The sequence below is a fragment of the Polypterus senegalus genome, chromosome 1, assembly GCF_016835505.1.
Source record: "Polypterus senegalus isolate Bchr_013 chromosome 1, ASM1683550v1, whole genome shotgun sequence".
NCBI classification, from domain to species: domain Eukaryota; kingdom Metazoa; phylum Chordata; class Cladistia; order Polypteriformes; family Polypteridae; genus Polypterus; species Polypterus senegalus.
The window spans coordinates 114621707-114765885 of NC_053154.1; the positions used below are offsets into that span (position 1 = coordinate 114621707).

The 144179-nt window shown below is 39.3% G+C and overlaps 2 protein-coding genes and 1 long non-coding RNA gene across 6 annotated transcripts in view; 1 reads left to right on the forward strand and 2 right to left on the reverse strand.

The window, feature by feature from the left end:
* Positions 1 to 3997: 3997 nt before the first annotated feature.
* Positions 3998 to 66588, reverse strand: LOC120531314. Of its 2 annotated transcripts, none has more exons than XR_005634095.1 (3): positions 66416 to 66588; positions 17802 to 17879; positions 3998 to 4035 (listed from the first exon to the last, which is right to left on the reverse strand). It is a non-coding gene; the product is annotated as an uncharacterized LOC120531314 (long non-coding RNA). The 2 variants fall into 2 exon arrangements; XR_005634094.1 differs by lacking the exon at positions 3998 to 4035 and adding an exon at positions 5160 to 5548.
* Positions 66589 to 135270: 68682 nt separating this feature from the next.
* LOC120531306 (uncharacterized membrane protein C3orf80 homolog) lies at positions 135271 to 136520 on the forward strand. The gene has a single exon (XM_039756592.1). The coding sequence runs from the start codon at positions 135726 to 135728 to the stop codon at positions 136314 to 136316; it is 591 nt and encodes a 196-aa protein (XP_039612526.1). The 5' UTR covers positions 135271 to 135725; the 3' UTR covers positions 136317 to 136520.
* Positions 136521 to 140353: 3833 nt separating this feature from the next.
* Positions 140354 to 144179, reverse strand: part of ift80 (intraflagellar transport 80 homolog (Chlamydomonas)) — a 261632-nt gene continuing 257806 nt past the window's right edge. For 2 of the 3 annotated variants that reach the window (XM_039756563.1, XM_039756573.1), the window contains exons 19-20: positions 141091 to 141214; positions 140354 to 140808 (exon numbers count right to left, since the gene is read on the reverse strand). In XM_039756563.1, coding sequence (XP_039612497.1) covers positions 140686 to 140808; positions 141091 to 141214 — 247 coding nt within the window. In that variant the 3' untranslated portion in view covers positions 140354 to 140685. Of the gene's footprint in view, positions 140809 to 141086; positions 141215 to 144179 lie in introns of all 3 variants that reach the window. The other variant, XM_039756581.1, reaches the window with a different exon arrangement.

Here is a 144179-nt window from a genome sequence, read left to right on the forward strand (position 1 = left end):
GTCAACAAAGGAAATTATATCCTGGTGACCCTAAAAACTAAAGTAGAGTGACACCGACCCAGAAAGTAATTTTGGCCAGTGGTTGATCCCGAGACTGGGCTTAAAGTTTCTTACAACAGAAGTACAGTCAGGAGGAAACTTGGGGCTGAAAGGTAAACTGACGGTAAGAAAAGTTCAAGGTTGAGAGAGTGGCAGAGATGGGGAATTAAGAAAAGAGTGCTTTATTTGGTGCTGTTAACTGGAGAAATGGTTCAACCAATCCATTAGTATCACGGGGATTACATCTTGGAAAAGTAGATGTTATGTTATTTTGCCTGTTTTATCAATATCTTATGATAATAAAGTCATCTTTGTGTTTTATAGCTAACAAAGAAGACTTCTTACAGTGAAAAGTAGTATCACTGGTTTAAAGAAAACCAACTTTCACTTTCTAAAAATTGTATGAGTGTCATTAAAAAGTTAATGTCTGGAGATGATAAATGAGGTAAAATAATATTGGAATTCTGCGTATGGGGGTGTACCGGAGAAACAAAGTGCCATTTTTTGACTGCTTAAGACATTCTCCTTAAAAAACTACAGTGAACTGCTATTTGCTGTGAGTTGCTCAGGCAAGCTGCAGGAACATGTATTGGACTGTGATTTTTTACTTTCTGGTAATACGAAGTACAGGGAAAGTATTGTAATCATCCAAACATCCGAAGTCAAGATTCTGATGAATCTCAACATTTTAGACCTCCCTGATTTTCTTGTATATGATGTTTAGGGGAAGTATTGGAATCCTCCAAAAATTCAATTTCGGGATTTTGATGAATCTTGACATTTTAGACCTCCCTGCATCCCAAAAATACCATTTTTGGAAAAATGTGTGTGTGTCCGCGTGTGTGTTTGTGTGTGTATGTAAACACGATAACCTTAGTGTGCTTTCTCTTAGGTCAACCAAATTTTGCATACAAGCATTAGGTACAAAGCTTAGATTTCTACCAACTTTTCAGCTGTTTCCATTAACTGGAAGTGGTTCTTTACCTTTTATTCATGCAGCTGCAGAATTCGATTTATTCAACTTTACTTTTATAATAATTGTTCAATATATTATTAATTTGATTTTATTTGCTGTTGACGGTTCTTTAATGTACACAATATAAAAATATAATCAGTCTTGTGGTTTACTCCTCAAATATCCATCCTCATATCTGAGGCACAAGAAAGTCTAGGGAAGACCACTCCCGATTTTTTTTACGAAGGTAAGGTTCCATTCACAGATGCTTCACATTTATAAAGCAGAGTCCCATAGCTCATTGCTCTGTTTTGCTTCAGAGGTATGGTGGGATGTATTCGGCCCTAGGAAACAGGATTCTTCACAGATAAACACTCTTGACACTCTTTTCATGCACATACTTTCATGGTTAAAGCTTTTAGGAGGACATACCCATCATCAGGGTGCTTAGCCAGCAATTTCTGCGCAACATCACAGGGTCCAGAACATGGTGGAAATGGAATAAAGAGAAGATAATCTGAAACTGAGATATAATTATAGAGGAAACTCATCTGTTTGGATGTCAGCATACTGCAGTCACATGAAGATGCTCGCTACCTTTCATTTGTACAGATGTCTCCTTTAACGCTGCTCTTCAGCCTTCATTAGTATCTTTTTTAACATTGGTGTAAGGATTTTTGACTTTGAAAAAAAGGTGTATTTTAATTAGGACTTTATACCCAGACTTTGCTAATGATTATTTTGCTGCTATTATTAATTTCTGTATGGTAATAAATATTGATTTGCTTTAAAGTTGTTTACAGGTGGGGAATTAGGAAGGAAGTGTTTTATTTAGTGATTTAAGTGAGGAAGTGACTAAGCGAACCCATTAGGGTCCTGTGACCTATGACTTGTGTAGTTAGGCTTAGAAAGGTAGACATGTGGTCGTTATGCCACTTTTATCAGTATTTTTCTGATTTCCCCATGGTTTTCCTTTCATTGCACTTGTTATGATAATGAAGTCGCCATTTTCACTTCTGTCTAACAAAGGAGGCTTCTTACTTCTAAAATAGTGTATGACTGTTAGGAAAGGGTTAATGGCTGGAGAAGTTAGATGAGGTAAAACAGTATTGGAATTCTGTGTATGGGGGTGTGCCGGTGAGACAAAGTGCCATTTTTTTTTTTTTTTTTTTTTTTATTTTATTAATTTTATTACAATCCATACATAGCAATCAAGTTTTTACAAAAAAAAGAATTATGTTAAGAACAGATCGATCCCCACCCCTGAGAGAAAGAGCAAGCCAAACGGTGTAAAATTTAAGGCTTGTAACAAAGTGCCATTTTGTGTAGACATTCTGCTTAAAAAACTACAGTGAACTGCTTTTTGATGCAACTTGGTCAGACAAGCTTCAGTGAACTTATATTGGACTGTGAACCTTTTTTCTGCTGTGGCAGACGGCTGGAGATCCTGCCCAGCCGGGACACCTGGAAGGACCGGGAGAGGGACAATAACTCCTCTGGACCACGAGAGGGCAGCCGCCCTGGTCTAAATGGGGGCCTGGATGATTATGGAGCCCTGGATAGCAGCACTTCCACCACATCAGGAAGTGCTGCCTTAAGAGATTCCAGGTATGCCCGGAATGCTTCCAGGTGCAAGGGCAGCACTTCCACCACACCAGGAAGTGCTGCCAGAAGATCATCAGGAAGTACCTGGAGCACATCCAGGCGAAGTATAAAAGAGACCGCCTCATTCCATTCAGAGAGCCGGAGTCGGGAGGCAGAGGATGGAACTTGTGATGGGAGGGATGGAGACGGCAGAAGATAAAGAGAAGGAAAGCCAAAGAAAGGATTGAAGAGAGAGTATTGGGGGTTGTGCACTATATTATGGGTGCAGAGGGAGAAGGAAATAATAAATGTGTGTTTCTGAGACATTGTGAGTCAGTGTCTGTGTCTAGATTCAAAGTCCACACTGCAAAGATAAAGTTTTACTCACAGAAGCTTCAAAAATAGAGCAACAGGTCATGGGACTCGACTTTATATTTTCATTTGTAATTCTATATATTGTATCAAAATGTCTACTTATATTTTTTTTTGCCTTAGTGTATAATACATTATAATCTTAGGTTAATTTGTAAATCAGTGATCATGTGGCTTGTTTCCAACCTTCAGAAACTGGATACTTTACAAAAAAATACTCGACAAAATAAGATGTTTTGCACATATTTTTTATGGTTAAATCTTTTAGGTAGACATGTCTATTATCATAATGATTAGCCAACTATTTGTAAGTAACATCACAAGTTCTTGAACCTGACTTGGGGAAAATGGCATAAAGAATAGAGAACTGTATACTGTAATTATAGAAAAACTCATATGTTTGGATGTCAGTACACCTTCCATATATCAGGCCGACTTCTGAATCAAGACAAGCCACTTTAAGGTGTTCAATCCTTCTCCCTTGCACAGATGTCTCTTTTGTTAACAGTACCCTTCAGCCTTCATAAGTATCTTTTTAAACCCTGGTGTGAGGGTTTCTGACTGCTGCTATTCATTTTTTGTCATAAATATTGCTTTGCTTTAAACTTGTTCACTTTGTCTACACATTTTGGATGATTAATACAGTAATTCTAGTGTGGTTAGATTACCATTTCTGTCCCACAGTCAGTGTTGTATAGAGTACCAAACAGCCATACTTGAGTCACTTTTCAGAAAGGTATCTCTACTTTTCTCAAGTAAAAATTGCTCATAAACGAAGGACTAAAGTAGACATTTTACAGATTCTGATATTAATTTTTACTTAAGTGTCAAAAGTCAAGAAAATGGAGGATCTAACTCTATTTTATATATCTCTCTGTTATAACAAAAAATCTTGGGACAAGATGAGACTTTTTTTCCTGCGACTAGACGTGATCTTTTGAAGAGAGACAGAGAGACACTTTCACGTTCCACAAGACGGTCAAGTCACGTCATACTTACAACCTTTGAAAACAAGTCCCGTCATCTAACCTCTCAGTTGTTGGAATGCTTTTGGCAGACACACTTCCTGTGCTCTCATGTCACACCTAGGGCCGGAAAAAGACAAAGCAGAACGTCGTAAAAAATTCAAAAACGACCTTATCACTTATGATTTCACATTTAAAGGTATGATCTTTCAGATATTCTTGGGCTTTTCCAACCAGTTCACAAACCTTTTTAGAGCCATGAGCTATTAAGAAAAGGTATTTAAGTGACTTTATTATCTAATATAGCAAAAAGAAAAAAAACCTTGTTATAAGAAAAATATCAGCTTTAAAGTGCAAATGCTTCTATTGTTATGTTCAGGCTTCCTGTTGACAGACTGTCTGGGCAAAAGAAGGAAACATATGGTCACGCAAATGACTCCTAAACACCTAAAAGTCATGTACTCCTAAGTTAACTTTAGACTGTCAATCAGCCTAGTGGACCAGATCAATTGTGACCATTTAAGGATATTAATGTCCAAATAAACATACATTAGTTAAAGATGAAGCGAAAATCACAAAATAATTGCAAAACAGAATATATTTTAATGAAAACTACTAAATATAAAAAGAAAGAAATAAGGAAAACCATATTTATTAATGATTATATCAAAATAATATATAAAAAACAGTCACAAGAACAAACAAAAATGAAAAAGACCGAGGCCAGAGATGAAACCTTGGCAAAACTACAACAGCATGTGTGTCATCTTCTTGAATTTTGAAGTGTTTAACAATATTGTTATACATAACAATGCAAATTAAAAATAAAACATCTTAAGTCTGAAATAATCAAACTAACAGAAAGGATTAACAAAGGGTAATAAAAGATCAGAAAAGCAAATCAACAAAATTCAAATTAAAAAACAAGCTGAACACAAACATCAGGTTTAAGTCCACACTACACCATTACAGATGCAATTTAATTCTTCTTGGGTTGGTGGGCTAGGCTTTTGACAGATTAGGCCAAGGACCACCTACAGATTGAAAACAACACAATATAGACTTTTTAACAGGACTCTGAAAAGATGAATTAATCTTTAATTAAGAAGATTATTGTCACAAAGAGATTTGTAAAATGAGAACATCTTTGTTTTTCAACATTTGAAATTTACTTTGATTTGACTTTTACAATAATTGCAACTTTTCACTCAAAGTAGATAGTTTACAGTGATTGGCTGATTAAATACTTAGATAAGCAGGTGTACCGTTGTCCCAAATAATTTGTTCTGTAAATGTTGTAAGACAAAAGTTAAAAGTGACCATTAAACTTTGGGGCACCAGCCAGTGATTATCATATAATCTGCTAAAAATAAGGCAAATTGAAAGAGAAGAAGTAACCTCTTTCAAACACAAGTCCAAAATGGTGACTAAGGCAAGATGTTGGTAGATCACTTGGCTTGTGTTTTGATGAAGGATGCAGCTAGCTATGAGAAATAATGGGAATTGCAGGACTTATTGGCCTGGGTCCTCTCTGGAGCCAGTTTAAAGGCAGGCAAGGTGGAAGAGACAAGTTTAGGGAGCCTGAACCCAAAAGTGATGTTACTTGTCTTCTTCCTATTGGTGGTTGACAGGTCTGCAGAAGAAAGGAGAGGAGAGGCATTAGGCCTTGCCAAATCTTGACTCAGGGCAGAACTACCATTAGATAAACCCTGAAGTTGTCTCCAAAGTGCACATGTGTATATATGACAGAGAAAGTCCCCCCACAAAATTCAGGTTCTAATATATACAGTATTTTTGACTTCTGCAGAATGCTATAAAAAGCAGACAGCATTGACTCTTTTGTGTCAGTCCTGTAAGAGAATAATTTAAAGGTAACGATAGTTACTTATTAGGCTTGCAGTGCATATTGAAATATATAAACATGTTTAAAGTAATGTCATGGAGAAGATCTACTGAAACAGTTAAGTTCACAAAAGACAAGTATGTACCAACGGAAGGTTGATATCATATACAAAATGTACTCAGATCAGCAGATGTCCAGTAAACAACAAGATTGGACAGTTCTCACATACACAGAAATTGCAAGAATAATGGCTAAACCTAAATATATAAGAACAAATCCTTCTATATAAGAGCAGTCGGGATTGTCCTTCCGTCCTGTGAGTGCTACGCAGGCGCGGAGTTTCACACACGCCCGTCCATTTTGCAATGCATGATGGGATTTGTAGTTTCGTTTTTCCAGGTAAAAGATGATTTTCTACTCCAGACTGTGCGATATCTTCTTCTTCTTTCTTCCTATATAAAAGCGGTTTGGGATTGTCCTTCCGTCCCATGAGTGGAAAGCGCAGCGGTATTCCACTTATCACAGACTTACTACTTGCAGCTTGTGGTACGAAGCAACATGATGTGAGCAGAGTTCTGGTGCTCCCATCATACCCTTGCTTTTGTGCGCGATGCGCTGGAAAAATAAACAAAATTATGTCTCTGGAAATAATTAATGTTGACGGAGAACAAATGCCACACCGCGTAGTAAATATCAGGGGGGTTCAAAAGGGCAACCTCAATATAGAAAAAAAGTTTAAATTTCATCACAAAAATAACAGAAACTACGAGTATTAAAGTAATACCGCTCAAATGCAATATAACCAAATTAATGAGTTTGTATAAAATACCAAATTGATCTACATATTGAATTGCCTTAAGAAGTGGTCAACTTAAAACTCAGTCGCCTTAAAACTTTTCATGCCTAAAAAATTCAACAGAGAAGTAACAATAAGCAGTTTTACATATCAATAATAATCTAGTATCATGAGGCTGCAAAGATTAGCACAGTTGTCTGTCTGAGGTAGTGACGCAATTTGTTTCTTGCTTGGTCTCATTTTCTGTAGAGTTCCTTTGTTCTTCTATCTGTGTGGATTTTTCAGATATTCTAGTTTCTTATCACTCCTGAGTCACAAGAACATAGAACAACAGAAGCAAAAAAATAACAGGCCACAAGGACCTGGCCGATAGCTTAAGAAATCATGGGTACTGTGAAGTAATGGGAAGTTAAAAGAGCTTTGTCCTCTAGTTGGTTGTCTTTCTTTTTGAGCCCATTTCAATAAGATTTAATTTATGGACCTTCCAGCCATAACTTTATTAAAATGTACCACAGTGTAAATAAATACATAGCTTTAGTTTCATTTTAGGGTTTGCCAGGGTGTGCAAAATTATTTTACAGAGAATGTTTTACATTATTGTATCTATGACACAAAATCAAGTTTTCTTAAAGTAAAAAGAATTGTCTGAATGCGTAAAACACAACTGTGACTCAAAGTAAAAGTCCATCCATTAATCCATGCCCTGACATACTGTCCCTGCTTATCTAGTTAATAGCTGCAGGCAGTCTGTGCCCATCATGGCAGCATTGGGCACAAGCCACAAAAAACCCTGGTCCTGTGGGAAAATTGCCAGTTAATCTAAAACAAGTGTTTTAGATGTTGGAGAAAAGCTAAAGTATGTAAAAACTCCAGGGAGGCAGAGTCCTGGACAGGATCTGAACCACAGACATTAGAGTTACTGTATTAGGCAGCAACAGTAACCACTTGACTATGACAGCACTCTTTCTACTTCATTATGATTTATCTGCTGTGATATTTGCCCGGACACCACCAGTCGGAAACCACATCTTTATAAATGTCACACATTTATTATTCATCAATAAATACATGAACACAGTCCCAACACCAACACACAATGCACAAAGCAATAATCACCCCAATAAAGTCCTTTCTCTCAGTCCTTGGCCGCCTGTCTCCTCCTGGGAGCTTTGGGAAGGCGGCGCCTTGTGTCCAAGTGTCAAATGACGTCCTTCCGGCAGCACTTCCTGGTGTGGCAGAAGTGCTGCCCTTGGCAGGTTCCTCCGCCATCTTGCCGAGTGTGGCGGAAGTAACTATTTCCGAGTCCTACGAGGCTTGAGGCGCCAATTTGTGGCCCGGAAGCTATTCTTGCGACCTTCCGGTCCTTTTAGGCATCCCTGCCAGGTCAGAACCCCAGTTGTCTGTGACAATGCATAGTAGAAATGTACTGTTCTGTCCAGAAAATGCATTTATAGCTTAATGGATTATACGTAACAGAAAAATCTCTCAAATATAAAAAGTTCAAAAATTCTATTCAAGGTCTTATGAACCCATAAAAGGTAACTATTGTGTATGTGCTTTGAACAGTTACTATATCTGAAATGGGACCTTTTCCTTTGTGTTTTGTCATTAGTAATATGATATCTGGGAAATAAGATGCCTTTTACACAACATCACATCATTGTCCTCTCAGATTTCTCATGAGAAACTGTACTTTCCCTGCTTTTTATTCTTAGAAGACCTGTTTGCAAGTTAAAAAGCACACTGTCTAACACCGGAAACAAGGATAACATTGCCAGGAGCAAAAATTAAATAAAAGAGCGAGGCCAAGCTAATGTTACCAAAAAGACTACTGCACCAGGTATGTTAGTTTCTGGGCCATTACTGGACTGACATTTTCATGAACCTTTGACAATTTGTCCCTAATATGTTTTAATAGCCAATAAAATGTTTCAGTCTGCTATTCCATGAAGTGATGCAAAGGCAACCGCTTTCATTTAATTACCTTCAAATGGTATTTACATATGATGATGTGTGTGCTTACGTCATGTTATAGTGCGAATTCTATGCACGGCGTTATGCATGAGGCCCCTGGAGCCCTACGTATAACACCGTGTGTAGCATTCATACTGAAACATGGCATATGGACAAAAACAGAAATGTGTGTACACACATAAAAATTCAGATTCATAAAACTGCGCGTAAGTAAAGTTCAAGCACTTCCCCTTTATAAATCCCAATCAACATGAATTTTAACGCACATGCATGCAACTACAGGATTTTACATATTTAAATATGCAAATCAATATAAATAGCCCCTTCCACTCAGTCTTTTGTTAAAAAAATAATGGCAAAAGCATGTATAAAAAAGAAGAATTTCAAAAAAGAAGTGGTCAGATGTCAAATTTGAAGTGAAAAGGCGAGTGTATGAGTGTCATACGGAAGTGTATTTGGGCCACAAGGGAAGAATTTAAAAAATAGAGTCACAGTGAAGAAAAAAGTTCTATGTCGAGATTAAAGTTCGACTTTAATTTTTAAATTTCCACTTTAATCTCGTAGTTTATTTTGTCAGTAAAGTAGAACGTTGTAACATCGTAAATGCACGCAAGCATTAACTTTATGGATGAAGACCATGCATCTTCTCCACTAAAAAAATAAAATAAATAATATGTTACTTGTAGGGCATAAAATGATGTCTTTAGAATTAAATAAAATATATCTAAAAATACAACATCAAAAACAACTTTCACAATACCCAAAGGCATAACTATGAGCCATACCTAAAATTAGTGTTTAAGATCTGATTACTGCTGAAAATATGGACAAGACAACTTATCTGCATGTCTGCTTATTAATTTGGCTTTTTCACATGCTGTACTCAAAGCAGCATTCCTACTGTAGAAATGAGCAACTAATATCATCTCTACTAACAGTAATATTATGTGAAAGACAGGAATTAATCTATTTGAGCTTCCAAAATAAAGACATCAACTGGCGTTCAGACAGTGGCAAGACAGTTGAGAGTATGATAGAGGATCAGTAACTCACAGAGGAGATCATAAATAAATCTCCCAAAAGAAAGGTTAAATATGAAAAAATGAGTGAGTTATATCCTGTGGTTAAAAAATGGCCTAAACGATAAAAGAGCGCACATATAAAGAAAGACAAAAATGTTATGTTAGACAAATTTACTGTTTAACTGTGTGTAAACACAGAAAATAAATATGAGCAGCTGAAGTTTTGTAAAGCCTTGTACTGTAAATAAGACAAGAAAATCGACACTCATAAAGTTGTTGATAAACTCTGGTACTTCAAAGTATTAAGAAAAATGACAGCATTTATCTATCTTATATGTGTCACTTTAGGTAATCACATTGTTCTAATTGCAATGCCAGGAAGACAGCCTTACCACAAGCATGGTGAAGTTCACCCTGGATACCTCAGATTCCTGCAGCCTTTCCTCTCCTCAGCTGGTTCACCACAAGTGCAATCTCAGTGAGACCAGGTGGTTCACAGCTAATTGGAGGATCAGCCTCAAGAACTGTGGACCCAGAGATATCCAACGCCCTAGCCAGAGGATCAGCATTGAACAACTGCTCAAAGTAGCCAGCCCAGTGGGTCACAACTGCAGTGTCATCTGTAAGGACCGTTCCATCAGCTGCCCTGACTGCGACTCTCCGAGGAACAGATTCAGACGTCCGTAATGCTTTGATTCCTCTGTAAGCAGGACATGGGATGCTAGACCACAGATGGTGTGTCACTTGCTCACAGATTCCTCTAACAAACGCCTCTTTATCTGCCCTCAGAGTCCTAGCAGCTGTCCTTCTCAGTTCCTGGTACAGACCAGAGTTGCCATTGTGCTGTGACTCCTCTCGATGATATTCAGGGTGCCCTGTGAGATGAAACACCAACACAACCCTCAGCAACCTTCAGGGCCTTGTCACGGAAGGTCTCCCACATCACATGAGGATTGGCAATCATACCCAAATCTGCAAGTTCCTCACACAAACTACATGCAAACTCATTAGAAACAGCCTGGTCTTGGAGTCTGGCCAAGTCCAGGATCATTTTCCTAGTAGGAGGAAACCTACTGGACTTAAGCTTGATCCTAAGAGTAGCAACAACAAGTCTGTGGTCAGAATTCACAAACTGAGCAACAGCCTCCAGCATCTGTCCATAAGGATGTGATCAATCTCCTTCACCGCACTACCAGTATTGGAGTACCAAGCCCAACGATGCGGTTCTGGATGCTGGAACCAGGATCCAACAATTCGCAGCCCCCGACCTTTCAAGAAACATGAAGCCACTTTCACCACGGTCATCAGACCCATGGGGTCCAAGACAATCCTCATAGCCAGCCCTGTCAGTGTCAGTGGCTGCATTGAAGTCACCCATGACCAGAGGAGTGTCACCCCATGGGCACCCATCAACCACAGAGCGAAGCTTCGAATAACATATTTCTTTCGCTGAGACATCACTCACTGTGGTCGGAGCATACACTGAGACCACAGACAAGGCACCCAGGGAATGCCATAATTTGAATCTCATAATACACTCGTTGAAAACAGTGACATCGGATACCATCAGAAGAAGCCAATCTACTACAGCAACAGCTACTCCTCGAGTATGATAGTCATCAGACCAACCAGACCAATAAAAGGTGTATCCACCTACAGAGATCTGGCCAGTCCCCGGTCTGCGCATCTCAGAGAGTGCCACAACTGAAATGCGGAGTTTATGCAGCTCCTCCAACAACACAGGAAGATAATCATCTTGCTGGAGAGTCAAGACGTTCCATGCGCCTACCCGTATGGGCTGCCTCAAATTGGGATCCGAGTGTGGCTGTGCAGCAGGCGATGCCTCAGCATTACACCAGTTCTGATCCCTAACAGACCTGACCCCATTGGCTCTCCAACAGTTTTGACTCTTCCAGGGATGGGGCTCCCGATGGCTTTCCCCCATACTCTTCATGATGCAAGCAGCCTTCCTATGAGCAAAAGGAAGTCCTTTCTGTCGTCTCGAAGCTTTGCAAAGATTTTTTTTTACGGTGGCTGGAGTGCCAGTCCTGCCACCAACCCCTATATTTTCCCTGCAAGTTGGAGGACTGCTTGCAGGGACAGATGCAGTTTCCATTTGGGAGACTGGAATCATCCCAACTGGCTGGAAAATGGGACTTGTCATCCCTATCTGGAAAGGGAAGGGTGTTCACCAGGATTGCAGCAACTACAGGGGGATAACACTGCTCTTGGCGCCAGGTAAGGTCCTTGCTAAGGTCGTCCACAATAGGATCTGTGATCACTTGCACACCTAACAGTGACCAGAACAGTCTGGTTTTACGCCTAAGAAGTCTACCATTGACCGCATCCTGGCACCGAGGGTTCTCATGGAGCACAAACACGAATATCGGCAGAGTTTCTTTGCAACCTTTGTCGATTTTCGTAAAGTGTTCGACTCAGTTGATCGAGCTGCTCTGTGGGACATCCCGAGGGTTTGCGGGATTCCCTCAAGGTTGCTGGATATCATGGCCGGCCTGAACACTGGTGCTGTGAGTGTTGTGCAGAGTGGAGGCAGAACCTCTGTGTTTTTCCCAGTTGATTCTGGGGTTCGTCAGGGGTGTGTTCTTGCTCCTACTCTGTTCAGTACTTGTATGGACTGAGTGTTGGGCAAGGTCGTGGGGTTCAGCGGCTGTGGGGCATCTGTTGGTGAAGAAAGATTCATGGATCTTGACTTTGCTGATGATGCTGTAAAGTCAGAGTGTCTGGGCTTGCAAGTGTCCTGGATAAAAACTAAGATCCAGGCCTTTAATGGCCTCTTGAGCACAGCCATCAGCATGTGTGTGTTTGTGGAGAGAGTATCAACCTTGTCGAGAGGTTTAACTTACCTTGGCAGTGACATTCATGTCTCTAGTGACTCTTCCTATGAAGTCAGTTGACGGACTGGGAGAGCATGGGGGGTCATGAGGTTGTTGGAAACGGGTGTGTGGTTCTTCTGATATCTATGCAAAAGAATGAAGGTCCAAGTCTTTAGAGTCCTGGTGGTTCCTGTCTTGCTATATGGTTGCAAGACATGGATGCTATCCAGTGACCTGGGACGAAGACTAGACTCCTTTGGCACTGTGTCTCTCCGGAAAATCCTTGGATACCGTTGCTTTGACTTTGTGTGGTTAGTCATGCAGTCCTGAATGAGGAACATTACATGCATTGTGAGGGAGCGTCAGTTACGGCACTAAGGCCATGTGGCGCATTTCCCCGAGAGTAGTCCGGCTCGTGAGATCCTCATTGTTGGGGACCCGAGTGGCTGGACCAGGCCAAGAGGTCACCCATGTAACACACGGCTGTGGCAGACAGAGGGTCATTTCCAGAGGGTGGGACTGGACCGCGTGTCTGCCTGGGGGGCTGCCAACTGGGATTCCGAGTTGTTTTGTCGTGTAGTGGGTGCGGCGACACACTGTACCAGTGTATGCTCCCCAACTTGACTTGACTTGATTTTTCTAATTACTTGGGACACACTATTTTGAAATTAGCATAGATATTTGTAATTTGTTGAAATTAGAAGCCAAACTTTGCCACGTGACTCTAAAAGTAACACACTTCAGCATCAACACATTAATGACAACCTAAGGAAAAACATTTAACATCAGCATGAAAAGGAAAGACAATTCAAAGAAAACTTATGAATTATGTATTTTAACTGTATTAAATATTAGGTTTAATGAAAACTAGTTTTATGTGTTAATATAGTCTCATAACAACTGAATACTTGAGATTGGTTATCAGAAAGGCGGTCAGGATGCCTTTACAGATTAAGAAAGTCCTTAGCTGCAAAATACATTTTACTTATGCATGTGTGAAATACTGGAACACACATGAACATAGAGTATATACTATGCAAAGGATCAAAGAAAACTTACAGTATTTAAGTAATATAAGATACCTTTTTTACCATAGCTCAGGAATCAGGTTAAAATAATAAATGAGTACAGTTACCTAAAAACACACATGTAGCATATAAAAATAGGCAGTTCTTGCCTTAAGTCAATGTTTAGCTATTCCATTTAACCACCACACCATTTTTAGGGTGTTGTAACAGTACACAAAAGCCATTAAAGGAAATAATCTGACGCATCTCTGACATTACTGTCAGTCACTATACTTCTAAAATTCTGAAAGTCCCATATCTGGAGATAAACATTACTCTGAACCTAAACAGTATATTCTGTATTGCTTCCCCTAACCCTGGTCGAAAAACCTCCTTATTGATTTGTTCTGCTGGTCAAAACTGTCCATGGTAAACTGAAATAAACAGTTTCAATTTTATCATCTAGCTGTGAAAGTAAAACCAGCTACATACAGAAAACTGTTATCTCACCTTTGTTTTGGCCACATAACCATTCTTTCTTTCACCGTGCTGTCACCCTTGACATTCCCTAACCTTGAGTAGCAGATGTAGGGATTCTCCACTTTCTGATAACCTTCCTAATAAACAAATGATTCATCATGTCACACATCTGTTGTCTCTATAACCTTCAAAATTCATAACTGGGTTACAGGTAGGGTCTGGATGAAATAAAAATTGAAAGATGTGAATGATGAAGTGGTTTGTACTTTTTTGTTTGCGGTTCTACTGACCAAATACAAGAATTGTATACAGATATCACGTTTTATAATGTGAAACTCATCAGATGAGCAACAGGGAAGAAATAAAAAAGTTGTGGTTGGTGTTTTGTTTCACTTCTTGCTTATTAAAATGTCTTCTACTTATTAAAAGCTTCCTCTGACATACACCTGATTTACAAGTAAATATTTGTATTTATAAAGTTTAGCCATCCAGCCATACACCATTCAGTCACAATATTAAAACTACCTGCTTAATATTGTATAGGCCACCGTTGTGCCACCAAAACAGCTCTGACTTGTCAAGACATGGGCTCCACAAATCTTCTGAAGGTATGCTGTGATATTTAGCACCAAGACTTTAGCAGAAAATTGTTTTAAGTCCTGTAAGTTGCCAGGTGATGCCTTCCTTGGATCTGACTTGTTTTTCCAGCACAAATAAAATATTGAGATCTAGGGAATTTGGAGATGATGTCATCTCCATGAATGTTTCTCAAACCATTCCTGAACAGCTTTTGCAGTGTGGCAGGGTGCATTATCCTGCTGAAATTGGCCACTGCCATTAGGGAATACCTTTGCCATGAAGTTGTGTATGTTACCTGCAACAGTCTATAGGTAGGTGGTACATATCAAAGTAACATCCACATGAATACCAGGGCCCAAGGTTTCCCAGCAGAACACTGCTCTATTGCATCACACAGCTTCTGTCAGCTTGCCTTTTTCCCCACAGTGCATCCTGCTGCAATATCTGTTCCAAGTAAATGATGCACACACACTCAGCTGTCCACATGATAAAAAAGAAAATATTATTCATCAAACAAGGCCACGTTCTTGCATTGTTCCACAGTTCAGTTCTGATGCTCACGTGTCCATTGTAGGTGATTACAGTGGTGAACAGTGGTCAATATGGGTAATGTGAACAGTCACTCTGCAGCCCCATACTTTATACACTTTACAGCTTTAACACTATCAGCATAATTTATCCAATTAATTTGATCCCAAGTTAGTTACCTAAACATGCTTCCTATGCATACTTTACACATGATTATAAGAACACAGACATTCCACAAACTGTAGCAGGACTTTTGTTTAGAGAATATTTATTTCCTGTGTACTTTATAGTTATCAAAATATCATTTTCTCACACGGCTTAGCCAGAGCTAAGAAAATGCCTTAAATTCATAAATATTTATTTTTAAAACAAAACATTACAGCAACATTTTCATTTCACCAAATAGTATGCATTTTCAAAACCAATTGTAACATTTGTTCTAAATTAAATCAGACCTCTGATAATTTGATTATAGATATTTTTCACTTTGTAAACACAATATACTCAGGTTTACAGCAAGTGCTTTAAGTGGTACCAGAAAATTCTTCAATAGACTAAACAACCCTATCTGTATCGCACAATATTTCATTCACATAACTAAAGACAGCCATAGGAGTAGCTGTGTATACACATACACAGTGAATAGACGGAATGAGTGGCTGAGAAAGCAATCAGATAGCAAGTGAAGAAAAGAACAAATAGGCAGTACAACCAACTATGCTTTTGTGTCTACTGGCTTTGCAAGTGCGGCTACAGTTAAACTTTCCCTTTCATATTTTCTCAATCTGCACTAATTCTTAGTTACTTTATACTGATTTCTTTTTACCCCATTTAACTTTATTCTTTCCCTACAGATATACAGAAAAGCCTAGCAAAATGACACATTTTATTGGCTAACTAAAAAGATTACAATATGCAAGCTTTTGAGGCAACTCAGGCCCCTTCTTCAGGCAAGATGTAAACATCTTGATTACATCTTGCCTGAAGAAGGGGCCTGAGTTGCCTCGAAAGCTTTTCTCTATATTCATAATGGCTAACACGGTATAACACCCTAGTCCTATATATATATTTTTTTAGAGAATTCACTATAATGATGATTAGACTACAGTAATAATAACTCAGAAGTCACAAATGTAGCCCCTGGATTTAATAATGGCAATTATTTCCAAAAAATACCCCTATCACTAGCATCCTCAGCAAATTCCCAAAAGCGTTGTCCTTGTGGAGCACTGGCACCTTGAAGGACTGTGGTGATGAACCTTAGGCATAGCAGCAGACAGGGAGGGATAATTCTTTGGACAGCAATCCAAAATCTAGTCAAACTCAAGGTCAATTGCATGACCCAGATGCTGCTTGTCGAGGAGCCACTTGGCACTATTCGTACTCACTACCCAGTAGCTATTACAACAGAGCACAGCAGTAAAATCCAAACACACAAAATATTTTTTTTTAAATAACTTAGTATTTAGTTTTATTAGTAAACACTTAGTAAATAAAAAAAAAAGTTTTGAGTCATCACTATAAATAAAATCTAATTACATCCTTTATTTTCAATAAGCTTAAATACTAAAGCAGACGAGCTCTTTTTCTTCACTTTATCCATTAAATTACATCTGACTTCATGGGATTTGTATCAACATGAGACAGTTTTCCTTGAATACTTTCCTTTTCTATCCAAGACAACACCTTCAACTTGTTTATGTTCCAGTCTGCAACATAATTTATGCATGCATTCTTTTTCTAACTTGCTCTTTACTCCACTTCTGACTTACTTTTTCCCTACATTGCTTTATCATTCTCATTTTCCTGATTTTATATTGCACTTCCAGGAATTCCAGATCAAAGGCTCTTGCATACATCCCAGTGGACAGTCTAACTTTATAGCTGACAGAGACAGCCACTTACTCATCCTGAAAGGGCTCATCAGATAGATAGTTCAGCATTCTGATCCCAGCCTCACCCTGTCACCACATAAAACTGACAGAAAATAATGTCTTACCTTTTCCAGTGCTGTAGGTGAATGGGATTGACATGATGTGCTTGCAGCGACAACTGTCAAAATCAGATCACAAAGCCACTCTAGCATGGGAAGAATATGTTTATTGACACCTAAGTGGAGTCACTCAGTACATAGAAAGAGATGACTGACTTACAGCGGTGGTAACACTTCGTAAATACAGTTGTCAGTTACTTCCCATGTCCTTGCTTGTTACTGATAAACAAGACCCTTGGAGTTAGGACACTAGATTGTAATGGTTTTCTTATCAATATTTGTCCTTGCAGAGAAACAGGGCTGGGTCATAGATCAACAGACTTTAATTAAAGTGCCTTCTATGAGTGCTAATGGCAAAACCTAACAAACACAAAAGTCATTCGATAAAATCAATATATAATTGAATTGTGAAAATTATTTGTCAGTAACAATTAACTCTTACAGCAGAAAACTCTGATGCACTGTGTGTTCTGTCACCTTTCTCTCTTGGTTAGCATTACATTTTTCAGCAATTTGTGCTAAAGTAGCTCTGCTGTGGGATCGAACTAGAAAGACTAGTCTTCGCATCCCACGCACATCACTGAGCCTTGGGCGTCCATGGTCCTGTTGCCAGATGCCCTTCCTTGGACCACTTTTGGTAAGAACTAACCACTGCATACCAGGAATACATCACAAGATCTGATGTTTTGGAGTTGCTCTGACCCAGTCATCCAGTCATCACAATTTAGCCCTTGTCAAAGTTGTTCAAATCCTTACGTTTGCCCGTTTTACCTTCTTCCAACACATCACCTTCAAGTACAGACTCCTCACTTTGGGCTTTCTTAGCTTACCTTGCATATTGTTTAAAATTTCTTCAACTCTTCTCCTTCTAAACAATTTTTCTTCTCAGTTATGTCTGAGGTACAATACTGAAAGACAAAATAGAAATTCAAATACTTTAATAAAGGTCAGTTATTAGGAAAAAAATGACCCTCTTCCTCTTGACATGCTTTATCATCATACAGTTTCATGTTTAAATGGTTTACATTATACTCTACAATAATTACAGTACTTTACATCACATTATACTTTCCAGATTAGAGTTGCCAATAGGTTGTACGAAAGGAGATAACTAAAACCAAACTGAGGGCCATATTGGACAATGCTGCTCATCATCTCTCTGTCACATTAATATTTATTACTTTCAGCCAACAAATTGTTCAGCAGATATGTCAAGAAATGCTACTGGGGATCCTTTATGCCAACAGCAATATGAGGTGTGATCAAAAAATATAGTGAATGTTTTAAAAAAGAAATATTTATTGCAGTAAAAGATTTACAACTACTTGTCACCCTCAAAATATTCTCCTCCACTTCGAATGCACCAACACTCCTGCCACTTTGCAAAGCATTTCTGGAAGTTTTCTTTTGAGAGTGTCTTTACTTAGGCTGTCATGGCTGCCTGGATGTCCTCAAGGGATTAAAATCGTTTGCCTTTCATAGTCATTTTCAATTTAGTGAACAGCCAGAAGTCGCATGGTGCCAGATCCGGCAAATAAGGTGAATGTGGACACGGCATAATGTTTTTATTCAACAGAAATTGTTGTACTAGAAGGGATGTGTGACAAGGAGCGTTCTCATGATGAAGAATGAAACCGTTTCAACATTTTCCACAGTTATTGATGTTGAAGGATGTCCTGAACTTTTATCATCTTCAACAGAGTCAGATCCATTACAAAATCGATCAAACCACTTGTAAACAGTCTTAACTGTCAGTGCAGTGTCCCATTAAACCGATTTTAACATCTGACAAGCAACTGCGAGCCTGATCGAATCAGGTTACAAATTCTACGTTTGTGAAATCCATACTTTCTCTGCAAAGAATTATTTGTTTTTTAAGTCCTTGATATGATTTTGTTATCATGGCACTGATTTGTGCTTAAAATAGACCTTTTCAGCCGATGTAATGAAGAGATTCCTGTTTAAATGGGGCTGTGAGATGTGAACTCTGCTCTTCGGCGCACCTCATTTGATTTTTTCCGGCAAACAAATTTTCAAATCAAACCATATTTTACGACTCTAGTCAGAGTCGGAGTAATAATTATGTTGGCGTTGTCATTTTAGATCTGAGATTGGCTAAAATTTAAACAATGACCGTTGTTAACACCCAGCCATCATTACTCAGTTTGCCAATAGATGTCAGAAGGACGAATGCCAAAACTGAACTGTCCAAAGATAGATTTCGACATACCAAGCAAATGGTGATACGTTCTAAATTACTTACAGTTCTGTAGCTGTCGAAGGGTTTAAGTCAGTCGACGATGTTAGTCCTGGGAAGTACGCCCCACCAAACCAACGTTCCAAAAACCAACCAAACTTACTATTATCTGCTCGAACCAACACCGACTTACTATACTCGGCCGTCCAGCAGCGTCACTGTAGCATTCGAACATTCTTAGCCAATCATGCAATACTGCGTCTGCGTTTGCCACGTTATGTTCTAACTACAGAGGAAGAGTCCCATTGCATGATTCTAACTTGTATTGAGTCGGGGTATTGACGCAAAAACCATACATACGGGGTATTGACATGAACACCATACATACGGACAGTATCAAATTGACGTGAACATCATACATATGGAGTATTGACGAAGCGAACGCTAGACATACAAGATATTGACGCGAACACCATACATACGGATAGCATCAATTATATATAAGGATGGGTTTCCTGAGCGTTTTGCTGTTTGAAACAAAATTTCATGTTAATGCGTTGCTCGATATTCATTATTAACGACAAATTTGGAAAAACACACTTGAACTCAACAGTGGCTCACAAATGACTGACAGTATCAAACAAGTTGAAACTTGTCACAAACTAGGCTCTAGGATGGACATGTCAGAACCTGCATTGAATTGTTTTGCATTGCTCTGGGATGGTGCTCATCATCAACATTCACCGTACTTTTTGATCACACCTCATATATCTGCATAATGACCCACCATCACTGTGTGTTCAGAACTTTTGCTTGGGTATAGTCATAACCATCTAACTCTTCAAAAAAGCTGTGTTTCAAAGGGATGTGAGGTCTTACTTTTGGCCACACTACTTGTTAATTTAAAAGAGACACAACCTACCAATAATCAAATTGGAAACAACAGCACAGTATCTTTGATATGGAGTTCACTTTGGATGCAGAAGCCAATTAAATCAATGTATTGAATGACTGGGACAGGTTCAAGGTGTGGACTGATGACAGTAAAGGAGATAATTATACTACACAGGAGCACTATAAGAGTGAAATGCTTAAGCCCTTCACCTATGGTTCTGCATGTGAGTTGATGGCTGCCGCTGAATTGTTTGGTTGTCGCTTTCAAGTGTACCGAAATGGCCAAATATTTTACACCTTTCGACAACCGCCAATGCCTCTTAAACATCTTAGATTCACAGGTGACGATTTCAGTAGTGGACACTTTGATGTTTATGAATGTTTAAACTCTCAAAAGCTGGATGCGAAGTTATCGATGAAACCGGTTGTATACTTACAACGCTTGACAGACGCTGAATGTCACTTCAACACAAGTCCTACAAATACTGTCGTAATTGAAACAAACCATGAAACTCAAACCGATTATGACAGCAGCAATCCAAGCTGTGAGATTTGAGACAAGATTGCTTTTCACATGGTCAACTGTACATTGCATGCTCAAGAGTAAGCTCAGCACACAGCTTGGTCATATTACAACCGGAGGGCCGAACTCATAATGTGGTATACAAAGAGATCCTTAACAAATAATTATTGGTATATTTTCCCTCAGTTTAAAAAGGTTTACTTTTCTTCTTAATAAAAATTTTAAGGCAGTACTTCGCCGCTGCGAAGCACGCGTATTTTGCTAGTTCTAAATAACCAAAATAAAATAGCAGACTATTGCTGAAATAATTGAATTAGTAATGTAACAATGAAACATTCTCAGTGCATTGATATTGTACACAAAGGAGTAAGCAAATTATATGAATTCCAATAGCGTACAAAACAATTCAAGTATAGAAAAATCTGCTTACTAAATACAATTATCATCTCCTATTTTTTTTGTATAACTACACAATATTGATTCAGGTGTTTCAATTAGACCACTGCCACAGGTGTATAAAATCAAGCACTTGGCCATGCAGTCATTTACAAACATTTGTGAAACAAAATGGGTCATTCTGAAGAGCTCAGTGACTTCAAGTATGGTAGGTACTGTGATAGGATGCCACCTTTGCAATAAGACAATTTGTGAAATTTCATCCCTGCTTGATATTCCATGATCAACCCTAAGTGGTATTATTGGAAAGTGGAAGTGTTTTGGAACAGCAGCAACTCAGCCACGAAGCGTTAGACCACGTAAGTCACAGAGCAGGGTTAACGAATGCTAAAGTGAATGGTGTGTAAAAGTCACCAACACTCCGCTGATTGCATAGCTGAAGAGTTCCAAACTCCCAGTGGAATTAATGTAAGCACAAAAACGTCACGGAATGATTTTCATAGCTGAGCAGCTGCATGAAAGCCTCACATCACCGAGTCCAATGCCAAGAGCTGGATGGAGTGGTGTAAAACACACTGACTGTGGTGCAGTGGAAATTTGTTCTATGGAATGACCCATTCTGGGTTTGGTGGATTCCACGAGAACATTACCTGCCTGGCTGCATTGTGCCAACTGTGAAGTTTGGTGGAGGTAGGATAATGGTGTGGAGATGTTTTTCAGGGTTTTGGCTACGCCTCTTACTTCCAGTGAAGGGCAATCTTAATGCTTCAGCATACCAAGACATTTTGGACAATGCAATGCTTCCAGTTTTGTGGAAACAGTTTGGGGAAGACCCTTTACTATTCCAGAATGACTGTGCCCTGTACACAAAAGCAAGGTTCATAATAAAATGGTTGGATGATTTCTGTGTGGAAGAACTTGACTGGCCCATCCACAGCCATGACCTCAACCCCATTGAAAACCTTTGAGATAAACTAGAATGGTGATTGCGAGCCAGGCTTTCTCATCCAACATCCCACAGAAACACTACAAAATCTTGTGGAAAACCTGCCAAGAAGAGTGGAAGCTGTTATAGCTACAAAGGTGAAACCAACTCTATATTAAAGTCTATGTATTTGAATGTGATGTCATAAAAGTCATGTTGGTGTAATGGTCAGGCTTCCCAATATTTTTGTCCATATAGTGTATCTAGCAGCAGCCTGGCAAATGGGGGAGCAATTTCAGGGTAAAAGTAACATGATATTAATTAATATTAATAGTAATTATTATTCTTCATCATGGCTGTTCTATACACAGGTACTGTAAGTAATGTGCTGTGCAAGACCTTGATGTTTTTCCCAGTTGATTCTGGGGTTTCTCAGGGATGTGTTTTGCTCCTATTCTGTTCAATGTTTGCATGAACTGTGTGTTGGGGTGGGTCGTGGTGTCTAGTGGCTGAAGAAAGATTCACTGATTTTAACTTTCCTGATGATGCTGTAACCTTTGCAGAATCAATGCAGGCTCTGACTGGGGCTCTCAAGAGACTGAGTGAGGAGTCTGAATGTCAGTTACAGCGCTATGGTCTTGTGGCGAGATTCCCAAGGGTGGTCCAACTCACAGGACCCTCTTTGTTGGGGACCAGGCCAAGGCACCAAAGTAACACCTGGGTGCAGCAGATAGATGGTCATTTCCGGATGGTGGAATTGGACCACATGTCTGCGTGGTGGATTGCCAACCAGGATCCTGAGCTGTTTCGTCGAGTGGTGGGTGTATCCACATGCTATACCAGTGCATGCTCCCCAACCTGACCTGACCTGATTATAGTCTTTACCATGTAAAGTGTATTATTTTTGTTATGTAGACCCATTCCTGGGAGCCCAGTCACTGCAGTAAACATTTCAACACAACAGATGGCATACATAAACTTTGCAGTATGCTGAATGCTTCAGTACTGTTGATTTAAAATTAATACGCTGTTTCCACTTACTGTGCCTGAAATGCTGGGCATCATTGGATACTTCCAACATTCAGCAGTTGAACAGAGCAGATGGCATGCAAAGTCAAATGCCATAAGCAGCAAGTGGGGAGGAAGAAAACAAGGCAAAGTTTCATTCAGAATAATCTTTTTCTGCCTTAACTGCTAATCGAGTACACACAACTACGTTCATGTTCTTCATACCTGCTTTTATGTGCTTGCATTTTAAAAAGCAGCCAAACAAAAAGTCACAAGGACTTTACAGGGTACACAATCTTTCATATGACGCCTTAAAGCCTCTTATGTGCCAATAACACTGCACTTCTCTCATTCTCCACTCACACAGAGATACAGACAGAATTGTTAAAAGCATGTAGGAAAATGGAAGCAAGGTAGCTGGATGTTTTTTTTTTCTCTTAACAGTGCTTAAGTAGTTCGATGGATGGATGGAAACAATAGTTGCAAGACAGCTGGTGCAGGGCTGACCCCTACCTTAGATGACATAATGTAGATGGTAGCCCAGATTGTGGAGGGGTTTGCAGAAATGTATAATCTGGTATACGACGGTGGGCTGGCGCCCTGCCCAGGGTTTTTTCCTGCCTTGCACCCTGTGTTGGCTGGGATTGGCTCCAGCAGACCCCCATGACCCTGTAGTTAGGATATAGCGGGTTGGATAATGGATGGATGGATGGATAATCTGGCATAGGTTATTTATAAAATCAGGCTTATTGTATTGCTGAAATGTGTGCCCCTTCAAATGTTATGTTGGAAAGTGGATGCATTTTGAAAAAACATTTTGTTAGTGCTTTTAGGGGTGTGTTAGGAAGGCTACCCATCTGATCATGTGAGATTGTGAATACTCGTGTGCAAACATCACCAACTGCTGCATGCTATCTTTACTACTACTGAAAGGCAACTCTTTCTTAAAGCATTAAAATTAAAATGACTGCAGTAAAATGTAAAGAACAGTTCATTTTTCACAGACCACATTTGCATTAACATAAGCACCATTGCATTATGCATTAGGAAGTTTGAAACTTGACCAGCTGAGAAGATGCATCCCAATCTGGCATCATATGTGACAAAAGACTTCCAAAATATATATAATGTCAATGGCCATTCCAGAGAATTTGAACTTCCATTCTCTGTGCTAGTCTCAAACATTTTTCTCAAAGCTCTCTTAACCAGGGCATTATGAAACACCCTTAAAACACAAAAGACAAATAAAGTCAATTCAATTCAGATTAAAAACTTATTTCTATCAGTCATTCATTATTAAATCTATTTCCGGGTCTTAGTGGCCATCCTGGCAGCACTGGGCATAATGAAAAAATAAACTCTAGAAAGGTCAGCAGCCTATCACAATCATGCAGGAACCCACAAAATGCCAATTTAGAGTCACCAAAAAGCCAAACCAGAACATCTTAGAGATGTAGCTAAAAAAAATGATGTGCCAGAAGAAGATCCCACACAGACACGAGGATGACAAGTAAACCCCACACAGGGTAAGGCTGGATTCTATAATTAAAATATCTAATAATGTGTAATGTAGAACCCATGCAGATACAGAAAGAAGGTACAAACATCAACCAGGCATGTGATGCAACCCCAGGAATCTAGGGCCATGAGGCCACAGCACTAACTCCTGAGCTGCCATGTTATAACAAATCTGGTATCATTTCTTTACTGTATGCTTGTCTCTTAGGGGGAGCGTCACACATGTATAGCTTCTGGGAGTCATATCAGTCTTTCTGATAACATGCAATTGTTCCACTTTGTCCCTTGACGACTGTATGAAACTGTACAAACCACACTTTCACAAAATCCACAATTTAAGCAGTTACTGACAGGTTGCTTGATCACAACTTTATAGTAAGATAGTATTCCATTGATACATAGCTGAACTTCAGGGTCCAGTCCAGTTATTCAAAGATGAAAAATAATTGCAATCCCCTCACCAAACCATTATAGGTGGTCTGTGATGGAGATCTCACTATATATTCAATTGTTATAATCTTCAGGCCAACCAGAGCTAATGAGCTTTGTGAGGTTTATTTTCATGTTCCCGAGATGCCAGAGGTGCCCTTCTCTTTTATAGCATCACTAAAGAATTTCCAAAGTAAACTTCAGCACTGTCTCTGCCATCATTTGTTTCATGTTATTCAAAAGTTTCTCATCATGCTTCAATAAACTCAACCATTCTCCTTACCAGACACCACTCATCCGCTTACGATACATTCTGCGGCTTCTCCAGCTTCTTGCAACATTTCCACATTTTAAAAATTATGAAAGCTGCTTTCCCACTGTTCTCTTGCTTGACTGTTAAAACATGAACCCTAGATTAATGGAAGCGTACTGGACTAGTGTTTAGCCCGTAGGTCTTGAGATAGGACACTCACTTTGACAGCAATGTAAATTCAAATACTGATTGAGATCAGTGTTTATGGTCCTGTCGGTGAGATGGACGAAGCTGCCTGGTGAATCTCTGCCTTGGCCCTGAGCAAGTCACATAACTTACCTCTGTTAATGAAATCTGCCAAATATGAAATAATAATAAATGAAAAAAAACAAAAACATGGCCGAATCGTCGGCATGAAAAACTATATTAGTAAACAAAAATAATACAAAAATGAATATAATTTTTAAATATCCTTTGAATTTAACAACATATTGCTAAAATACATGGACTGGTATTTTAATTTCAGTATTTTTGTATATTATACACAGACAGATAAGGAAAGACTAATGGCAGTAGACAGATACAGTCATGTGAAAAAGTATGTACACCCCACAGAAATTGTTGACTTTTTCGACATATTTGAGCAACAAAACAGTAGATTTTCACATTTTCGTGCCTGCAGGTAAAGGTGATATACTTGAATAAACAAGGAAAATTAGCCTTTTCCATCATTTATTAACCAGAAAATTATCGATAAACTAGCAAAATACCCGCACTTCGCAGCGGCGAAGTGCCGCCTTAAAATTTTTATTAAGAAGAAAATTAAACCTTTTTAAACTACAGGAAAATATACCAATATTTGTTAAGGATCTCTTTGTATACCACATTGTCAGTTCAGCCCTTCGGTTGTAATATGACCAAGCTGTGCACTGAGCTTACTCTTGAGCATGCAACGTACAGTTGGCCATGTGAACAGTAATCTTGTCTCAAATCTCACAGCTTGGATTGCTGCTGTCATAATCGGTTTGAGTTTCATGGTTTGTTTCAATTACGACAGTATTTGCAGGACTTGTGTTGAAGAGACATTCGGCATCTGTCAAGCGTTGTAAGCATACAACCAGTTTCATCAATAACTTCACATCCGGCTTTTGAGAGTTTAAACATTCATAAACATCAAAGTGTCCACTACTGAAATCGTCACCTGTGAATCTAAGATGTTTAAGAGGCATTGGCGGTTGTCGAAAGGTGTAAAATATTTGGCTATTTCGGTACACTTGAAAGCAACAACCAAACAATTCAGCGGCAGCCATCAACTCACATGCAGAACCATAGGTGAAGGGCTTAAGTATTTCACTCTTATAGTGCTCCTGTGTAGTATAATTATCTCCTGTACCGTCATCAGTCCACACCTTGAACATGTCCCAGTCATTCAATACATAAGACACAATGTTCCTCCGGATATCAAGAGTGAGCCTGATATGGCCGTGCAATATGTAACAAAGAGAATGGAAAAGGTAGGTGCCATCTCCGGGCATAGAAACCACTCGGTAAGTGACAGTTCTTTGATTGATGGTGATCACCTCGATAGACATGTTAATGGGGGTACGTTGGAACGATAAAGGAAATGGGTACCTGAACAATATAAAGTAAGTCTAAAATACCTATACAATAACTATAATCGTAATAAACGAACAATAAAACCGCGGAGAAGCCGTGAATTAAATAAAAAGGCTGTAGTTATCAGCAGGGAGACGTGAATCCCGTAGTAAAGCAAAAAACGGAATGTAGAGACCGGAGCGACGGACAGCCTTATATAGGCAGGCAGCCAATACCATGGGAGGGGTTGGGATGAGGGACCCAACAACGCCTCAAATGGTGACCGAGCTGCAGGCTATTTACATATATATGTACGTAAGTAGGATTCAGTTAGCATTGGGAACCCGCATACCAAATTTCTTGAAGATAGGCCCATAAGTAACAAAGACCATTGGAAAGTTCAATATGGCGGCCGACAGTGGCGTCATACCACTGAAATAAGCACGTCATCAGTTTCAGTTAGCGCATGGAAGCCGCCTACCAACTTTCGTGAAGATGGGGCCATAAATAAGAAAGTTCAACATGGCGAAAGTTGTCGACCGTTATGACCGTTATGCATAGAATTTCGAAATGAAACCTGCTTAACTTTTGTAAGTAAGCTGTAAAGAATGAGCCTGCCAAATTTCAGCCTTCTACCTACACGAGAAGTTGGAGAATTAGTGACGTTGGAAAGTTCAATATGGCGGCGACAGTGGCGTCATACCACCGAAATAAGTACGTACATCGGTTTTGGTTAGCGCAGGAAAGCCGGCTACCAAATTTCGTGAAGATGGGGCCATAAATAAGAAAGTTCAACATGGCGGACGTTGTCGACCGTTATGACCGTTACGGGTAGAATTTCGAAATGAAACCTGCTTAACCTTTGTAAGTAAGCTGTAAGAAATAAGCCTGCCAAATTTCAGCCTTCTACCTACACGGGAAGTTGGAGAATTAGTGATGAGTGAGTGAGTGAGTCAGTGAGGGCTTTGCCTTTTATTAGTATAGACTAGCAAAATACCCGCGCTTCGCAGCGGAGAAGTAGTGTGTTAAAGAAGCAATGAAAAGAAAAGGAAACATTTTGAAAATAACGTAACCTGATTGTCAATGTAATTGTTTTGTCACTGTTGTGAGTGATGAGTGTTGTTGTCATATATATATATATTTACACACACACACACACACATAAACATATATATATATATATATACATATCTATACATATACACATATATACATACATATATATCTACATATATACACACACATATATACACACATATACATACATACACACACATATATACACACAAATACATATATATATATATATATATATATATATATATATATATATATATATATATACACACACACACATATATAAACATATATATACATATACATACATATCTACATATATACACACACAGCTATTTCAGATCAGTGCAATACACTGTTTGTTAAAACGGTTGACTCCGCCTTACGTGCAATAACAAATCAAATCATTCAGTTGTCTTTGCTCATATGTCATTTTAGAGCTGGACGCCTGGCATCTCTTTTTGGCCACAGGTTCGTTTCTGTTTGCTGTGAGGTTCTGTGTTGTGGAGATTCTCAGGATGGATTGCAGGTGCTCATCAGTGAGGCGACTCCTGTGTGCTGTTTTGTTAGTCTTTATCACTGAGAAGAGCTTCTCACACAGATATGTGCTACCAAACATGCACAAGGTTCGAGCCGCATGTAGACGGACTTTTTTTGTTCATCAAAGTCACCAAAGCGCCGTGCAAACTCAGTGCGCAGTGCTCTCAGTTTATCAGCAAAGTGCGTATTTGGGAACACCGTAGTGACGACTTGGTTTAACAGTACTTGGCAACAGGGAAAGTGGGGCAAGGTGAACTGGTGCATTTGTGTCTCCCATAAAAGCAGCTTCACTTGAAATCACTTTGTGATTGTGCACGGGTTAAAACGTCCGCTGAAGTGTCAGATTCTTATTTAATTATGCTGTTTTCTGTATCTTCTGAATTGCATTCAGGTTACCCTGATGCAAGGCAGCTGAAGCGCTGCATTATGGGATCTGTAGTTTATTGTGTTACCAGCGCTTCATATACCCGGCTTTAATAACAATAATACAGTATATAAAATGATCTCGGGCCGGATATAATTACGCCGGGCGGATGTGGCCCGCGCCCTTGAGTTTGACACATATGGACTAAATAGAACTTGAAAAGATATGTTTTTCAAATGTGATCGCGCAATTCAGATAGAGTTGACGCAAGACTACAGCCTGTATGCCTCAATGAGTCATCCTCCCCTCGCTCTTACTTTTTTACTGTTCATCTAATGAATACACTGAGTATGGCTTTACCAAAACAATCATTGATGGCGAATAAAGTATCCATTATTCGAGTATGTAGAGCGGGATATATATATATACATATATATATATACCCGCGATCGCAGCGGAGAAGTAGTGTGTTAAAAAGGTAGAAAAGAAAAGGGAACATTTTAAAAATAACGTAACATGACTGTCAATATACAGTATTTGTTTTGTGAGTGTTACTGAGTGTTGCTGTCATCAAGGATTTGATTATCATTATTTCTTTCAATCAGGTTCGTATTTGTAGGATGTGTTGTGTTCAAGTTACATTCCGTGTTTGTCAATCGTTGTAAAGATGACAGGTTTCATTCATCGATTCGTTTCTTACTGCATCAATAAACAGCTCGTCTTCTTTTTTATCTGAGACCTGACACACTGCATACACGGGTTTTTTTTACACTGTCTTCCTTTAGCGGGACATTGACTTTTTCCACCGTGTGCTTTGTTTCCGCAGTAGCTGGATTTATGAATATGCTTATCAGACGCTTCATATTTTTTGCTGCCTTTTCAATTGTGTAATTCGGTTTTTGTTCAGCGCTCTTTGGAACTGCTGCCTTTTATCTGTGCACTGCGTCAGTTCACGTGAGCCGCTTGGTGTACATGCATCGAAGGTTCCCAGCTGTGCTGGTGCCATCTCGTGCTATGTCCGTGGCTGTATTTAATGTTACCTTAGTCCTGGCACTTAAAACTTTCTCTCGCAGTTTCGCTGAGTTTGTGTCAAACACCACCCTGACCATCTCATCTTCCTCTCCATAAGCACAGTCCTTCACCCGTGAATATTTACCCGTGGCAGTTTGCTATTGGATTGCCGCTGACGGACGGCCTTATATGGGCAGGCACTAAATTACAAACGCCAGCGGCAGCCTGTCTATGAACTTATTTTAAAGTGTAGGTTTACATCGTGCTTTGTTTCCGAAGTAGCAGAACTCATGAATATGGTTGTATATGTCACTCGCTCGCTTCTCAATTATATAATGCATGTTTTCTTAAGCGCTTTTTTGAGCTCTTCATGGTTTTCTATGTACTGCGTGATTACGTGGGAGGCGTAATGATGTCACACGAAACTCCGCCCCCACGGCGTTGAAGCTCATCTCCATTACAGTAAATGGAGAAAAACTGCTTCCAGTTATGACCATTACGCGTAGAATTTCGATATAAAACCTGCCCAACTTTTGTAAGGAAGCTGTAAGGAATGAACCTGCCAAATTTCAGCCTTCCACCCACACGGGAAGTTGGAGAATTAGTGATGAGTCAGTGAGTGAGTCAGTGAGTCAGTGAGTGAGTGAGTGAGTGCTTTGCCTTTTATTAGTATAGATGTAATGATCTACTGGGGACAAATTACACGCTTGGTCTTAGAAGTTGTTATTACCCCCTGACTTGCTCATCAGTTTCTAACAATGACTTGGTGAAATTTCTGACCACTATTCCATGCACAGTTACTTCAGTTGCAAGATGTTTGTGGGTTTTCTGGCATTCCTTTCAACCCCTCCCCCCATTCAGTGGGATTTAAATGACTATGCCAGTCCATAACCTAGTGGATCTGCTAGTGTGCATTGAATTGTTATCTTGTTAAAAGGTCCAGTTCTAGACAGATGATTTCACACTCCTCAAGCATACTGTGTTAATTCTAAGAATGCAAACTACCCAGGCCCTGAGGGAGATAAACATCCCCAAACCGTAACATATCCACCACCATGCTTCACAGCTGGTATCTTCTCCTGAAATTCTGTCTTTTATTTGCAGCAAACATGTTTACTGAGGTCCAAATCTGTTCTTTTGATTCATTTGTCCAGAACACATTGTCCCAGCAAGACTGGTTGTTACCTGTTCAATGTCAAACTGTAGTCTTCCTCTAATGTTCTATTTGGACATGGCACACCTCATATGCAGGTCAAATTTGCACAATCTCCACTTATAGATGCATGTATTTAGATCACCAACATTTGCAGATCCTGCAATGAAATTTTGGGGTCTTGGAGACTTTTTAGTATTCAACTGTCAGCTCTTGGACTGAATTTGCGGGGCTGGGCTGAGCAGTCCTAGACAAATGAGCAGTTGCTTCAGATCTCTGCTACTTATAAGTGGAAAGGCTGATCTCAAAAAATTTGCCGATCTTTGTTCCATCCCCAGCCTTCTATGTGAGACCCTTAGAAAACTTTTTTGATCCTGGTATGATAACACCATACACGTCAATGGCAAAGGGAACACCAAACCCTAGATATCTGTGTTTTAACTAACAAACAGTCTACCTGTGCACTCCCCAAGGAGGTTCTATTCATTGGCACCTAATCTGGAACACTGGAGGCAAAGTTTATGGAGCTAAAGTGGTGATGTAGGGGTGCACTTATTTTTTCCACCTGACAAATTTGCATTTTTTTCTTATTTAGATTATGAGAATAAATGCATCATGTCAATTGTACATGTCATTTGCTCAAGCATAGTACCTCTATCTGCAAGTACAGTTTGCGTGAACATCTAATGTTTGTCTGTTTGGATACAGTATGTTGAAAAAGTTCCATGGGGTGAATGTACTTTTTCACATGGCAATAGATAGATATGCAAGAGGAAATCTAATTGCTACAGCCACAAAACAGAAAATAAAGCCTGATTGCAAAACAATAAAATGAAAAGTGCAATACCCAGGACTAACACAGAACATACAAAGTGTGTTAACACATAGTGTCTTTAAATTAATATTATCAGTATGACAGTTGTTTGTTGCAACAGGCAAGAGTGAAGAGGAGTGTGACTGTTGGAGTCAAATTATTATTACAGTCTTGAATAAAAGCTGCAAAAAAAAAAACTGTCCTCTCACTCCTTTGTGAATGTTCAAGTGAAAGGCTTGCTGCATATATGCAGCTTTGTGTCTCATAGATTTCCAGAGCTGGCAGTACTTTGTATTAAAGTTTAAGAGATAAATCAGTCATGTAACTTTGGCTATGACTATTCCCTAATCTATTTACCTTCATAGTGTAAAATGACTAATTCTACCTGAAGCTTTATTACTAGCACATTTGCTGCTGTTCATTTTCATTTACCCTTCTATTATTCTCATACCGGATTTAAACTTGTGGGTCCTTTTAAGTAAAAGCAAATGTAATCTTAGCTTTTAAAAGATCAAGATTCGTTTGCCACATTTGCTGTTTTATAGGAGTAATGCCTCTGTAAATTTCTTTGGCAGGTGCCAGTTATTCAGGTGGCTCATTCCTCAGACTAACATGGAGGAAAGTGTATGAACCTTCTCACTGCCAAGGCATTGCACACTTCATTTCCCACAATCATGTCTTTTTTTTTCTTTTTTCTATACTGCTGTGCCCACTCTTATGTCAACCGCTAAACCACATCTTCTTTTGTGTGATAAACCTTTAGTTTCACCCTCTCCACATCTCCTCATAGTGGATTGCTTCTTATTTTATTGCTCGCACATTAATCCTTCTGGGGAAAAGACCTGTAGAATGACTTCACAAAGAGGAATCAAAGAAGGCTGATGGGCAAATTTGATTGTTACTGGCCTTCTTTTTCCAACCTTAGCAGTTTGTCTAATGTAAGATTATAACTATGATTATTACAGGCAAGACTGTGGCACACTGGTTAGCATGACTGTATCATAGATAAAGTATCACAGCTTGTAGTCCATGACAGATGTGTGTCATGTTTACATGTACTACCTGAGTCTGCACATTAGTCAACACTGCTGTCATACAGATCCAGCATCCAGAGAGCAAAATGCATGTCTGTTCTTTTTCTAATACTTTCTCTGTCTGTTTTTTTTTTCTCTTATATCCCAAACATGCACGTTAAATATAAGTAGCAACTGCAAATTGGTCCCTGTGTTAAGTGGTCTCCATTATGGGTTGCCGTTCCATCAAGCGGTGGATTTTGCCATACGTTTGGTACTGCTCAATGACCATGAACAGAACTAAGTAGGTTTAAGAATATTGCTTATGTTTAAATATTTAAAGTCTGTGCCATTGCATGTGTTTTACATGCTTCCACAGCAAAATAGCACAGGCAGTGAGAATGAAAATCAGAAGGTATATTATATATTCCTCATTTCAAATGTAGATCATCTCAACTTTTAAGCAGAGAACTGGTTAAAAATGTATTTCTGTAGTAGGATTCCAAACAGATGCATCTCTCAAAGTATAGAACTTTACAAATAACTAAGAACAAATCACAACAGAAAGAAAAAAATAGACACTAATAGCTAAAAGTGGCAAAAGTCAGTGTCTGAACTGAAAAAAAAAATGCTACAATTAAATTGGCAGGGAGGAGGGGAAACCCCAGCAAACACAGATGCTACATAAAAATAAATTTCTAGGGGTTCCAAGGCCAAAAGACTGGCCCAACCCTTCGGCATCCTACAGCACAGAATTATGGGAAAGTTATTCATGAATATCTAGACATAAAGCAGCATCTTTGAAGATCATATGTGTTAAGATCATCTTGGCCAGGTAGCAGTGGTGCCACCACAGGATATTTGAAAAAGAGAGAAGCAGTGATTAGTAACTGTAGAAACTACAATGGGCTAATAGTAATACTCTATGTTTAAAACAGTAAACACAAAATTTAAACCATGCAATGAGACCTCATGCCCCCAATCTCTCCTGAAATGCAGGAAAATCTTCTCTGGAATTTGAAATTATGTTGAACAAAGGTACACACTAGTAGTCCCATGCACATCCTCATCAACTTAGCTTTACCCAGGGGACATTCCAGCTCACCACTGTTCAGTTGCTGTTCAGTTGACAGTTTCGCACTTCTCTTTACTCCAAACACTGCCACATTTGTACCTCCAAACAGTCTTCCTCCAACATCACTGAGAGTTACTACTGCGGCATCATGGGAAGTCCATACTGCCATCAACATCCAATCTGGAGAGAGGCCTGGCCAATGTGACTCCATAAATCCAAACGCTCCTCACTGTAGGACCTGTGTCTGATCTAATTTCACCCAGGTCTTGCTACAGGGGTGCTGTTGATGCACAAATTCCAGAGGGTGTCTGTCTCCCATCTCCTGGTAGTCACTTTTTTTTTTACTTAAATTTTCTTGTTTAAACAAATCATTGGACAGACATGAATTACATAATTAGCAATAAATTCTCGTAACTAGTTACGATTTCTGACAACTAGCTATCCATCACCAGTGCCTTTATGGGCGTCGTCTGGCACAATGGGGGAATCAACCTTGGGTGAGACATTTTCCATTGCGTGGCTCAGTACACACACACAACCACACTCATTCATGGCAAGACAATTTAGAGTTTCTAAGGGACTAAGCATACAGGTTTTTATAGAATGTCTAAATAAAACTAGAGTATCTAGAGAAAAAAATTACCTGTGAGGAAAGGGAAATATGAAAATAAACAATGTGCGTATGGCTGGTGGCGTGTCCAGAGAGTGTGGCCCCTTTGTTTGCTGGGGTGGGCTCCAACCCTGCCCTGAACAAACAGATGAGAAACATGGATGAATGGACAAAAGGTGAAAGTACAAAATACTGTCTTTCAAATATCTAAATGTTTTGTATTTTTTTTATATATAAATGTCCAATGTTTCTAGATGTAATATTTTGAGACTTGTTTAATCCAATTCAGAGTCATGGGGGGCATGCATCCATCTTAGGAACACAAGGCAGGAAACAACTCTGGACATGGAAGCAATCCATCGCAGGGACCACTGTGGAATGGCCAATTGATCAGTGACAGGAGTCAGGATCAGGCTTAGCGCTGGGAAATTCATTGTGGAAAAGTAGTTATACTGACAGTATGGCTTCAAGAACACAAAATGACAAATTATATTTATAATTAGCTTGTATCAAATGACTATTCAGCTGCAGGTACCACCTCATGCTACCAGTAGTGACAAGGGCACTAGTAAAGGCAAAACTAGAGAAGAATCAGTCAGGAAGGATAGGGAAAGAAAATTTGGCAGCCGCCACCACCTGCAAAACCATTCCCTATTGCCTCTCTAGTGCCTCTTAAATAACGGTGTTAGACTGTGATGATTAAGTGTTCCCTTAATTTTTTTGAGCAATATACAGTACTGTATATTAAAAAGGAAAAACAAGCAACACAACATAATATAGAAATAAATACTGGTATGCTTTTTATTAAATAGTCATATTTCCTAAACTGATTATGAATGGGACTTCAACTCTCATTTCACCCTTAGAACACACTGACCTACTGATTGAACCTCATTGCTGCCCACACGGCCCTACATGTGTCTAAGGGTCTGGAAAGAAAACCACCGCACCCCAGGACAATGCACAGACTCCACACTGATGGCAGCTATGCATTGATTCAGCAGCTGGATCTGTGAAGCAATTAAGAAACATTTATTGCAGTGGTAATTTTTAAAATAAACTTACCTTAAATGAGGGAAAATAACAGTCTGTGTGAGTGTCACCATTACACTAAACTTAATTTCATGAGATGCTTATTTTTTTCCCTTGCCTTCAGCCAAACAATAACAAAATAAAAAGAAAACCAACTAACTCAGGCAGAGCTGTTTCTAGATTTTTGGGTCATTATGCAAGATTCTGTTTGGGGACCCCTAGTTTATAAAACTATGATTTGGTTCAAACCCCTTAAGATGATCCATGGTGATGCATCAATCTGTTTAATAAGAGATTTGTAAATCTAACATTTAAATTAATTATCTCAAGTTGACCCAATCAATTTTATTGTCATCTTCTGTAGGTTTAAAGGTTAATAATAATGAGGCTCCTTTATATCCATAAATTCAACAGATGCAACATTTTCCTCAAATTTTCAATTATGTCACACTAATACAGAAATTTATTTTAGTTTAAATAAGCATAATTAAACATTGCAATATACAGTGTCCTTTAAAGCAGGTACCAAATTTCAAAGTTGTCACTTTCAGATATCCTCTGCTCTTATCTCTTTAAAGTATTAAAAACAAGAGTAAATTAATAATATACAGTGATACAGAGGGAGAAAATCATTATAATTGCAGTGATCAGCAATCAGAGAGAGAAAGACAGACAGATAGAGTTGTGAGTATCAGGGCACTGCACAGCTTACAATTAAAACATTTACCCATCGCAGAGGTGACAGAAGTACAGAAATGCATTACATAAGTAAAAGTGCAAGTCCTCATCTATAAAATACTCTAGTAAAAGTCAAACGTCAAAGTATGTGTGAATCATTTGTACACAAGTATAAAATTACATGTTCTTAAATTTACTTTTGAGTATAAAAGTAAAAATTTCCTTTAGTTGAAAATTGCTCTGATTAAGAATCAGGTATGAGAAAGATGTTTAATAAGAAATTATTTATTTCAAGTGGTAAAAGTGAAAATAAAAAATTAGAAATACAATGAAAACAAACATGCAATAAGTGCTTCAGTTACAAAAATCTGTCAAGACGGTTTATACATTATTTACAAATCTGTTAATTAATCTAGAATTAGTACATATTAAACTTAATATTAATATAAAATGTTATTTCTTTGACTTCCATTCCATTTAATTATCTCCCAATATCTCTGTCATCTGATATTATTATTAACATTAGCCTATATATATGTGTGTGTGTGCGTATTTATATATATATCAATGTAAATAAAAATCTGTTTTGCACATTCATGTGCCCACAATATTTAGATATAGACTCAGTAGCCTATCCCAATAATGTCATTGAAAAATCATATTTCTCTAATAGCACAGTTTGTCTTAATTAATTTTTTTTAATTTCAATAATCAATATATTCAAACAGCAAGTCAAACAAAAGTTCATATGAGCACACTTATCTTCTGACCTACTTTTATCTGTGATCTCATTAAAGTCCAGTGTTGCTTGACATTGGTTTGACCATATCTTCACTGTTTAAATCATCACATTTGCTTCCTGCGCTGTTCCTTTTGTTTCTTTCCCACGCTCTTAATGTTTTGTGTATGAAGAAATCAAAGATGTAAAATGCACAAATAAAGAAATAATTGAATAGTCCCTCCATTTCTTATATATATGTGAATAATTTAATAAAATTATCTGACCAAGATTTCCCTTTTTTTGGACACACAAACTTGTTGGCAAGATAGAAAGTTCCGGATATTTTTTTATTGTAGGGAGCACAGATTTTTTTTCCTTTGAAATGCAGTGAGAGTTAAAGTAAAAAGTCTCAAACAAATAAAATTTTAAAGTAACGATGAAGATAGCCTACATGAAAATTCTACTTAAAATTGTTTTACTTTGTTATTTCCCACCTCTAACCATTAACAAATACTTTACCTTTATTCTGTGCACATTTTTTCTTCTTCAAGTTTATTCTTTTTACATTTTTCAGCACCAGGGGAATAAGCCCTTTTTGATGCCATCTTAGGTATCACTGTGGTATTGGCTGCTGTTATTTTCCTCCTCACGTGATGTGCGGCTGTCAGTGAGTCATTTTATCATCCTGTCAGTAGACGTCACTCATTGCATGACACAACAGCCTACTGATAACCATTGACTTTGAATTGATTACCCCACAAACAGAAGCCAAAGTTTCACTATCAGTACAGTTTAGTTTTGTTCATATCCTACATTTAATTTATAAGCATACAAGTGCTTCATGAAACACATGATGGGGCTTAGCTGGCTACAAACAGACAGGTAATGTTAATACTCCCCAAATATTTTGAGGATGAACTTGCAGCTTGGGGGGCCTTAGTGGCTTGGGAGGCCCTACGCATCTGCATAGTTCGCATATAGCAAGAAACAGCTCTCAAACACTGGAGGACAACCATTTTCACTCAAACCCATTTCCTCACAAGACAAATAAAGTTTTATCTATTCATTTCCAACTTAGCTGTTAACGAAATCCATAATTTGACCCTATAGCTTGTTAGTGTCTCATTCTGCCACAGCAGTCATTTCCATTATTTTTTTTTTCAGTGTTGACCATCCAAATGGTTTGCAGACCACAGCAGATCAATATTTCTCAGACCTTCAAATTTTTATTTTCAAATATTTTATTGAGACGGGTATTATGTGAAAGACAGAGGTGCAAATGGGATCTAAGTTGCTGGTTATTTACTCAGTATTTTCCGCTTCTGTAGATCAATAAAATTATATAGTATTTTTGGAAGTGTTACAACTGAAGGTAATGTTTTACATATTTACAGGGAAAGTGTTAATATGAGAAACACACAAGAAACCATTTACAATAATTGTTTTGTATGAGGAAGCTTCTGATGCAATCTAAAAGTCAAACTATTTGCCCAAATCACATAACCACAATAGCAATAAAAGCACTGTATTTGGCCTCCTCCTGTGGGACAGAAGTAATGCACAGAACGCTCCTCCTTTTCTGACAACTGATCCTTTTCATTATTCCAAGATAACGGCAGTGAGATGTTAGTGCACTTGGCTGCATTAATCAGCTTTGAAACACGAGTATGCAAGACCTTTTTCATTTTGTAATTACATCTGAGGCCCAAAACAGCATTTTAAAAAAGCTTTTGCTTTGTAATGACTCCACATGAAAGAAACAGAACACAAAAATGCAGTGGGATAATAAAAACGCTCATTTACTTGAAAACATTTTTTTACATTCCAGTCTCTTGGTTCGCAGTTATGCAAACAATAAAATAAGCACATGATGCTTAAAGAATGTACCTGGGAATAAACGGAAACCCTAAAATATTGTGGCAAACATTCAAGCATCTTCTATGTTTGGTAATTACATAAAACAGGACACCTTTTTACCCCCAAGGTTCGCAGATTTTCCTTTTTCTATAAGAATTATTTTGTTTTTGTGTACTATACATGTATCTGTGAAGTCCTCATTTGTTTTCTACAGTGGTGTGAAAAACTATTTGCCCCCTTCCTGATTTCTTATTCTTTTGCATGTTTGTCACACAAAATGTTTCTGATCATCAAGCACATTTAACCATTAGTCAAGTATAACACAAGTAAACACAAAATGCAGTTTTTAAATGATGGTTTTTATTATTTAGGGAGAAAAAAAATCCAAACCTACATGGCCCTGTGTGAAAAAGTAATTGCCCCCTGAACCTAATAACTTTTTGAGCCACCCTTAGCAGCAATAACTGCAATCAAGCGTTTGCGATAACTTGCAATGAGTCTTTTACAGCGCTCTGGAGGAATTTTGGCCCACTCATCTTTGCAGGATTGTTGTAATTCAGCTTTATTTGAGGGTTTTCTAGCATGAACCGCCTTTTTAAGGTCATGCCATAGCATCTCAATTGGATTCAGGTCAGGACTTTGACTAGGCCACTCCAAAGTCTTCATTTTGTTTTTCTTCAGCCATTTAGAAGTGGATTTGCTGGTGTGTTTTGGGTCATTGTCCTGTTGCAGCACCCAAGATCGCTTCAGCTTGAGTTGACGAACAGATGGCGGACATTCTCCTTCAGGATTTTTTGGTAGACAGTAGAATTCATGGTTCCATCTATCACAGCAAGCCTTCCAGGTCCTGAAGCAGCAAAACAACCCCAGACCATCACACTACCACCACCATATTTTACTGTTGGTATGATGTTCTTTTTCTGAAATGCTGTGTTCCTTTTACGCCAGATGTAACGGGACATTTGCCTTCCAAAAGTTCAACTTTTGTCTCATCAGTCCACAAGGTATTTTCCCAAAAGTCTTGGCAATCATTGAGATGTTTCTTAGCAAAATTGAGATGAGCCTTAATGTTCTTTTTGCTTAACAGTGGTTTGCGTCTTGGAAATCTGCCATGAAGGCCGTTTTTGCCCAGTCTCTTTCTTATGGTGGAGTCGTGAACACTGACCTTAATTGAGGCAAGTGAGTCCTGCAGTTCTTTAGACGTTGTCCTGGGGTCTTTTGTGAGCTCTCGGATGAGTCGTCTCTGCGCTCTTGGGGTAATTTTGGTCGGCCGGCCACTCCTGGGAAGGTTCACCACTGTTCCATGTTTTTGCCATTTGTGGATAATGGCTCTCACTGTGGTTCGCTGGAGTCCCAAAGCTTTAGAAATGGCTTTATAACCTTTACCAGACTGATAGATCTCAGTTACTTCTGTTCTCATTTGTTCCTGAATTTCTTTGGATCTTGGCATGATGTCTAGCTTTTGAGGTGCTTTTGGTCTACTTCTCTGTGTCAGGCAGCTCCTATTTAAGTGATTTCTTGATTGAAACAGGTGTGGCAGTAATCAGGCCTGGGGGTGGCTACGGAAATTGAACTCAGGTGTGATACACCACAGTTAGGTTATTTTTTAACAAGGGGGCAATTACTTTTTCACACAGGGCCATGTAGGTGTGGATTTTTTTTCTCACTAAATAATAAAAACCATTATTTAAAAACTGCATTTTGTGTTTACTTGTGTTATATTTGACTAATGGTTAAATGTGAATGATGATCAGAAACATTTTGTGTGACAAACATGCAAAAGAATAAGAAATCAGGAAGGGGGCAAATAGTTTTTCACACCACTGTATGTTCTCAAAAAAAGTGATGAACTAAAGTTACAAATACACAAATTATTTACAGCAAGTCCAGAAATTTATTTTGAAATGTAAATCATAATTGAAAATGGCTACCAGCCTTACTGGTGCCAAGTGTTTTACCTGCTCAAGTATAAAACTACATTTTACCAAAGCTTTTTTTTGCTTTTGTGACACTGTAACTCACAGAGATTTTAGTAAGCAAGATATCTACAATTTACTACCATAAATTTCTATGAGCTTGGTTCTATTAGGTCAGAAAACAAAATCATGGGAAATAAGGTAATTTTCATATGCTTCATGTGGAACGGGTCAGTCCTAGAAGGTGCAACAAACAAACCTGTTAATAAAAGACAAACCTGGTTTTAGAGGGGTGATAAATGTCTCCTCAGTGCTTGGGAAATGGAAAAATATTCCCTTTTGTAAAATTAATTTCATAATTGAGGCATATAAACCCCAGAAAATCAACCCTTTTATGCTGACCAAAGTAAATTCCACAGTGAGTTCCATATTTACAGTGAAGTATAAAGAACAAATTAAAAAAAGTTTGTAAGAACATCTGCAAACGTTTAGTTTCTACTAAAGCAAACTGAAAATAGGTTTCCTGATGGCAAATCCATGAAATTCTCAATTAAAGTTCCACAGATCCAGTAGTTTAAATGCTTCAGCATTCCGTTTGAGTTTTTCCATACTTTTATAAAATATACAAAGAAATATTCAGGCATTAAAACAATCATTTAAAGCAAAAGACAAAAATTATGAATATTTAAAATGATCACTTGATAAAGACATAATTAATATACATACAGTACATAGTGTCATCTTATGACAGTTAACTTTGTGATGATCTAATTCCCTGCATTCTGGCTCTAATTGTCGGCCATTAAAGAAAAATGTTTGATTTCGTTCAGGGACCAGGAGATGTGAGCGTTTTTGAGAAACTGCAATGAGAGTCGATACCTTGGAGTTCAGAACCAGAATTTTTAAAAACCAGAGGGTTAAACCGTGAAAGAAAGCTAACGAGGAACGGCCAGAAGTTGTAAACACTGAGATTAACAGATTCAAGACTCTAAAACAGAGAACCAAATTATGAAGAGGAATGCTATAAATCATTAGCCAGAAACCCCCACTTAAGAACATAAAAACTATGGTTGTTCAAGGTTTCAATCTATAATCTCAGACACACATCTTGAGTGCTTGTGAGAAAGAACATTCAAAAACAAGAGCAAAAAAAAAAAAACCAAAACACCTAAACACTATTTCCACATTGCAAACACCCAGGTTAACTTAGGGATTTTAATGGACGGATATTTTCTGGAATCAAATTTGTTTTGGAAGGGTTGAGCTCACAAAATTTTCCAGTAACTCTGAATCTTTCAGAGGTAATTCATTTACTTGATTAATTTATTGTAACTGGTGCAGCAGTAAGATACTTTTACTAATAAATGAGGAGGTTTGTGAGCCCCAGCTAGTGATGCACTTCCACTTCTTCTATAGTCTCAAGCATTTCACCTCAAGATGCCCCAGACCTTCACAATATAGACACAGGCCTTCCAAAATGCATCTTGTTTCTCTCCTTATTGTTTAATTGTACACCTTTATTAATAATTTTGGCCTCTTTCACACCATTTAAAGCATTAGAAGAGATTTACTATACAGTATTCTCAGAGCTGTCTCAACGCTTTCTTCATAAATCTGTAAAAACATTTCAGAATGTCTTCTAATTTATTCTGATGAAAACAAATGTATTGCAAATGCTCCAATTCTGACTAATCGCAAATCATCAAATACATATTTAAATGTTCAAGACTATGCACTGCCAACAAATTATCACATGAGAGCACCACTACCAAAATGAATGTTGGCACCAGCAAGAACTAAATGGCCCAAATTGTAGCAAGCACAATAAAACTGCAGCACAAGCATAATAAAACATTACAATAATAATAATAATGTTTTACTTTTACATAGTGTTTTTCTCACCAATGTCAAAAACAAACAAATATTTACAAAAATTCATTACACCATCCCAACTGCCAGTTACAGTGAAAATGACAAGTTGAGGACTAATACCCATATAGTTAAAACTCTCCCACTGTAAGGAATAGATCCACATAAAGTACAAAAAAAAAAAATTGTGAGCCCTTCAGAATTACAATTGTATAACAACTACTGAGCCACAGTAGCTTTGTACACTGGGAGAGAACCAACATGCAAACAATACACAGCATCGACGCATTAACCTAATAAGCACATCTTTGGATTTTGGGAGGAAGCTCAGAGAGGACCGCTGTGGCCAGTGAATGACTTGTAATCCAATGCTGAAAAAGAAAGGTCTAAATCGCATTTATTGATATTTTTCTCCAGCATATTGTTACAAAATTATAATTGTTATTAATTATAATTTGGTATTATAATGTATCATTATAAAAGTAACAAAAGTTACAAACATAAGTTCAAACATAAATTAGCAATTATAGTAAAGATAGTATATTCAGAGGAAGCTAAGAGAATAGTGACCTTAAATTTATGCACCCGAACTTATCTTGCAGTTATTAATACGCATCAATGTATACAAAAAGGACAAGAATACACAAAAAATAGTAAAACGTTAAGTCAAATTTAATGAAGTGATAAGATATACTGTAGCTGGGTCACAGAGTTTCAGGGAGTGGATTTTTACTTGGACTAGGAGTGGACAAAAGGTCAGTCCATCACAGTATACAATCATGCACAACTATATATGATATACACTCACTCATACTCAGGCAATGTAAAGTCACCAGCTTACTCAACATACAGCACTCCACCATTTCAGAGAGATCTGTAATCAGGAATACATTCAAACCTACAATGCTGGGTCTGTGAAGCAACACTGCTAAATAGTGTGCTACCATGCTTCTCATACAATAGTGTAGCTTTGTGTAACTGTACAGAAATGGTCATTTGCATTAATGCAATTTTACCTGTTTTGTAATTCTGACATTGTCAATAATTTTCCTGTAATCTACTTTATCATCAAAATTTACTTCAGCTAAAGTTACGTTCAATGTGTTCTCTCATAGCATGGAATATCAGGTAAAACTGTACAGAAAAAGAAGAGAGAAAAGAAAAAATATATTAAGAATTGTGTCTAAAGTAATTGTATAAATGCAGCAATGTATGATGACTTGAAAAATAACATTTCTTTAAATAAGACCACACTAAGTACTCTAAAAGGATCAAATTCCATCTTGAACAGTTAATAAAACAATTATCCACAAAGATTTTTAAATATAAGTACAGTTAAAACTGCTATAATCTGGTATTGGAATAATACCTTGAATAGATTTGTAGTCAGTACTCTATACTGTACTTTATATTTGGAATTTCCTGTTCAGTTTGTACTGACTTTTTAAAAAAGAAAAAAATACACCGTGTTATTTTGCACATTAAAGTAAACACAAAACAGAGCCGACATTCAGAGGCAGTACAGTATACCAGAACAGTATGTCTTCACACGGCTTTGAGACTATTCAGGTATTTGTAAGTGCATGTACAAATCATGGTTTATAAAGTGTCATCACAGATCGTACACCTTGAAGTAAAACATTTGGTCTGTCTGAATTATTATAAGATGAAAAATTACCGTTTCTATTTCAAATTCTAAGTAAACATTACTGTATATGTTTTCTGCGATAATATGGAGAAATGTTGTACATCTCTGGACCTTTAGCCTGTTAATTATGCATGTAGCACTGTTAAATGTATCAGCAATGATTATTAAAATGTTCAAAGGTATGTTACAAAATGCAAATGAGTGAATCCAGGACTTCATTTAGGTCATTAGCCACAATATGGCTAGAAAGTTTAGTCAGTAGCTAATAGAAACATACAGTGTGTGAAGGCATGTCCAGTTAGGGCATCGAAATCCACCATCAGACCTACAGAGCAGAGAAACAGATATACTGTACAATGGCTGAAGAAATTATCCTGCATGTACCAGTGAGGCAGTGTTGGGTCCATTAGGTGATGGCACGCTCTTTATGTGTGCAGGTGCCCCAAAAGGACAACAAGCACAGACACTGGAGGAAGATTTGCAGTCTAGGCAGTATATTTCCCTTTGGTGTTGATGAGAAGAAGACATAGCAGACACTAGGTTCACTTAAACGTTCATTAGGGTTACAGAGATGTGGAGAAAGAGAGAATGAAGCCAAGGAGGGTAGGCAAATGGTTGTAATATTTCCTGGCTTCTAGAGGCACCTGGTCTCAGTATGAACCTCATACACCTCTGCTGTCTTTTTTTAACAGAATAGGCCTTAAAGATCAAGCCTTTCAAGAGCAACAGAGAACTCACTGTGAGAAATAACAGGTGTCAACAAAGGAATTTCTATTGTGGTAATCTTGAAACAAAAGTAGAGGACCCTACTTCTAAAAGTAATTTTGGGCTGTGGTTGAAATGACCCTGCAAATGGGTTTAAAGTTGTCTTACAACAGAACCACAGTCAGAAGGCAAGAAGGGAGAGAAAGCTTGACAGGTGGGAAAACAGGATCAGGGTTGAGAGAGAGGCAAAGGTGGATAATTAGGAATTATCCAACCTAGAGAAACAGGATTCTTTACAGATTAACTGTTTAAGTATATACATGATGAGAATGTTTAAGCTTTTAGGGAGACTTGCCCATCATCAGAGTGATTAGCCAGTTATTTGTGAGCAAAACATCACAGGGCCCAGAATGTGGGGAAGATGACACTGCGAGCAAAAAACCTGAAACAGATATAATTACAGAGGAAACTCATCTGTTTGGATGTCAGCATATCATCTGCAGTCATCTGAAGATGCTCAGTCCCTTTCCTTTGCACAGATGTCTCCTTTAACGCTGCTCTTCAGCCTTCATTAGTATCTTTTTTAACGCTGGTGTAAGGGTTTTTGGCTTTGAAATAAAAATGTATTCTAATTAGGACTTTATACCCAGATTTTGCTAACAATCATTTTTGATATTATTCATTTCCTATTGGTAATAAATGTTGATTTGCTTTAAAGCTGTTTACTTTGCACATTTTAAATTTAATAAAGTAATAATTTAATGCATGGCACTCAATACGAGTAGATGACCATATCATCTCATACGGGCAATGTGCTGTATAAAGTACCAAACAGCTATTCTTGATTAAAAGCAGAGATACCTTTCTGAAAAGTGACTCAAGTAAAAAGTGAAATTTGTTCACGAGAAAACTATTCAAATTGAAGTTTTAAAGTATCTGATATTAATTGTTCTTACCATCTTGATATAATTCAGTATACCTTCTTTTTGCATGTGAGCCATTTTATAAACTCTAAACTATGACCCAAATAAATGCAACCCAAAGCAGTGACATTTTGGTGTGAGCTGGACATCTTAGTGATTGCATCCTAATTCAGGGGGGTAGGTGGTCATGAAGGAGGTACACAGGCTTCCTCTGCTTCAAAAGGAACTGATCCGCTCCTAAGAAACCTCTTTGTAAAGTGAATTCTCAGAACACAAATGCCTAATTACCATTCACTAAACATTTTTAAGCATTTCCTGTCCCCAAAAATGTAACCCATTTTTGTTGAAATAGCACTGAGCTACATAGTTTCATAATAACATTAGTCACCAAAACAAACCCTAATAAAGCATTGTCCTTCATTAAATAATGCTTTACAAAGCACATTACCTAGACCTCACTTCAGTTTCTCTTTTACAGTAATGGTCTTTCGGTTTTCCTGGGACTTTCCCAAATTGTTCACAATCTGTTTTGGAGCAGTGATGCCAAAGGTAATGTGAGAAGACATGAGAGCAACAAACATGACAAGATGAGTGAACCATAGCTCATGAAAGGACAAGTGTACCTTGCTACAACATGCAAATCAAGTTCTACTCCGTTCAGCAGGCTGCTGTGAAGACCATGTCTGAACACAGCAGAATCAGAAATGGAAACAACTGAGACATGGATTAGGTGTCTCCAAAGTCCAGCCTCACTCTGTTCTGTGGGCTTTGGGGAGTTGTACCTAGAATGACTGCATAGATGTTCGGGTGTTAGCATCAGCAACATGCATTTGAAAATTGCCCCAAATTTTCCTAAAGCGAGAGATGCCTTTATTTAAGATAGCTGACGCAGTAAAACATTGTGAATATATACATAACCCTTTTGTTTTCGAATATAATATTACAGTAATACTTACGTCTAGCAAAATATACCAAAGTAAAAGTAGCCATCTGTATCTGAAAATTTGAAGGAAAAGTGAAAGTAAAAAAATTTATACTTAAGTAAAAATATTCTCAAATTATACTCAAGTACTGGAACCAATTATTTCAATTTTGTTACTCTAGAACACTACCCACAGGGCAAGTGGCTAAGGATGGATGCTTCTAATAGTGAGAAGTCCGAGAGAGAGAAAAGTGTCACTTGTTAATCACAATAAATTTATTGTGTCAGCCTCCAGTGTCTATAAGACACCTGTCTGGTCTGCCGAAGCCAAACAGTAGAGAGTCTTTGGCTTGAGTATTTAGAAATGCTAGGTTGTGGAGACATAATTCACGATCAGTACTTACAGTAAGTGTGTGTATGTGTGGTTTCTGTGTGTGTGTGTGTGTGTGTGTGTGTTAAGCTCAGGCTGCACGAGAGTGAACTGACACATACGAATCCACTGAGCCCCGCTCACCCCATGATGATACCAGCGGGGTTAGGTAGCTGCTCCTGCAGACAGACAGGACCCTGCTAGTGTGAACACTGAAGCTCTCTGGGAAGGCTGCATTTATTGTAATTATTAGTCCACCACATTCTCCCACCAGCTACTTTAAATAGGCATTCAAATATGTGTCTCAAAAATGAATATGCCAAAAAGTCTAGCTTATGTAGTCGTACCTTTGGAAGTGTGTTAAATTTTGGGCTGCTTTTAAACAGTATATAAGCTAAACTCTGAACAGTGTTGCAGTTCCAGTTAAGCACAGTAAGGATTTAACCGGCATTACAATGAGAAAATGATATATAAAGAAATTCTGGCACAATCTACATTAATATGTGTAAATAACACAAGCATACTATGCTCAAAAGGTCTGTATAAAAAATTTGTCAAAACTATTTTTGACCAAAGATACACAATACGTCTCAAAGAAAGTCTACTCCAGACTAAGTAAATTTCTCAAAACATTTAAGATTTTGTTGGCACTGCCTGGAAGCTCATTATTAATGCACTCTATCCTATAACTTCTAGAAACCAAGAATAGTATAATAAATAATGCATAGACAGACATATAATCAATACCAGGTTTTACTTTACATATTCTGAAAGTAAATTCAGTGCATAAGCACTTCCTATTGCAAACAGCAACACTCGCTGACACACAAATAAGAGAAATATGTTGTTATGGTCAAGCTTGAGTTCCTCCCCAGCTCATGTTTAAAGTGTTTCTTTTTGTCTTGTTTTCCCTGCATCTTCATTCATTGCTTTATATTGTTTTTATAATAGTGTTCTGTTAATTAATCATTCAAATGATGATGTATTTTCTTTTCATTTTATTCTATTGAGTTATGTAGTTTATATTTGCGATTTTTAATTCTTTCGTGTTTCTTGGATTTTGTGGGTGGATCCCAAGAGGCATGGCTACCGACCCGTCATAAATTACAAAGCGCCCCTAGCCCTATAAAGGCAGACTGGGACTTGAAGCCCAATTCTTGGATGTGCACTGTTGGATTTGGGTGGGTCTTGTAAGCATTGTGTCTTAATGGATTTTTTTTCTCTGCTTCTTGGATTATTTTGCTTTGTTTTTCGGATTGTTATAGTTTATTTTGCTTTGAGACTTGTTTCCCTTGGTCTGTCTTTTTGGCAAATCCCTTTTTCTCCTGTAAACAATTTTTGTTGCATTATTTCTACTATTCAAATAAATACTCCTTTAATAAAGATATTTTGTTGCCTTGCTTTTATACAAGCCAGGGGTTGATGATGTTCCCCTCTATAGGGCAGCATTTTGATGTATTTCAGAATATTTTAATGTCCCTTTCCAGGCAGGAGAAATAAACCACACAGGCAAGTGGTTGCAGCAGTCCAAAAACAAAGGTTTTATTGCTCTTCTGCTTTAACTGGACAATGCAACTCCCAAAAAAAAGTATCCCAGTGGCTGCTTTATTTTAGAGTGGTTGATGGGGCTCCTCTGCCTGCCTCTCTCCGCAGCACTCTGAGCAACTCCATTTTTGTAGATTTAAGGACATACTGCTTTGGTGATAATTTCTTTTCCAGACTCTTACAAGTATATTTTTGGACTTTGAAAGACTCTAGTGAAAGGTGGGCTGCCTTCTAGTGCACCTCCTCTGGGCAGACTTGTGGGATTCAGGCCTGCTTCCCTAGCTATTCTTGAAGGCCTTGCACTCTTTGATGACTTTGTTAAATAAGTCATAAGAGATTCAAGACAAAGGTCTAGATGTAGTCTTTTGGTGACCTTATATCAATTGCATATGGCAAAAAGGCACAGTCAGTCTTTATTTCAAAAGGACATTGCACTCCTGTGCTTACACAGAATGTAGTGGAGATTCTTATTATTAGCCTAAAGAGCAGTAGCATTGGGCCAGCCATGATTTAAAAATCCAGACAAAATTCATCTGAAGTTCTGAGGTACATCATTGACATTTAATGGACACAGAGGCTGTCATTCATCAGCAGTCTGTCAGTGTTTGGGTAGAACACATAGCAGTCAAACATTTCTCCTGTTATACTTGACAAACATAACAGAACCAAAAGACGATTTTCCAAAAATCTGAAGAAATGTGCCAAATATTCAAATTTTTTTTTAACTTGTAGTAAACCTATTTTATTTATTGCAACATGAATAACAGCATTATCAATATTTTTATTAATTCCCTAAACTGTGCTGTAATTGTTATTGGAATCATTAATGAGTAAACTGAGCAGTATATGAATAACTCCCCTGAATGAGAGGAATTCAACATGCTTCCAGTAAAAGGCATTACATTTTCAGTACTGCGTATTGTTTCCTGCACATTATTGAAATTCACAGTTCATTTGTTAAAGACCACACTGAAAGATCTCAAATGAGTAGGTTAGGTGCTTTCACTTTAACAGATTCCCAGATTAATCAGAGTGTGCTTCTCTGGAGTTCAGCCTTTGAACTTAGTAATTACACAGTATCTTATTTTGCACTATTAACCATGGATATTTTATTATACTGCTTTAGTTTAATTAATGCTCACACCAATTCTTTAATTTATGCCTTCAGATTGTTTTTGTATAAATACAGCATTACATATAATATAGGGACATTTCCTTGGCATCAGGTTGCACAAATACTGCCTTATGTCTAATTATTAACTTTATTGATTCTCATTGATACATTTTTCGTTAAAGAATATGAGGAACACATCTGAAATATAAAAAATAAAATAATGAAAATATTTTAAAATAAGATATGGTCCTCATTTAAATGATGTACATTGTTAGAATGGTTAGACAGTATTTTCTTTTTTGCTGTCATGTATTTCAACAAAGTAAAAGATGCAGGCTTTTAATTAATATTTGCAACTGACATAAAACTGTTTTATATTAAGGCTGGAACTCTCCTGCATTACAAATGCAAAAACTATATTACATAATACAACATAAACAGGAATTAATAGAAAATAATAATCCATATAGACTTTAGAGGGTTCACTAAACTTAAAATGTAGGCCCACAGTATCACACAAGCTTTATTTTGAACATATATTAATTGTTTGGCTTTTCCTTAGTTGTTTTCAATATGCAGTGATACTGGGTTTTGAAGACCATTAAATTTATTTTTAACATTTATTTTTCATTTTGAAACATTTTTAACCATGTAACATCACTAGTGTAATGCTATTTAAGCTGGTGTTGCACTAGACTGTGTGTCCAATATTGTGGATTCACTCCAAACATTGGTTGCTTTTCTCTTTGTTATTTTTGAATGAATTACTGTGGATTTCCATTTCTGACAAGACGATGATTTAAATCTAATGTTTAGACTATTATTTCATTGGTTCTTGACTTGTTACCCTGTTAATTGACTATGATTATTGTCACCCATATTCGGCCTTGACTTCAATTTTCTTGACTTCCTGGTTAAAACTTTTGGCTTCCTATCTTGACTCTTCATTATTGCTGTCTCCCCTGAATTTTTAGTACAGAAAACATTAAGTAGGCCTCACCAGCAAAAAGTAAGCCTCAAGAAAACAGCTAAGAGTCTGTACAGTTAAAAGTGGGCTAAAGGTTTTAAATCGCAAAAGGGAGGGGGAACTGTAAAAACCTAAGGCCCAAATACCAAAAATAAAGGTTCTTAATAGTTGAAGAGTTTATTAATACAAAAATTTAAAAATAAAATAAAACTAAAAGGTGGTAAAAGAAATAACAATAAGTTGATTAAGATGGAAACCCAAACCAAAACTGCTAAACATAAACGTATATCAAAACGGAGCTAAAAAAAAAACAAACCTAAAAAGATCAAGCAAGAATCTGTAATTAAGGAATCAAAAAATAAACCACACAACAAGAACACAGAAAGTAATACTTTATCACTACGGTTAGGCCTCTGAGAATTTTATAAAGGTGATTCCCATAGTAGCAATATTTTGGGGGCTACATCTCCATTCGTTCAATATGTAACTAACAAGGAAAATCTCCAATTAAGCAGAATTTAGTAAAAGATGAAAAGGAAATCACAAAATAATTGTTAAACAGAAAATAACTAATAGAAAATAATTAAACATAAAAAGAAATAAAATAACAAAGCCACCTTTATTAATATAAAGATCCATACAACACATAAAAGCAGCAACATGAGCAAACAATGATTGAAAAGAATAAGGCCAGGGATGAAACCCTGGCAAAACCACAACAGCGTGTGTGTCATCCTCTTGCATTTTGATATAGTCAACAATATTATGATACATAATAAATCCAAAAAAGACATCTTAATCTGAAATTTGCTAATAAATATAACACTGTATAAAGTAAAAATAAATTTTATGAATCTTGTTAGCAAAGCATCTTCTCCAAATTACATTATGAGATGGCACATTCATTCCACATTGATGGCAAACGCTGTTACCAGTATGTGTGGACTGTATAAACTTCCGTGCAAAATGAATAAAAATAATGCTAACATACACCGGATTTTCTCATTACAGTATTCAGCTAAATTTTTGCAAGATAACACACGGACTTTATCAAAATATAACAATATAATCTATTAAAAAAGTGCAATTCATAATTCAGGACAACACCACAACAGTGCGAAATGTGATGCGGTGTCATGAGGAAATTAGCAGGGACTCTGCTAGAAAAGTACCCAAATTGAAAGTATACTTCGAGTCTCAATATGCATAATGTCATAATCATAACTCATGTTGACATTATTTCAGCCGGTTATCATTAGTGATACATGTTTTTGTGCATTAATATTCAGACTAAGAAATGTTTTCATACATGTACGGAATTTTTTACCTTGAAGAGGGATTTTAAAAGGGTTGCTCTTAGAAGCATCTCAAATATATATATACTGGAGAATATAACTTGACAAATCCCCTCTAACGGGACGCACAGGCATCAAAAGCGGGGGCCCCATTAGGCGCGGGGCTTGGGGCAGTCACCCCACTTGCCACCCCCTAACGGAGCTTTTGTATAAAACGTAGAGGGTAGCATACAATATGTGTTCATCCACATCATATCTAAGTGGCTACTGCAAGGACGGTATGAGAGTTGGAAGAACCTTTGTAATGCACAAGCCAACAACACACTCACACACTCACTCTTATTAGGGCCATTGTTCATCAAAACAAACACATACTTCTTTAGAATGCAAAACAAAACGCTCTGTATATTAGAGATCTTTTGTTATTAGGTAGAACTAACGACTCAACTATGACAACACTCCTTCACGTTCATTAAGATTAATCTGCATAGTAAAACTGCACTATTCCTCTTAGGTTTGTCATCAAAAACTGTACATTCCCTGTTTTTTATTCAGGGAGGACTTGTTTTAGTTTAATAACACACTGCCACCTAGTGTATCAAAGAAAGATAAAACTGCCAGGAGCAAAAATAAAAATAAAAAATAAAAAAGCAGGGTCAAGCTAATGTTACCAAAGAGACTATTGCTTCCAGGTCTGTTAAATATTGGACTGACATGTTAATGAACCTTTGACAGTTTGTCCCTAAAATGTTTAATAGCCAGTAAAATGTTTTAGTGTACTGTTCCATGAAGTGATGCAAATGCAACCACCTTCATTCAATTACCTTCAAAAGTTTCTTATCTGGACTTTCCATAATGTGATCTCAATTTACAGAAATTTACAAATGAAATTTGAAAATGATAAAGTATGTGAACCATCTGTGGTACTCCATCGGGCCTTTGTATACAGTTTACTGCAAACAGTGAGAATAACTTGAATATACTGTATATTGTGTTTTTAAATAATTTTTTGACACATACCATTCCTTAACATTCTTTTAACATTTCCACATGTTGTTGTTTATAATTTCAATTTAAAATAAGATCAATTGAGATTTTTTTCTTGTACAGTATATAAACCTTTGAGCACTATTTCAAACCAAATAGAAAATTCAACAATTTCTAAACAAAATGAAACATGGAGATCATCAAATTAAAAAAAGAAGTTAACCTATTTGTGATATTTCAAAAAATATTAAATGTATTGATTGGCTAATTTAAATGTTTGCAAAGGGAACAATTTTTACTGCTTACATGGATAACCAACTCCCAATACGACCCTTTCAACATGACTGTTTACAAATCAAGGTAATGTTGTACAGCTAACTGAACAAACAAATGCTTTAAAAATTATATAGATGAAATTTCCTTATGTTTAGTTCTGTAAACTTCCACACAGCTTGTCCACTAACTGGCCAATCTTAACCTTTTCTTGCTTCATGAAAGCCCAAAACACAAATGAGGTAACAACAATGCACACCAACTTACATAAGCTTTGTGTTTGTCTGACAAGAAGGAACATGCCACCTACAGTATAAGTAATATGTTTGGGGAAAAAAAAAAACAAACGTGCCGTAAAGCAGCAGAATTACAAAGCAGCTAATCAGGGTTTATGTTTAAGCCTCTATAGAGATTAACAACACACAAAAATGATCTAAAATAGGAATACAGCAGCAACAGTTTTGACTCACACCACCAGTTCATGGCGATTTAGACAATGGAGTCACACCTGTACACTAACCCATGACAGTTATGTATGTCTTTGCAGCGTTTCACACATTGCCTTTTGAATTGGCATGATTCTAAGTTTAGAAACAAAAATGCGCAATTTCTACAAGTACCTAAGAAGGCATTCAGAAGACAACATAAATCTGACTGGAAATCTGCAGGTGGAAAACATCTATCTTAGGAAGTGTGATGCTTTAAACAAACTTTATGGATGAAGACCGAGCACCTTCTTCTCTAAAAAAAAAAAAATAATGTATTTCTTGTAGGCAGTAAAATACCCTCTTTAAAATTTAAGAAGTTACATTTATCTAGTGCATTTAACATTCCAAAAGTCGCTTTACAAAAAATAAGACTAGCTAAGCAGTAGAGGAAAAAGAGAAATACCCCTTGAAGAAAAAAGTCTTTAAATCAGGGAAGAGCAGTCACTGAGAGATCAGGGAAGATAATTCTAGTATTTAGGGGCCTTGGTGCTGAAGGACATGCCTCCCAAGATGGAAAGTCTGGTGCATGGGACAGTAAGTAGATTAGGGCTAAAAGACCTGAGAGAGCAAGAAAGGAATTAACAGAGGAAAAGTTCATTAAGGTAAAGAGGATTAGGACTTTGAAAGTGAGAGGCAAGATTTGGAACTTAATATGAGACTGAACCAGTAACCAGTGTAGCTAAAAGAGAATTGGACTGATGTGAGCAGAACACTTCATATAGGTGGGAACTCTAGATGCAGTTCTGAATGTACTGTGGCTTTTGTAAAGTCTTTGTAGGAAGGGTATTGAAGAAAGAATTACAGTCATATGAAAAAGTTTGGGAACCCCTATTAATTCTTTGGATTTTTGCTTATCATTGGCTGAGCTTTCAAAGTAGCAACTTCCTTTTAATACATGACATGCCTTATGGAAACAGTAGTATTTCAGCAGTGACATTAAGTTTATTGGATTTACAGAAAATATGCAATATGCATCATAACAAAATTCGACAGGTGCATAAATTTGGGCACCCAAACAGAGATATTCCGTCAATACATAGTTGAGCCTCCTTTTGCAAGTATAACAGCCTCTAGACTCCTCCTATAGCCTTTGATGAGTGTCTGGATTCTGGAAGGAGGTATTTTGACCATTCTTCCATACAAAATCTCTCCAGTGCAGTTACATTTGAAGGCTGCTGAGCATGGACAGCCTGCTTCAAATCATCCCATAGATTTTTGATGATATTCAAGTCAGGGGACTGTGATGGCCATTCCAGAACATTGTACTTCTCCCTTTGTATGAATGCCTTTGTAGATTTCAAACTGTGTTTTGGGTCATTGTCTTGTTGGGATATCCAACTCTTGCATAACTTCAACTTTTTGACTGATGCTTGTACATTATCCTGAAGAATTTGTTGACATTGGGTTGAATTCATCTGACCTTTGACTTTAACAAGGGCTCCAGTCCCTGAACTAGACACACAGCCCCACAGCATGATGGTACCTCCACCAAATTTGACAGTAGGTAGCAGATGTTTTTCTTGGAATGCAGTATTCAATTTTTGACTCATCAGTCCAAAGCACTTTGTTCCAAAATGAATCTGGCTTGTCTAAATGAGCATTTGCATACAACAAGCGACTCTGTTTGTGTCGTGAGTGCAGAAAGGGCTTTCTTCTCATCACCCTGCCATACAGATTGTTGTGCAAATTGTGCTGAATTGTAGAACGATGTACAGATACACTATCTGCAGCAAGATGTTCTTGCAGGTCTTTGGAGGTGAGCTGTGGGTTGTCTGTAACAATTCTCATAATCCTGCACATATGCCGCTCCTGTATTTTTCTTGGCCTGCCAGACCTGGGTTTAACAGCAACTGTGCCTGTGGCCTTCCATTTCCGAATTACACTCCTTACAATTGAAACTGACAGTTTAAACTTCTGAGATAGCTTTTTGTAGCCTTCCCGTAAACAATCTTTGTTTTCAGATTTTTTGAGAGTTGCTTTGAGGATCCCATGCTGTCACTCTTCAGAGAAGAGTCAAAGGGAAGCACAACTTGCAATTTACCACCTTAAATACCTTTTCTCATGATTGGACACACCTGTCTATGAAGTTCAAGGCTTAACGATCTAATCTAACCAATTTGGTGTTACAAGTAATCAGTATTGAGCAGTTACATGCATTCAAATCAGCAAAATTACAAGGGTACCCACATTTTTCCACTGCCAGTTTTTCACATTTGATTTAATTTCATACAACTAAATACTACATCAATAAAAATCTTTGTGCGGAAAACACCCCAGTTCTCAGATGTTCCTAGGAAATGTAAGAAATACCACTGTTATCTTTTTTTGATTGAAAGTAGAGTAAATTATCACACAGGCTGAGAGGGGCTCCCAAATTATTTCATATGACTGTATAGTAATGAAAATGGCACATAAGGAAAGCATGTCTGTGGATCATTACTAGTGAGAAACAAATGAAGATGAGCAATATTACAGAGAAGTCTGGATGTGTAATTTGTTATGTGGCTCAAAATTAAGAACTGGTCAAATATAACACCAAGGATATAACAAGCCAAAAGGACCAAAAAATTAGATCATTCAGATAATAAAGATTTAGGACCAACCAGTAAAACTGCAGTTTTGTCAGTGTCTATGCTGGTGTGGAGATCTCATGTTTCCCCTATGTCTATATGAACTGTTTTCCTACCATACCCCAAAGATGTTAGGTTAGCTGACCTGGTCTGAATAAATGTGACTGTATGAGAGTTCTCATACTGACAAGATGGCACCCTTTACTGTTTTGTTTCCTGCCTGACTAGCCTGATGTTACACGGACAGGCTCTTTATTCCTGCAACCCAGAATTGGACAAACAGGTTTTGAAGAGGCAAAGATTTTTTTTACTATATAGAGACAAGAAAACCAACACTCAAAGTTGGTGATAAACTCTGGTAATGCAAAGTTTTAAGAAAAATAACTGCATTTATCAATCTTATACGAGTCACTCTAGGTAATCACATTGTTCTAAATACTTGGGACACTTAAAATTAGCATAGCTATTTGTAATTTTTTTTAAGTTAATTCTGTTGAAATTAGAAGCCCAAACTTTGCCATGTGTCTCTAAAAGCAACACACTTCAATATCAACACAAAGGCCTAATTTTGTAGATTAATGACAACCTAAAGAAAATCATTTAACATCAGCAAAAAAAGGAAAGACAATTCAAAGAAAAATTATGAAATATGTATTTAACTCTATTAATTATTACGTTTAATGAATACTAGTTTTATATGTTAATATAATCTCATAACGATGGGGAAACAATCAAAATAATAACTGAATACTTGAGACTGGTTATCAGAAAGGTGGTCAGGTTGACTTTACAGATTCAGCAAGACTGTAAAGCACATTTTACTTTGTGTGTGTGAAATACTGGACAACACATTAAGATACAATATATACAACGCAAAGGACCAAAGAAACCTTACAGTACTTCAGTAAAATACAATACTTTTTTTTAATAGCTTAGGAATCAGGCTAACGTAATAAATGAGTACACTGACCTAAATACACACAAGTACCATATAAAAATAGGCAGTTCATACCTAAAGTTAATGACTAACAAGTCCATTTAACCACCACGCCATTTTTTGGGTGTTCTATAATCTGACACACCTCTGACATTACTCAGTCACTGTACTGGTACAAACTCTGAAAGTCCCATATCTGGAGATAAACATTAGTCTGAACATATTGCTTCCCCTAACCCTGGTTGGAAAACATCCTCATTGATTTGTTCTGCTGGTCAAAACTGTCCGTGGTAAACTGAAAGAAACAGTTTCAATATTACCATCAGGCTGTGAAAATAAAACCAGAAAACTGTTATCTCACCTTTGTTTTGACCACATAACCATTCTGTACATTAACTCTCAAGAAAGAAGAAAAGCAATGCAACTGTTCTTTCACCAGGCTGTCACCCTTGACATTCCCTAACTATGAGTAGCAGATGTAGGAATTCTCCAATTTTCTGATAACCACTTCTCATTAAACAAATGATTCATCATGTCACATGTCTGCTGTCTCTATAACCTATAAAAGCATTACCGGGTTACAGATAGGTTAAAGGAAAATTTCATAGAAATGAATGATGAAGTGGTTTGTCCTTTTTAAATTATGGTTCTACTGAGCAAATACAAGAATTGAGTACAAATGGCACATTTTCTAATAAGAAACTCATTAGACAAGCAATAGGTAAGAAATAAAAAGTTGTGGCTGGGGGTTTGTTTTACTTCTTGCTTGTGGAAATGTCTTCTTCTTATAAAAACCTTCATCTGATACACACCTCATTTATATTTATACAGCTCAGTCTTCCCACCATATATTAATCTACATACATTTATTTTATTTTAAAATAATAAAATTACAGGTAACTATCATCATTAACACAACATCAAATACAAAAAAAGTACCATTGAAGGCCTGAGAAAATATGTCAGGTCAAATACTTACCTGTCCTTGACTGTTTGGAAAACAAGGGGGAAGTTTCTGCTTAAATGGTTAAAAAGACCGGAATGAGAAAAACAAAGTCAGAGAAACGTAACTAGTAAGCTGGCCTGAATATGGTGGTGTCACCAGGGTCAGCCTACGGAAAGGTTGTTTTCAGTCTCCTTTCTTATTGGACTTAGTGGATATTCAGTACTCCCTAAGTTATTAAGCAATCATTGTCACATTGAGGTATCGACTGATCTTTTCTTGGGTAGAAGGTAGTAAGGAGCTACCACTGGCTTTCTGTTTTTTGAGAAAGGATAGCAACATATTCACATGCTATGGAAACTTTACCATTTGTGACATTATACCTTGCCAGTTTATACTGTTCACATGCACTAATGGTCATTGGTCAATGTTGGAGAAGCAATACAAGGGTTTTGCTGTTTGAAGCACACAACAAAGATTGAAAAGAGTTTCTCAGTTTCTCTTTGTAAGCATATTAAGTGCACCATTAAAAACAATGGTTCTGTAATGCACTTTATGATTCTTTGCTGGTTTGTGTAACTCCTCACTGCTCCATTGCTTGACAAAGCACTATTTCATTCTGGGAAGAGCTCTTTGTATATGAAATTGATTCCCTGTTCTTTGAAAAACATCCTAATATGTAGAAAAACCTAAAATCTTTAATATATGGTAGGGGGTACCTAGCAAGACACTAACAGATGAAGAAAACCTGAAGTTAGCCTGTGTTATTGTATGCAGAGAGAGTCCTTTTAAAATCATGACTTTTTGGTATTTCACAAATCTGTTACTATCTGCTTATGGTAATTTACTGTATACCGATCTACAAAAACAAAAGGTTCTTCCTAGAACCTTCATGAGGATTGGTCTTTGGGGAACAAAAAAAAATTCCTCTATGGCATTGCCCTGAAGAACCACTTTTTTTTTTGTTTTTAAGCGTGTAGATATTCCTCCAAATTAAATGAAACTGAGAAATGTAATTTATAGATTATCTTGTTTTCCTTTTTGTTATTCTATAATTAAATGAAGCAGTAACTCAGCATTGTGATAGAGTTCTTAATTTAGATAACAAACTGATCCCCAAATTCTCTCTCTGGGAATTACCACTTGCAAAGGTTTTTGGATATAATTTCCAACCTGAAGCTCACAATTTTCTAAGCACATTCAGTACAAACAGTAACAGGAACTAATTTGTGTGGCAGTCCCCATGCTTTATAGGACTGCTCCTAACTTCCAAAATAATGAAAGGACATCACAATGAGGAAGCTCACGAGATCAAAAATAACATCATATTTGTAATCAATGACCTCGAAATAGTCTAAAATGATACCCCACATGCTTATGCTTGAAATCTGTCATTTCTAACCTTCGGGGGTGACTCCTAGAAGGCTATTTATTACTATCTGTAAAGAACCAAATATCAAAGTATTATCATATTCATGATTAGCAACCTTAAAATAACACTCCACATACCTATATTTCTGATCCCCATTTTTTCAAAGTTTTGTGAAAAGGAGTCATTTTGACCCCTCATATCCCTTTAAGGAGTGAACCCCTGGGGTCAACTGGTTTGGTATACACAAATTCAAGTGTTTCTGATAATTTCTGCTGAAGACACCTATTGGTTTACTCGTTACCATAAACATGTAATTTCCTGCACAAAATATGGTTCAACGATGTCCTAAAAATTAGGGGTTTTGGGTCTGGAGGGTTATAAATAATTTAGGGGTGGAGTGGTGGCTCTGAGGCTAAGGATCTGTGCTGGTATACCAAAGGTTGCCAGTTCAAATCTCTGTCACTGCCAAAAAAGATCCTACTCTGCAGGGCCCTTGAGAAAGACCCTTAACCTTCAATTGCACCAGGGGCGTTGTACAACGGCTGACCCTGCGCTCTGACCCCAAGGGGTATGTGAAAACTAACAAACTCCTAATACAAGAAGCCTCTTCACTGTTTTTTTTCTTATGTCACTAGAAGTACATGTATCAGCAAAACTATGAAAAACAAATGTGCCTTATGTTCAATGCTTAATAAGCATGGAGTAATATTTAAAAAAAAAAAGTCTGCAGCATCTAAATATGTTGTGCTCTGTTCACATAATATCCTGCACCTCCTTCAACTGTTTTGCTAACTTGCCATTTTTGCTGTCCACTCACCTCTCCTTAAGATCCTTGGTGTCATGTTGGTCAGTAATGCCCAGACCTCCTCACACTACCTTTTGTAAGCCACCTTTCTGTTTTCCATACCATTTAATGAAGAGCCTCTGAAGCCCACCTGATTACTTCACAAGTGAGCGGAGCGATACCTAATACGAGTGTGGATTTAGTCAGCATGCTTAAAACCTTATGATGGAATCTGGACATGAGGCATATCAATAACATCTTCTTCTTCTTTCAGCTACTCCCGTTAGGGGTTGCCACAGCGGATCATCTCATCCCATATCTTTCTGTCCTCTGCATCTTGTTCTTTTACACCCATCACCTGCATGTCCTCTCTCACCACATCCATAAACCTTCGCTTAGGCCTTCCTCTTTTCCTCTTCCCTGGCAGCTCTATCTTTAGCATCATTCTCCCAATATACCCAGCATCTCCCCTCTGCACATGTCCAAACCAACTCAATCTCGCCTCTCTGACTTTGTCTCCCAACCAACTTGAGCTGACCTTCTAATGTACTCATTTCTAATCCTGTCCATCCTCGTCACACCCAGTGCAAATCTTAGCATCTTTAACTCTGTTACCTCCAGCTCTGTCTCCTGCTTTCTGGTCAGTGCCACCGTCTCCAACTCATATAACATAGCAGGTCTCACTACCGTCCTGTAGACCTTCCCTTTCACTCTTGCTGACACCCATCTGTCACAAATTACTCCTGACTCTCTTCTCCACACATTCCACCCTGCCAGCACTTTTTTTTCACCTCTCTTCCACAATCCCCATTACTCTGTACTGTTTATCCCAAGTATTTAAACTCATCCACCTTCGCCAACTCTACTCCCTGCATCCTCACCATTCTACTGACCTCCCTCTCATTTACACACATGTATTCTGTCTTGTTCCTACTGACATTAATTCCTCTCCTCTCTAGAGCATATCTCTACCTCTCCAGGGTCTCCTCAACCTGGTCCCTACTATCGCTACAGATCACAATGTCATCAGCAAACATCATAGTCCACGGAGACTCCTATCTAATCTTATCTGTCACACTGTCCATCACCATTGCAAATAAGAAAGGGCTCAGAGCCGATCCCTGATGCAATTCCACCTCCACCTTGAATGCATCCGTCACTCCTACCGCAGACCTTACCAGTGTCACACTTCCCTCGTACATATCCTATACAACTCTTACGTACTTCTCTGCCACTCCTGAGTTCTTCATACAGTACCACAGCTCCTCTCGAGGCACCCTGTCATATTCTTTCTCCAGGTCCACAAAGATGCAATACAACTCCTTCTGGCTTTCTCTAAACTTCTCCATCAACGTCCTCAGAGCAATCATCGCATCTGTGGTGCTCTTTCTTGGCATGAAACCATACTGTTGCTCACTCATCATCACCTGAATAACATGCACATTAAAATTAAAATAGGCACTCCATCCTTGACTACTTAACAGCAGTGCTACCAATTTCCTTGCCTGCAGATCCTCAAATCCCCTTTCCCTTCAAACCGAGCTGAACAACAAATTTGCATATGCAACATTTATCATAAATAACTGTAATGGCAAGGGGGTGTAAGAGATTAAGTGGAATGGAATTTACCTCTTATGCTGACTGCTGTTGAGTAGCTCGGTTGGCTTCTCCAATGCCGATTATACCATGCTGCTTTGAGCTTCAGTGGTGACACAGGCTCACAGCTGCTTTGTCCCTTTATCTGCTTACCACACCACCTGGCTTCGTTTGACTCTGCTCACCTGGAGTCAGAAGCAACTATCATGCAACGCGGTACCCACAGCTCTCTGTGAGCCACCCCAAGACCAGGGTCCAAATCAGAAGATCCCTGACAGCGACACACACGTCCCAGTTGATTCAACAGCCAGTAGACACATTTCTGTCCTCCTTCCACCACCTCGCTGTTACCCCTAGGGCTGCTTTAAAACAGGCTTTCCCAGGTATTCCCACCTTTAGTAGCCTGCAACCAGCTTAGATTAATGTACCTCTCATGTCCGGACCTACAACATTCTATATTACGCATTAATTTTCTAACCCCTCCTGGGCACTAAATGGGAACTATTACACCACCACAACAAAACTGGAGTACCCAGGAAAAAAACAATGGGAACACCAAAGGAACTGAACACTGCACATGGTTTGAACACAGGATGCTAAATCTGTTAGGCTTCACTACTGTCTTCTAGGTCACGTAATCCTATCATAAAGAGCTTGAAATAACATTAACACAAGAGAAATCAACATATTATCTGAGATAATGTTGGTCTTTCCACAAATGGCCCACATTCAGTACTTTACATCACCCCATGCAGGAATGGCTTCCACTTTGTAACCAAAAGCTGCTAGAAAAGCTAACAGCTCCCTGTAACCCAGAACATAATATATGAGTTAGACAGATTGAAATTCCATAAATCTACTGTTAAAGCAGAAAAGGGCTGGAAGAAGATCAACAAGACACAACATCTGCTTGAGCATAAGTATTATTTTAACAGTATGCAATATATAATCATTTTTTATTCTTGATCAATTATTAAAAGGGTGTGTCCATACATTAATTTTGGTGGATATACAGCATTATCTCAAGGTACAAGGTTTCATTTAAGATGATTTGTGCTCATGTCTCTGATGTTACAACTGTATAATGTAACCAAATAAAACATGTAGCTTTTTTCAATCAGCTCTAGATGCCAATATCATGTCAACATTACTGTTGAAGGGCGAATTTCGCAAAAGTGTTATTCATATCAAATTTGCTGCGTTTGCTTTCGCCCTTGTTCGTCAAATTATCACTATTATGTTATACAAAGATTTTAAATTGGTTCCAGGCAAGTGTGGGTGCATGCTTGAGTGTAACCTGGGGTGGATTTGTGGCCCATGTTGGGTTGGTTCCTGCTTTGCACCCAGTGCTGCCAAGATGCATTTCAGCCCTTGTGATCCTGAATTAAGTAGGGTTGAGAAAGTTATGGCATGTTATGCTCTTTGTATTCTACAGTATATTATCTAAAGTTAAATCTATGTAGAATTGAATGGAGACTCATGTTACACTCCTATATTGTTGGAAGGTGTGGGGAACTAATGTTTCTTTATCAGCATAACCTTTATCAGGCCAATAAATCTTTTAGCATTTAAGCTATAAAGTTATACTGGGTCTTTTTTGCTTGACTACTAGGAATCTCTAGATGTAACATGGGAGGTGACTCTAAGGATTTTGCCCTAAAAAGACAGACTGAATGAACATTGTATGTACAGATGAGCCAACCCAGTATTTCACTGGTAGAGTGCCTTCAGTGCTTTTATTCGTTATCATCATCATCACCTGGCTGTCACCAGTTATTCTATTGGTGATTATGCCACTGTAGGTGGGAACAAAAATCTGGTTTCTCATTCCTTTTTCACAATTTGCGAGGGCAACAGGAACCTGAGGACATGTCTTAAACTGGAACCTTTTTGGGGGCTGAAATAATGTTGCATGTTTGTATCATGCCTCTACTTCTACATTTTGATATTAAAAATTTTTCAATCAATTCAATTCTATTTTTGTATAGCCCTCTTTACCGAATACTGGTGCAGAGCAATGTGACAGGTTCTCAGGTAAAAAAAAAATGGACAATAAGAACTGTATCTTATTACATGAGAATTTATATAAATGGAGCTCAGCTCTGCCTATCCATTAACTAATTGTTGAGCTATGGCCAGATGACATTGAAGGAGAGGAAAGGAAAAACTTGACTCAAGCAGCATCCCTGGAAAAAATAAACCTCTAGAGAATACATGGTCAATTATAACAATAGTTAATATCTTCATGAAAACTTCAAGAGTCTTTGAGGCTTACAACATGCCAGCATGATACAATGTCGATATGGAGGTATTTATATTACATTGTCAAAATGGAGGTATGTATTGATGTAAAATTGTTACTGAGACAGATGTCTAGATGGGTTTTCATTAAGGTTAATTACACTAAGGTGTATAATGCATTCCAGTGTGGTTTAAATTAGGTTCATGTCGCAAAAGACCAACCATCTGTATGAATTCAATAGAATGAGGCTGCAGTCCTATTTGTTTATTAACTTCAATGTGTCTGATTAACGGGGAAGAATTGCAATGAGAACATGTCGTTCATGCTCGGGCATAGTTGTTAATTTATATTCATCGAACTCTTACAAAAAGCTGTATTTCAAAGGGATGCGAGGTCCTGCATTTGGCCACACTACTTGATATATCATTTAAAGAAAACACTTAACTTGCCATTGGTCAAACTGGGAAAAACAGCACAATATCTTTGATTTGTAGTTCACTTTGAATGCACGAGCCAATTAAATCAACATACAGTTCCATTCATTCACTTTCAAACCCAATTATTTCACAGGGTTGTGGGATGTGAGGGTGCATGTCCTGGCAGCTGTGTCTATAGGGGTTGGGCGGAGGGGTCTGCAAGGTAGCAGCAAGGGAGAAAAGAACCTTGGATTAAGTGCAAGTCCATGCGCACATACAAATTCAATTAAACCTGGCCAGTTTATGCTATCTAATTAAACTAACAAACGTTTTTGGGCCCCAGAAGGAATACACATGGACATGGGGAAAACATGCAAAAAAGTGGCACACCGTTAATGACTGGGCTAGGATTCTTGCCCGGTTTACTGGAAATGTCAGGCAGTAGTTCCAACTACTGTGCCAAATATAAAAATCAAAGGAACTGAAATGTGGAAGCCGAAAAAACTTTGTGGTTTTGAAGATAAACTTGTGGTGCAATGTCTAAAACACCATAGAAGATTCAATTCCTTCCAAAGGTTTGCATTAGTCCAAGACTTCAATTACACATTTTAAAGAATGCAACACTTTATGGAGAGTAAAGAAGCTTAATGATCATTTTCCTATTCATTTCCACATGTTGCTGAAATAAATTGGCAACCTTAATTTTCTACAGGTTTTACTTGAGGATAAACAGGTGAGCTCATCCTGGATATTTTTAAAAAATCATTTGTCACTGGGAGAGCAAATATGAATAAAGTTTATAATGTAATGGTGGCAAGTGAGATATTAAGCACGATTTATTATAGCACACGCCAACCACAGAGCAATGGAATTTTTTGGATACCAAACCAGCTGCAGGGAGTGGCAGGGAGACATCCCTGATCACTGCCTTACCATCTTAAAATATACCAGGATAAAAAAAAAAAAAGGGAAAAAGGACAAAACATTTACGAAGGATGGCTGATCCTGCAGCTGCTATTTTTGGCAACTGCAATAGGCACCAATGCTTTTCAGGTTCTAAAACCTACCCGGTTAATTAATCTAGTACAGTTAAGTTGTACTGCAATTTACTTTACCAATCATTTTGAGATGTGTTGACTATAAAAGCTATAATGTTTGACCAACTGTTTCAAAATGTATGGAAATATGTAATTCAGGGTAATATGTGCAGGCAGATTTGCCAGCTGCACTTGTTAAACCGACAAATATTCCGCTCACCCATTACAATTGTAGTGGCTTAGCTGAACCACAAGATGGCGACAGCATTAGGTAAACTAGGTACAGTAGCTTCTAATGTAATAAGGACAAAGTTAGGATGTTGTAGCAGAGCAGCACCTTTGCAGCTTTTACGATTGATTTTAAATGACCAAAGTAAAATAGCAGACTATTGTTGTAATGATTGAATTAATAATGAAACATTCTCAATGTATTGACTTTGTACACAAAGGAGTAAGCAAATAATATGAATTCCAATAGGGAACAAAACAATTCAAATATAGAAAAATCTTACTAAATACATTAATCATTCTCTAATTTTTGTATAAATATAACTAGCAGCAGTTTGGCAAATGACGAAGCACTTACAGGATAAAAGTAACATGATATAAGAAACTGTTTTCACCGTCTATATTTAGGTTCCTCTGAGAAAATGGGTGGCTGAAGGTGTAGTGCATATTTTTTAAGTATTTTTTCCTGTTATTTAATTGGTACAAATAAAACCATTCCAAATATTCCATTCAGGGATGAAAAATCACATTGACCTTTGATACTGATAAAATATCATCGAGTATTGATATTTACCACTGGAGTTGTTTGTATTTAAATTATTTTGTAACTTACCTTGTCATGTGTGACTTTGTCTTCTTTCTAAAGCGCCTCGTAAGTTTGTCCACTGTAGAAATGGTCTATATTCAATAAAGTATCTTGTGAAGTAATATTATGAGCAAGAGTAATTATTAACATTATAGTCTTCATCTACAGTGTATTATTTTTGTTATGTAGACCCATTGCCGGGAGCCCACAGTCACTGCAGTAAACATTTCAACACAACAGATGGCATACATAAACTTTGCAGTTTGTTGAATGCTTCAGTACTGTTCCTGGAAAAATTATATGCTGTGCCCACTTACTGTGCCTGCAATGCCGGGCATCAATGGATACTTCCAGCATTCAGCAGTTGAACAGAGCAGATGGCATGCAAAGTCAAATGCCATAAGCATCAAGTGGGGAGGAAGAAAACAAGGCAAAGTTGCATTCAGAATAATAATTTTCTGTCTTAACTGCCAATCGAGTACACACAATTGTGTTCAAGTTCTTAAACCTGCTTTTATGTGCTTGCATTTTAAAAAGCAGCCAAACAAAATCTCACAAGGACTGTACAGGCTACTGAATCTTTCCATATGAATGCCTTAAAGCCTCTTATGTGCCAATAACACTGAGCTTCTCCCATTCTCCACTCACACAGAGATACAGACAGACAGAATGTTGTTGTTAAAAGCACGTAGGAAAATGGAAGCAAGGTAGTTGGGTCTCTTTTTTCACTCTCTAATGTTTATGTACATTGGTGTATGAATAAAAAAAAAATTTAAGGGTTAAGGTTTCTATTTAGGCAGACATACACAAGAAAACATGAAATCTGACTTCTCATAAAAACAAAAATAAAAACAAATAAATAGAAACAAGACAGGTTCAAAACTCTCACAGAAATGATAAAATATTTACATCATTTGTATACTGATTTGCTAACTACTTCCAGCAGTTTGATAGTGTGCATTTACCTAAAATGTTTGCATTATAAATATGAAACCTATACGCTTTGGGAGTTTTTATTATTTCTGATATTCCTTTTTTTTTTAAAAAAAAAATGTATGGCACTGGGAAGAAAAGACTTTCTGAAGCAATTTGTGTATTTTTTTAAAGACTCTCCTTCCAAAGTTAGTTAGGTTCTGAACGTCGCGGAGGTCTGCCATCATGTGATATGATTTCCAGTTTTTTTTAACATTGTCCTCTGACACACACTTACCAAATCATACGTCAGTCCCAACAACTTTAGCTGCATGTTTGATATTCTGATGGATCTTTTAAAATTCAAGTTTGTCGGACTTCTAAACCAGGCAATGAATCAATGAAGTGATGACAACTGGATGACACTGCGATAAAAGGACAACATGAGGTCCTTTTCCACTTTAAATAGTCTGATTTTACAGAGGAGAAATAAGCACTGGTTGCATTTAGAGTATATGCTTTTTGTATTTACATTCCAATTAAGATTATATAAAAGGTAGTTCCTAAGTATTTCTTTTCAGTCACTATTTCTGGTATTTCTAGTATTTATATTCTAGTATTTCTATGTAGTCTCTATTTCTACCTCCTCCCCCAGAACAATGATGGATAAACATGCAGGTTTCTGCCTCTTAAAGTCAAACATTATTTCTTTGGTCATTTTTGGCATTCAGAGTAAGATGGCTCTAATCACACCAGTCCATTTAATTTAAATAATGGCTTTTATCCTGCGCAGATATGCACTCTATCAGTATGGTGTCATCCACATACTTGATAATGGAGCTGTGGTTATTGTTCTCTCTCAGTTCACTTGTGTAGAATGTAAATAGTAATGAGATTAAATAAAAAAACATCCTTTCAGTCAATGAATTTTGAAAAAGTGTCTGTGAACAATTTAACAGAACATCCTGTATCCATAAAGTAATAAATGGGTTAACATTCATACTGATCAGTTTCTCAATCAGAATGTGAGGCTGGAAGGTATTGAATGCTGAAGAATAATCGAGAAATATTACTCTGACATATGAACCAGGATTACTGAGAATAGTGTAGATTTGATGCAGGATAACCAGAAGAGCATCTTCTACACTTCTGTTTGCACAGTAATTACTAGCTATTACTAGATGGGCTGAAATTTAAGTTTGCTCACCATCTATTAGAACATATTTTGTAATGCATGTAGTAATCAAATGCATTCCATATTTCATTCCTACAGATGGCACAAACATTAGCACTGCTCTTATGAATCCTATACCAATTGGCACATAACAAAGACACAGCAACCACATGGACACATAGATACATGGACACTTGTCATGTTATTAAGGTAGATAATTATTAGCAATTGTTGTTATTATTATTATTTTTATTAGAGAGCAGTATGGTAGCACAGTTAGCTTTGCTGCCTCACTACTTGCACGTGCAGGATTCATATCCCAGCTTGTTCATTTTCTATGTGGGGAAACTGCTGTCTGCCATTAGATTTCAAAAGACAGTCTCCACCTGGACTGAAACTTAAGCAAGTTTCTCATTTTTCATTTGCTTCTGCAGCAGAATTTGAAACAGCAATGCAACATTTTTACTGGCCTGCCAACAAGGTTTCTTTTTTCCAGTGGAGAAATGAAATCACTGTGTGCCTGTTGCAAATGAAACACTTGCTAGAAACCAACTTTTCCTCTTTCAGCAGTTACAGGATTTAAATAAGTATCATCAGAAAGCAGCAGTTATGTGGGCGGCAGAGTTGTCACTGCACAGGCTTGTACCCTGGTTTGATTCGGTTTGTGTATTCACCCTCTGCTTGCACGTTCCTCTTTTTAGAAGCTCCAGTTTCTTCCTATAATCTACAAACATGAGTTTATTTTAATTGGAAAATACGAAACTACAGTATGTGAGTATAGGTGTGTGCTGTGCATTTTAAAAGGTCAGGCTGCAGCATCATTCAGTACTCAAGTAAGCATGAGGACTGACCTCGGAAATGATGAACAAAGAGAAATGCAACAGAGATTTGCACTATGAAGACAAGGAAATTGGGGGCACTTCCAAGAAAGGAAACAGGAAGCTAAAATTGCCAATAAAAAGAGCAGTAAGACAAAGTTGTGGTGCATACTTAGATTCTCAGCTGTGATGTCTTGATGTGGAACTTGAATACCCACTCTTTGCTTGTGCTTGAGTTCTCACTGGCCTTCAGACAATCAATACTCAATGTTGTTAGGGTTAATGGTTTTAGTTTATCTGCTTCTTGCATGAGGGAATGTGCTTGATAAATTGGGGGACATTCAAATGTCAATCTGCCATTGGGGGTTCATACCATACTTAATTCAAAAGAACATTATAATATACAAAGCTTAACATGTTCAAGCCTGCATACATTCAATTTAGGATTGTGGGTGTTGGAGTCCATTCATACACACACACATCACCCCACAAAGAGTAAGCTTGGGTTCCACAATTAACAGATTTAATAATGAGGGACAGAGAACCCACACAGATACAGAGTGAAGGTGTAACCTTCACACAAACATCAGCCAGGCAAGTGATTCAAACCCAGGATTCTGGAGGCAACTCTGGTGCAACCATGTTATATCAACTCTGGTATCAATTATTTACTGTATGCTTGGCTGTTAATGGGAGCATTACACATGTATACTATCTAATGGCCTGTATCAGTTTTTCTAATAACATGCAGTTGTTCAACTTTGTCCCTTGAGGACTGTATGAATCTGTACTAACATCACTTTCACAAAATCCATAATTTAAGCAGTTACTAACAGATTGCTTGATCACAATTTTATAACAAGATAGTATTCCATTGATACACAGCAGAACCTCAGGATCCAGTCCAATTATTCAAAGCCTAAAAGTAGTTGTACTCCCCTCACTAGACCATCACAGGTGGTCCGTCATGGAGACCGCACTAGATATTTAATTTTTATCATCTTCATTCCATCATGTTCCCGAGATGCCAGAGGTGTCCTTCTCTTTTATAGCTAAAGAATTACCAAAGTAAAGTTCAGCACTGTCCCTGCCATCATCTGTGTCATGTGGTTCAAAACTTATTCTTCATGTTTCAACCGTTCTCCTTACCAGACACCACTCATGCGCTTACAATACATGCTGCGGCTTCTCCAGCTTCTTGCAACATTCCCACATTTTAAAAATGATGAAAGCTGCTTTCCCACTGTTCTCTTGTTTGACTGTTAAAACATGAACCCTAGATTGATGGAAGCATCCTGGACTAGTGGGAAGCCCATGGGTCTTGAGATAGGTCACTCACTTTGATAGCATAGTAAGTTCAAGTGCTGGTTGAGATCAATGTTTAAGGCTCTGTCAGTGGGATGGACAAAGTTGCCAGCTGAATCTCTGCCTTGGCCCCTGAGCAAGTCACATAAATTACCTCTGCTCAAAGTAAAAATGGTGTTTTTGAATGTGTAAATCACTGGCTAAAGAAATCTGCCAGATATACAAATGTTTAAATTGTTTGAACCTTTAGCATGGAAAAACTTTTTAATTTTAGTTTATGCACAACTTTATTATTGACATCACAAAATAACTACACTTATTCTAAAATGTTCTTTGAATTAATTAACCTATTACTGAAATACATGGCTTTGTATCCTTATTTTTAACAGATAGAAAGGGACTAATGTCAGTAGATAGACCAACAGAAAACCGCTCTATACAATATAATGAATAGATAGATACCCAAGAGGAATTCTATCAGCTACAACAGCAAAATAGAACATAAAGTCTGACTGCAAAATGATGAAATGAAAATGCAAATCAAAACACAACAACAGTATCCTGGACTAACCTAGAACATACAAAGTGTACATTTAACATCCAGCGTTTTTAAACAAATATTATTCCTATGCCAATGTGTTGGTTGTAACTGGCTAGAGAAAGGATGGGCATGATTGTAAGACATATATTATACAGTCTTGAAGAATAATTGCACCAAAGCATTTGTATTTTTTCACTCTTTGATCAAGCTAAAGGCTCACTGTGTACTGCCGTTTTCTGTCTAAACAATTTGCAGAGTTAGCAGTACTTTGTATTAAAGCATAAGTGATAAATCATTCATATTGCTTTGGCTATGATTAATTTCTAATCTGTTTTTCTTTGCACTGTACAATTAAATAAGACTAATTCTACATAAGTGTCACTGTTAGCACACTTGCCATTAAATATCTGCTCTTTTCCTTTTACAATTTTTTTTATTCTACACTGACTTTAAACTTGTGGGTCCTTTTAAATAAAAGGAAAAGTGTTCTGAGTATTTAAAATATCAAGACACATTTGCCACATTTTCTGTATTATATGAGCAGTGTCTCTGTAAATTTCTGTGGCAAGTGCTGTTTATTCAGGTGGCTCATTCCTTAGAATAAACACAGGGGAAAGGCGAGAACCGCCTCACTGCCAAGTCGTTGCACACTTCATTCCTGACTATCATGGCATTTTTTTTTTTTTTTTGCTTTTATACCCATGCCAACCACTAAACGACATCTTCTTTTTTGCATGATGAGCCTGCAGTTTCATCCTTTCCACTTCTCCTTTTGGTGGATTACTTCTTATTTGATTGCTCGCACATCAATTCTGCTGAGGAAAAGATCTGAAGAATGACTCCACACAGAGGAACCTTAAATGTGTCTTAAGTAGTAAGTGTAAATTGGTCCTGGGGTTGGAGTGGGTGTATATGAATTGTCCCCATGATGGGCTCCCATTCCAGCGAGGGTTGGTGCCTGCCTTTTGTTCGGTAATGCTCCATGGCCATGAACAGGATGAAGTAGGTCTACAAATGTTGCTTAGGGTTAAATATTTAAAGTCTGTGACATTGAGTGTGTTTTTCATGCTTCCACGGGAAAATGCCATAGCCAGTAAGAATGAAAATCAGAAAGTATTACTGTGTATCATTCCAAATGTACATCATCTCACCTTTTAGGCAGAGCATTGGCTAACAATATCTATTCCTGTACCATGATTCCACCAAGATGCACATCTCAAAGTGCTTTACACTTTAACAAATTAGAGACAAATCACAACAGAAAGAAAAACAAACATGTACCCGCCCCTTTATTAGATACATCTTGCTAGTACCTGGTTGTACCCCCTTTTGCCTTAGGATCTGCCATAAATATTTATGGCATAGACTCAACATGTTGCTAGAAACATTCCTCAGGGATTTGACATGATAGCATCATGCAGTTTCTGCAGATTTGTTGGCTGCAAGATGCCAATCTCCCGTTCCACCACATCCCAAAGGTGCTCTATTGGATTGAGATTTGGTGAATGTGGAGGCCATTTGAGTGCAGTGAACTCATTGTCATGTTCAAGAAACCAGTTTGAGACGATTTGAGCTTTGTGACATGTCCCGTTTATCCTACTGGAAGCAGCCTTCAGAAGATGGGTAAACTGTGGTCATAAAGGGATAGACATGTTCAGCAATAACTCTCAGGTAGGCCGTGGCATTTAAACAATGCTCAGTTGGTACTAAGGGACCCAAAGTGTGTCAAGAAAATATCCCCCACACCCTTATACCATAACCAGCCTGAACCATTGATGCAAGGCAGGATGGATCCATGCTTTTATGGTGTTAATGCCAAATTCTGACCCTACCCTCTGAATGTTGCAGCAGAAATCGAGACTCATCAGACTAGGTAACATTTTTCCAAACTTTAATTGTCCAATTTTGATAAGCCCATGCGAATTGTAGCATCAAGTGCCTGTTCTTAGCTGACAGGAATGGCACCCAGTGTGGTCTCCTGCTGCCTGAGCTCATCTGGTTCAAGGTTTGATGTATTGTATTGTTTTGTATTGTACCATTGCCTTTCTATAAGCTCAGAACTGTCTTGCCATTCTCCTCTGACCTCAGTAAGGAATTTCATCCAAAGAACTGCCGCTCACTGGATATTTTCCCTTTTTCAGACAATTAAAACCCTAGAGATGGTTGTGCATAAAAATTCCAGTAGATCAGCAGTTTCTGAAATACTCAGACCATCTGACACCAACAATGCCACATTCAAAGTCACTTAAATCACCTTTCTTCCCCATTCTGATACTTGGTTTGAACTTCAGAGGCTGTCTTGATAATGTCTACATGCCTGAATACATTGAGTTGCTGCCATCTGAGTGGCTGATTGAATATTTACAATAACAAGCAGTTTAACAGATATACCTAATAAAGTGAACGGTGAGTGTACTGTATATGCTACAGTTAAATGACCAGGGAGGCAGGGAACTGAAAAACACCAGCAAATGCAGATGCTAGACAAAAAATCTCTAGGGGTTCCAAGGCCAAAAGTTTGGCCAAGCTCATGGGCATTTTACAGTGCCCAATTATGGGAAAGGTATTCATGAACGTCTAGACTTGATGTAGCATCCAAGATTATACATTATGTGGTAGTCATCACGACCAAGTGGTAGTGGTACCATAATAGTATACTTGAAAGATAAAAGTAGTGATCTGTAAATGGAGAAATTACAATGGGTTACAACAACAACATTTATTTATATAGCACATTTTCATACAAAAAAAATGTAGCTCAAAGTGCTTTACAAAATGGAGAATAGAAAAATAGAAGACACAGTAAAAAATAAAAATAAGTCAACATTAATTAACATAGAATAAGTAAGGTCCGATGGCCAGGGTGGACAGAAAAAAAAAAAACTCCAGACGGCTGGAGAAAAAAAAATAAAATCTGTAGGGATTCCAGACCATGAGACCGCCCAGTCCCCTCTGGGCATTCTACCTAACATAAGTAAACAGTCCTCTTTGTATTTAGGGTTCTCATGGAAGGACTTGGTGATGATGGTCATGTAGACTTATGGCTTTCAATCCATCAATGTTGGTGCATCATGATGCTCCGAGTAGGTGGTGGTGGCGCAGGCCGCCACCACAAAGAAACCGGAAAAATAAACAGAAGAGAGAGTTGGGGTCAGTATGGATTTTAGAGCCACTATGAATAGTTATTATGATGAATTGAACATACAGAGTATCAGTATTAAGTTAAAGTGAAGTTATAAAAAGGCCATGTTAAAGTAATGTGTTTTCAGCAGTGTTTTAAAGTGCTCTACTGTATCAGCCTGGCGAATTCCTATTGGCAGGCTATTCCAGATTTTAGGTGCATAACAGCAGAAGGCCGCCTCACCACTTCTTTTAAGTTTAGCTTTTGGAATTGTAAGGAGACACTCATTTGAGGATCTGAGGTTACGATTTGGAATATAAGGTGTCAGACATTCCGATATATAAGATGGAGCGAGATTATTTAAGGCTTTATAAACCATAAGCAGAATTTTAAAGTCAATCCTGAATGACACAGGTAACCAGTGTAGTGACATCAAAACTGGAGAAATCTGTTCGGATTTTCTTTTCCTAGTTAGGATTCTAGCAGCTGCATTCTGCACTCGTTGCAAATGATTTATGTTAATAGTGGTTCTCTATGAAAACAGCCAGTCACACCAGTAAACAAAAAATGTAAAATATGCAAAGATACAGCAGAACCACCCCCATCTATCCTGAAATGCAGGAGAATCTTCTGTGGAGTTTGAATGAATTTTGAACAGAGGCATCCTCTAGTCATCCCAAGCACACCCACACCACTCAGCTTAGCCCAAGCCAGCTCCCCGCCGAGTGCTGTTCAGTTGACAGTTTAGTACATCTCTTCATTCCACACAATGCTACATCTGTACTTCCAAACAGCCTTCTCCCCAAAAACAATAACAGATACTGCTTCGTGGGTTGTCTGTTTTTGCTACAGTCAACATCTAGTCTACAAAGAGAAAGCCTGGCCAATGGCGCCAAAAATGCAAGCCACTCCTTACTGCAGAGCCAAAAATTCATTTGGATGGGAAGAGATTCAAAGGGAGTCAGGTCTGACCAAATTCTTCCCCAGTCTTGCTAGGGCAGTGAAGTTAAAAAATAAAAAACCCAGGTGGTGCCTCCAATCTCTCAGTAGTCACTTATTGTTTTTTTTATTTCCCTTGGTTAAATTACTTCTTAGGACAACCCTGAACTGCATGACTAAAAAGAAGTTAATTTCTTGGACCAGAAACTAATTAACCATGGCCACTGCATCAGACACAATATGCAAACTAAACCTCAGCCTAAACCTTTTCCACCGCATGCCTCAACACACACAGGAACACACTCATTCATGGCAAAAAAATTTAAGAGCTACTAGTGGACTAATCATGCAGGTTTTTACAGAATGTCTAAATTAAACTGGGGTACCTAGAAGAAAAAAAAATACATGTTCAGGAAGAGAAAGCATAATTGAAGTAACCAATGTGCACATAACTAGCACACTGTGCTTGCTGGGATAGGGTCAATATCCTCCTCCTTTCTGCCCTGTATAAGTGGGATAGGAAAATTGATGGATGGGCGTTTGCTGAAAGTACAAAAATACTTTATTACAAATGTCTAGGATATTTTATATATGAATGTCTAATTTAATTTTTCTAGATTGAACACAACATACTCAGACCTGTTTAACCCAGTTCAGAGTCGTGGGGGGCTTGCACCTATCCCAGGAGCACAAAGCAGAAAACACCTCTGGACAGGGCACCAGCCCATCATGAGGTCCACCATGGAATGGCCTACTAACCCACACCCAGTAGGGACGATCAGGACCAGATTCAGTGTTGAGAAATACAATGTGAAAAAGTAGCTATGGTTATAGGATGGCTTCAAAAACAGAATGGTGGCAAATGACAAATAATCACAAATAACTGTATACTTTATTTGAACTGAAATATACATTTCCAGGCAGGAGAAATAAACCATATGGGCAAGTGGTGGTAGCAGTCCAAATTTTTTTTTTATTTCTCTTTGGCTTTAACTGGACATGCAGTCTCAAAAAAAATTATACCCAAATAGGAAAAAACATTCTTCAACCACCCACCAAATTAGTTCACACACATGCCTCCCCCACCCCTTTTTGCAATTTCTGCCCCCAGAATTCCAGAAGCTGCTTAATTTGAGAATGGCAGATGAGGCTCCTCTGCCCACCCCTCTCTGCACAACCCCATTTGCATGACTTTTTAGGACACACAGTAATTTTCCAGGATGTTACAGTATTAAATAATTCTCTTCTTGGATTTATGACTGAAGTTTGGACACTCATTACTCCAGCCATTATTTTGCCCCAGTGCTCTCAGAGCATGCAGAGATTTCAAAGATTGAAGGTTATTTATTATTTGGCTGATGCTTTTCTCCAAGGGGGCTTACAGCATTTGAGAGATATACAGGTAATTGGTTTATTTGGTTTTCCAAATGGAGCACAGGAAGGTGAAGTAACTTGTTCATGGTGTTAACAGTTGGATTTAAACCCTCTGCCTCAGGAATAGAAGTCCAAAGCCTTAACCATGCCACCACACTGTCTAAGGAAGGCTATGGATGTCCATCACTCAAATGTCCCAAGATCAGAATTTTTGATGTTACAATGTGTGCCAATGCTAAAGCTATAAGAAAGCATTGTTTTGGTACAATAAACCAGTCAGTCTTTAACTAGGAGCTTCGCCCAAGTTGCTAGAAATATCTGGAAACAAAGACCTTTCTTGTTTTGTTTCATCTGGCAGAGCCCAAAAAATCTTTTCACACTGATACAGCACAATAGTGAAAACAAACAAGCATTTTTTGTTATAAAAATGAAAATACAAGCGACACAATATAGTAATAAATATGCTTTATATTAAATAGTCATATTTCTTATGCTGGTTATGAATGGGACTTCAAATCTTATTTCACCCTCGGAGCGGACAGACCTACTGATTGAGCCTCATTGTCACCCACACTGCTCTGTACGTATCTGAGGGACTGGGAGGAAAACCGGCCCACCCCGGGTGAACGCGCAGACTCCACAGTGATGGTTGCAATGCATGGGTTCCGAGCCGCTCGAAATTTTTAAATACACTTATCATAAACATAAAAACAGACTCTCTGCGCGTCACCATTACACGGGCATCCATTCCGTGATCAAAGTTTGGGTCTTGCTGAGTCTTCAAAGTAGCAAAACATCACTCTGCTGACACCAAACACATACATACGTACCTCTGTTACATAAAAACTGTGCTTTGTCTTGAACGGCAAACTCGTACGCACTTACTGACGACATTTTCTTTTACATTCTCCACTACGTCTTTCACAACGAGCATTAAACCAAAAACACGATAAAGGGTAGGCCAGTGTTTTTATAATTCAATGTTTGTTTGAAAGCCTGCATTAGGTCTGAAGTTACAAGGTAATATAAAACGGCCACGTCACCAAAAAAACACGAGCGTCGTGCACCTACCAGCATCAGCAGCACTCCGGTATCATCGACTGAAGTAGCGTCCAGTTGGAGCGGAGCCAAGAGCCGGTAGGACTGGAGGCCGTCCCCGATCAGTGGCAGCCGGTGGCCAGCAGCGGCTGCTTCTAGAAACAGATATGACTGCACAAACTACAAAGTAACCGGTAATTTGTGCCACACGGCACAAAAGGACTTGGTCCCTTTAGAACGGGCGACTGAAACAAACGTAAGATCTGGTGAGTTCTGAACGGAACCTGTCAGGTGAGCGAATGGCTGTCCTTAACACTTTAAATCAGGAGGGTCAAACTCGGAGCGTGGTGGCAAGTTTTCCTATCAGCTACTTTTTTTTTTTACTTAGTAAGCAGTTACTATTGCTAGTAGTGATTATTATTCATTGTCTTCATTGTTTCCCCCTTTACCAGCTGTCAATTAATAATTAAATACAAAACAAACCAGCTAATTCAGAGGTATCAAACACTCCTGGAAGTCCGCCATTTTCACTCCAAGCAATCTAGCTAAATTTCACCACAGGACAAATAAAGTTCTATCTATCTCAGTATCTATCTATCTATCAATCATATTTTGCCTTATCGATTTAATGAAACCCTTTATTTAATTTCCTGATTTGTTAGTGTCTTATTCAGCCACACTAATCATTTCCTTTATTTTTTCTGTGGTGACCAACTAAATGTTTTGCGGACCACAGCAGATCAATTTTTCTCAGATTTTGTTTTTCAAATATATTATTTAGACGGGTATTGTGTGAAAGACAGAAGTGCAACTGGGATCAATGTTAGCTAGTCATTTGCTGACTCGCATCACATTATTATTTAGCTGTGTGTTACACAGAGAAAAATGAAACAGTTAAAATGTAAGTCGATTAAAATTAAGGCAACACAATCTCTTCATTAGCAGCAGTAATCGGTTACTAATGAAAAACGTAGCTGGAACAAAAGCTTACAGCCGCTGCGGCCCACCGGGATCTGAATTTGACACTCTTGCTTTAAATTAACACGTTCCATTTCCCGGGTTTGTTTATTTATTTATCGTTTATAGATGGAAACGTTCATATCTGACTGTCTCACATTTGTCTACATTCGTGTGGAGGTCTGGCATAATGGTTACATTGCCACCTTGCAAAGATTTACAGTCCTATTAGACATTACTGGAAATCTTTACTTCTCTAAATTACAGCATTTCTAGTGTATGCGTTTATATAGGATAGCAGTGCATGCACTAACAATAGTATTATTATTATTATTATTATCACACTTTGCTGGACTCCATTCGAACTACTGCGGTGCTGAGGTGTCACTCGGTTCCTATGTTGGGACTCTGTCGTTTTTCGTCGTGTGGGTGGGTGCGGCAACTCGCTGTATCAGTGTATTCACCCAACCAACCCTTCGTTCAGAAAATGCTTTTATTGTAGCTACATTATTCATATAAATTCAGTTATTTTTTGTGTATTTTGTTTACAGACCACACAGTATTCTCAAAACGTTTGGTTCAATTCGGGGTCGCCAGGGGAGTAACTGGATGTAAGGCGAGAAACAATCGCGTCCACAGGGGTCCATTTGAACTTAAATTAATATGAACACGTTTTACTTAATTGTAATATTTATGTGCATACTAAGAGCCTAAATTTACAACTTATATTGTGTGCGGCTTCGGAGTGTGTATACAGTGGATGAGCTGCTCGATGAACTGGGGTTCTCTCTTTCCAGGGACAGTTTGTGTCAAGCGCCTGAGGACACAACAGACTTTGAACAAGTAGAAAAGGATGTGAGCTATTAAAATATATATGTACTTTTATTATGACTATATTTAGAGAGATGTGTCCGCTAAATATGTAACAACAGCGACAATAATAAGATGGTTCAGAAAACTGAGGTTTGGATTGATTATATATACATATATTCAATTCGGGGTCACCAGGGGAGCTATGGGTACAAGGCGGGAAACACTTGGGTCTATATACATGAATATTAATAAAAATATTTTATGAGTCATTTGGGTGACGTTGTTCAATATATAGGGAATAACGACAATGATATTAATAAAACAATAGATCTGATTTGTAGATTAATTTGATGTTATTTTTATACTTTTGCATGGCGTGTGAGTGAAACAGCTAAACAGGAAATAGTGATAAAAATTATAAGTTAGTTAAGAAAATCAAGTTATGGATTTTTTTTTTTACATTTTTATAAGTCAATTGGATAAAGGAGTAAGCAAAATGGGGAAAACCAACAATAAAATAATAATAATCGGGTTCGGAATATACCTTAATCTGTAATTAATTATTTCAAATAGGATTTGACTTCATATTCTCTTTTTACACTTTTGCAAGTGTTTTGGGTAAAGTTGTCTGCTAAATAGGGAACAACGTTATTATTATTGTTAATAAAACTTTATTACATCAGTCAATTTTACTAAAATTAAAATAACCCAAAAAATTATTAATTTTGGTATTTTGATGTTATGGGAAAAAATGAGTTATGATTGTTTCTGAAAACCTATTTGCACTTCGCCGAGCTCGGGGCTGCTCAGGCGTGATGTCCAAGGCGCAGCAGTGATCCTGCCCATCAGATCCCACCCGCTCCGTGTGCACTGTCGGTTATTTACTGCTTTTAACAGTGTGTGTGTGTGTGTGTGTGTGTGTTAATGGATCCCACGGTGAACTACCTGGTTCTTGTCCAACTTCCATATAATGCCCGGTATGTAGGCGCAATGTCGCTAAGCAGATTCGGCTAGTTTGACAAACTTGTGATTTGCTAGCGCTCTTTCCGGCGAACTTGTGCTCCATGACCTATCCAGCCACCCCAGCAGATATTCCACGGTGTCATGCTGGTGTTCTCCGAACACTACATTTCGGACTGGTTCTCATGTGACTATTTAAGTTTAGGATTCCCCCGACTCTGTAATGGTCGGGTGTGCGCCTGTTCCTGCAACAGGGGGCGCAAGGCAAGACCCAGTCCATAACTTCTCGTACAGCCTTTAAAATAATTCATACCACTAATGGCCATTGTCCAATATAATTTGTATAATTTGTTTAGTCACATATGTAATAAAACTACGGTGGGCTGGCACCCTGCCCGGGGCTTGTTTCCTGCCTTTCCTTTCCTACAAAAAATATTTTATTTTCATTAAACATATTTCCTGCAGATGTAATAACGCCATTTCTTATGCACGATGACGTCCGAGAGCGTTTTGTCAAGTGAGTATTTATTTACGTTTTTAAAAGTTGCTGTTTACTTGATTTTCCTCAAAAGCCCCCCGTAGTGTGTTCGTCCTGCCAGACTTGCGTGGAAAATAGGATGCAGCCATGGCTCAATATAATAAAAATGGTGACTCTGCTGGTATGACACTTTGATGTCTGCATTTTTTTATTAATGAATTCCGGGAACCCGAGGAATGTTTCCACTGAGTGAAGCGACCATTTAATGGTGTGATATGAAAACTGAGTGTCCAGTCAGAGGGCCATTAGATGAGTGAGTTGAGCGGCGCTCCAGACTCAACAGGCCTAATGCCAGGCGGAAAACACGTCGCCTGTAGTCGTCTCAGCCCGCTGCGAGTGGGCGGCTGCTCGGCGAAACGCGCTGGGAAAAAATCAGCTCGCTTTCTGCTTAGCCGGTAGGTAATGAGAAAGGGTCAAAGTTGCTCCTAGCTGCAAATAACTGCAACATTAAGTCATCCTTGTAGGAATCCGATGACTATTTCTAGACAATTACTGCCTGATGAGAAAGTTCATGGTCCAATGACATTGCGGTTTGGAAGAGCTGCCCTATCTAAAACCCCGGCTCATTTTCCAATTAGCAAACTGGCTCCCTTTTTTGGCATACATCTTCTTTTAATGGATGTTCTGAATAAAACCGAAATGCACGCGAGTAACAAGGGAGTGACAAAGAAAGAAGTGAAGCTTCGTATCTACATGCGAGACAATAGTATGCAATTAACGCAACTTCCCACACATTCACATCTTCCTTTCCTAGTCTGCATTGTTCAACTTTCAGTTTTCCGAACTTTTTGGTTCAGTGAGAAATAGTTGAAAAAGTTCAAATCTTTACATGTTTTGGGCAGCATCTTTCTATGTGTCTTGCAAATACAGAATGTAGTGGGAAAAAATAATAGTGGCACAACAGTTAGCGCGGCTCCCTCGCGCCTGCAGAGAGCCAGGTTCAATGCTGTGCGGTGATCTGGCATGGCATCCACAATTGGGTTGCTTCGAACTAAGTATTAATTGCAAAAAATGGACTATCGAAAACATGTATTAGTAATAATAATAGTAATAACAACCACTTAAAATATGAAACACTACCAACATTTTCTCACCGTGCTAACCCACCAACCCCCAACTTTGGAGATTCGATCTGAAAGTTCAGGGAAGAGAAGTACAGTTAGAAAAGAACAGAAAGTATGAGGATAATCAAGAAACAACGAATTAATCTACAAATTGTAACACGAAATCAGTTTATTGAAAGTTTACACATCCCACAGAAGCGTTACTAGTTCTGGCTGCGTTTGAATTAAGTGAGTACTGTACACGAAAAAGACGTCAACCTTGGAACGTCGCCATTTCAGGGGATTTCCACTGCGGTGCGCTAACAGATGATTATCATATATGAATTTATTTACTCATATGGTATTTTTTAATCTAAAGCAACATACAAATATGTTTTGCACATAAACACGCGAGTGACAACTGCACTTGAGCGTTGTGCGCGAGTATTTAAATTAATTTGATATAGTACAGATTACTGCGGTGGGCTGGCGCCCTGACCGGGGTTTGTTCCTGTCTTGCGCCCTGTGTTGGCTGGGATTGGCTCCAGCAGACCCCCGTGACCCTGTAGTTAGGATATAGCGGGTTGGATAATGGATGGATGGATGGATGGATGGAAAACATTAATGGTGGCAAGGTGCCAAATTCACAAGTGTAATAGTGACTACAGTGAAAAATTAAACTAAAATGTGTTCTACCAAAGTGGAGGGCTGATAAGATGAAAATAGGTCACAAATGTTCAATCGGTGTCTCCTTGCAAAGTAAGACGGTAAAAGTACTTGTATAAAGACAGGCATACATAAACACACACCACATACTTTTAAAAAGCAGTAACTTCCAATCAGCCTAGCGGTAATTATTCTTGAATCATGTGGTTACTTTATGTTTATAGCGCCGCTGCATCGGACAGAATTAACACACGAAGCGCGGGACACATTTAATCGGCGCAGACCACATAAAAAAACATAATTCAATGCACAAGTTGATGGCACGTAAGTTGAATATCCAATCCGATAACGGGAGAACGCGCAAACTCCGCACAAGCAGGCACTAGGCGTCGGGATTGGAGGCGGTGACTTTAGAGTCGTGAGCTATTAGCGTTAACTGCTGCGCCACCTTATAATTTCACTGCATTGACGTTTGAAAGTCAGAAGGGGAATATCTGTATAAATTTAACAGCAGTGAGACAGTATACTCCTCGTGCCGTCACTTTGCCATCTTTTTCCTGCGCAGTATGCTGACTTGCTTTCGGTTACTTTTGTAGCGTTCTTGATATCCGGGTACAGGAGCGCTCGACGTGACATGGGCATCACGCCTGATAACCAGGGTATAGTAATATGAAATATGAGAACAAATGCATAAAACAGTCGATAAAGATCGGAGTCTTGTGTCAAAAAGGTTAGCCTTCTGCACAGAATGAGTTTGTGGAAAAATTAATCTATCAGCTTTCCTCCAGGTTTGCTTCATGCCCAGCTAGACTAGTCACCCTAGCCAAGACGAAGCGCGTTAAATTCTTGGGGAAAAAAAAACAAACGAAAAAGAAGGAAACGGAGAAAAATATAGAAGAAGTGAAGCAAAATCCTTTCTTGGAACAGAAATTGACTTGCAATGCTTTCCAAACCGATTCCTATCCAGACACTTCCTCCGAATCGAATTTAGTCAACTAAATTATGCAGTGACAACATTACGATGCGATCCCGCCCCCCGCCCGTTGATGATTTGCTTAATTAAAAGGTGACAGTAAATATCTATGATTGGATGAAGAAGTGATTGGCAAGCAAAAATCTAATATATGATTGGCTAAAGTTCTAAATGATTTATAGATGACTACGCCCATAGGAGACCGCCGTTATCTTCTGGGCTGCAGTAATATCTAGCTGAACATCCCCAGACCGCTGGCTGACTTGCTACATTGAGCTCCTCAACTGAAATTTGATCCCACTCTGAACAAATCAGCGCAATATTAATGGCGGGCGGACACACATTGATCAGTCACTCGGTCATTTCGGCCCCCACCCTTTAATGATTTTAATCCGAAACACTGCGCATAAATTTTATACTCAGTCAGGGGCTCACCGCAATTGATGGCGTTTCCCGCGGTTACGCCACTGCAATTGTAGAAGTAGGTGTTGTAAATTTTGAAAGGGATTTTAATTAAGAAATCGGTTGGAATGAATGCCTAAAAAATCTCCGCGGTGTGCGTGTGGAGCCCCGCTGAGCAGCTTCCTGATGGCGCAAAAAGCCGGCGATCTTAGACGTGGGGCTTCGAAACTGAACGGCCGTGGTGGTCGTCGTGTCCATTCATTGGCGAAGCTGAGGGGTATACAACACTCGCGTACTTCATGTGTGCTTTTTACTATCATAATCCGTAAGCGCATTTTTTAATTCTGCAACTTTAGATAGACAGATAGATACTTTATTTATCCCAAGGGGAATTTCACATACTCCAGCAGCAACATACTGATAAAAAACAATATTAAATTAAAGAGTGATAAAAATGCAGGTATAACAGACAGACAATAACTTTGTATAATATGAACGTTTACCACCCCCGGGTGGAATTGAAGAGTCGCACGATCTCAGTCTGTCAGTGGAGCAGGGCAGTGTCGCTGAAGCTGCTCCTCTGTCTGGAGATGATCCTATTCAGTGGATGGAGTGGATTTTTCAATATTGACAGGAGCCTGCTCAGTGCCCGTCGCTCTGCCACGGATGTCAAACTGTCCAGCTCCGTGCCTACAATAGAGCCTCCCTTCCTCACCAGTTTGTCCAGGCGTGAGACATCCCTCTTCTTTATGCTGCCTCTCCAGCACACCACCGCATAGAAGGGCGCTCGCCACAACCGTCTGATTGAACATCTGCAGCATCTTATTGCAGATGTTGAAGGACGCCAGCCTTCTAAGGAAGTATAGTCGGCTCTGTAAATATATATATATATATATATATATATATATATATATATATATATATATATATATATATATTTATAGATTATATATATATATATAGCCGAGAAACTCGCCTGCTTAGCCGAATGAGAGAAAGAAATGATCTTTTCTTATTTACGTTTATTTGTTTAGAGAATTATTTGACTTTTTTATAACAGCATGAACTATAACACTATAACCCATTTATTGTGAATTACACACGTCATGAGCGCCTTTGCCATATAGGAGTGTACTTTTTCATTTACGTTTTCATCATTGCTTTTCAGTAATGGCCCATCGAGCGTCGCCAGTCCGACTTCGGGAGGACACCAGGACAGTGAGAGCTCCTGCCTTGTGTCCTCAACTTGCTAGGATGGGCTCCAGCTGCCCCGCTATCTTGAGCGGGTTAAATGAATGGATGGTGGGTTTGGCGATTGACTGAATTCTTTTGTCACGTCAGAACGTGGAGCAAAGGTTTGTTTTCCGGCCCATCCATCAACTTAATTGCCTCATGACAGGGCTACTTGACTCCGATCCTGGGGGGTGCAGTGGCTGTAGCTTTTTTTCTGCTGTAAAGATTTTTTTTAAATTAGAACCCATTTATTTACTACTAAAGTAATCAAATTTGGGCTGAGATTTAGTTAACTAATTTGTTCTGATTCAGAACCCTTAACTGCCTATTTTAGTTTTAAACAACTACATTAAAGTTTTAATTGTGTTTTCTTAACCAGCCATCAGTTAATAATGAAGTGCAAATGACAAAGGGACCAGCAACTCTCCACCTATCGGGCTTCAATTTAAACATGTGCATATGCATCATGAAGGATCTGTGGTAAATACAACAACGTTATGAAATAAATGGGAAAGACAGAGACTGGAAGGACCAAGAGGTACAAATCTGTTCCGGACCACAAAACATAAGGATAACGCTCTGGAAAAAAAATGATAATAGATTTGCCTTGAAAGAATGAAAGTAGAAAAGTCATATAATTAAATACCAAGTTTCATTATCTTCTAGACCTGACTTCTAATTACCTAACTGTTTGGAATGAAAACCCGCAGCCACTGTAGCCCACCACCCTCCAATCCCTCTAAAACCCGACCACCCCCCACCCCCAATCGGAGCTTTAATAGCGTAGTTACAGTTTTTGTCGTCCGGAGTGGTCTTTGATTATGCCACCTCGCACTCAACTTACAAAACAAACGTAATTCAAAGCATACAAAAAAATTAGCACGACAAAATTTTTAACAACGTTTTTAATTATCAATCACGATTGAGATATTTCAATAACACCCTCCTGGTTCTTTTTAAATAGTTTTTCCCTCGCCTTTTTCTCTTTTCTAAAAGCAGCGCCGCACTCATCTGTTCGCTTCATCTCGAGATTGAGAGAATAATGAGATATTAATAATGTGACTAAAGGGGTTCGTCGACAAGCTGGTCAAGCTTCGCATTTGTAAAATATAAGTTTGAAACATATATTTGTAACAGTTTGTAAACATTAAAAAGGTGGAATTTTGACATAGATAAAACACATTAGTTTGCCAAAACCGTATCAAACGAAACTGTCAAAAAACTCAAGTACTACAGTTTATTAAAACGGGCACCCGGGATGGACCGCCAGCTACGCCAGTGCGGAGTTGAGTACCCCCGCCTTGATATTGTGTTCTACCCGCGTTTCTGTGGTTTTCACACAGGGTTCCTGTTTTCTTAGATAGGCAAGTGGTAGGACTTGCTAACGTCACTAAATTGGCAAAAAGGGGGCGAGAGGGGGGTGCGTGAGTGGGCCCTGTTATGGCGTCCAGTCCGGGCTTTGGTTCTTAGCTTCTCATTTTATTACTACATTTTGTACATTTTGGGTAAAGGCGTCAGCTTAATACTACTACTACTACTACTACTAATGATAATTACTAGTAGTAGTACTTGTATAATCGCAGTTGTAGAGACCGAGTAGTTTGCAGCCTTCAATGATTCCCTGAATTCAGTTTTAGAAGTTCAAACGGACCTGCAGTCCATCTCGGCCGTGAAAAAATAAGACAAAATTCCGTTATGCGTCATCACGCCCTCATATTGCTTCTAAACGGGCTGGTAACTTTCCCATCACCTAATGGTTATAATAATGTTACAAATTAGCGCAAATTGCACTTCTCGTATCCCACATCACCCAAATCAGTAATCCAGTACCTTTTGTAGTGTGAATTCATTTCCAGCACACAAATGACGCACGCTAATTTCGGAAATCGCAGGCTGGAGCAAATCCTGGAACACGAGATTTTTTTTAAAGAATGAATGATTTGGAGTAAACGATTATGTTTTTCGTGACTTATGAGTATTCTTTATAGCTATATATAGTTAGCATTTTTGTAAATTGTTGATGAATTGCGAATTCCACTCCCGATGTTCTTGTATCACATTATCTCCTTTTGGTTGAGGAGGTCACGATCCTTGAAAGGAAACAGAAGGCACATTCCGATCTCTTATCATCTTTTAGTAGCTTTGCGGGTAAATTTAAAGTAACCAAAAGATAACCATTACAGGAAATCTAATGGCCTGTAAAACCTCGGGCTGTGCTATCTTATCCTGTGATGAGTGCGCCTTCTTGAAAATAGGCATCGCTTCGTCTCGGTGAACACTGCATGCTAAATCCAAAACTAGAGAAAGTACTTCGAAAGGGATTCGCCTACAAGTCTCAATGCAGAAGCACACTCGTCGTTTAATGCATGTTAAGTAAAGTCCCGTTAAGTATGAAGACACTAAAGATTAACTAAATAATGCATTAACAGCTTATAAAAAGTTAATCTGAACCGTTGATATAACAAAGTCAGCCAGTCAGTCATTGTCCAACCCGCTATATCCTAACACTGGGTCACGGGGGTCTGCTAGGGCCAATCCCAGCCAACACAGGGCGCAAGGCAGGAATAAATCCCGGGCAGGGCGCTAGCCTACATGTAACAAAGTTGTGGAATGTAATAATTAATGTTCCATCCTAGATGTATTAAGTTGCATATCGAAGAATATTTGTAAACTCTGAAGGCCAAGCTATTCTTTTGCAAAAGTAAAGGAGAACAAAAGTCGGACGCGCATCCTTACATCAACCTGTGCGAATTCTGAGCTAAGAGCACGTCAAAATGACCAAAGATCAAATAGTTTAACAAATAAAACCTTAACTTGTTCTGACATCTGACCACTCCAAACTGGACTTCTGTAAGGGACTGGAGGTGTATGCCTTAAAAAAGTCCCCTATTTCCGGCGCCTTCTACCCGATGACGTCCTCCTGCCGCTGGGATTCTTAAGATTGTGTTGCATTCACAAATTGTTTACTCACCTTTTTCACATTTTGTCATGTTGCAGCCTTATACTAAAATCATTTAAATTTATTTTTTTCCTCATCAAGCCACCAATACCTCAGAATGACAAAATGTAAAAACAGGATTTAAGATTTTTGTTTGAAAATTAAAAAAAAAAAAAAAAGAAATATATTAACACAAGTATTAAGGCCCTCTGCCCAGTAATTCATGGAAACCCCTTTGGTAGCGATTACAGCCTGGAGCAACAAGCTTCACACACTTGGATTTGGGGATATTCTGCTATTCTTCCCTGCTGATCATCTCAAAATTTGTCAGGTTGGGTGAAGACTGTTGGTGCTCTCTTAAAACCTAAGGTGCCAGAGTAGTTCTTCAGGGCAATTCCATATGGGAACCATTTTTGGATTCTAAAAGACCTATCCACATGAAGGTTCTAGAAATATCCTTTATTTATTTGGGTCCATAACATGCCCCATACAGTAAATATTCATGATGGTAACAGATTTGTGAAATTACAAAGAGTTATGATTTGAAGGACTCTCGCTGCATACAACAGCACAGGTTAAGTCCAGGTTTTCTTAATCTGTTAATGTCCTGCTAGGTAGTCTACCTTGTAAGATTTCAGGGTTTTCTTCTATATGTTAGAAGTTTTCCAAAGAACAAAAAACTTAATATGCAAAGAACCCTTCCTAGACTGAATTGGTACTTTGTCAAGCAATAGTTTTATGAGAAATCATATAACCCAGTAAAGAACCATAAAGTGCCATTTTAAGACGATGGACAGCTATTTTCAGGTCTTTCCAGAGATATTCAATTGCGTTCAAGTCTGCGCTTTGGCTGGGCTACAGAAGGACATTCCCAGAGTTTTTCTAAAACCACTCTTGTGTTGTCTGGCCTTTACACTTAGGGTCATTGTCAGAGCACACTGGAACAGGTTTTCATGGAGGATATCTGTGAACTTTGCTCCATTCAGCCTTTCCTCAACCCTGTCTAGTCTCCCTGTCCTAGCTGCTGAAAAACAACCCCAGAGCATAGGGCTACCATTAGCATGCTGCACTATTGGGATGGTATTGCACAGGTGATGAGCAGTGTCTGGGCTCCTCCAGTCATGATGCTAATCTTGGTTTCATTAGGGCAGAGAATCTTGTTTCTAATCGTCTGACATTCCTTTAGGTCCCTTTTTATAAACTCTGAGTGATATTCTATGTGTCTTTTACTGGGGAGAGGATTCTGTTCAGTCACTCTGCCATAAAGTCCAGGTTGGTGGAGTGTCACAGTGATGGTTGTCCTTCTCCTGTTGCTGCACAGGTTCCCTGGTGCACAGCCACAATGACCATTGGGTTCTTGGCCACCTACCTCTCTTACCAAGGCTGTTCTCCCAGGATTGTTCTGTTTGGCTGAGCATGTCAGCTTTAAGAAGAATCATGGTTGTTCCAAACCTCTTCTATTTAAGAATTTCAAAGGCAACATGTGCACTGAGGACATTTCAATGTTGTAGAAATTTATTGTAGTCTTCTCCAGATCTGCACCTCAACAACAATCCTGTCTCTATGGTCTGCAGTCAACTGCTTCCACCTCATGGCTTGGTTTTGCTCAAATATAGGAGCTTCAATAGACAAATGTGTGCCTATCCTATGTCCAGTCAGTTGAATTGACCACAGGTGGACTCCAAATGAGGTGCAGAAACATCTCAGTGATGACCAGTAGAAGGAGATGCACCTGAGCCATATTTCAGGTGTCATAGTAGAGGCTCTGAATACTTGTGTGATTGGGATTTTCTAATTTATTTTTTTTTTTAATACATTTGGAAATGTTTTGTGAAATCGTATTTTTACTTTATCATTCTGAGGTATTGATTTTTGCTTGATGTGGGTTAATATAAGGGTGCAACATAACAAAATGTGTAGAAAGTGAAGGGGTCTAAATACTTTGTGATGGTACTATATAAATTAATGGCTACATTAGTAATGTTCTGGGTACCCAAAACTGCTCAGCAGTCAGCAAACACAAGTCCCCACCCTACTAGGCTAATGAAAGGTTCTTCTTGCCCAGTGGTCCATACCGTCAATCTTGGGGTTGACTGTAGCTGCAAATTGTTCTTCCAACACCATTTGTTAACTGCACAAGCAACATTTTTATGCTTTCTTTTGGTTAAGTCGTTTGCTAATTTTCCCAAAACTTGAATGCTGCATTCTTTGTCTCTAATGGATTCTTGGTTTCTTCCCAAGCTACACATGACAAAAGGAGCCAGCAATTCACCATCTAACGTGGTCCTGTGTACACCTACCTATGTGTGTTCATCATGAAGTATGTGTGTTATTAAAATATTTGAACAGACATGCAAAAGAAAAAAAAGTGAGGGACTGAGAATTACTAATCTGTCCAGGTACACAGATTATTGAGATGATATCCTGGGAATGGAAACATCTGCAATATATGAATGACTTAATATGGCTGAATGAAAGCCATACAATGAAATAAAGGGTTATGTCTTCCGATTAAAAAATGGGGTTGGAACAAAAACCTGTAGTCAGTATGGCCTTCCAGGACCGAACTTGAAGAGACTTGCAGCTGTGGCTTCACATGGTCAACAATGTCATAGAGGTGTGTTAACTTTAGATTTCATGACCAGAAACAGCAGAATGAAAATCATGAAACAACTAGAGCTGTCATAAAAAACGTCAATTTCATTTCAGGGGATGTTTATAATGACTGTAAGGCTGCTAGCAGGAGATTATAAGTTCAGGGCTAACTTGAATTCAAACCTGTACCAAATCTAGTCCTCCAAAGTGTCCTTGCCTCATTTAGTTGACAAGTGAACACAGATAGCAGTGTAAGGATGGGTGGATATCTATCCAGCCCTTAATCTCTTGTGGTTGCTGGATGAGGACCAGAGTGCACTGAAGCTATGAATGGAATGGCAGCCTCTTAAAAATCCCACTGAATGACTCTGAACCAAATGAGAGTTGTGATGTAACTTTACATGTGGAATGGCGTGTCAGGACTGTCATGTATGCAGAGTACAGTGAAACTCTAACTTTCATGTGTGATCAACTTGCAACACTTCACCACTCTCCGATGCCATGATAGGAAACTGGAACATCTACATAAAAATGGACTTCTGTGTTTTTCTTGGAAGATTATAACAACTCAGAGAGTGTTGGAGTTTATTTTGTACTCCATCCATATATTATCAGATCTGATTCATTCAGCTCAGGGCTCTCAGAGGCCACAACCTATCCAGGCAGCATCCGCCATGAAGGTATCATCTGAGACAATAGGCGTTATATTTTCTCTGTTATGGATTCAGTGCACATTATTATTAATAAAGGTTATTGTTAAAATAGTAATAAGATTTTAATCTTGTAGCTCCAGACCCAGTTCCTATTTTCTTGGACACTTTTTAATGGTACTTGTGATGTTTGCAACTGAGAAGGGCAGTAAAAAAAATAAAGATGTATGATTGAGAAGCCCATTTGACAGGGAACTTCCTATAGTTGTATCTCAGATGGAAGACTTCTGTACTACTGGATCATTGAGAGGCGCCAAGCTGTTATTTTAATGTCAGTTCTTCAGAAGGACAAGCGGGCAGAAGCTGTCTAGAAAAAACATTTTTTAGAGGTGACAGAAAATATTTATTTACTGAATATTTGTATGCTGTGGACCTGCAACTTCTGTAATGATTTGGATTGTAGCTGATGAGCTAGGCTTGGTAAATGGGTATTATTATTATTATTATATGGATACATAATGGATATTAATATTATTATCTGTTCACATTTTAAATATCATTATTACTGCTTTATAAGAATTACTGCTGTCAAGTATGTGTGCCTGGGGACCACCTTCCAGGCTGTGAGAAGTTAAGCCTGCCACCCCATTGATGCTGGCGCAGGTCGTATCTTCTCTTTCCCTCGTTGCATCAAAAAACCACCCAAATAGGACACCTAGCTCTGCCCACAATGCCAGAGAGGGCCCTGCCCCTATAGATGCTATAACCCTGGGCCACTGCAGGAAGGTGGCATCAGATCTTGACCTGATAACAGAGTAGGACAGAACTCTGAAGACTCTTACGAGTGCTTAAGGCTGTCTGAGTCCTCATTATTTTCTTTGTGTACCAGAATGGCTATAATTTTCATTTTGTTTATTTGAAGGGGTGACTTGGCTGGTACCCCAACATTTCTTCAGTGTACTCTGGTCTGTTTTCCCCCATCACATCATTGTTTTTTATCTTCAACAGTTATAGGTGTGTCATCTTAGAAAATCAAGCTGTATGGTCTCTCATAGTAATACTAAACTGATTTATGGAAGATAGATAATGAAAAGCACAAAGACAGTTTGGAATGAAAGGCAATAGATAGATAGGTTCCAAGGAAACACTAAAGTGTTACAGCATTTTGTGAGACTTCTATGGTCAAACCATCTACTGAGGGCAAAAATTAAGGAAACAAATTAAGACAGTAGCCAGGAATATTTTAGTTTCATGAAGTAGAAATGTTAGATCTGAAAACAAAACCTGAGGTCTGAACCTTAGAGTCATAATGAAGTCATCACTATCTACAGTACATCGAGGCAGTGTCCAGAAGCTATTAAGAAGGCTAACAGAATGTCAGGTTATATAGTGCCCTGATGTGTGGAATACAAGTCCAAGGTTGTTATGCTGAAGCTTTATAACACACTGGTGAGGCCTCATCTGGAGTACTGTGTGCAGTTTTGGTCTCCAGGCTACAAGAAGTACATAGCAAGGCTACAAAAAGTCCAGAAAAGAGCAACTAGGCTGATCCCTAGACTTCAAGGTATGACTTATTGTTATGAACTGAGAATCCTAAAGGCCAAAAGTCCCAATGTGTTCCAAAACTGCCCATTGGGGGCTTTACCATCAAACCCCAGCTTGATATAAGGGCAAATGCAGGATCCTCATAAAATAAAAGATTTATTTTGCAAAAAGCCTCTGTTATATTGTGAAGCTCCGAAGAGCACAAACACCATGCAACGCCTCCTAAGGTTATTTCCAAAGCCCAATACAAAAATCCAATGGCGAAGTCAAAAAATAGAGCAGGAGTTCAAAAATCATAAAATCACCAAAAGTACAAAGGACAGCAAAAGAAACAAGACCTCACCAACTTCAGGGCACATTCACAATAAAGTGCCAGGTTCTGTAGAAGATTCTCCAGATTTATAGGGCAGACGGCAGTTCCTTACAGTGATTGGCCACTGGCCATGCTTCTTGGAGAAACTGCCCACAAAACAGAAGGAACGTAACACATGCAGCTTACATACATGGACAAAATCAAAAACAAAGAAAAAATGCACAAAATCAACAAAAGTAAGTGTAACATCAATGAAAGAATCAAGAATGAACAAAACAAACAAAAAACAGGAATTTGAATCACAGGAAATTTGGGATGAAATAAAACAGTTATGAGGAAAGACTGAAGGAGCTGAGGCTTTTCGGTATTAATAAAGAAAAGGAGATTAAGAGAAGACGTGATTGATGTGTTTACAATTATGAAGGATGTTAATTACTACAGTGGATTGAGACTGTGATTTTAAAATGAGTTCAACAAGAACACAGGGACACAGTTGGAAACTTGTTAAGGGTAAAGTTCATACAAACATTAGGAAACTTTTCTTCACACAGGGAAGCATAGACAATTGGAATAAGCAACTAAGTAGTTTGGTAGATGGTAGAACCTTAGGGACTTTCACAACTAGACTTGATGTTGTTTTGGAGGAAGTAGGTAGATGGGACTGGCATGTTGGGCTGAATGGCCTGTTCTCGTCTAGACTGTTCTACTGTTGTATTTAAAAGAAGTCTTCAGAGACATCAAGCTAGGAGTCATTCAAAGAACTGAACACAGTGAGCTGAAATTGCCTTTGAACAAAAGGACCATGATAATGATGATGGTGTTCTTGAGTACAATAATGGAAGGTGGTTTTTAGTTAGAGCAGTGTCTGCCCCCTTTAATTTAATGGTCTCTGTAGAGTTTGTATCTCCACGTGTCCTCTCACAATACAAACACTTACATTTTAGATAAACTATCAACCCCAAACTGGCCTGGTGTGAGCGTCAGTGTTCAACTGTGTTTAGAGTTGTGCCCTGAAACACACTGGGAACTTCATGTAGCCAAATCTAGAAAGGGTAAAGGGCCATTGCAGCATTTTTGCAACTCCAGAGTGTAGAAAATATTTCAGGAAATGGAGAAATCTCATGTTAACCATAGTGTTCACATGAAGCCTTGATCACTTTTTATATAGTATATTTGAGATGTGTGTTTTTGGTCAAGGGCAAGTGAAGACATCATGCAGAACTGGGACTTGAACCCCTTCAGCTTCAGGTGGCAATTGTGTGATCATTCTGTTGGTTATGCAGAGACTTACCATAAGGAAACAGTGCGACCAGAACCAGAGACATGTCTGTCTGTCATGGTAGGCGCTGTTTGTTTTCCTTATAGCCAGGAGAAGAACAAGCCAAAAAACAAATGGGTACCTCAAGGTGCTGCAAAGCCACAGGCTGTTCTTTTGAGATCAACAAATGAACCCATCGCTGGAGACCAACACCATCGCAGCTACTGCCAGGACATTGTCTTAACTTCAACCCGCCCTAACCCTTTGTCCTAACCCTCTCGTCTTGTTTTGTACTCTTTTACTTTCACAGTGCTCAGTTTTACAACACGTGGAAACTAATTGTAAATCCAGTAAGATGGTGGCCAGCTAATTCAATACAATGTTTGAGTTTTATATAAACTTGTGTATGCTATTCATGCATGAATTATAAATATGGGCACTTTGAAGAATTCCTAAACCTGGTGTATACACTCTCCTCAGAGGAAGCAGCGCAGGAAGCATTTCTGGGATCAGGTCCATCTCTGCGGCTGATGTTGCTGTGGTGATTAAAATGCTCTGTAAGGACAGGGCTGCACCGCAAAGCAATGAATATGGTGAGGCAGTTTGACTAATATGTCTTTTCAGTGTTACTGTTCAGAACTGGCAGCTTTAAATGGCAGTGGAACTTTTTAAAAAGGCTGACAATAGGGTGCATTCCAGATACACTCCCTGACCTCCTTTGAAAAGCCTTTGCTACAGAAGCTCAGTGTAATAGTTGAACTTCAGATCAAGGAGGAGCAACATGGGTTTCATTCTGGCTGTGACAAAGCGGTCCAGCTCTTTGTCCTTACACAGATATTTGAGGGGCCATAGCAGTTTTCTAATCTTGTCTGCATGGGCTTATGATGCGTACCCCATGATATCTTGTGGAAGGTGCTACAAGAGTTTAAGATTTCATAGCCACCATGTCATTTGAGTGCTGTACATGCAGAGTGAGAACTGTGCATTCATACTTCGTGTTTATTCAAGTCCATTTGATATGGACATTGAACTCTACATTCCCAGAGGCCTATCATTTCCTCTCCTGTCATCTTCTTTAGAAAGTGTGATAATAAATGAGTCCAGACATCTTAAAACGGTTTGGGGCAGCCACCTGCATAATATCATTGGCTGTAAAAGGCTTTTTAGTAGCAGAGATATTCACCAGACTGAGTCCAAAACAGAACTAATTACAGATGGCGGCTTTAAAGGCCCGTATAGGAAGTGACGTCATCAAAGGGGCCAGAACTGGACGTGACATCATCAAATACCCCAGAAATGACATTATCAAGGGGGCCAGAAAACGGAAAGTGATGTTGTCAAAGTGGCTGGAACTGGAAGTGACATCTTTGGAGGCGCCGGAATCTTGCAAGATTTTCCAGGAAAGGTCTGCAGGGAACTGAGAAAGACAGTCAGTGCACCCCGCTGCCCCCTGGTCGGATATTTTATTATAAATATGTAAGCCCTTTAGCTGCCTCCTACTCGCACATGTGTGGCAAAATATATCAACACATAGCCTTTCTCTGCTATTTGCTCATGATGCCTTTTGGGTTGATCAGATTTCTGGAACATACTGGGATTGCTTACAAACGGCAGGAAACCAAGACCTGGTCCCTACAGGTTAGCAAGGAATAAGCTGCTGCCTCATATGAAGGACTTTAAGTACCTTGAGGTTTTGATGAGTTGGAGGAAAGGTGATTGAGATCGACCAAAGAACTGTTGAATCTCTGAAGTGTCAGAAGGTTTGTTGATGTTGTATCAGACTATGGTGGTGAAGCAGTAGCTCCATTCTCAAACAGACCTTTTCATTTACTGATCAGTTTATAACTCCTTCCTCATCTTCAGTTATGAGATTTGGAGAGATTTAAATAATGAGATTGTGAGTACAAGTGGATTAAAGGGGGCTCCAAGACTGGACTCAACTGTTGTGGCAGGGTGATAACTTGAGTAGCACCGCTGCCTCTCTGGATCAAGAGCACCAATGGAGGCATTTTGGGTGTGTAGTTAAGATCCCACTCGAATGCTTCCACTTGGAGAGTCGACTTTGAGAATGCCCAGGGGATGACTCAGGACACCCTACTGGGATTATACCTCTCAACAATTCTGGAAATTCCACAGGAGGAATTAGAGACTGATGCTTAAAATGAGATGGCCTGGTCAATCCAGATAAAGATTTTGCCACCACAACAAAGAATAGCAGAGTTAAAATGAATGAAGGAGTGTGGCAGATGAAGTTTGAATGTACAGTATATAAACCCTCAGAAATGAAGTAATGGAACATAAAGATGGAAGTGGAGTGGAGTCAACAAAGCAGCATGTATTCAGATATGTCAGTGTTCCTTATATATACTGTGTGTGTGTGTGTGTGTGAGCCCCAGTTTAAAGAATACTTCATTTTAACAAATACCTTCACAGGTAATGCACAAACACAGCTCATGCACAATCCCTCCTATTCTCTCTTCCTTTCTTCCTATCCTTCCACTCTTCCAGATGAGTGTTGTTCAGCTCCTCTCCTGACTCCAACTCACCTGAATGAGGTTGAGTTGCCTCCTTTATGCTAGACCTGGGAGTACTTCCAGTGTTACGACACTACAGGTTGGACGCATTTCCGGGTTAGGCATTCCATAAGTTTCATAAATCTGTCCCTGCAGCTCCCCCTGGCAGCACCCATGAAACACCGCAGGTCTGTCTAACAGCACTGCAATTCCCAGCCTGCCCTGCACGTATCCATGCAGGCACTGTGGCCCAGAAAGACTGCCACCTATTATATTGGGAGAGCAAGTAGTCCATGCAATTGGCTTCCCCTTGTCCTTCCATTAAACTGAATGACCTTGAACTATTCTGGCCAGAATGCCAGCCCATGCCATACAGGTAGTCATCGACTTATGACCTATGTGACTTATAACCATTCGACTTATGAGTGCTATCACCTCTCATGGGCAAACAACAGTTTTCACTATGCCAGCTCCATATGCCATGACATCTCTATCCTGGTTTATTGCGTGCAGTGATTTTGATTATGTTCAGTTACATTTATGTTACAGGAAAAGTATGAGGGAGGAAAGAAAGTGAATGCAATTACATATAACTTTAAGTTATCCAATTGTAACTGCTGTTCACTGCATGCGCTGTACTTCCGCATTCTGGCTTTGAATCTGGTTGAACTCTAAAGCTTCTGTGTTGAGACTTGTGATGTGCCGCTCCATACAAACCACCTTGAAGGCGTTAATGAAATCACATTGAACTCCTTTTTCTGTTAATGTTTATTATTAACAGGTTGAAATGTTAACACAGAAAACATATGAGTGTTTAATTCCTCCTGCCACAGTTAACACAATGAAGACTGGGAGAGGCTCATACTGCTGACATAACGTAACACAGACAAAGAAAGGATTTGTGAAGCTGTTAAATGTTCGGCACCCATGTGAGCAACAGTAATTATGAAACAAAATAATAAAAAAAAAAAGAGACAATCTACATAATGTGGTAAGAATGATAATAATCAAGGATATAAAAAAATAATATGACTTAAGGTACTCATTATAGAGTACTATACAGGTTTGAATACATATACTGGTCTATCTTACGTCCAGATCGACTTGTGACCGAACCAAATGTGATTGTAAATTGACTACCTGTATACATATATTGTGAAGACAGAATAACACCAGAGAGAAGACGTAAAGGTTTGAGACCCAGTCCTGTATACTGTAGGTTGTGTGGATACATGTCTTGTTAAGGTAACAAAGACTTCCATTAGACATTGTTTGCATGATACAGAGGACTTTTATATGTGACGGACAGGAAATGACAGTGATAATTGACAGTGACGTAGAACTTGATGAGCCATAGGTGATAAGATGGGATGGAGGCGGAAGAGAGGTGATCTGGAGGGAGCCGGAAGTGAGATCATTTAATGGAGTCGTATCTTTGGTACCCTAAATTGGACTGTGTTTTGGATGGATACCAAATGGAGTTTCGGAAGGTAAGTCTTATAATCGTTACTTAAAACTGAAGGACAAGAGGGAGAGGCATTAGTGCTAAATGTCGAATCCCCCTGTTTGTATTCACGCTGCACCATACATATATCTATACTAATAAAAGGCAAAGCCCTCACTGACTGACTCTCACTACTAATTTTCCAACTTCCCGTGTAGGTAGAAGGCTGAAATTTGGCAGGCTCATTTATTACAGCTTACTTACAAAAGTTAGGCAGGTTTCATTTCGAAATTCTACATGTAACAGTTATAACTGGAACCTACTTACGTACATACTGTATATACGGCCATAACCTGCAGCTCGGTTGGCGTGTGAGCCGGAGTTGCGTACCTCATCATCACGCCTCCCACGTAATTGAGTGCCTGCCCATATAAAGCTGTCCATCAGCAGCTATCCAATAGACACGCTGCCGCTAAATATTTGCGGGTGAAGGACTGTGCTTATGCAAACGAAGATGAGATGGTCAGGGATAGACTAGTGTTTGGCACAAACTCAGCAAAAGTGCAAGAGAAACTTTTAAGTGCCGGGTCTGAGCTAACATTAAATAAAGCCATGGACATTGCAACATCGCACGAGATAGCACAAGCACAGCTGAGAACCTTCGATGCATGTACTCCGCATGGCTCACGTGAATTGACTTTGCAGGACTGGGAAAGTTAAACCCGTGTATGCAGTGTGTGATGTCTCAGATAAAGAGGAAGAAGAGCTGTTTATTGATGCAGTAAGAAAGGAACAACCCTCTGAATCTGAACAAGCCTTTGTAGACATATTTATAGGAAAGCAAGGTGTAAAGCTTAAGTTTAAATTAAGCTCATAGACACGCTGCTGCTAAATATTCACAGGCAAATCCACAACTTAATACCGGGAATGCCTGGTAAACACCTTAGATTCACGAGTACTGATTTGGGTAGTGAACACTTCGATGAATGAAACCTGTTATCTTTACAATGGTTGACAAACACAGAATTTAACTTGAACACAACACATCCTCCAAATACGAACCTGACTGAAAGACATAATGATAATCAAATCCTTGATGACAGCAACACTCATAACAGTCACAAAACAATTACATTGACAATCATGTTACGTTATTTTTAAAATGTTTCCTTTTCTTTTTCATAACTTTTTTAACACACTACTTCTCCACTGCGAACACGGGTATTTTGCTAGTATATATATATATATATATATATATATATATATATATATATATATATAGTGGACTTGAACCACACAGACGGACATCTTAAGTTCAACTCACACCCTTTATTTACAATTATTTACAGTTCAGTGCACGTCCCAGTGCCTCTTGCACCGTTCCCCCAAAATCCAGGCCACAATGTCTAAATGCCTCTCTGGCTGCCTCCAGTCCTCTCTCCAGCTCCGTCTCTCTTCCACCCGACTTCCGCCATCGACTGAAGGGAGGCGGCCCCTTAAATAGGAACCCGGATGGGCTCCAGCTGCTACCCAGCACTCCTCCGCAGACACGCCCCAGTGTGGCGGAAGTGGCGGCTGCGCACACGGAAGCCGTCCAGGTGTCCCTTGTCATCTTCCCCCCAGCACTTCCTGGTGTGGCGGAAGTGCTGGGCTCCAGGGATATCCAGGCACCAGGGCGCCGCCTGGCGGTGGCCACGGGTCCCTACAGGGCTGGGCTTCCATGCCCTGTACCCGAGGCCCCATGCCTAACCAGGACGGACGCCCCCACTCGGTCTGGAGGAGGCACTCGCCCTCCTCTGGTCCTCCAAGGCATCCCGGCCGGGCTCCATATATATATTATGGAGGCTGGCCCAGACACAGACAGGCAGACACAGCTCAGTCCTCTCCGCTCCCGACTCTTGCCCTGAATGAAGGGAGGCGGCCCCTTTTATTATCACCCAGATGTGCTCCAGGTGGGTTCTGGCAATCTTCCACGGACAAACCCCCGTGTGGCAGAAGTGCCGGCTGCATCCCCCAAAACACTTTGGGTGTCCCTGCTCCTCTTCCCCCCAGCACTTCCTGGTGTGGCGGAAGTGGTGAGGTCCAGGGCTCCAAAGGCATGGGGGCACCCCCTGGCGGTGACCACGGGCCCCTGCAGGGTGGAGCTTCAAAGCTCTGTACCCGTGTGTGACGATGTGGGTTCTGGCTCCACACGCCCTTTGATGTTTGGGAACCCTTGAACCCAACACCGTCGATAATGTAACCGAGTGAGCTAGTCAATGGAGGCAAATTACTGAGCAAGGGGAAGGTAGAAAGTGCAAAAGTGCTTTTATTTAAAAACCAACAAAAACAGTGTTCCATAAATAGTGCAGGTCTTCACAGTTCTTCATTAAATAAATAATCCATAAAATGAAAAAAACGTGGAGGTTAAAACAACAATAAGAAAAAACAATCCTTTAAAAAACCAGAGGTTAAAATGATCAGGAAGCAGTCTTAAAACAACAACAACTCTGGTGCTTTTCTGGTAGCGTCTCACCTGCTTATCCCGTTTGGGCTTCGCAGCAGGCAAGACGCTCTCTGCAGCTGCCCTCCTACATCACACATTCGAGACTGGAGACCTCCCGATCCCTGGCTTCGGTCTGGCACTCATCCCAGTCCCTGAGACTTGATTACCCCAATAGCCAGGACGCTCACATTGGGGACTCCACCACCAAGCCTCCCGACTTCCGCTGCCTTTCCATGGCCTCTCTGCGGCCAGTCGCCTTCCCTTGGTCACTCCCGCTACCTGATCGCTCAGCTGGAGCGACATCAACACAAACACCTGGGTGTCGGCCTAACACCCAGCTTCCAACGCAGCTGTCCATGAGCGCTCATTCGCTCGCCCGTCCGCTCGCTCATCGCGGCTCTCTCTCTCTTTCACCGACCTGCTTCCTCTCCTGCTCCCGGTAACCTCCGTCCTCTCCTTTCTCTCTCCACTTTTTTCCCCCTTTAAAACCGACTCGCGCTTCTTTTTAAAATGACGAGGGCCACAGCATCTGCAGCATTAGCCACGGGACAATCATGAATGTGGGCAGTTCCTCACCTGTGCACTAGGTGAGAAACGCCCACACCCTACGGATCGTCCCGCGGCCCACTATGGCCCAACGTCCCCTCACTAAGCCGCGAGCACATCAATTACTTATTTAAAAATGGCCTTTACTCAACGAGCTGTGGACCCATAACACCACACCGTGGCCCCCAAAGAAACCAGGGCGGTCGCCCCCAGATGATCTGGGGAAGGCGCAAGCCCTCCTCCAGTCCTCCTGGGTGTCCCGGCCGGGTCGCCACCCCAGCCACCTCTGACATATATATATATATATATATATATATATATATATATATATATATATATATATATATATATATATATATATATATACATACACACACACACACACACACACACACATAAAGTATATAATATAAAAATATATATTGTGACTGGGTAAAACAGACCAGGGATGCTAATAGAATGCTGGGAAGCCACATGGGCAACCCCATTTAAAAAATAAAAGGAATAGCACCTGTAGGCACTCAGGTCACTGTGGCTTTAGTAGCCCTAGGTATTCGGTTTCTTCAGGATCTCTATCTCCATAGAAATTCAGTTTCAGAATGAATGCCTCCTTTTGGGGATTAACCATTTTTATGGCATCCTGGGTAGAAGGGGTGGAGCCTTGGCTGGACATTGTGAGTGGGGTTAGGAACCATACTGGGAGGTCCTCTCAGAACTGTGGTGTAGAGAAAAGAAATGGCTAATGGCAGCACCCCCTCTTGTACCGAGGTGGTATCGCTTACCTTCTCAGAGCCTGGAAGGTGGTCATCAGACTCTCTCTCTCTCTCTCTCTCTCTCTATTATATATATACAGTATATATATATATATATATATATATATATATATATATATTATACTGATTTTTCTCTGTCTGTTGTTAGTATCATACTACATACAGTCCATGGGAGACATGTAAGTAAGAATTTCTTTGTGCTGCATACACATGGCAATAGCAGCTCTGTGTATGACCCTTATTTTTCTACCTTTTCCTCTATTTTACTGATCACTCCTATCACTTTTTTATGTGATTTTTATCAGTTTGCTCCTGCTGGAGTATGTGAATTTCCCCTTGGGATTAATAAAGTATCTATTTTTCTAATCATGAACTTGAATGAGAACCTTACAGACCAGTTCATCCAATTGAGAAGACACTGCCTATGTGGACATTCCATTCTATTTAGTTTTAAATCTTCACATAGGGTTGACTCACAGATTGACTGTGCAGATTGACAACACATAAGTCACACAGTAAATTAGATTAAAAAAATAAATAAATAAATGGAACATTTAATCTATGTTTAGGTTTAAGACGACTGCTCAGTCCTTCCCATTATCCAGTCATTAACTGTCTAGCTGACATTACATTTGTAATCTACTTCCAGGTCATTCTGAGGTGATGCAGCTCATCCCGTCCATTACTCAAACCTTGCAGAGGTCACTTGGCTGATGGGAGCTTCATGTAGTTTGGTCTCATGGCTAACATGTTGGACTATAAAGCACTATGTTGCCCGTTTCATCCCCATCACCAAATCACTGTGTAGCCTTTATGAAGATTTGTAACTAGCCTGGTGTTCAGTGGCAAAAACAAGCATTCACTACAGAAAGACATCATAAAGCCAAATTGTAACTGATACAAAAGTAACTCCAATGCACCCCATCTAGACAGATCTAGCGAAGGTAAAAGAGCATTGAAATATTTTTGCAACTGCAGATATTTAATAAAACATACCTTCAGCATTTATGAAGAAATAGTGCTCACATGAAGCCTTGATCACCTTTCATACTGACTATTTGAGACGTGTGTTTCTGGTCAAGGCCAAGTGAAGACAGAGAGTTTTTCTCCATACAGAACTTGGACTGAGAAGAGGAAGAAGTGACACTTAGTAGTTATGACGGCCACAGTGACAAAACATCAACAAGCATTTGAGTCGTACAAGAAGCTCTGGTGAAGTAACAGCGCCTTAACCTCCACTTAAAAGCAATTTTTTAAGATTTTTTTCACCATGGTTGTTGAAGTATAGGAAAATAAAAACCTTGCTCTTTCTTTTTGGTGTCTAATCTCTGTACATATCGGCCTGTGACACCCCGTGTAGTGGGAATTAGTATCACCAGCCTACACTCTAGGTGTCTAGTATGTGAGACTGAGCGTGACCAGGATGATGGTGTAAGACAGGGAGACACGGACACAAAAAGGATTGAGTTTTTTGAAAAATAAAATGAGGTTTAACTTACAGGTGCACTTAAGGAAAACAAAAATAATGTCCTGCGGAATTTATATATCGATACACAGTCCAATATCGCAAAAGAACACACAAAAACAGTAATCAAAAGGAGCCTAAAAATGACTATATACAGTACTAGAAAAAATAGATCACAGGAACCAGAAGGACTCCTTCACTAGGAAGGAGACAGCAAAAGGGGTAAGAGTGTTGTTGCTAGATGTTAGTAATGTTAGAAAGTTATTTTTTTACACAAAGAACATAGAGACATAGCGTAAATTACCAAGTAGTGTGGTAACATGTAGAAGTTTGGGGGCCTTCAAATATGAACTCAGTATGATTTTGGAGAAAGTGAATAGGTCTGATGTGCTTTTTTGGCCGAATGGTCTATTCACGTCAAGCTGTTCTAGATAATATTTATACAGCAGAACCCCTGAATCTATGGATTTCATTTCAACGGTTTGTTACCCGTAATTTGTCATCAAGTCAGAATACGCCAGCCTGTTGTGAAAATAACCCTTAATTTTTCTTAGTAATGGCCCCAAAGTGCATGTAGTGATGCTGGCAGCTCTTCAAAGCCTAACAGAGGCCGTGAAGTGCTTCCAATCAGTGAAAACAACACACGAATGGAGAAGCTGGTGAGTTCCCACAATATGCTAAGATATTTTTTAAGAAATACAAGAAAAAATGCAATGTAAAAATGTGTTTAAGCTGTGTGAGTGTACAAGATATTTTTCATTGCACCATTATCCCTTGGAAGTTAAGCTTAAAAGATCTGAATCCCGTTCTTTCAGGAGGCGGGTGGGCACAAGTATAACAATGTACAATGTATTTTATTGTTATGTAACGTTATTAATACCTTATTGTGAGTAATTTATAAATTAAACTTTACCACAGGTATATATGTAAATGAAAAACAAGTGATATATAAGGATGTACCACTATCCATAGTTTCAGGCATCGGTAGTTGGTCTTGGAACATATCACCTGTCGACCCAGGGGTTCTACTGTATGCAATATGATACGACACCCACTTTGAGACCATTATTGTGGTTTGATCTACCTAAATTCTCATTTTACCTAAACAAGGGATGACTTTTAGGTCGTTGTCCACATGGAGTCTCCACATTCTCCTCATCTTAGTGCAGTGTCTTCTCTAACGGCCATAACAGTGATTTGAAATGGCAATTTCAGGTTAATGCTGATGGGATTGTGCACAGGGATATGTTTGTCAGTTGTTCTTCCAGGCACCCATTTCTTGCCTTTCACACTGGGTTAACAGGAAAGGCAACAAGCACCCCTGACCAAAAACTGCATTCTACAACATTTTAAATTCTGTGACATGGGATACAAAAACACTGGAGAACACACAATCTCCTTTTGCTCAGGCAGATCTCTCTCACATTAACACTAAGTAAGCATTGTAACCATAGGGGGGGAACTAGAGAGCCCCAAACCACAGACACAGCCATACAGCCCACGATATATGAATAAAGTAAAAGGTTTGTATTTCACAAATGAATACGTCTCCAACAATTAGCCACAGTCATTCATTAAACTAACAATAAAGCACCAGTTCTTTCTTCTTCTGTCCACCGATGAGTGTTGCCTGCTGCCTCCTGACTCTAACTTGTCCATGTGTGGCAGCAGGCTGCTTTTTAAGCTGGACCTGGGAATACTTCCGGAACCATTTTGTCTTCATGAGGAAGCACTTCAAGGCCATAGACAAAGTAGGGTGGTCCTCGACCCTGACAGCACCCTCTATCGATCCCTAGGGACCCTGCACTTCCAGGCTGCATCTCTCTATCACTGCCACCTATTGCATGGGGAGCCAAACCATACCCATGTTCTGGCTTCTGCTGATTCATCCATTATTTTATACTGGCTGGGCACAAAATGATCTCTTTATCCAGCTGGCCAATCCATCCATCATTCCTGTTGGGCCTCCCATCCAGGTAATAAACCATACTCTTTCCTGGTCCGGATGCCCAACACTTCCAATAAACAAGATCAACAAGGAAATTGTCTTTAATGAAAGCTGCCCATTTGGTCCTTCAGGTTTTTATTGCTTCTTCAAGTTCAAGTTTGGAGGAGGAGGAGGAGGTTCGGAGTGTGCACTGATACAGCATGTGCCACACCCACCACACAGCAAACCACCTCAGGATCCCAAATTAGGACCTGTGTTCAAATTTTCAAAGTGGAAAATGTCTCCAGAACTCCCTTGACTGATGATAGCTGAAATTTCCTCCTCATCAGTTCCACATACTGCAGCCTTGCATAATAAAGCAGGCTCATTTCCTGACATGTTTAAGTTTTCCACATTTCACTCTCTCTCCCTCAGTGGCCATCGCTTCAAATTTTCCACATTTGCTGTTCCAATCGCCACTCGTTTGTTGACTTGTTGTATCTTCCAGTTGCATATTTTGCTCGGCTCTGTTGGAGCTCAGGACTACTTATACGTTAACAGTAAAATAGCCCAGGAGGTCATCCAATTCGATAAAAGTCTAATAATTTTCGTTATACTGCAACGGTGGTTTCCTAAGCCTTTGTTATACTGAATTCCTTTCTCACCATTTTCCGTTCCTATTCTTACACCTCCGTATGCAACAGCAGGCTTCGGCTAGTGTAAGATATTGCATGCGTTAAAAATTTGGAACAACTGATGTGTTCCCATGGCCTGATTGATTGTAGATTAAGTTACTTTTGGCTAGACACAAAATATGTTCATCTTAAAGTCCCAAGCCTCCATTTCACATATTCTTATGAGCATGTACACACTGGTTACTTTATAAAAGCTTAAACATATACATTCTTAATAAACAATGACACTCTTTAACAATTTATACTTATTTTAACAGAATTCATGTCTATGTCTATTTTGCATTCACCCCCAAATTTGATCTACAGGTGGTCCCCAGGTTACGGACATCCAACCTACAACTTACGAACGGGGCCGCAGCTGCGACGCATGCGCCTCAGTAACTGCCGCTCTGTCATCTTCGGCCTGGGGACGCTGCAAGCGGTGGCTGGATGGAGGCTGGAGGGGGCAATTTCGCTGCTCGTGCAGTGTAGTGTCCCTTGGGCGGCTCCCGGTGGCAAGCGGTTTCACTGCCCGCCCTCCACACACAGCTGCTCCATTCGTTCTCGGTGGGTGGCTGGTAATGCTGCAAGTGGTGACCTGGTTGTGGCTGAACGGAGGCTATTGAGGGTGAACGTGGGGCGGGGGGTAGCATTGTAGTGTGCATCGGATGGCTGCCTATTGAATTGGGGTGATTCACTACCCGCCTTTGGCCGCACCGTGTTCGTTCTCGGTGGGAGGGCAGGCAGGCAGCATACTGTAGTGGAAGTGACTGTGAGGTGGGCTGGTGATGAACCGCCCCTCGGTGCCCCCATTCATTCTCAATAGCAAGCCTGCTTGTACTGTTATGCACATAGCAGGAAGTTGTCTCTCGTCAGTACATCAGACGTGTTGACGACTGGTGCCTTCCTGCTGTGATAGCATGTACAGTGCTGTGCAAAAGAGCTCATCTTAACCTTTTGTCTTCACCCTTCAAGAATGTCTCTGAAACACAAATCTAATGCAAGTGCTGGTGATACAGTAAAGAAGACAAAAACCATCACCATTGAAAATAAAGTAGAAATAATAAAAAGGTCACAGAGAGGTGAAACTCCATCATTCATTGGCAGAGCACTTGGTTACAGTCGGGCAACAAAAGCATGTATTAAATTTATGTACCTGTTCCGACCAGCTTACATACAAATTCAACTTAAGTACAAACTTACAGTCCCTATTTTGTACGTAACCTGGGGACTGCCTGTACTTCCAAAATTTGACACTTTTAGAAAACCACCTCATGAATGTTAATGATCTAAAAAGGTAATTTGAACCTGTCTGCCATTTCAGTTCCAGAACATTTCCCACATGTGCTCTGAGCCCACACGTTAAGAATCATTATCTAAATAATTCTAAAAAAAAAAAAACAGACTGAAATAAAACACACAAATTAAATATTACACTTCATATTTAGTATACTGTAAAAGCGCAACTTTCCAGCAGCATTACAAAGTATAAGGCCAGAATTAAACCTGTAGGACTTGTCATTGTAACTTTTATTCACATAATCATGAAACATCTCAGCAGATTGTAGATGGTCACAGCGCACGTTGATTGCAGATATTTATGTAGTGTGAAAATCCTAGCAATTCAGTCGAAGTGCTCACCAACTCTCTCTCACTTAGTAAGACAAAATCAAAATGGTTTGATTTTCTTGTAGTAAATCATTGCCCCTAGGGGTGTGTCTGCGTAAGTTAACAGCCAATGAGCATTCAGCCAGAGGTACAACACCCACAAGGTCACAACAGTGACGAGTAATGGCAGCTCCAAGGAAGGACAGAAAGTGTTTTGGACTGTGCAAATGGAGCCAGCACAGAGGTTTGTTTGATGCTTTGTGTATGTTATAGCATAACAGATTGGAAAAACAAAAAAAGCGGCCAGAGATGGCAGCTTATTTTGATATGCTTCACGTTGATTGACTTTCTAAGTAAGTCAACATTTCAGTACTTTTACTTCACAATTGAAGATTTGCAATAGTGATGAAAAGTGGTGAGGGAATCTTGTGATCAGCCATTGCCAGCAATTCACAGTTCTATGATTTGAAACCCTCAACAAGACTCGGCAATTGCAGTCATTAGATTTGACAGTCTAGAAGTCCTATATTGTGAAAGGGGGACAATACAGATAGGGAGCATCATAAGCCTAGTGCACATTCACTGAAAGAGGCCTTCACACAAAAAAAGGAAGGCCAGCATATGGGACTTCGTGGGTGTCTCACTGGCTTTAATAAAGTGGAAAAACAATCAAAAATCATTTAACAGCACTTTACCTCGTTCAACATATTCTCTGTCAGGAATATAAAGACTTGAAGATGCTCAAGTATGGTTCCAGTACTGGAAAGTGAACAGATAAGTTAAATAGATGTAGATATGAATAAGATTTGGGGCAAGACAAATGGAGAAGTGACAAGAAACAATTTGGGAAAAAAAGTTCATGCATGAATATTTGGAACCTTCGAAGTGTGTGTTCCTACCTTGCAATCATTGCTGCTGGGACTGACCCATTGACCTGCACCTTGTGACTTTAGTGGATTAGACATCTTCAGTAAAAGATGGATGAATTGAATTTTTTTTTTGTACCTATCATTCAAGTATGGAAAGTACAGAAAACAATCAACAAGGCATGAATTTGTCTTACCAATACATTGTGGAAATGGTTATCAATATTTGAGGAATATGAAACTAAATGTAAAGAGAAAGCATAAATTCCAGGAAGGCTTTATTTGCTGATGATATTGAAAGACATGTTGAAAATACTTTATTGAGATGAAAGTGGAGATAAAAGGTCCCTGCATAAATCATGTATGATGAGCTGACATCAAATTTTGTACCGGGTCTGGACGAGTTACAACTGCAGATGCTAGAAGAAAGTAAGTTAGTAATATGGGGGGCTCAAACATTAATAGAAACAAACAAACTGTAATGCAGTCCGCTCAGTTTATGTATACAGCTCTTCTCAAAATAGGTCTGATTCAGAACCTGGCCAGTGTGGTAGCAATGATAACTGTCCATATCTGTGTCCAGTGATGTTCTTGGTACACAGATCTTGATGGGGCCATAGCAGAATTTTCCTTCACATGTGCCGATTTTTCAGCTAATGTTAACTCGCCTAACTAGTAACATCTGTCCCTTTTTTGTTAACGACTAGTGAAACGCACATTCACATTTTTATGTCACAAAAATCAATCAAACAATGAGATGCTGGTGCCTGCTCTGTCTCGCTTGACACTATGATAACTTCTGACATCGTTATCATCTGATAACGTAGAGTCATAGAAATTTAAACGTTAAGTAAACTGAAAGTTCCATAACCACCCACAGCCCAGGGAAATCTCCAGGTTGTGAACTACCTAAACTGAAATGGCGACATGAATTTGAAGTGAATTAAGGACAAGCCAGAAGAACATGGCAAAAACACGTTGAATGACCTTGTCATCAGGTAACAGAGCTGACCGCCATGGTGTTTGCAGGACAGTGAAAGCTAAGGCTGGTAAGAAATTATAAAAGAAAAAAAAAAAGATTTTCTATATGCATAGCTGATCTTTCTGCACTGGGACTCTACACTTTTTAAACCATGGACATCATACTGCTGGTTTCTTGTTGACAAAATGGAAGAAGGATGTGTAAAGCTTCCTTTTTCAAATTTAGGACCATCAGGCAGTCCTTCTCAGTGGTGGGTGGGGATCAAGATGCTGCTCATCTCGATTCTGATCAGTGTGACATATTGTGAACAACACATTCCTGATATTGATCTGCTTTCTCTCTTTTCATTTTAATTATTGTAGGGAGTATAGATAAACATATTCTTAAAACAGGTACTCTCTACGTATTAGAAAAGTATTATAAGCACATGAGAAGAGTAGACTCTATATTTTACAAAGCATTAAGATGTAAGAGTGGAGTAGCAGGAGTGATTTGTGAAAGACGTGCATCAGCAAGAGTGAAAGGGAAGGTCTACAGGACGGTAGTGAGACCAGCTTTATTATGTGGATTGGAGACGGTGGCACTGACCAGAAAGCAGGAGACAGAGCTGGAGGTGGCAGAGTTAAAGATGCTAAGATTTGCACTGGGTGTGACGAGGATGGATAGGATTAGAAATGAGTACATTTGAGGTTCAGCTCAAGTTGGACGGTTGGGAGACAAAGTCAGAGAGGCGAGATTGCGTTGGTTTGGACATGTGCAGAGGAGAGATGCTGGGTATATTGGGAGAAGGATGCTAAGGATAGAGCTGTCAGGGAAGAGGAAAAGAAGAAGGCCTAAGCGAAGGTTTATGGATGTGGTGAGAGAGGACATGCAGGTGATGGGTGTGACAGAACAAGATGGAGAAGATAGGACGATATGGAAGAAGATGATCCGCTGTGGCAACCCCTAACGGGAGCAGCAGAAAGAAGAAGAATTAAGATGTAAGAGTTAGGATTAAAAAGAAGTTTGTCTACTTTTTTTTTTATTATTCTGTATGAGCTAGAAACTAACAATAGTTCATTAAGCCAAAGGTTAGACGTGCAGGAGAACTGGGGAAAGATGGGCCCCTCACTTAGAGGGGGATTGTAAAATCTTTGGCTGTAAATAATGATAGCAAGTGTCGAGTGAGTGGGTAGTAAGGCTAGGCCTAGTCAAACAGAAATGATGGACAGAGAGGATTTTGACTCGTCCCCCAGCTAAGAAATATTAGTAGAATTAATTAGAGGCAAGATTAGAGCAGTGAAATGATAGGAGTCAGATGAGGATGAATAATGTATGTATAGGAATACATGTGATAAGAATTGTAATAAATGTAAGAGATGCCTATGGCTGCGCACTCAAGTCATCTGAATCGAGTCTGTAGGTGTGCCGTACAATAAAGCCTGATTCTGCTGTCTGTCCTGAGTCTCCGAGTGCCTTCACTGGGGCTAAGGGTGCCCGTGCCAGTCTGCTTCATTGGCTTGTGGTGCACAACCCAGACTGAGAAAAACTATCAAAGGAGGAAACCCAGAGATTATTGTGAGTGACTGGAGAAAGGCCAGGAGATGATCTTGAGAGGCAGAGAGTGAAGTCAAAGCTGTGCCAGGGTCAACACCAGGAATACAAAAAATGGGCGATACATAAAACACAAGGGGCAGACAAACAAAGGGACTAAACTAGAAGAGCCTGTCAGTAGGCCTACTTGATTAAAAACAAACTACAGGAAAGGTTTTCAAAGGCATTTTTATTCAATGAGGGTTGCTAATAAACCAATATGTGCCATCTGTATACCAGAAATATAATGTCTTGATGTCAGGTAGAGTGACTAACGCAGCAGTGGTGCCAAACAATCACATCATGGCAAATGTTAACTATACTCATGAAATACAGACTTAAACGTGATCTGTGATATTCAAAATTTCTGCAAAATGTTTCACTTTGGCAAAGTAATATTTCTAACAATAAAAAACAACCTAATGAGACGTTTCTAATGACAAGCTCTAAATGGAAGTGCAAACACACACACACACACACACAAAAAGGACAGTCCACAATCACATTCTGAGAATAAGGGGCTGTAGTCTTCCAAGTTCCTTACAGTTGTCTAGAAAGTTCAAGCTGCACGTGTGCACAAACACTTGAGAGGACACTGCAGGGCCAATAGTGCTAACCACATCAACCCCCAGTACAAAGACAACTAGGATTTTTCTAAAAAAAAAAAAAAAAGAAATTACTGTATATACTCGTGGATAAGTCGGGGCTTGATTTTACAATATAATTTCTGGTATTTCATATTGTCGGTCGTATAAGTCAAATGCAGAAAACTCATGCCATTGGTCAAAGAGATTATGATATGTTAACACCCACCTGACAGAGTAACCACGGAGCACACTGCCTTTTTTTCGGTGTATTGTGCCTACGTGACCACACGGTAATACCCAAACTATTCCGAAGCAACTTTTGCACTGATTTGTGTTTTTTGTATCTCAAACCCTCATACACCTTTATCGTAAGAGCATCCCTTATCTACGATGAAGCGTTTGATCAGAAGAAAATATGAAGCTGGTTTTAAATTAAAAGTCGTTGAAGTAGTGAAAGAAATTGGTAACTGCTGCAACAAAATTCAATGTGTCTGAGAAATTGATGCAAGATTGGAGGAGGCAAGAAGATGTAAAAAAAAAAATAAATGTAAGTGTTGTAGTTTTGAACAGGCGTATAAATCGGGGTCTGATTTTATGATCAATTTTTCGGGTTTCAAGACCCGACTTATACACGAGTATATATGGTACACACTGATAATGCATGGAAAATTGTAAAAAAAAATTACTTAAGAAGACAAAACTGTGGGTTGTTATAAATATTTAGTAAAAAGTTACAATTACTGAGGGAAGCTTATTACTTGCAGTATTTTGTGCCTCACTGGCCCTTATGTAGAAACAGCACGGATTGTAGCAGAATGTACACCAAGAGCCTACCGATGCAATGTGTTCACTGAATCCTCGAGTGACTTCAGGTTTGCACCTTCACCCCGTTCCTGCTTTCATCCACATTGACAAAAAATCAGGCTGCAGACAGAAAAAGGTTTGGGGATGGCCACTCCGTATACTGAAAAATCAGCAAATGAAATGAAATACGTCTTTACAGGAGCAGAGTTCACAACTGAACTAACGAACAGACTGAGACTGCTCTATAAATATGGTGGGTGGGAGGAAGAGGTGGAGTCAGGGGAGCCGGAACAGGGGAATTCTGGGTAGCGGAAGTGATGTCATCAACAGTGAGTGGATCAATGGTGATGCCATTAAGAGTCAGGGCCTTAGGCAGGGCTACAGAGGAATAAGAGGAGAGAGGATCAGGTGAGAGCACCAACTCCCGGTCTGGCTGACAAATAGACACTATTAGAGCCTGTAACCTGTCCCCATGCACACGTGTGTGACATCAGGTACTCCAAGTGTCTTTCCATTCCAAATACACGTAAATTACATTGAATGGAGACTAGTTGTCAGACCTGTGATGTACTGGAAACCAGTCCAGAGTTGGCCCTCGCCTTGTGCATGAGTCAGCCCTGATAGCTCTCGGTCTACTATCACCCCGGACTGCATTCAGCTTGTTTGATAACAGAAGGATGGGAAGTGGACAAACATAAGAATGCTTAGGTATTGGGAATCTCAGACTGCTTCATCTACTCGTCTATCTTATGACCGGCCCACACATCTCAGAGTTAAAGGAAGCTTGGCACCCCTCTTGGTAGCACTGGGCCCTAGGCCATTACAGGGCCACCAGACATGAAGTCACAAGTGGCCACAAAGCTTGTTTTACTGCATTTGGCTCTAATGCGTGTTTTCCTATCACATTTCTTTCTATGTATAAGCCTTCTTAGTATTTTGTTCTTTCTTTGCATAATTCATCAATTGTTTGGTGGGTTGCTAGGGTCGCCTAATGGCACTCACAGTGTGAATGTCGGGCAAGTCTTGATGGCATGAGTTGTTCAAAGCAGCCAGAAACCAGTTTTTGCATGTGATGTACTGAATGCATTACTCATTTCTGCATATGACGTATTGGTTTATGTAAACTGCAGACTGTGATTTCTTTGAGGAAGGAACACGATGTAATGGATTTTGTGACAAAGTACTTGCTGTGGCAGTAACAAAAGGGTTTAGTTTTGAGAGATGGGCAGCTGCTTTTGTGACGAGTTTATATTCAGATAAAACATACAACATTACGATTACCAAACCAAATTACAGACAAGTGACTAAAAATAGAGGCCTCCTTACAAAATCTTTTAAAATAAAAGACCAATGATAAATGTAAGTGTTATATTCAAAGATGTTACTTTAACAGCAGAGTATGCACATTCAAGACAAAATAATTAGAATTTACATGGCTAACCTGGGATTCCAGATTGTTAAATCCCAGTGTTTTGTTGTGTTTTTGTCTTGGGCCTGATGGTGCCAGAGTAGGCGCTGTGCAATTCAGAACCAAACAATGCCATGCCATGTTAATTAGCATTGCTACCTCACGGATCCAGCACCATTTGTTTGAACTCTACACCATGACAGTGCATTTGTAGCATGTACATGTTTTCCCCGTGTTTGCTTGGCTTTACCAGCCACATCTTCATTGTCAGGTTAATTGATTCCAAAATGGTCCTATGTGTGTGAGTATGTGTGTGTGTGTGTTTTGGTTTGGACATGTGCAGAGGAGAGATGCCGAGTATATTGGGAGAAGGATGTTAAAGATAGAGCTGCCAGTCAAGAGGAAAAAAGAGAAGGTTTATGGATGTGGTGAGAGAAGACATGAAAGTGGTGGGTGTGACAGAGTAAGATGTAGAGGAGAGGAAGATATGGAAGAAGATGATCTGCCGTGGCAACCCTAATGGGAACAGCTGAAAGAAAAAGAAGATGTGTATGCGTGTGTGTGTGTATGGACTGCGATGGTCTGTTGCCCACTCCAGTGCAGTTTTATGCATTGTGCCTAGTGCTACCAAGACCCCCCTGGTGACTCTCAACAGAAAATAGGTCTATGCCCGAACCTTTTCTAGTAAGTAAATGTTTTGGTAAGTTTTGGAAAACATTTCCAGAACCAATGATAATAATTTTATGAAAGTCTTCTGCAACTGTCTGTAAATAAGTAATGTGCAGAATAGAAATTGTATCATTTCTACGATTAAAACTCTTCTGTGAACAGATGGTTAATTCAAAGTCTCAATCCCATTTCTTACAATACACTGGATTGTCTGAGGAGTTCAGTGCAAATGAGGAGGGACACTGAAGAGGACACAGTAGGGGTCTGCACAGCACCATCTAGTGGATTGTGATGGAAGTGAATGGTGTTTGCTAGTGGGCAATCAGGGTCAATGCATACTGTAGATGAAACAAGAAGCCTCAAGTGGAAAGTGGTAGTTTACAGAGCATGTGGTTGGCTACAACTACCAAGTGATCTTAACCTGCACAATAGGCACTAGGGAAAAAAACAAAATGGCAGTACATAAGAAAAAGAGGTTCCTGAGCTTTGAATGAAGCTTCTCAAATATTTATTAAAATAAAAATTGCATATTATTAGAAAGGGTATTCCTTCTGTGCAATAGCTGCAGATTCTCCCTGCACCATACCTCTGGAACCTCGGTGGTTCAACTAAACCTCAAAGAGAATAATCACTGATATATTTGTACTGATAAATAGCTAATAAATTCAACTAAATAAAAAAAAATTACTAAACAATTCAGAATGAACAAATAATGAAGAAACAGAACAATAATAATTAACCAAAAAAAAATAGCTAATCTAACAATGGAGAAAGGAGGAATAATAAAACAGAAAGATACAGGAAGTTTTGTACGCTGCACTCTACATACTTCAAGGACAAAACAGGACCACCACAAACAAAGAGCTTTCACAAACCAATCTGAAAATCTATAACCAAAGCTACAAAACTTCAAATAAAGGCAAGTAAACCACAAATGCTGAACTTCAGATGAGAGTTGCTGCACAGAATACACTCATTGAGTGAGGGTATCAGCAAAGAGCTGAGGTTTTATCAGCCCTCGTTAGGTGGCCACCCTAATCGGCAGTAAGTGGGGGGCACACATGTAATTAAAACTGGTATCTAAAAAATGAACAGAACTACAGGTGAGGGCTGTTGGAATGGATAGGGACCAGGAGATGAACACCTAAAAACAAAAGAACTTGTGAGGATCAAAACAGGGAGACAAACAAACACAAAAACAAAGACCAATAGGCGATCAAAAAGTGAAGGTGTAGAATCTGAGCAAAGGCCTGAAGAGCTGAGCATCAAAAAAAATGCATCGACAAACACGCGGGAACCACTGGCTTAAATAACGTCCCATTGATGACATCATGTGATGCAATTTCCAAGGTCATGTGGTTCCTTAATCCGGTTCTTTAATCCTTAATCAATTTCTTAATCTGTCATGATGACAGATACACAAAATGGTGGTGCCCAACAATGAAACAATTACAAAACATGGTGGTAAAATAAAAATGGAAGTGAACATGAATTCTATAAGACTAAAACCTCAGATAAATGTAACAGGCCACCAAGAAAAATGTATTATGCTCTTTGAAGAATCGATAACGGGCAGCGATTCATGACAAAATCCTAAAAAAAGGGAGAAGTTCCATTCAAACAAAGACACGCGTGGACAGCAGACCTTCACATGTTCATAGTGATCTGGCAGGCCAGCTTCTCCCTGGACAGTACAATAATATCTGTCAATGGAAACACCTAAACAGGGCCACTAGGGTACCACCTGGTAAAGGCTGCTTCACCACTGCAGTCAGGCTGAAGAGATGCTACCTTATCCAAAGGTAACAAAAGAACAACACATAACCGAGAAATCAGAATCATTCACATGACAGGAACAGCAGCAAAATCCTAAAATTACTAGAAGATAATCCAGTTTAAGATGTAGATATTGCAGGGGAAACTTGGGGATTGGTGGCAGGATTGGCACTCCAGCCACCGTAAAAAAAACCTTCCAGTGTGGTGCTGAGGTGTCACCCGCTGCACTCGGGTCCCAATTCAGGTGGTTAGACGTGTGGTGGGTACGGCAATGCGCTATCAGCACCTGCTCCCAACCTCTCTCTCTCTCTCTCTCTCTTTACAGATTAAGACTGGCATCTGGGACCTGTAAATGGATATAAACTGTTAGAGAAGCTTGGGATAGTCGAGGTTCATCCATCCTTTACACTTGATTTCTTAAACCATTACTGCAATTATGTCAGGCCTGGGCACAAAGCTGGAAAGACCCCAGCTTGCAATGCGAGGTCATCACCAAGCACACTCCCACTCCCCTAATGCTTAGAATCTGATAAGATGTAAAGAATGGAAGGCTTAGATTCAAACATTAATGTAAGTGACATGAAGCCCACCTACTCATGTGGGAGTTTGGGGGGATTCTCTTCAGCTCAACTGCACTGCTGCTTACTGACTCGGAGGCCCTGGATTCACAGACAGCCTTTCCATGACTTTTGTTTATTTCTCTTTTTTGGTTATTTCTGCTGTGTTTGAATGATTCATTTTTGGTATCCCATAATTTTGGTTAGTATTGTTATGTTTATGCTCTACTTAGTATTTCTATTGTACATTTATGCTGTTTGCCTATGTGCTCTGTTGGTCCACCATGACATCACTGCTTAGGACCATTCTAGTCCATTGAGGTTTGAAGGTTGTTTATACTAAATATTGTCTTGGAGTTCCTGGTTCTTCATCAGTCTTGCTTTGTGTTTTTAATTACTTTTCTCTCGATTACATTTTGGACTTGTTAGCATTAGATCGCAAATCTTTTGTCTATTTTTTTTAAACCTTTCTCCTGTGTCTTGCCGTTTTTGTTTATATAAATTAATTAGTTATTTTTAAAGATACTTTATTTTATTTTGTCCATTTATTTAAGTGCATTTAAAGTATTTGAGTCCCACTCGAGCCTGTGCAGGCCTTGAAGCCTGCCCTTTGGAGTCTGGAGTGAGGCCTCTTCCTGAGACCGACCAGTGAGACCCTGGTCAGCTTATTGTATTTTTAGGGGCCTGTTTACCATTTCTGACTATTTTGCAGTGCACAATCAGAGAGGGGCAAGGGGGGCACAAGCAGAACATGCAGAGTCTACATAGATATTAACCATACTGCAGCCATTTTAACAAGAATTACAGACTGAATAATTTGTAATTGGGCGGCATGGTGGCGCAGTGGGTAGCGCCGCTGCCTCGCAGTTAGGAGACCTGGGTTCACTTCCTGGGTCCTCCCTGTGTGGAGTTGACGTGTTCTCCCCGTGTCTGCATGGGTTTCCTCCCACAGTCCTAAGACATGCAGGTTAGGTGCATTATTGGCTTGGTGTGTGTATGTGTGCCCTGTGGTGGGCTGGCGTTTGTTTCCTGCCTTGTGCCCTGTGTTGGCTGGGATTGGCTTCAGCAGACCCCCCGTGACCCTGTAGTTAGGATATAGTGGGTTGGATAATGGATGGATGGATGATTTGTAATTGATTAATTGTAAAATGTAATAAAATGAGCTTTTATAAAAAGATCTGTGAAAAAAAAAAAAAAACTGAAAAATGAATCCAGAAATCAGCCTCGCAAAACAGGCCTTAAGTAAGATTAATCCAACATCTACATTTCTGAATAAAAAGGGGCAATGCAAACTCGGTCTTTTTCTTCCATCTGAATCGAGCTCCTTCAGCTTGACCACATGCACTGTAATGTCATAATATCCACAAATCAATATTTACTGTCCTCTTTGCCTTTGGCAGCTACAAAACAAGCAGTGAGACAGACAATTGCACTGCTATTAAATTAATAATAAAAATCACAACCCAAATTATTTTCCTCAACCAAACATTTTCTGATTTCCTTCATCAATAACTGGGGGAAAATAAAAAAGAAGAAAAAGAACCACAGAGTGTGTTTTTTGAGCGTTCACATCTCTAAAATGTTGTTAATGGCACTGTGGTTGATGGCCTGCATTAGCTTATTGAAAGATGAAGGGTTTGCTTCATGTGCTAAAATATTTTATGATTGTTTCAAGTTACTTAGTAGAAAGTCGTAGCAATCCTAATGAGTGAGTGCGGTATAATCAGACGATAAATGGGTAATGTTAAGGTGCACTTTAGCACAGGATTTATCAAGCATTTAATTGCAATGAATATCACTCGACATACGTAGCACTGTTTACCGTAGCATAACCATTAACAAAAGGATATCATTTGCTTGTACATTAAATAATCTTACTGCCTCAATAATTCAGGATTGCAGAACTCATAAATATTCCATGTATAGTGGATGTCAAATTCTACACATCCTTATTGAAATGTCAGCTCTTATTGATGTAAAGGCTGAAATCAAGATGGATCATGTAAGACCTCTTTTCACTTTTAATAAGATCTTGTAACCAGAAACACACAAGATTACGTTACGGTCAATAACGTAAAAATTATGAAAGCGTTCCAGGCCTGGCTTTCATATGTGCATACCTTGTATAACGGAAGGAAGGCGTGTTCGGCTTTAACCAATCACATTCCAGATCCTGCCCAGATGTAATTGGCCTGAGCTGACACCGATAATAATAATCCATCCATTTTCTAACCCGCTGAATCCGAATACAGGGTCACGGGGGTCTGCTGGAGCCAATCCCAGCCAACACAGGGCACAAGGCAGGAACCAATCCTGGGCAGGGTGCCAACCCACCGCAGGACACATACAAACACACCAAGCACACACTAGGGCCAATTTAGAATCGCCAATCCACCTAACCTGCATGTCTTTGGATTGTGGGAGGAAACCGGAGCGCCCGGAGGAAACCCACGCAGACACGAGGAGAACATGCAAACTCCACGCAGGGAGGACCCGGGAAGCGAACCCGGGTCTCCTAACTGCGAGGCAGCAGCGCTACCACTGCGCCACCGTGCCGCCTAATAATAATAATAATAATAATAATAATAATAATAATAATAATAATAATAGTTCTTTGCACTTATATAACGCTTTTCTCACTACTCAAAGCGCTCAGCAATTGCAGGTTAAGGGCCTTGCACACGGGCCCGACAGAGCAGAGTCCCTTTTGGCATTTGAGGGATTCGAACCGGCAACCTTCCGATTGCCACTGCAGATCCCTAGCCTCAGAGTCACCACTCTGCTTGTTGATAAGAATAAGAAGTGATCCTGCTGGGCCCAAAATGAAAGCATCTGTCCGTACAGGACCAGGACCTCCCTGTAGCGGTGCAGAGGTAACCACTGAGCTAATAAACATCATACTGCGTCTGACTTCTGACAACTACAGATCAGGAGAAGGGGATAGAAGAATTTCAAATACAAGTGATGAGGACCATCCTGACTACTAATACACTGCAAAGACTAAGGCGGCTCTGAAAATCGCTGGAAAAGTTGTGCAATGTGACAGGACCTTTGAACAACTGCAAACATTTGTGAAAAACCTCTCTTGCTCTGTAAAGCTATTTTATGTTTCCTCCATACGCCTCAACTTTGGGGTGGGCTGGCAAGATGGAAACCATTTCTACTAAAAATGACCTACTGAGCCTGTGTAAACTTTACTAAGACGCATTCATTTTTCCAAAACCACGAAGTAGAGTTTTTACTATCTAATAAGACCATCTCATCCTTAAACCTGCTTAATCGAAATCTGAGCGCCAGAGGCCTGGAGTTTATCCTGGCAGCACTGGGCACAAGACAGCAAACGGCCTTCCATCGCAGTTCATACTAACACACACTTATCTACTTTAAAATTGCTATTTAATGCGAAAATGGGGATATGGGGGGAACCAAAGCAAACACAAGAACATGCAGCAAAGTGACACTTTTTGGCTTTCATTCTAAATGACTTAGCAGCACAGCTCATTGCTCCCCTAACATTGCACCTACTGTCAGGACACCAGCATCAAGCTATGTTTCTTCCTGTTCTTCACTGGCTTTTGTCAGAATAAAAGAGAAAACTGTTGTCATAAAGCTAAGATTCAAGCAGAGCTGCACCTTCCTATATGACAATTAGCCAAGTAGTGGCTTTAAAAAAGAAACTCAACACCCCGAACAGCGTGTGGTGGCCCACTCACAGCCTGCACCTTAGTCCCACAGAGAAGGCTGTACGCAGGACATTCCTTAACCTGACTGAGCCAGAATGCTATTCTTCTGCAGAGAAAAGAGAGGCATCATTTTTAATAACTTTCTGTAGATTTGAGCGTAACAATAAATGCACACCAAAAAAAAAAAAAAAAAAACAGGAAAAAAATCAGATTAATAAAATCTGGCATATGCACATTTCTATGCATTGTACCAGTTATAAATCACAATCAGGTTATAAATATGCATCTCGAACACCACCCTGAAACATACTAATCAACCTCATACATATGCAATCACGATGCTGCAGAACTACACTGGCTGGGAAAGCAGCCTCTCCCCTCCAGACACGCCAAGACCCCGTCAGCTGCAATCAAGAGTGTCGGGCTGCACTCCGAGATCACGTGTGGCATTGTACAACATTAGAACAATCTGGATGAAAACAGGCCATTCAGCCCAACAAAGCTTGCTGTTGCTATCCATTTAATTCTTCTAAAAAAAATCATCATTTCTAGTTTGAGAGTCCCTAAAGTCTTACTGTCTACCACACTACTTGGTAGCTTATTCCAAGTGTTTATGGTTCTCTGCATAAAGAAAAAATTCACAAAATATGTGTTTAATTTACTCTTAACAAGTTTCCAACTGTGTCCCCGTGTTCTTGATGAGTTCATTTTAAAATACAAGTCTTGATCCACTGTACTAATTCCCTTCATAATTTTAAACACCTCAATCATGTCACCTCTTAATCTTCTTTTGCTTAAACTGTAAAGGCTCAGCTCTTTTAATCTTTCCTCATAATTCAACCCCTGTAGCCCTGGAATCAGCCTAGTCGCTCTTCTCTGGACCTTTTCTAGCGCTGCTATGTCCTTTTGTAGCCTGGAGACCAAAACTGCACACAGTACTCAAGATGAGGCCTCACCAGTGCATTATAAAGGTTGAGCATAACCTCCTTGGACTTGTACTCCACAGATCGTGCTATATATCCTAACATTCTGTTAGCCTTCTTAATGGCTTCTGAACACTGTTGGGAAGTTGATAGCTTAGAGTCCACTATGACTCCTAAATCCTTCTCATAAGATGTACTCTCAATTTTCTGACGGCCCATTGTGTATTCAAACCTAATATTTTTACTTCCTATGTGTAATACTTTACATTAACTGACATTAAATTTCATCTGCCACAAATCTGCCCAATTCTGTATGCTATCCAAGTTCCTCTGTAATGATATAACGGATTCCAAATTATCTGCTAGTCCACCTATCTTGGTATCATCTGCAAACTTAACCAGCTTGTTACTTATATTCCTATCCAAATCATTTATATATATTAAAAATATCAGCAGCCCTAGCACTGACCCCTGTGGAACACCACTCTTAACATCGGCCAGGTTTAATGAGGATCCACGCATCATCACCCTCTGCTTCCTGTGTCTGAGCCAATTCTGTACCCATCTAAAAACATCACCCCCACTTCCCACTTCTTTTAATTTGATACCCAACCTCTCATGTGGCACCTTATTAAATGCTTTCTGAAAGTCCAGATAAATAATATCATAAGCTCCACTTTGATCGTATCCTTTTGTTGCTTTCTCATAAAATTCCAGCATATTGGTAAAACCTGACCTCCCTCTTCTGAACCCATGATGACTGTTCAGTAAAATGTCTTCTGTTCTTGCCATGTGTTGCTCAGTCTTAATCTTAATTATTTCTTCCATTAATTTTCCTGAGATGCACATAAAGCTTACTGACCTATAGTTGCTTAGATCTACCTAATCACCCTTTTTATATACCTGGATAATATTTGTCATTTTCCATTCCTTCGGAATTTAATCACTGTGAAGTAACTACATCAAGGGTTTATATACTCAGCAAAAAAAGAAACGTCCCTTTTTGAGGACTGTGTATTTCAACAATAATGTTTTAAAAATCCAAATAATTTTACAGATCTTCATTGTAAAGGATTTAAACAATGTTTTCCATGCATGTTCAATTAACCATAATCAATTAATTAACATGCACCTGTGGAATGGTCGTTAAGACCTTAACAGCTTACAGAAAGTAGGCATTTAAGGTCACAGTTCTAAAAACGCAGGACACTAAAGAGACTTGTCTATCGACTGTGAAAAACACCCAAACAAAGATGCCCAGGGTCCCTGCTCATCTGCGTGAACGTGCATTAGGCATGCAGCAGGGAGGTATGAGGACTGCTGATGTGGCTAGGGCAATAAATTGCCATGTCCGCACTGTGAGACGCCTAAGACAGCGCTATAGGGAGACAGGAAGGACAGCTGATCATCCTCGCAGTGGAAGAGCCCGGATCTTAATCCCATTGAGCACGTCTGGGACCTGTTGGATCGCAGGGTGAGGGCTAGGGCCATTCCACCCAGAAATGTCCAGGAACTTGCAGGTGCCTTGGTGGAAGAGTGAGGTAACATCTCACAGCAAGAACTGACAAATCTGGTCCAGTCCATGAGGAGGAGATGCACTGCAGTACTTCAAGCAGCTGGTGGCCACACCAGATACTGACTGGTACTTTTGATTTTGATCCTCCCTTCATTAAGGGACACATTGTGAAACATTTTTAGTTTATGTCTTATGGTGTTGACTCTTTTAGTGTTCATACAAATATTTACACATTAAGTTTACTGAAAGTAAAAACAGTTGAAAGTCAGAGGACAATTCTTTTTTTGCTGAGTGTACTTGATGACCTCCTTAAGAACTTGAATAAATATTATCTGGTCCTGGTGATTTGTTTAATTTCAGCTTATTTAATCTGAGCAGCACTTCTCCCTCTACAATTTCAAAATCTCTCAGAACCTCCTTAGAAGTCCCTTTTACAGCCAGGAGGTTATTCACTTCCTCACATGTGAAGATCTCAAAAAAATGCAAGTTTACAGCATCTACATACTGTCTGTATTTTTTAATTCCCCTTTACTATTTCTGATGCACTTCACCTCCTTGTTGACTGCTCTTTTACTACTAAAATACTGAAAGGATCTCTTTGGGTTGCCTTTTGTCTTATCTGCTATACTTCTCTCTAACTGCGTTTTAGTCTCTGCCACACACAAGTGCTTGGGGAGCAGCTTAACGATTCTTTTTGCATCACGACAAGTCCCGCAGGGGGACAACGGCAGAGTACTAACTTCTCTCTCTTTGCTTCCTCAGAAAGATCGAGACACTGCCGCCGTAAAGATCACATGTATGACTTTAAGAGACGCACAATTCCGGGTTCCTTTCTAACCTCTGCTTCCCCATTGATGACATCTTACTCCCTGTATAAACTATCTGTCCTTCCTCCTATCAATGTCTTATGAGTTTTTGTAGAACGAAAGACGAATTTTTGTTACAGTATACGGCGCTAAAAACCCCAAACCTTTATATGATTACTGTCTCTTTATTACAGTGGCGTAGTCGGCAGGATTCAAGATCCGAGAGAAATGACTGAAGGACAGGACCTAAACACAGTCCTCAATACCCTGGTCGCGGAGCTCCAAGCTGTCAAGTTGGAGCAAGCGGCAACTAAGACGGAGCTCACCGAAACTCAGAGGCGGCTGGCAACGGCAGAGATGGTAAGGCCGGAGCCCTCAAGACCTCCTCCACCTCCGACACTCCCTCTTACAGGGGACGATGACATTGAGTTGTACCTCTCTATATTTGAGAGGACGGCAACTAGGAACCAGTGGCTGCGGGCAGAGTGGGCGTCCATCTTGGCTCCGTCTCTGAAGGGGCCTGCGCAGCGGGCCTATCATGACCTCCCCAAGGAGGAGGCCGCCCAATACAACCACCTGAAGACTGAGATATACCAACGTTACAGGGTGACGTTCGGGCCAGCAGGCAAGGGTCTGGCAGCACTGGAAATTTGACCCCACACTCCCGCCTAGGCCCCAGGCATTTAAATACTGGGGCAAGCTCGGGTGCTGGCTACAGCCAGATAAAAACAAGGTTTGCCAGGTGGTTGAGCAAGTGGCTTGCAAGGGCATGATGTACGCCATGCCGGACTATCTAGCCCAGCAGGTCCGGAGGCACCCGTTCAAAGACATGAATGGCCTTCTGGAGGTTCTGGAGAGACAACTGGCGGTCACCCAACTCGGGAGGTCTGAGGGGCTTGCTCACGGGATCCGACAGGGACATGTTGCCTCCCCGGATCCCAGCCAAACCAAGAGACCGAAAACCTGCACTGATGCGCTGTTTCAAGTGTGGTGAACTGGGGCATCTGCTGCCAGCCTGTCCTCTCAACGGCGAGCCCATGGACTGCAGCTGGGCCAAAGGAGAGAAGTATTGTGTACTGTGCGGTCACAAATACAGGAGTGGTATGGTAAATGAGCACTCGGTGGTTGCAATGTTTGATTCCGGGAGTAACATCACCATTGTTGCTCGCCGTTATGTCTTAATACGACAATGGCTTGCTCAACATCTGAGTGTTAAATATGTACAGGGAGACCAGAGCATATAGGTCCGCAAAGTGTTACATCACCTGGGAAGGGACTGCTATACAACTGGCGGTCGCTGTGATGCCGAAGCCCCACTTTCCAGTCATCTTGAGATGAGACTGGTCGGAAATTAAATGCAGTGGGACTGTCACCACTTCTATTCCTCGACTGGGTCTAATTATGGAGGGTCAAGGGGCCCGCCCAGCTGCTCCCACGCCGTGCACCTCGGCAACTAGTGATGACATAGAGGGGTCGGGGGGGGCTCTCTTCAGCACCGGACTTTGACCCGGAAGTACAACCAGGTGGGGTTCCGGTGCAGGCGGGTGCTCCCACAGACCAGACTCCTGATGTGCTCGCTGGCTTAGACATTCAGTACCGGTCTATGCCATCATCATTTAAATGTGAACAGTGGAATGATTCCCTGAAGTTTGCCCGGAATGCTATCGTGTCCACAGAAGAAATATCGTCTATGGCTTCCACACCACACAGACCCTACTTTGTATTAGAGAATGAGCTGCTTTATCGAGTCGCAAAGCACGAAGGAGAGGTGCGGAAGTTGTTGTTGGTGCTGCGGACCTACCATTTGGACTGCACGGGGCACCGGCGACCTTCCAATGTCTGGTAGACAGAGTGCTAAGGCCCCACCAGACCTACTGTGCCGCCTACCTGGATAACGTGGCCATCTATTCTGATACCTGGAGGAACATGTAGTGCAAGTATACACAGTGCTCCTGACGCTAGTGAAAGACGGGCTCCGTATCAATACTCGAAAGTGCTACTTTGGGATGAATGAGACCCGTTATTTGGGCTACTTAGTAGGAGGAGGGCTGGTGATGCCACAGTGTACCAAAATTAAAGACATTTTGGAATGGCCCCATCTGATGGTCAACAAACAGGTGTAAGCCTTCTTAGGATTAGCAGGTTACTACCGCTGGTTTGTGCCTCGTTTTTCCGAGAGAGCAGCACCTTTGACAGACCTGACAAAGAAGAGGGCCCCTTTACATGTGGTGTGGAGCGAGAAGGTGGAACGAGCATTCAGTGACTTGAAATTGGCCCTTACAATGGCACCTGTATTAAAGACTCCTAACTTCTCACTTCCTTTTGTTCTCCAGACCGATCCTTCGGACACAGGTCTTGGTGCCGTGCTGAACTGAGCTAAAGCGTCAACAGTGTCGAACACCCCGTGATATACCTGAGCCAGAGACTGTTGGACCAGGAGATGAGGTATGCCGCGGTGGAGCGGGAGGCTTTGGCCATCAAATACACAGTAACTCACCTGCGGTACTACCTGTTGGGCCGAGAATTCACCCTGGTGACGGATCATGCCACCCTCCAGTGGATTGCCCTTCATCGGGACTCGAATCCTCAGGTTACCAGGTGGTTTTTGGACCTGCAGCCATTCAAGTTCACTGTTATTTATCGCCGAGGTAACCTGCGCTCTCTCAGGTTCACAACCTCTTGTTTCAGGACACCCGATCCAATGGATCTGGGCTAAGGGGTGGGGTTCTGTCACGCACGAGTGCTTGGGGATCAGCTTAACGATACTTTTTGCATTGCGACAAGTCCCGCAGGGGGCAATGGCAGCATACTAACTTCTCTCTCTTTGCTTCCTCAGAAAGATCGAGACACTGCTGCCGTAAAGATTGCCCAGATGACTTTAAGAGACGCACACTTCTGGGTTCCTTTCTAACCTCTGCTTCCCCATTGATGATTTCATACTCCCATACTCCACCACGATTCTCCCAGCATCCCACAGTTTGATTTCCGGTCCGGCAGTATAAACTGTCCGTCCTCCTACCTATCAATTTCTTATGAGTTTTTGTAGAACAAAAGACGAACTTTAGTTACAGTATACGAGGCTAAAAACCCCAAACCTATATATGATTATTGTTTCTTTATTACACCTCCCTGATATTGTTTTTAATGGATGCCCTCATACTCTCACTCTGTAATTCATATTGGAATTATTCATCTTATAAACTTTATATGGCTGTTTTTTCCTTTGCAGCTTTCTTTTTAACTCATTATTAACCTGTTGAAGAGTTTTGGTTTTTTTTAATTTCCTAATTCCAAATTTAGGTATGTATTTGTCATGAATTACATGTAAAACCTTTTTAAATCTGTTCCATTGTTCCTTGACTGTCTCCACACTTAAAAGCTTATACCATTCTATCCTCCTTAGACTTTGTTGCATCTATTCAAAATTTGCCCTACCAAAAAGAAAACTCTTTTAGTTATTTATAGCGCCTCTCCTGTGTGTTCTGGGGGTCTGGCAAAGCTGGAAGGCACCATCATCTGAACGGGCAGCTACTATCACCTGGCACATGTAATGACATGGTTGTCATTACAATGAACAGTACAGGCCATATGAAACACTGAGGGTTCAGCCAAAGCATCCACCATATACAGCACTATCACATCTGTTAAGCTACTTTGCCTCAAAAAATATAAAATGAATCACAGATTGACCCAGGGCATCGAGACATGATGTTAGCCAGTCACATCTTGGATTACCTGTGCAATAACGGAATGTAACTGCTTACGGTTAACAAAAGCAGCTTTATCCTCATTAGGTGCCCCTATTGCAATATGAGCACGACAAAGTGCCCCGATAATTTTAGAAATACCAGACTCTGCTCTAAATTGCCTTTTAATGTTGGCAAAAACATATTTTTTTCTTATGTATGTGCACCCACACCATACGAAACCTGGATGTAGAGCCTCGCCATACGGTTCATGGCTTTCAGCATAGCAGGCATGATGGAGTGTAGCTTGGCTGATAAACAGTATTCCTGACCTGTCCACCAGTTCTCTGAGAAGTGACAACAGGTAACTGATATAAACTGATGAAAAACAAAAAAAAAAGTTTTTCATTGCACTAGGGAACTAAAATAGTGTGTGCATCATTAACATATTTGTCACATCAACACACATTATAATTACTGCTCTGTGATGTGAACTATCATGTACAGGAGTCATCATTTCCTTGTTTGATCGAGGATGCTGTCATTTATCAGTTTCTCCCAAATGCTGTACATGCATGGATGATAGGTGCTGTAAATATACAAGCAGGGCCGGTGCCAGTATTAAGATGCATTCACTTAGGGTGCAGATCATAAGGTTGGGGGACCCAGCCATACAAGTTAGCTACTGAACAATCGGTTGGCGCACTAATAAGCTTGGCAAAATAACCTAGCACTTGCGCTATATATACGCAAACCTTTGCATCAAGCTTTCTTTTATAAATCCTGATGTTTGCGTGAGAAGTTGCATGCACACTTTAGCCTCTTGTTATGTGTACTCAGGCTTTATAAATGAGGCCCCAGATGTGGCAAGAAGCTTCAATCAAATTAGCAGTAGTAGTGAAGTCGGCATATTAATTGTAGAAAACTTCTTACCAGCATGCAACGTGTCAGCACTATCTCAATGCCATGATATGAAAAGTACATTAAAATACATAACTTCATTTTATTTAACAGGAAAAACAACTCTGCTTACCTGACATCTTTCCTGCTCCCATACTACTTGTTCAGTGACAGTACCGGTTTCCGAAATCTTGTGGAAAGAAAAGTTTGCGCAGACGACAAGATTTTGCAAAACATAACAACTGAAACAATAAAGACCTAATGTCTCAATTAACCTACTTACATGCTGTAGCATGTGCAAGTCAGTCTGTCCTACTGTTATGGTTCAGCTTTTTTTATTTGTTATTGTGCTGTTTTTGAATTATTATTTGTCACGTGTTTCTAGGATCTTTTTTTTGTTACAATTGCATTATTTATATATGCTTTATTTATGAATTTAAAGTATATCCCTTGTGTTTTATGGGTGAGACAGGGCCAACATGACGTCACGGCTGAAGGACCACCCTCAATCTTTATATGTGAGGCTGGGGAGCTGGGGCCTCGGGCCTCGGGCCTCATGTATAAACGGTGCGTACGCACAAAAATGTTGCATACAAACGTTTCCACGCTCAAATTGCGATGTATAAAACCTAAGCTTGGCGTAAAGCCATGCACATTTTCACGGTAGCGCCAACCCTAGCATACGCAAGTTCTCCGCTTGGTTTTGCAAACTGGCGGCACCCAGAGTCAAAGCAGTGCTACTGTTCCAGTGTGGTTCTTTTTCAGATCCACATCCCTGAAATGCGGCTTTATAAATACACTGAAATTAACTGCATATCGTCTATTAGTTTAAGGCATCTGATTGTAATTAACCCGTAACAATATAATGGTCCACGGAATGGTCAAACTATTCTAAATAAAATAGCTGCTTTAGCGTTGTTACTCTCACTGCACCTTCTTCTTCTTCTTCTTTCAGCTGCTCCCATTGCCACAGCGGATCATCTTTTTCCATATTACTCTCACTGCACCACTCGGACTATTTATATCACTGTATTTGAGTGTGGAATCACAGCTCTACAGCAGCTGATCAGAAAGAGAATTATCGGTATACAGCATCTAGCACACGCTGCTTCAGCCATGCTGTCTATTTGAACTGCTCTCATACGGCAAACACTTCAGAGCCTTTCCTGTACGGACCTCACGGTTCAGAAACAGTTTCATCTCAAGAACTATAAATGCACTCAATCAAGTGCTCCTTGTAGAACTGTTAGTACTTATTAGTACAATTACCTCACTGTAAACTTGCACTACAGTTATAATATTACACAACCTGCGCCACTTTATAAAGCGCGTATTTACATATGATGACGATATCATATTTAAGATTAAATGCAGCAAAATATGTTTATTACATTATACAGATAAAATGTTAACATCATTTAAATAATCTATATTGTTAATAATTAAACATGTGAGGACACGGTGCTGCAGCGCTAGCTGGAAGGATAGATGGATAGAATACAGTAATTAAACATGTACTATGAAGATATTTCAATGTACCTTAAACGTTTTGAAGAATCGAGTTCTAAGCTTACAGATGGCTTAACATCTATTACTGAGCTGATTGTGTGGCGATTGGGTATTTGGAGAAAGAAAAGGAAGGACAAGAATTGGAGGTTAGTACGTTTGAAAGAGACAGGACTGCTGCAATAAAGTATTTCATTGAAGGTAGCACACAGCGCAGCAAGCATCTTGCTTGAGACATGAACAATCACACCGCCACCGTGTTCCCATGTTTAATAACGTGCTTTAACTCCTATCATCATGAAAATGACATCACCTATACATCTCAGTATTTTAATTATTCAGAGAGCTGTAATATCACGAATGTAATGGATTCTGTGTCCTGTAGGAGGAAAAGAAAGCCCAGAAGCACGTAGTGATGATTCACACACATAGAAGATCAAATAAAGCATTTAACATGGTACTTTAGTTATGATGGATTTGAGAAACTAGCAAATTAAACACTTTTAAGAAGAAGTTTATGATGTTCTACTTTAATGACAAAATAAACTACGTGATTAAAGTGAAAACTTCGAGATTAAAGTTGACATTTCGTGTTTTTTCCCCACTGTGCGCCTATTTTTTTCTCTGTACCCTAATAAGCTTTCATATGACACTCAGACGGTGGGCTACAACTCGCCTTTTCACGGTGAATTGGATATGTGACAACTTCTTTTTTATTTCAGGCACTGTGCGACTTTGTGAACTTGAGCTTTCGAGTTTCTCCGCCACGCTATGTCAGTCAATCAGCTTCTTTTTGTTGTTTATGCCACTGTTTAAACTAACAAATAGTACATTTTTCTTTGCCTCCACTTGGCATTCGCTGAAATTCTATTTTCCCTCGTGCTTTTCCCATTGCCTTTTTAAAGACGGCTGAGCTTAAGGACTATTTATATTGAATTGTATATTCAAAGAGGTGTAATTCTAGGAGGAGTTTGGGGCAGGACAGCAGGCATGTGCACGTGCGTTAATCTTTCACACTGACAGGGATTTATGTAGCGGAAGAACATGGAAGTTGGTGAACGCACAGATTTATGCATCTAGATTTTTTTGTGCATATGAAAAGTTCCGCTTTTGTGCTCAAGCCATGTTATAGTGCGAGTTCCACACACGGCCTTATGCAAGAGGTCCCTGGTCCTTCAGTGGTTCATTGACTTTCGATGAGTGCCTATTTAGTATTTGAATTATTTGTTTTTATTTATTGATTTTGTTTTTGCAATTATTGATTTCTTAATTACATATTGGACTTGCTTGCTTGCCTCAGATTGCCTATTTAGGCAAATCCCTTTTGCCTTTTACTTTTGTTTTGCTACTTGTTTTTTCTGTTTATTATTTATTAATTTTTTCATTTATAAAACTTTTGTTTTGTGTTGTCCCATCAAGCCAAACATTTGATGTTATTTCTTCCTTGAAATGCACTCTGGTAGTTTTTGGCAAATTTAAGGTATTTTTTTTTTACTATAAAAACCAGGGCTCCATTTTAGGCCTGTGCAGGCCGCAGCGTGTCTATGGAAGTTGGGGAGCTGCCTTCCTGGGGGAAGACCAACTGTACATAGGCTAGTGAAGGTCTTGGTCTGCTTTGTGGCACTTTTTGGAAACCCAGCACCCCATTTGCCAAGATTGTGCGCTCTATCCTCATATCGACCATGCTGGTCCACTTAGTCACTATACACCTCAAACGAGATGCTGCATTCAAAGCAAAAGGTGCATCTGTGAACTATTAATTGGACCGATAGTACATATTATGAAACCATGGAACTGAAAATTAGTTTTAAGTGTTTTTTCCTAAAAATTACACTCTCATTTCTTACTTAAATATTGCTGGGTACAAAATCTTCTTAACGATGAAAAATGATTTGAGACTGTAAATCGACTAAAGATGAAAACACAATTAAATTGTTCAGAATTCAAATTAAAAAGTCAACTGTCTTTAATACTAAGCAATGACATTTTGCGCTCAAAATTGCATTTCATTACTTAACTGTCATTTTTAAATGCAAATCCATTCTTGAGTACAGAAAGTAATTTAAAATCTGTAGGTAGGTCACCAAACATCTCATCATGTACTTTGCATCCTTCAAAAACTGCAGGAGCTCCCCCAGTTAAGAAATGGACAGTGGGTCAATTGGACCACCTCCAACAAAATAAATTATGCACATTTTAAAAATAATATCAAGGCATTATCAGAGGCAGCACTACCAGCAGAGTAATATTATTGTTGTTATGTGTTATTTAGGTCAGCAGGTAATCAGTTAAAGGACTAGTTTATTACTTCTTTTAGTGAGAAGTCAAGCCAACCCACTATATCCTAACTACAGGGTCACGGGGGCCTGCTGGAGCCAATGCCAGCCAGCATAGAGCGCAAGGCGGGAAACAAACCCCAGGCAGGGCGCCAGCCTACAGCAGAGCACCTTTTATTGGGTAATTAAAAAGATTACAATATGCAAGCTTTTAAGGCAAATCTGGCCTCTTCTTCAGGCAGGATGAATTTCCTTGAAAGCTTGCATATTGTAATATTTTTTAGTTAGCCAATAAAAGGTGGCAATTTGCTTGACTTCTCACTATGTTCACAATGGCTAACATGGTACAACACTCTAGTACTTGTTTTAGTAAGGCACAACACATTTCATTTCAAATAAACCAGTGGTACTGTCTGCCCACTAGTGACACTATGATTAGGAAATGAAGTCCAAACAACCCCCCGCCCCAAAACCCGCCCATATATTCTACAATGCTCTGACGGTTCCAGCTGACAGAAAAATGATGCTTCTTATCCCAGCAGTCCTGGATGCCCATTCACAATTAGCCATTTTACAGTCATCAGTTAACCAACCATTCACGTAATGAGGAGGAAACCCCAGTTAAAACAAAGAGAACATGCAAACTCCACACTGGTCACACCTAAACCCAGTTTTGGAGCTGTGAGGTGGCAGCACTAATCACGGTGTCACCATGCCACCCAACAGGCAAAGAGGGGCAGAAAATCTCAGAAAAGGAGTTCACTAATGAAACTTACAAAACAAGAGACCCAGAACTCCAATAATTCAGTGCAATTATTAAAGACATTCAAAGGAATGGTTAGCCATGAAAAACAAAGAAAGGCAGTCAATGCCATCTTCTACCTTAACTAACTTATTATGTTGTAACCATCATATTGAAATATTAACGAATACATGAAAACCTCAAGAAAAATGTCTTTTTAGTCCTACACCCTTAAAAATGCCATGGTGTTTTTGTTTCAGAGCGATGCCATAGCAGAACCGCTATTGGTTCCCAAAAGAACCATCCACATAAAGGTTTCAGAAGGAACTTGCATTTATTTAGATCCACAATAGGAGCAGATGATGACAGATTTGTGGGTTCATGATGGTAAAAGGACTGCTGCTGTATACAGCAACACATACCAAGTTCAAGTTGTCCTGCTCTATTAGCTTTCTGCTAGACAGCTTCCTATATCTTAAAGATTTCTGTTTGGTTCCAATTTTAGGAACCTTTTCAAAACCCAGAGAACTCATCTTGTATGCAAGGAACCCTTCAAAATAAAATGCTTCTTTGTCAAACAAGGTCTACAAGGAGCCATTACACCAAATTTTAAAACCATTATATGTAAGAGTGCATGTCACTTTCTAAAATTACAAAAGTTCTGTAGTTATTATTTTAAAACATACGAAACTATAAGTGACTATACTTTACAGGGAATCATTTAGTCTTTAAAAATGAGTGTGCAGCAGAAAGAGAGCCCACGGCCAACTGTGATGTTCACGAACGTTTAGAGCCCGTTGCTTTACTTCTGGCAAATCCATTATAAAACAACACATACATTACTCGTTTTCATGTTTTGTTGTCTCCAAGGTTATTTACCAAGGTTATTTGAACGATGCAATGCAGATGTCCGGAACCAATGCATTTCAGCACCAAGGATAGAGGCTTCATAGTTAGGAAAGCGCGTGTCCAGACTGTACAAAAGGAAGATACCGATAATAATAGTGAAGACAGAAAGAAAGAAAGAAAGAAAGAAAGAGTTCTTTTTGGTGTACTTGGTTTGACTGGGTGCTTTTAGCGCTAATCAATAATATTAATAATAATGTCTTGTGCCCTTCTGACTTTCTTAAAATAAACGTCAGCCTTCCGTCCCATCCTATAAAGCAATTAGATAAATCTTACTAAATGATATGTATAAATAAGGCCCCGATTCATTACAGAATTTTAGGCGTTTTGCTTTGATGATTCTTCACAAAATGTTCCAAAAAGGATGGCAAATCCGTGAAGCTTGCAGTTTTGCTTTAATACAATAAATCGTTATAGAAACCCCCACTAATGGATGCGAGGAAAACAATATCAATATGCAGTTAAGATTCAAAGAGTTACATCTGCAAAACCATGACAAGCGGCAAGGTATCTGGCTTTAACATTGATTGAACTAAAATTAACTTTTACATAAATGGAACCCTAAAGGTTGCTATTATTATTAATTCATGCATTCTTGATCTTGCACCATGTATCCCGTATATTTGATTTTGCAGATGTCGTGCATTTTAGAGAACCTTCTAATAACAATTTCCATTAAAAGTGTCAAATCAAGACACGCTAGCTTTTTTCTTTCTTTCTTATTCTGTTATGAATTCCCCTCTCGGGTTATCCGAAACGAGGAGTGTGCTGTGCGCGTGGAGGGAGGAGGAGAGCGGGTGCTCTCATCGGTTTCCCATTACCAACATTGCCATCGTGTGCAGTTTTTAAACAATCTGCAGGAGAGACGAGGAATGCCGCAGAATTCTCTCAGTGCGTTAATCACTAAATCCTGAAGCGCTAATGGGCACAGCTAGTGGTAGACAAATAAGGAATGGGGAAAAGCCGCCAACAAAAGTGAGAGGCAGGGCTGTGAAAAATTAAACATGAAAACCGGTTACATACCACCAATATATACAACGAATAGCACAACTGTCACATATAAGAGTAAATACTGACACGTACTGAACGGTCACAAAGGTGTCTGGACAATAACATTAAGATCAGAATGTTCTAAGGGTGGTGGAGGGGGGGGCGGTGTTTGGGCTGGCGGTGTTACAGCGCATTCGAGGCGTGCAGAACAACCCCCGGTGACCGAGAGAGTCCGAGAACGTGCGCAGACTCCGGGCTTTCGCGTGAAATGCCACTTGTCGATCCGGCAACTGAGGACGTCGGGAGGCGCTTCCTTAGCCTAGCCGCTTGGATGGACAGCTCCACGTTGCTGCCTTGGAGTCCGGTGCGACTACACGGCGCATTCGCCCTGACTTGCCGAGCTACTGCTGTTTCACTCGTACCGACCTGCAGGCGGGCTCTTTATACTCTAACTCTTGCGTCTCATTCATTCCAGCGCATTACCAAATACGGTCCTCTGATGTAAAAGGGTCTGCAGCCGCCTGGCTTTTCCTTTTTAGTCACCTTTCTTTTATAGGAAATTCATTCATTTTGACTTCTACCGCTATTGAACCACGCCAGAGGAGAATAAAAGAATTGATTCTCAACGCGAAAAATAGAGGATGTTTATTTTTCCTCCCGATACAACGCTGCATGTTATATTTTTAATTCTCTATGGGATACATACTTGCCAAGCACTTAGGACTTGCGGGGATTTAATATGTGGAGAAAGCCAAGGATGCTGCATGTTCGGAAACACCAGCAGCCCTCAGATCAAATGCTGCAAGTTACCGCTACACACTTTTATTGACAGTGTTGGCTGGATAACAAGGAAACTCTCAGGAATCTTAATCCTGCTACTTCTCTTTGCTATGGGCTACTTCATCCAGCGCATCATCTGCCCGAGACCGCGGAGACACCGCGACAGGCAGGAAGACCCCTCACTGCTAAACGGACACACCACTGCGTCTCAGGATTCTTTGTTGGACCCATTTCACGAGCTCAGCGTTGTGGATTTCATACCCCCCGTGCTGCAGTTACCGGCGTACGATGAAGTGAAATACCTGCCAACTTATGAAGAATCCATGCAAGTGGACAGGGACCGCTCCGAGGACAATTTGTTATCTTCGAGCGAACTGAACAGAGCGAACGACAGACCAGAAGACAGGTCGGACAGTACCGCAACTCCCAGGACTACATGGAATTCGAGTTAAAACTGGATTATTTTCAGTCGTTTTCCACTTGAAAAATAAAAGGCATTGTAGTATATAAAGGATGCTTAATTAAGGTAAAGAGCAATATTGAGTACCTCTCATATTAGGGCTTTGTTATTTAAAATGTATTTTTTATTTTACGCGTGGATAATCATGCATCCTCTTCTTGACAGGTAAATTAATAAAACTTGATACTGCACCGTTTTCTTTTGTGCCTTCTTTATAACGTGAGCGGACTCTGGTTATTAATAACTGAATGCGGTACGGAGAGAGCTAAGACAGGCACATCGCCACTATAGATAAGGAGGGAGGGGGGTCTCGGAGATGGGGTTTCCTTTTAGGAAGTGGGACGCACCGCAAAGAGGAACTGCAAACAAGCTGCCACTTGGCACGTGGGGGGCGAAGCTACAGTGGCATTCTGTTGCCATTTTATACCTCCAAATTACGACAGGCATGCGATGCTCATGTTTATCAACTGCTTCTTTTCACACAAACGTTTTCTTATCTTGCCCGTCGCGAGGGTTTTAATAACGCATCCATTTGTTGCCTGCTCTACCATCGCTCGCTGGCGCAATCAGCAGAATGGATACTGCAGCAGCCCGACCGAGTTCTCAGCTAAACTTGCAAATGAAGGAGGACAGTTTCAGAGATTAGTCCTGGCAGCACAAGATCCGACAGTTCAGAAGGCTTTATCAAATAAAACGTTATGAAGATTTCACTTGTAACGAAGCAATCAAAACTACTATTATATATAAGTAAATAGCATGTTGCTAATTATAAGGATATTTGTTTAATTAGTTTTTTCTTTATTATGAATTGTGTACTACTTGTAAGGCAAATACGCATGCGGGTAGTAACTTTAAAGCCCCTGGCAGCATAAATGGGTGTCAGGTCTTGAGAATAGCCCTTTAAACACGCCTCACCCCCGTGCCCCAGCCTGCAGCACACAACTGAACACATGGCAGGTCTTCCAACGAAACCTCCCTCTATAGGAAACACAAATGTCACTTTTCTTCCAGTGAACGAATAAAGTAAAATACTGTATATTCAAGATATATCAACTAGTCTACAATTTTAAGAAGGAGTGGCGCTAACAAGTCTTCCACCTGCTTTAACACAAACGAGATCACAGTTTTACTTTTATATTTTTCCAGCAGTACACCTACAAACACTAACCTCCTCTGTGTAACAAACACCTGATAAATGTCACGCCATAAATACAATCTGAATACTAAATATTTCAATATTAGTTTCTTTCTCTGTGAAAAAATGACCATAAAGGAAATATGAAACTAGGAAATGCCACTGCATCACACATACACACACACACACATATATATATATATATATATATATATATATATATATATATATATATATATATATATACTTATTCTGTTGACTGATGCCGTCACTCACAAAAACTCTACTTGTATTTCCAATTTAGTTGGAAAGCTGAAATTTGGCAGGATTGTAAATCAAGGCCAGTTGATATCCACTAAGTCGATGGGCGGGGGGTTCTGGGGGTTTGGGTGAGACAGAAAAATGAAATAACCTAAAAATCTCAAAAATGCTTTGAATGATTTGATTAAAATTTGGTGAAGTTATAGAAAAAAAGAAAACCGTTTACAAGTGTGTCTGCATACTTTTAAATGGGGATGCCTCACTGCTCCTGCACTCTCCAAAATTCTTTACATATACTGTACATTCACATATGCAGACTTCAACAGCAACCCCTCATCATTTAAAAAGCCTCCAAAATAAAGCACTGGTAGTTATTTTCTTCTACCTCAAAGAGAGATAACAACCATGTAAAGACAATTCATTACACATGGCGTCTAAATGTGGAGCCTGTAAATGTCATTGCTGTTTGCAGTAAGTTAAAGTAAAATGTAGTATGTCAAAACTTTGTTGTCAGCCTATTATAGCCAAAAAAAAAAAAAACACAAGCTTGAACATACAACCGATGAAAAAAATAAAAAACTAATTACCTGCGTGAACAATGTCAAGTGAAAATTGTAAACATCTCATAATGATATTATATATAGTATATAATATACTATATATATATATATATATATATATAAATAAATGACTATATATAAGATATTCTATATAATTATATATGCTCAGGTTTTCCAGTTTCAATTCAAATGACTACGTATTCCTGTAAGATTGGAAAAGCTAAATGTAATCTAATGCAGGAAGGTTTTACTCATGAGCAATTGTATTATATAGCACATTCAAGAGTAAGCAACTCTTAGAGATCTAATAACATTATTACTACTTATTATTTGCCCAATGCTTTCATCCAAGGTAACTTTTGAGGTACAACTGGTGAACATTTCGTTTATTTTTCCAGTTGGATCACAGGCAGGTGAAGTGACATGCTCATGGTCGCACAGTGTCAGTAGCAGGATTTGAACCCACAACCTCAGAGTCTGAAGTCCTAGGTCTAAAGCCTTAAGCATTGCACCACACTGCCTGCCAATATTAGCCTTTGGTAAAAAGTTACATAGTACATCTGATACATTCGAGTAACTGATGGCACCGTAACTGAATCCCACCATCTTACAAAACAGCTAGTATTGCATATGGGCACAGGACGTAAAAAATGTGTGTTTCTAATCATATCCATTTATTGTTTTTCTTCTTATATGTTTAAAATGTTACATGGTATATTACTGAAAATTAAGCATTTTGTATGTGAATAAGATCACCCTGTTTAAAGTATAACTTCTAAAAGATTTGAACGTATTATCAAATTTAGTAGTCCATACTATGTTAAATAAAAGATACTACATTGCTCTTTTGTGAAATGCTATTTTTTAACAGACAATAGAATATGTTAATAGGTGCAATATCAATATAACTCGAAAATAAGTATCTATAATGTTGACATTTTCTAGTTATTTTTTTATGAATGCCATATTACTAGATTCAGTGATTGCACTGCAACTAGTTCAAGGTATGTCATGTAAAAACAGTGCATTTCTTCATACATAAAATCTCCTAAGGACTAGTCAGAGTCCTGGATGGAGAGCCACCCCTTCACATTTAGACAGTTAATGCATGCTAAAGGGGCCAGTCTGTCATTGGACAGTTTTCCAAAACCTGCACACTCATTCTCTTTTTAAAACAGTGAAAATGTACACATAACAACATAAAAATTGCAAGCTAGCTTAATCCATCTCAGGGTTGAATGTCACTGGACAAACTTCAGGCATCTTTGGGTGCACGGGAGGAATTTGGTCTGGATGTGGTGCAGTTTAAGTTGCCAGTTAACATAACCCGTACATCTTCAGGATGATGGAGGAATACTGGAGTACATTGTGCTACACAAACTTGGCCTGAATGTGCAGAGTTCACACAGACAATGTTCTTTTGCAGGTTTCAAAACTAGTGTACTGGTTTTGTGAGGCAACAAGGCATAATCTGCAGCACTTGAGAAAATGCTTCATGGTGGCAAAATGTTTAGCTCTCACTGTCTGTGTGGAACACGCTTGTTAGGTTAAATTGGGATTGTAATTTCCCCTGTGTGAGTATACTGTACATGTAGGTTTGACACCATGATGAACTGGCACCACATCTACTTCCACAGAAGATACTGGGGTCGGCTATAGCCCTTCATGACTGTGCACTGGATTAAGTGGGCTTGAGAATGTTGAGTGTTCCACATTAAAGTGTATTTATTCAAATAATTATTAGTACATATTCATATAGGTTGTAATTTGTTCAACATGTTTGTGCACATTGACCGAGAGCACAGATGTAAAGACACTTAGTTATGCAAACATGCAAAAAAAATCTGTAAACTGAATAATTTAGGATTAGTGAGATTGACTGTTAAGAAAATGTGTCACTTTTCTCTTCTGAGAAATAAAAAAACAAAAAACAAAATCACAGATCAACAAACTGTACAAACTCAAAGGATGAAATAAGCACACTTTTTTTTTAACACAGATGGCAAAAAATGACTGTCACTTTCATATATATTTTTACCATATGTGGTTTGAACACAATAAAAACTCTTAACCATGAATGCAACATTTGCAATTGCAAATTTATTACAAAAGAAACATACTTCATCAGGTTTTATAAAATAGCATACAGTAAAAATATACATTGTGTTGATTTACATTTGAAATATTAAAAAGTTTAACATGTGTAATTTTTTCTGAACATACATGCTATACATACATACAATATATAAATACAAATAAACTACAAACACATACAACATACTTGCATATAAATCAAAACTAAATAAAAAATGAAGATTAAATACCTGAAATTCTGTTTGATATAACACATTGGGACACAATACAAGGTATATATATATGTTACACAGAGATAATGGTTTTGTCCATTACTGACGTGAGGGTAGGCTGCTCCTCAATGTAGTAGTTGAGGAGGCTAAAGCTGATCTTTCACGTTCTTTAGATATTTCCATTTCAATTTTTGCTTGAATTTTCTCCCAATCAACTTCCACCTGTATAAAAAAAATAAATAATAAAAAAGAAAAAATCAAAATGCTTTATTCAGTTGCTTATAAAACAAGTTATGTAATTTTCGATGAAAGCACACTTGAACTGTTAAGGCCTAAACTCATTTTAACAACACAACTTTATGCTCAGTTACATTTACTTCACGCTTATATGATGGCTGTGGGGTACAATAATACTGTTTCAAAATGACAGGGTCCTTATTTCAATAAAAGTGGCTATTAACAATTCAAACAGACACATATATAATGGTAAGTTATACTACCTACACCTTCAGAGTACTGCAAAAATCTCTTATTGGTTTCCTTTTTGATGAAGTTTTCCAGATATTTTTGCCTGTGAGCCAAAACAGTGTCAACATGTGTTTTATGCTTTACTGCCAGTTCCAGTGCCCTAAAAATGGAAAAAGAACAGCAAGTTAGAACAGTTTAAAATTTCACAAAAATTAAACACTAATGGGATCTTGAGAAATGTATACTTAACATTTCTACAATTTACTTGAGTTTTACAGATGACATTTATTGCCTTTGAACCAAACAAAAGCATAATGTAAGACATCTTAAAACTTAAGAAAAACAGATGTAGTTATATACATACTGTACACAAATTTGTACCCAAATAAATACCTTTAAAGCAAACAAAAATGAGAAAACACAGACACAGAGGAACCAACAAAACATCAAACCTGCTACACCTCTGGGCCAAACAAGCTGCCATACATGTAATGTACCACAAAGCACACACTTTCACTTCTCTGAATCTATGTCACTCACTCCTGGCCTCCACTACTTGAAAGTGAGTCTCCTTCATATCGCACACAGTGACTTTAAAGTTACTAGTGGTGTGGAATTCTGCAAAGCTTGTGAATTTCTTCTGCAGCTTGGGAGCCCATTTTAGAGAATATTAGGCTTGAACCATTTATTATGGCCCCTAATTTTGCCTTGCCTTAAATGGGCAACAGATAATCTTACCTTTAAGTTAGGAGCCAGTTGCTACCACTTCATAAGCTGAGCAGTTATTACTCGACCTTTTTCCAGTTCTGTCAGACCTTTCTCCCTCAAACCATTATTTGGAAATATTTGAAGCTCTCAGTCAGACAGTGTATGACCTCTATTTCTTCATGTGGCTCAAGCATCCTTGGTATCCACTCGGATACCTGCCTTCTAGCATACATATGAAATCTGTCTGTCAATGTCCCAAAGCACCACACTGTCCCCTCAGCCTCTAACCTGTATTTCTCTAAATAATTAGTTCTCAGTGAATTTAGTATCTTTACAGTATTCAACTCCCCATAACCTTGTCCCTCTTATGGTACAGAGGGGTCAAACTACCAACCTACATACCCACTGAGACATCTACAGTATCTTTTTTTAAGGCTTGGCTGGCCCTAGTACTATCCTGTAGCTCTCTTTTTCCATTAGCATTCAATGTCACACATTCATGTGTATATGAAGAATGTAATGGATGGCATACATGGACTGGCATCCCAACCGGGACCCTAAGCCTAACCCAGACGTGAGGCCAGTGTAATGGAAGGACTGGGGCAGCCGAGTATGGCTGAACATTTTCTCCCTCGATACACCAGATGACAGTATCCCTTGGTTAGGATTCCTACACAGATACGTGCAGGGCATGCTGGGATTTGTAGTCCTGTAGGGCACCCTTTTTTGGGTTTCAAGGGGGCTGGCAGGGGGAGCGGCTGGTATTCATAGTCCCTACTTTCCAGGACTTCCAGGTCAACCAGAAGTCCCGGAATGTACAACACCACTTCCGGGTCAACTGGAAGTAGTGTTGTCACGGTGCATCAACGTAATTGATGTACTCGATTATTTAAATATGTCAGTTGGAGCAGCATATGTCAACACATTGTGATTTTACCAACATTCAAGAGATCAACAGGGCAGCTCTTAGTTCATGTGTAGGTCCTCCTTGTAAAAGACCACAGACGACTTCTAAAGTATGGGTGTAATTTAAGCAAAAGCCAAATAATACTGTGTCCTGAAAATAAGAAATGACATATCATAGCAGCACAACAGCTGTACTGCAGCATTTAAGACAGAAGCATTTCAAAGTTTTTGATCAAGTCACTGCCAAGACAGTACCAAAAGTTCTAATTACTTTTGATAATTCTGATTGATAAATTGCTGAATTCTACAGCCATTTATCTTCCTTTGGCACTGGTTTTAATAAAGAACCGGTCATCCCGGCTTCAATGTAGTAGTAGGCAAGTGCTGAGTTAACAATACTTTTTTCGGATGAAGCTTATAATTAGTATTAAAAATAATAATAAAAAAAAGTGTGACAGAAATAGCATATACTAAGCAGGATAACATATTGTTAGCTAGTGATCATTGTGAGGTTTAAGATACTTTACTCTCACTTTATAGTAGTTACCTATTATCAACATATGTCATACACATATACAGTGGGATGAAAAAGTTTGGGCAACCTTGTTAATAGTCATTATTTTCCTGTATAAATCGTTGGTTGTTACAATAAAAAACGTCAGTTAAATATATCATACAGGAGACACACACAGTGATATTTGAGAAGTGAAATGAAGTTTATTGGATTTACAGAAAGTGTGCAATAATTGTTCAAACAAAATCAGGCAGGTGCATAAATTTGGTCACCACAAAAAAGAAATGAAATCAATATTTAGTAGATCCGCCTTTTGCAGAAATTACAGCCTCTAAACGCTTCCTGTAGGTTCCAATGAGAGTCTGGATTGTGGTTGAAGGTATTTTGGACCATTCCTCTTTACAAAACATCTCTAGTTCATTCAGGTTTGATGGCTTCCGAGCATGGACAGCTCTCTTTAACTCACACCACAGATTTTCAATTATATTCAGGTCTGGGGACCGAGATGGCCATTCCAGAATGTTGTACTTGTTCCTCTGCATGAATGCCTTAGTGGATTTTGAGCAGTGTTTCGGGTCGTTGTCTTGTTGAAAGATCCAGCCCCGGTGCAGCTTCAGCTTTGTCACTGATTCCTGGACATTGGTCTCCAGAATCTGCTGATGCTGAGTGGAATCCATGCGTCCCTCAACTTTGACAAGATTCCCAGTCCCTGCACTGGCCACACAGCCCCACAGCATGATGGAACCACCACCATATTTTACTGTAGGTAGCAGGTGTTTTTCTTGGAATGCTGTGTTCTTTTTCCTCCATGCATAACACCCCTTGTTATGCCCAAATAACTCAATTTTAGTTTCATCAGTCCACAGCACCTTATTCCAAAATGAAGCTGGCTTGTCCAAATGTGCTTGAGCATACCTCAAGCGGCTCTGTTTGTGCTATGGGCGGAGAAAAGGCTTCCTCTGCATCACTCTCGCATACAGCATCTCCTTGTGTAAAG

Excerpts from the sequence above, each read along its gene's own strand:
- LOC120531306 (XM_039756592.1), top strand. The coding sequence starts at position 135,726 with ATGTTTATTTTTCCTCCCGATACAACGCTGCATGTTATATTTTTAATT.